At 41.9% G+C, this 144,179-nt stretch overlaps 2 protein-coding genes and 1 pseudogene across 5 annotated transcripts in view; 1 reads left to right on the top strand and 2 right to left on the bottom strand.

The window, feature by feature from the left end:
- ZC3HAV1 (zinc finger CCCH-type containing, antiviral 1) overlaps positions 1-50,082 on the bottom strand; it is a 73,673-nt gene extending 23,591 nt beyond the window's left edge. Inside the window, exons 1-7 of one of the 2 annotated variants that reach the window (XM_003896663.5) lie at positions 48,664-50,082; positions 26,167-26,302; positions 19,485-19,737; positions 13,894-15,039; positions 13,344-13,445; positions 10,367-10,490; positions 7,620-7,791 (exon numbers count right to left, since the gene is read on the bottom strand). In XM_003896663.5, coding sequence (XP_003896712.3) covers positions 7,620-7,791; positions 10,367-10,490; positions 13,344-13,445; positions 13,894-15,039; positions 19,485-19,737; positions 26,167-26,302; positions 48,664-48,971 — 2,241 coding nt within the window. In that variant the 5' untranslated portion in view covers positions 48,972-50,082. The remainder of the gene's footprint in view (positions 1-7,619; positions 7,792-10,366; positions 10,491-13,343; positions 13,446-13,893; positions 15,040-19,484; positions 19,738-26,166; positions 26,303-48,663) is intronic. The other variant, XM_021936313.2, reaches the window with a different exon arrangement.
- A 21,859-nt stretch (positions 50,083-71,941) lies between these two features.
- Positions 71,942-137,622, top strand: TTC26 (tetratricopeptide repeat domain 26). 3 transcript variants are annotated; one of them, XM_021936316.2, is made up of 18 exons: positions 71,942-72,622; positions 73,442-73,579; positions 76,951-77,043; positions 79,035-79,149; positions 81,872-81,921; positions 86,732-86,877; positions 88,931-89,102; positions 106,883-106,957; positions 111,705-111,807; positions 113,404-113,459; positions 114,902-114,955; positions 116,427-116,490; positions 125,778-125,866; positions 126,081-126,164; positions 127,471-127,540; positions 128,690-128,796; positions 134,743-134,876; positions 136,635-137,622. In XM_021936316.2, the coding sequence occupies exons 1-18, from the start codon at positions 72,620-72,622 to the stop codon at positions 136,744-136,746; spliced, it is 1,665 nt and encodes a 554-aa protein (XP_021792008.1). In that variant the 5' UTR covers positions 71,942-72,619; the 3' UTR covers positions 136,747-137,622. The 3 variants fall into 3 exon arrangements, with proteins under 3 accessions (XP_021792008.1, XP_021792010.1, XP_021792009.1); XM_021936317.2 differs by lacking the exon at positions 71,942-72,622 and having other exon boundaries at positions 73,486-73,579; positions 76,899-77,043; XM_021936318.2 differs by lacking the exons at positions 86,732-86,877; positions 88,931-89,102.
- Positions 119,827-120,722, bottom strand: LOC103883282 (annotated as a pseudogene).
- Positions 137,623-144,179: the final 6,557 nt, after the last annotated feature.

Raw genomic sequence — 144,179 nt, 5'->3', positions numbered from 1 at the left:
AGACTTTCAAACTTTGACATACATGTGAGTGCCCCAGAGATCATATTAAAGTACAGATATGATTCTGGGAAGTTGGGGACGATTTAGATTCCATACTTCAGCCAGCTCCTGGGTGACGCTGAGGCTGATGCTGCTGGTCTGTGGACCTCACTTTGACTAGCAAGACTCTAGGGTCTAGACCAGTGCTGTTCACTAGAACATTCTGTGGTGATGAAAATGTTCTCTGCGCTGTCCTAGATGATATGTAGGGGAGGCAAAATTAATTTCTTTCTTTCTTTCCTTCTTTCTTTCTTTCTTTTTCTTTCTTTTCTTTTTTTTTTTTTTTTTTTTTTTGAGACAGGGTCTCCCTCTCCCTCTGTTGCCCAGGCTGGAGTGCAGTGGCACAATCTTGGCTCACTGCGACCTCCGCCTCCTGGGTTCAAGGGATTCTCCTGCCTCAGCCTACTGAGTAGCTGGGATTACAAGCGCATGCCACCACACCCCAGCTAATTTTTGTATTTTTAGTAGAGATGGGGTTTCACTGTATTGATCAGGCTGGTTTCGAACTCCTCAGGTGATCTGCCTGCCTCGGCCTCCCAAAGTGCTGGGATTACAGGTGTGAGCTACAGCACCCGGCCAGGGAAGCAAAATTTCACCTCTACCCTTTTACAGTATTTTGGCTGGATCTGAGCGTTAAATTGACATAAGACCACGATAGGAATGACAGTGGAGACTCAGGATAGGGCAGGTTGGGAGGCGAGTAGATGATGAAAAATTACTTAATGGGTACAGTGTATATTATTCAGGTGAGGGACACCCTAAAAGCCCTGACTTTACTACTAGGTAATCTATGCATATAACAAAATTACATTTGTACTCCATAAATTTATATACAAAAAGACCAACAGGAGAAAAGCATACACGTTCATTTAATACAAGTTTTACATGGCATAGGAGACTTCACAAGAAAGCGAAGACCCAAAGCTGCAGTTAGAGATAAACACTTGTATTGAATTAGACAAAGAGTCATGGATTATGAAAATGGGATGAGACAAAGGGGCTTTGGCTAGGGAAGTTAATTTGGTGGAGAAGTGTCCAGGAGGATGAAGATTTGTCTAATAGGATTTGTTTGCACAGGTTTCCTGGCTTTGATGATAAGAATGCTACTTTCATTCTGGTATAGGGAGGATCTCTTTCTTTCTTTATTATTATTATTATTATTATTTTGAGACTCAATGAATCTCTGTCACCCAGGCTGGAGTGCAATGGCATGATCTCAGCTCACTGCAGCTTCCACCTCCTGGGTTCAAGTGATTCTCCTGCCTCAGCCTCCCAGGTAGCTGGGATTACAGGCATGCACCACCACGCCTGGCTGATTGTTGTATTTTTAGTAGAGATGGGGTTTCGCTGTGTTGGCCAGGCTGGTCTCCAAATCCTGACCTCAAGTAATCAGCCTGCCTCAGCCTCCCAAAGTGCTGGGATTACAGGTGTGAGCCACCACGCCCAGCCAGGGAAGAACATCTTTCACATGGGAATTTCATCTCCTGCTTTTAAGTAACAGAAGGTCAGAGTGATCATCTTGCACCTGCTGTTTTTCAAGTGCTTTTAACTCAAAATAGTCAATATGCCAGATTGGCTTTTTTTTTTTTTTTTTTTTTTTTTGAGACAGAGTCTTGCTCTGTCGCCCAGGCTAGAGTGCAGTGGCGCAATCTCCGCTCACTGCAAGCTCCGCCTCCTGGGTTCACGCCATTCTCCTGTCTCAGCCTCCCAAGTAGCTGGGACTACAAGCGCCCGCCACCACGCCCGGCTAATTCTTTTGTATTTTTAGTAGAGACGGGGTTTCACTGTGTTAGCCAGGATGGTCTCGATCTCCTGACCTCGTGATCCGCCTGCCTCAGCCTCCCAAAGTGCTGGAATTATAGGCATGAGCCACTGCGCCTGGCCCAGAGTGGCATATTTTTAACTCCTTCAGTAGTCAAGCTATATGTGGCTATACAACACTGAAAATGTGACTACAGTGAGCATGGAACTGATTTCTTAATTTTTTATGTGTTTAATTAAAGTTTAAAATGAAATTGCCACATATGGCAAGTGGTTGTCATACTGGACAGCACAGGGCCAGTAAGTCAGTGTCTGGGCATCTGCACAGCCTAGCATGGCTCCACTCTGACCTTCTCTAGCCTTGCCCTCACACTGCACTTGTCATGTTCATGAACCCTGATAGGTGGTAAAGTCCTCCAGGGTAACATTTCCCAGTGGTTTAGTCCACATCAGAGATGAGTGTCAGGCACTGCTTGCTGTATAGGCTGGTTCATTCAACCCTCGCTATTGTAAGACTAATAGGACAGCAGGAACATGCCCATGTCATGAGTATGTTATGGTCAAGAGGTCACACAAGTGACTGGTGGTCCAGAAGCAACTCTCAAAGTCCCTCTCTTGTTTCTGTGTGCTGTCTGGGTCAATTACCAGGTGTTTCTATTGTAAAGGTATCGTAAGGTATTCTTGTAACGATAAGTCTTTTTTGTGGTATCTGAAAATCAGTCATATCTGTGCTGAGCTGGCCCCAGTTCTTTGGCAATCCTAAGCTACAGTTGTCCCATACTCTTTTTTTTTTTTTTTTTTTTTTTTTTTGAGACGGAGTCTTGCTCTGTCACCCAGGCTGGAGTGCAGTGGCCGGATCTCAGCTCACTGCAAGCTCCGCCTCCCGGGTACACGCCATTCTCCTGCCTCAGCCTCCTGAGTAGCTGGGACTACAGGCGCCCGCCGCCTCGCCCGGCTAGTTTTTTGTATTTTTTAGTAGAGACGGGGTTTCACCGTGTTAGCCAGGATGGTCTCGATCTCCTGACCTCGTGATCCGCCCGTCTCGGCCTCCCAAAGTGCTGGGATTACAGGCTTGAGCCACCGCGCCCGGCCTGTCCCATACTCTTAAGTGACAGATAGTGACAGCCTTGCAAGATGTCTCATTAGACCTTTTAGCTACCATTAATTTAATAGCCATCATGTGTCCTAGAGTACAGTACTGTTACTCCAGGTCTGAATAAATGAATAAATCATACAGCTGCCAATTATTTATTCCCCACAAGACTTGAATCTATGTTTCAGTTGCAGTAAACGGGTCTTAGCTTATATCCTGGGTGTCAATGATTGCCTCAACCTTGGCTTTTCTAGAGCTGTGGCTTGTCCTCGCTCTGAGAGGGTCTCTCAGGCCATAGCCTCCCGCTGTTTCTCAACACCAGCTTCCACAGCTGCTAAGCTTAGCTACTTTGCTGGTAAATATCTTCGAAGACCTGAATCTGCACTCCCCACCTGGTGCACATCCAATGACTCCCAGGCTCTGCCCTCCTGTCAGCCCTGCTATCACTCTACCCTACACCATTCCTGCCCAGCTGCCCATCGATTCAATCATCACTTCTCCTAATACCACACCCTCTCCCTGCCCACCATCTATGTAGGTATGAGTCCTGGTTAAGTACATCAATTTCCATAAAAAGATATCTATTTTACCTCCCAGAGAGCTCATAATCAAAGCATATGTACCTACTTGTTGGCAAAAATTTCTACACCTCAAGGTCCCCTTAGAGAGGTTCCAACCCAGGACTCTTAGTTGCCTGACTTATTCAAAATTCAGTTACAAGAAATAAAAGCTATGGAGCACTGGCTGAAGGCTACACAGTCCACTCTTTTCTCTAAATATTTTAGCCCGTACACTGGCTCAAGGCAGGTCACCAAAGGGCTGCAAACTTGGACCATAATGTATTGACCCACGAAAGAAACCAGGTTGCTCCTGATATGTGGGGTTCAAATCTCCCAGAAACATTATTTTAATTTTACTTGGACTCCCAGCAAGGAAAACATTAAATCCAGGACCTGATTTTTCCTTTTTTTTTTTTTTTTAATAACTAGAGCCAACTCAGTTTATGTAATGATGGGTCTTATTAGTATGATAGTAAGAGTTCATTCATATCTTCAGTGAACATCCAACAGAGCCACGTCACATTTAATGAATACAACATTCACGTGTTTGCAGATTGAATGTTACATTCTAAAAACTCTACAGTTTTCATGGGAATCCAGAATATAAAAATAAATAAAATAAAAACTCTACAGCTAACACAGACTAAATGTCCCAGAAAGAACTTTGTATTAAAAAACTCAGGAAGGGCTGGGCATGGTGGCTCACGCCCGTAATCCCAGCACTTTGGGAGGCTGAGGCAGGCAGATCACCTGAGGTCAGGAGTTTGAGACCAGCCTGGCCAACATGGTGAAACCCCGTCTCAACCAAAAATACAAAAAATTAGCCAGGCTTGGTGGTGGGTGCCTGTAATACCAGCTACTTGGGAAGCTGAGGCAGGAGAATTGCTTGAACCTGGGAGGCAGAGGTTGCAGTGAGCCGAGATCACAACATTGCACTCTAGCCTGGGTAACAAGAGCAAAACTCTGTCTCAAAAAAAAAAAAAAAAAGCTCAGGAAGTTTCTTGATGTTTTATTAGGGAACATGATTGAACTTGTGTAAATTTAAATTTAAATTTAAATACTCTCTTTCCCCCGAATAGTTCTTTTTGGTTCTTGAAACTTTTTTTTTTTTTTTTTTTGAGTCTTACTCTGTCACCCAGGCTGGAGTGTAGTGGCACAATCTTGGGTCATTGCAACCCCTACCGCCTGGGTTCAAGCGATTTTCCTGTCTCAGCCTCCCAAGTAGCTGGGATTACAGGTGGGCACCACCACGCCCAGCTAATTTTCTGTGTGTATTTTTAATAGAGACATAGTTTCACCATGTTGGCCAGGCTGGTCTTGAACTCCTGACCTCAGGTGATCCACCCGCCTTGGCCTCCCAAAGTGGTGGGATTACTGACATGAGCCACCACGCCTGGCCTCCTGGAACCTTGATGTAACTAGAATGCAAATGTTTGCCAACCTTTCCCCTTTATATCTTACTGAAAATTCCAATTATTTGATATAAAAAAATCAAGACCTATAGCTTATTTTTATTTTAACCAAGGCTAATTAATTTGGGTTTATAATTTTATTTCCACAGGTGCCTGACAGAATCGCTTATTTGACATCATCCTTGGCTTGAGCATACAAAGAATCTGTGCAAAGTTTAATATCATAGGCATTTTCACACACACGGGAGTTTCAGCAGAACTCTGTTCCGCAAAGATGCTACATGGGCCACCACAGGAGAGAGGAGAGCAACAAGGAGGGGCCCAGGAGACCACTCTGAGCCCCTATCCTATTCCACCAGGGCAGCCCTGCTCTATTCTCATTGGCTCCTTTAAGGTCTTTGAAAGATGGTTTGATAAAATGTATCTGCTGCTAAGACAGTTTGGAAATCAACATGCAGAGGAATTCATGGTAGGGCTGTTTGTGGTTGAGGACCTCACCACAGCACACAGGGTTCCTGCCATGTGGCCCGCTATAGGAGGTGTTTTTCTCAGGCCTCACTAACATAACAGAGCAGTGCCTCTCCCAAGTATTTGGTTTGCTTTGGCAGTTAGGCAGCTCAGAACCAAATGTATAACCCACTGATTATAACTATTAGTTCGGTGCAAAAGTAATCACTGTTTTTGCTATTAAAAGTAATTACCACCAACCCAAAAGTAATTTTACACCAACCTAAATATGTAGAACCTTACGCTGCCATTTCTTTGTCCCTGCATTATCTTTTTTTTTTTTTTGAGATGGAGTCTCACTTTGTCACCCAGGCTGGAGTACAGCGGTGCAATCTCGGCTCACTGCAACCTCTGCCTCCAGGTTCAAGCAATTCTCCTGCCTCAGCCTCCCGAGTAGCTGGGATTACAGGTGCCCACCACCACGCCCGGCTAATTTTTTATATTTTTAGTAGAGACAGGGTTCACCATGTTGGCCGGGCTGGTCTCGAACTCCTGACTTCAGGTGATCCACACCCCTCTTGGCCTCCCAAAGTGCTGGGATTACAGGAGTGAGCCACCGCGCCCAGCCCATGCATTGTTTTTGGCTTCATTTTAATCTCTTCCTTTCATTTTCTGTTTCTTATCACCCTGATTTCTTTTTTTTTTTTTTTTACGGAGTCTCGCTGTGTCTCCCAGGCTGGAGTGCAGTGGCCGGATCTCAGCTCACTGCAAGCTCCGCCTCCCGGGTTCACGCCATTCTCCTGCCTCAGCCTCCCGAGTAGCTGGGACTACAGGCGTCCGCCACCTCGCCCGGCTAGTTTTTTGTACTTTTTAGTAGAGACGGGGTTTCACCATGTTAACCAGGATGGTCTCGATCTCCTGACCTTGTGATCCACCCGTCTCGGCCTCCCAAAGTGCTGGGATTACAGGCTTGAGCCACCGCGCCCGGCCCACCCTGATTTCATTACCTGCTTAAGGTCTGCTTTCTTTCTCTCTTTAATCTATGAGTTGAAGGGAGGAAGGGACACTGAGACAGAAGGACAGAAGCTCTGCTTATCTAAACTTCCATCCCCTATTACTATGCCCCCACTATGGGTCAGCCTAGAATCTTCTAGTTCCAGTCCTTTAAGTCCATCTAAATCCAGACTCTGACTGAAGAGTAGTGACTATCTGTACCAGATGTGGTTTCACTGCATTAGTGAATTAACACATGCCCTGGTCTAATTAACCATGCCATCATCCATATGGTCCTTTAAGTTCTCACTCTCGCCCTCTTTTCCAGCTCAAAGCAGTAGTCTCTGTACATCTATGCGTTTATACATAGAAAGCTATCTCAAGGTTCCACTCTCCCCTCTGATGGTGAGGAAAGAGGGAAGTGCAGCTGACACGTCTCAAGGGATTCCTTAAAAATAATTAATATATGGCCAGGCACAGAGGCTCACGTCTGTAATCCCAACACTTTGGGAGGCCAAGGTGGGCAGATTACCTGAGGTCAGGAGTTCAAGACTAGCCTGTCCAACATGTGAAACCCCATGTCTACTAAAAATACAAAAATTAGCTGGGTGTGGTGGTGCATGCCTGTAATCCCAGCTACTTGGGAGGCTGAGGCAGGAAGATCGCTTGAACCCAGGAAGTGGAGGTTGCAGTGAGCCAAGATTATGCCATTGCACTCCAGCATGGGTGACAAGAGTGAAACTCCATCTCAAAAAAAAATTAAAATTAAAATTAAAATTAAAATTAATATATACTTTAATGTATGACTGCAACTGGAGTGCATACTTGCTGAAAAAATATTGAATATAGCTGTGTACAAAGTAAAAAAATACCACTTCCTCTCCCACACTCCATGGGTAACCACATAGGTGTCAAACATTTTACTAATAGTGTTCTTTTTATTTTATGTATTTATTCATTTATTTTGGAGACAGAGTCTCACTCCATCCCCCAGGCTGGAATGCAGTGGCACAATCTCAGCTCACTACAACCTCCACCTCCCCGGTTCAGGAGATTCTCCTGCCTCAGCCTCTGGAGTAGCCAGGATTATAGGCACATGCCACCACGCCCGGCTAATTTTTGTATTTTTAATAGAGATGGGGTTTCACCATGTTGGCCAGGCTGGTCTCAAACTCCTGACCTCAGATGATTCGCCTGCCTTGGCCTCCCAAAGTGCTGGGATTACAGGCGTGAGCCACCGCGCCCAGCCAATAGTGTTCTTTTTAAGTTGACAAGTTTAAACAAGAGCCCTCTACAAAGAGGAACAGTGCTCACCTCTTCTCCATACTGAATCCATGTGCCAGATTCATTCTTCCAATACCAAATCCATTTGGTGGCGAAGACAGATGCTGGCTTGGTGACAGAAGAAGGAGTGGAAAGGCGTCGGATAGGAATGAAATCACAACTCATTTCCCGAAAATTGATTGTATAACTTCCTACAGAACAGCTGAGAGAGAAAAGTATTAAGTTAACATAATGTTTCATAGACCCCTGTTTTCTACAATCTCGTCTTCCCTAATGAGAGCGCAGAATTAAACTTTCAGGGCTAAAATAGATCTTCAAGTTTTCTTTCCATAGCTCCAGGTCCTATACATAAAGGAAACATGGAAACGCAGAGAGGAAAAGGAAAGTGACTTGCCTGCACCACATAATTAATGGTGTCACATGGTGCATTCTTCCTTCAGAAAAATCCCAAAATAAAACTATGCCCACAAAACTCCTGATTGGCTCAATGTTAGAAAGTAAGTTAGAAACTCACGTTTGGTCCATTTTTTAAATTATTTATTATTATTTAAATCGTTTTCAAAATGTGGAGACCGTTGTGGAAAATTGGCAAGGTTAAAGTTATTTTCATAATAACATTAAACATTATTTGCTTTTTTCACTTCCATTCTCTCATGAATACACGACAAAATTTTCCAGAGGCTATACAATATATGATTTCACAGCAGATTGAATAAAGAAGCAGATATGAGAATCTAGTTATCTTCTATCATGCCAGACATTATTTTGCAAAAATATAAAATTCCTCTCAATAAATTTTTTGTTTTGGAAAACAGTTATTTTATAATTATCCATATAAATATTATATATACATATATAAATACACACAGTTATATATCTGGGTATGTATATTAAATGGGCATACATGAGTATGTATATAGTATTAAATATAGTTACATGAAACATTTCATTATGTTAACATATAGCAAGCTTATTCTTATTAAGTGAATCAAATATGTAATTGTTCTCAGTTTTAATTTTTAACATGGTAAATATTGATAGCTATATTCCACATAAACAGAAATTCTTTGGGATCCTGAATACATTTTTTTTTTCTTTCGAGACAGAGAGAGTCTCACTCTGTTGCCTGGACTGGAGTGCAGTGGCGCAATCTCGGCTCACTGCAACCTCTGCCTCCTGGGTTCAAGCTATTCTCCTGCCACAGCCTCCCAAGTAGCTGGAATTACAGGCGCCCACCACCACGCCCAGCTAACATTTTGTATTTTTTTTTTTAGTGGAGACGGGGTTTCACTATGTTGGCCAGGCTGGTCTCAAACTCCTGACTTTGTGATCCGCCCGCCTCGGCCTCCCAAAGTGCTGGGATTATAGGCATGAGCCACCGCGCCCGGCCTTGGATCCTGAATACATTTTAAGTGTTGAGGAGTTCTCTGACCAAAAAGTTTGAGAACTGCTGCTCTAAAAAAAGACCTCTTAGATCAGTGGTTCTCAATCAGGAACGATTTTGACCTCCGTGGATATTTTACAACATCTGAAGACATTTTGGGTTATGACAACCAGCAGGGCTGGTGGGGGGTGGTGCTTCCTGTCATCTGTGGTTTGAGGCTAGGAATAGCGCTAAACAGCCCTGAGAGCAAACAACTATCTGGCCCAAAATGTCAGTAGTGCTCAGGTTGAGAAACCCTGCTCTCCACTTGCCTGGGGGCGGAAATATAGACATAGCAACAAGAAAATAGCTGATGTCGCCCTCTAGTGGTAAAAATGCAGCAACACAGAATCCCCACCCCCAAATCACTAAATTCTCATATGATGAAAAGTAATGTAACTTTTCCCCCTAAAGAATTTCCTTGTTAAACTGGGATGTTTCTGATATCCCTGCACACCATAGATAAATGTGGTCATATGGGTATCACCCATTTCAGCTCTTCCAGAAGGAGAAATGTTTTTACTTATTTTTGAGACAGGGTTCTCACTCTGTCTTCCAGGCTGGAGTGTGGTGGCACAATCATGGCTCACTGCAGCCTCTACTTCCTGGGCTCCAGTGATCCTCTCACATCAGCCTCCCGAGTAGCTAGGACCATAGGTGCGTGCCACCATGCCTGGCTAGTTTTTGTATTGTTGGTAGAGACAGGGTTTCATCATGTTGCCCAGACTAATCTCAAACTCCTGAGCTCAAGTGATCCTCCTGCCTCAGCCTCCCAAAGTGCTAGGATTATAAGCATGAACAACGATGCGCAGCCAGAAGCAGAAATGTAAGGTACCCTCTTAGACGACTCCAGGCTTGAGAAAATAGCAAACATAAGGAAGGTATTAAATGCTAAAGTACGCAACAAAATTCCACACTAAAACTATATGAAATTATTCAAATCGTTTTTAAACTATGAAGTTAAACCAAAGGCTCTTTCGTCCTAAATCATTTAGTACTTTTAATAGTTCCGTGATGAATTGATCAGGATACAAACCGGCCTCTGCATTGTGTTTTTCTGCAGGACACAGACAACTATCAACTAAACAAATAATCATGTCACCGTTTGATTCATTTGAGTTAGCAAACATTCCCAGGATCTCTAGTATTAGCCAGGCTCAGTGTGACCTCAGACCCACCCAGCAGTGTTTTCCCTTCATTAACTCGGCAGGCACTTGCCATTTTTATCTCAAGAAGTATCTGGAATGGGATTCCGATGGAAGAGTGTTTTTTTCTTTTTCCTCTAAGAATAGCACTAATGCTTCCCTTTGATAATGTTGGGCTCTTGAAAGCCAGAGTACAGTCACCAACTTACACGTGGATTCTGGGGTCAGAGTAGGCTTCCTCGATCATCTCCATGGGCTTGAAGTCCGTCCAGGTTTCACCAATAAACATCTGCCACCGGTAAGGCAGATGGAAGTGGACTTTGCTGCAGCTACCTACAAAGACAAAGAGGGGGTCTGAGGGCCTGTTGAGCGGGGATTCTAAACAATTCAGTCAAGTTCACTGCCAGCTTTCCCCATCCATTCCTGCCTGTCCCCTGCCAGACAGGTCCCATCTATACCTGCTGACATTGCCGTGTGTCCATTTTCCAGGTTCCTTCATTACCTTGGAGATGCATCAGAAAACAAAAATTCAGGCCAGGTGTGGCGGCTCACGCCTATAATCCCACCACTTTGGGAGGCCGAGACAGGCAGATCAATTGAGGCCAGGAGTTCAAGACCAGCCTAACCAACATGATGAAATCCTGTCTCTACTAAAAATACAAAAATTAGCCAAGCATGCTAGTGAGTGCCTGTAATCCCAGCTACTTGGGAGACTGAGGCAGGAGAATCACTTGAACCTGGGAGGTGGAGGTTGCAGTGAGCCGAGATCACTCCACTGCACCGCAGCCTGGGTGACAGAGTGAAATTCTGTCTCAAAAAAAAAAAAAACAAAACAAAAATTCCCCACTACCCCCAAAGTCACTCTATCCAGATAGAAATATGAGGTGGCCGGGCGCAGTGGCTCAAGCCTGTAATCCCAGCACTTTGGGAGGCCGAGACAGGCGGATCACGAGGTCAGGCGATCGAGACCATCCTGGCTAACACGGTGAAACCCCGTCTCTACTAAAAAATACAAAAAACTAGCCGGGCGTGGTGGCGGGTGCCTGTAGTCCCAGCTACTCGGGAGACTGAGGAAGAAGAATGGCATGAACCCGGGAGGCAGAGCTTGTGGTGAGCTGAAATCTGGCTACTGCACTCCAGCCTGGGTGACAGAGCAAGACTCTGTCTCAAAAAAAAAAAAAAGAAAAAGAAATATGAGGTAATCAGAAATTTAGTTACCCTTTCTGCACCCCCCCCAAGTGTATTAAGCCAAAATGCTCTCCAGCAGAGGCAACAGCCTGTATTTCCTTGAAGCCCTGGCCTACAGTTCATCTCTTCCAGAAAGATTCTCCTAACGAATCTCACTCCATCTCCATCTGACTTGTATTTTTTGCATTCCTTTAGCCAGTACCCAATACTCAGTTGGGGGTTAATTTTGTATACGTTTTTACTTACTGCACACAGTTTTCTCATTTGCGGATTTTTTGTTTGTTTGTTTTTGTTTTGAGGCAGAGTCTCACTCACTCTGTCGCCCAGGCTGGAGTGCAATGGCGCGATCTTGGCTCACTGCAACCTCTACCTCCCGGGTTCAAGAGATTCCCCTGCCTCAGCCTCCCGAGTAGCTGGGATTATAGGCCTGTGCTGCCACGCCCGGCTAATTTTATGTATGTTTTCATGCCCTACCTTAATTACAAAGTCACTAAAGAGAAGGCTGCACTATGGTTTAGCTTACATCCCCCTTGCATATTTGGCACAGGGCTAGGTTAGTAGAGATGGGTTTTCACCATGATGGCCAGACTGGTCTTGAACTCCTGGCCTCAAGTGATCTACCTGCTTCAGCCTCCCAAAGTTCTGGGATTACAGGCGTAAACCACTGTGCCTAGCATTTTATGGATGTTTTCATGCCCTACCTTAATTACAAAGTCACTAAAGAGAAGGCTGCACTATGGTTTAGCTTACATCCCCCTTGCATATTTGGCACAGGGCTAGGCATACAAAAGATAGCCATTGCAGAAATGCCGGCTAAAGAATGAATAGATGTTATAAGCTACAGTACAGGAAGATAGAAAATAGTTCTGTTTTTCAAAATTTGCATTATATTATGTTTAAATTGTTTTGAAATACTCAAAATAAAGATGTGTGACAGCTCCAAAACAAACAAACAAAAAAGACAAGTTTAGACACTGCAGGGACACCCACAGAGTGGCCCCACTTGAGACTTGGCTGATTGAAAAGTATATAACCACTCATTATAGTCCACAACTCACACTCGTTAGAATGGCTGCTATCAAAGACAAACAGTGACTGGGTGCAGTGGTTCATGCCTGTAATCTCAGCACTTTGGAAGGCCGAGGCGGGTGGATCACTTGAGGTCAGGAGTTCAGGACCAGCCTGGCCAATGTGCCAAAACCCCGACTCTACCAAAAATACAAAAGTTAGCCAGACGTGGTGGCACACGCCTGTAATCCCAGCTACTTGGGAGGCTGAGGCATGAGAATCACTTGAACCCAGGGGGCAGAGGTTGCAGTGAGCTGAGATTGCACCGCTGCACTCCATCCTGGGTGACAGAACGAGACTCTGTCTCAAAACAAACAAACAAACAAAAAAGGCAAACAAACACACACAAAAAGAACAAGTGTTGGTGAGGATGTGGAGAAATGTGAACCCTTGTGCATTGCTGGTGGGAAAGAAAAATGGTACAGCCACTATGAAAAATAGTTCCGCGGCCGGGCGCGGTGGCTCAAGCCTGTAATCCCAGCACTTTGGGAGGCCGAGACGGGCGGATCACGAGGTCAGGAGATCAAGACCATCCTGGCTAACACGGTGAAACCTCGTCTCTACCAAAAAAATACAAAAAACTAGCCGGGCGAGGTGGCGGGCGCCTGTAGTCCCAGCTACTCAGGAGGCTGAGGCAGGAGAATGGCGTGAACCCGGGAGGCGGAGCTTGCAGTGAGCTGAGATCCGGCCACTGCACTCCAGCCTGGGCGACAGAGTGAGACTCTGTCTCAAAAAAAAAAAAAAAAAGGTCCGCAAAAAAAAAAAAATTAAAAGAAGTACTGTATGATCCCCCAACTCCACTTCTGTGTATATATCTAAAAGAATTGAAAGCCAGGTTTTGAGAAGACATTTGCACACCCATGTTCATAGCAGCGTTATTTACAATGGCCAAAAGGTAGAAGCTTACAGAAAAGTCCTTAGGTTACTCACCATTAAACGGACAACCCTTATACAGATGGTCAAGACAAATTTCCTTTGAGCCATGATCATCCACCCTAGAAGATGTGGTACTTGTGACATCAGATAAAGAATCTATGAAACAAAAAAGGATGCATGTATGCTGATCGTAATGTTTAAACCAAAAATCAAGGCACTTGGTCTCACAATGGGAAAGAATATCTGAAATGCAGGCCATGTTCAAGAAAATTCCTGATTTATGTGTTTCTCATGAGTGTCTAGACAGCCCCTCCATAAAACAAAAATGTGGACCTCAGAGTCCTGTGAAAGTTGTGTTTATTTCTTAAATCATAGTTGAAATATTCCTATTGTCAATAAATGTGGCAGCTTATTCCCTGTGGTTCTACTGGTTGGTCGTTCCCTGTCTTCACTAGTCAACCTCCTCACCAGACCACCCCTTAACCAAAACCCTCTAACTCTTTACCCTTTAAGAACTGGGGAACATGCAAGGAAAACCCAGCAGCCATAGCCACTCTGCTGCAGACTCAAGACACAGGGGCCCATTTGTCCTTCAGTGACTTACACTGAGCAGAGCCTGTTGTCTTCCTTGTGAGCTCACTGGCAGGGGAAACAGGAACCTGGGTGCAGTTCTGCCCCTGGGTCCTCCATACTGCAGCTCTGTTGCTTGAGGAAAGCGCAGCAGGTGACTGAGGCAGAGTGCTGACTTGTGCAGAGGCAGTGGATTCCCCAGGTGTGGTGGGGACCAGGCTCCTCAGACTCTGACTTCCAGAACGTAACTTATCTTTCTCCACCATGACTGTCATTGTGAAGCCAAAACCAGTTTTTTCTGCGTCAGTTTTTTCTACGTCAGTAGTTTTATCTGCCACTTGACTAGAGCCATTTGGTGTATCGTGAACAAATGCACTAGCCCCAAGTTTCTTCCCTTTGTATTTACCATTAACAAGTGCCACTCTTGGGCCAGCATCATCTGTGATTCTGCTAGTGGCCTGAACATCTCGGGAAGCAGGTCCAGCATCCTGAGTCCTAGGTGTTGATATTTCTCTCTGACTGCTGCTTGTGCTTTTGTAATTTAAGGATCTGGTAGAAGTTGTATCTGTGGCCACTCCATCAGCATTATTATTAAAAAGAGGGCCAGGCTGGACGTCCTGAGTTCCACTTTTGCCATTGATGTTCCTGTAGTCTGAGGAAAGCAAGCCTGCGCCCTTTCTAGTGGTCACAGCTTCAGGTGTTTGCAGAGAGCCAAGAGAAGAGAGGGCGGCAGGTAGCGTGGGAGGAAACCCGGTCTTTCTCCTGGCGCCTTGGTCATTCGTCCAGGATGTGGGGCTCTTCCACTTGGGGGCTGGTGTTGAATTGGAAGCAAGGTAAGTGTTGCCTGGATTTCCATGCAAGAGGTCCTCTTGACTGCCGTTCTCTAAAAACCTCCGGCTTGCTCCGGCCTGACTTGTTCCTCCGAGATCGGTAGCCTTGGACGAGCCTGAGGGAGGCCGAGCGCGATCCTGACTCCCCAGATACGTGAACTTGTGGGTGAGATCATCCACAGGCGTGTCCTCCAGGGAAGCCCTGTGGCTGCTCGGATCTGGACTAGGCGTGCAGGACCTCTCAGCAGACGCTGAAGCAGACGCAAGAAATTCTTGGCTGCCCTGAAAGAACCGATCTCTGCTTTTGCTTCTAGCCCTATACGCCATGTTTCTACGATGTGAAGAAGGAGCTAGGGGAGAAAAAGCCAAAATGAAACAAAGTAATGAACACTGGAGTTAATGTAACTGAGTTCCTACCACCCTTCCTCCTCTTTGCTTTTCCAGCCTTGCTATCCAAGTGCTATCAAATTACTTGGCCTAATCTGATGTGTAAAAATCTTGAAAATGAGTGGTTTGATGTAAAAATCTTGAAGGTGGGTGGTTTGACAATGACGGGAATTTTTTTTTTTTTTTTTAAGAGATGGAGTGTTGCTCTGTTGCCCAGGCTGGAATGCAGTGGCCCGACCACAGCTCACTGCAACCTCGAACACCTGGGCTCCAGTGATCCTCCCGCCTCAGCCTCCTTAGTAGCTGGGACTACAGGTGCTCACTGACTGTGTCAGTTGATGAAAGAATTCTGACATTCTGCCTGCACGGCAGAGCACGTCATTCCATGGCCTAGGATGATAGTGAGACCCTGGCTCTCTTCTGGGACTCAAAGTAGCCTCCAAACCCCAAAACTTTTAGGTGGGGCTGTCCACTATCTCCTGGTCCTGAGTCAACATTCGCCACTGTGGTCAATGGAGAGAGACAGATTAGGGCAAATCAGAGAAGATTTTCCAGAAAGCATTCGATTTTGCCCGTATTGTGATATGGGTGTACCTGGCTATTGACAGATTCACAATGCTTCAAACAAACCAACAGAAAATGAAACCACAGTCTAAAGACCTGACTTTGTTTAAGCCGGAAATTTTCCTAGTTTTCTTCATCCCACTCCATAAGGCCAAAGTGTATCAGAAGTCAACATCGACAAAGCAGTGTGGCCTGGAGGGAACTGGCCTCCCTCTAGAAACTTGACAGGTCACACCCTCCTGGAAGCAGGGAGGAAGGAAGGAGTAGGGTGTGTTTGTGAGCACGCGTGGAGTGTGTGTGTGGCGTGCGTGCATGTGATGTTTATGTGGGGGGTGTGTGTGTGTGCTGGGGGTACATGTGGTAGACGCGCATGTCTGTGTTTGAGGCACATGTGCACGTGTGGTGTGTGAATGTGAGGTGTGCACGTGTGCTCGTGTGTGTGTGAGTTGTGTTTTTTGTGTGGAGAAGGGGTAGAAGAGACGTTTTTTCTCTTCCAAACCCCAGGGGGCAGCAGTCATGTAGTAAAAGCAAACACCCTCCTCCTGTCAAGAAAAGGCTTCACTCGGGAGATTAACTAGAAGTGAAAACATATACAGATCTTTCTCATTCACAGTAAGTTTACATTGAGAAGCTACCACCAAAACCCATCCCTCCAGTCGTTCCCCTGTTCAGAGGCCACCATAGTGTGGGAGAAAAAACATTAGATACGGGATCAGAACATGCACTCTGCTACTTTCTAGTGGTGTGAGGTCTTGAAAATGTTACCTTTTATTTCTTCATTATATTATCCTTCATTCTTCTAAAAATGAGCTGAGACTGCTTGCAATAGAAGTTTCTTACTATTTCTGAGTCTCAGTTTCTTTTCCCCCTTAAGTAAGGCTAATAAATGACATATCTGCCTTTCTTTGTGGTTTCACTGTGAGGAACAATGATGAAATATTTATTTGGGGTGAAAGTCCCTTGTAAATGATAAACCATTTCCCAAATATAAGGAAATTTAATTGTTCATTACTTTGCACAGAATCTTAGAATCATGTATTCTATCTGCTTTATAAAATTCACCTTTTCTACATCCACTTCATAAAGACATTAAAAATGAATGTCATTATATAATATGAAAATGCTTCAGAAATAGGAGCACTTGGCTGGGCACAGTGGCTCATGCCTGGAATCCCAGCACTTTGGGAGGCTAAGGTGGGTGGATCACTTGAGATCAGGAGTTCAAGACCAGCTTGGCCAACATGTTGAAACCCTATCTCTACTAAAAATACAAATATTAGCTGGGCATGGTGGCAGGCACTTCTAATCCCAGCTACCTGGGAGACTGAGGCAGAAGAATCACTTGAACCCAGGAGGCGGCCATTGCAGTGAGCTGAGGTCACACCACTGAACTCCAGCCTGGGTGACAGAGTGAGACACTGTCTCAAAAAAAGAAAAAAAAAAAGTAATAATAGCACTTCATACTCCTTAGGATGGCTATTATTTTAAAAAAAAAAAAAATCAGAAAACACGAAATGATAGAGGATGTGAGAAATGTGAACCCGTGTGCATTGCTGGCAGAAATGAAAATGACACAGCTGCTACAAAAAAAGGTATGATCATTCCTCAAAAACTTAAACATAGAATTACCATGTGATTCAGCAATTCTACTTCAGATTATATACCCCCAAAGAACTGAAAACGGGGTCTTAAAGTGGCATCTGTACACCATATTTACAGCAGCATTATTCACAATAGTCAAACTGGAAATGACCCAAATGTCCATCGACAGATGAATGAATAAAAAATATATAATTATATACATACAATGAAATATTATTCATTCTGACATATGCTATAACATGGATGAACCCTGAGGTCATCCTGCTAAGTGAAATAAGCCAGTCAGAAAAGGATAAATATTGTACGACTCCACTTATATGAGGTACCTAGGGTTGTCAAATTCATACAAACAGAAAGCAGAATGTTAGTTGCCAGGGGATGGGGAAAAGAGGGAATGGGAGTCATTGTGATTTTTTTAGAAATTTTAAAATATTGGGTTTTTTTTTTTTTTAAAGAAATGGCACTGAGGACCATAAATTAAATTGTACATAGTTTTGCATCAATAATAAATTTTCTGTATTAATTGTCTTGTGAATATGTAAGAGAATGGTCTTGTTCTGAGGAGATACATGCTGATATATTCAGGTGTGAAATGTCATGATATTTGCATATATCAAATGCTTTAACCACCAAAATGTTCTACGTGTGTGTGAGTAGCTGTATGTATATATAGATAGAAAGTGCTAAAGCAATTGGGACAAAATGCTAACAGCTGGTAAATCTAAACAATTTTATGTTTGCTTCTTTTCCTTAAAAAAAAACCTTTAGGCCGGGCGCGGTGGCTCACGCCTGTAATCCTAGCACTTTGGGAGGCTGAGGGTGGTGGATCATGAGGTCAGGAGATGGAGATTATCCTGGCTAACACAGTGAAACCTCGTTTCTACTAAAAATACAAAAAAAAAAATTAACCGGGTGTGGTGGCAGGTGCCTGTAGTCCCAGCTACTTAGGAGGCTGAGGCAGGAGAATGGTGTGAACCCGGAAGATGGAGGTTGCAGTGAGCCAAGATCGTATCATTGCACTCCAGCCTGGGCGACAGAGCGAGACTGTATTTCAAAAAAAAAAAATGCTGGGCGCCGTGGCTCATGCCTGTAATCCCAGCACTTTGGGAGGCCTAGGTGGATCACAAGGTCAGGAGATCGAGACCATCCTGGCTAACATGGTGAAACCCTGTCTTTACCAAAAATACAAAAAAATTAGCTGGGCATTGTGGCGGGCGCCTGTAGTCCCAGCTACTCGGGAGGCTGAGGCAGGAGAATGGCATGAACCCGGGGGGTGGAGCTTTCAGTGAGCTGAGATCCTGCCACTCCAGCCTGGGCAACAGAGAGAGACTCCGTCTCAAAAAAAAAAAAGCTTTATTAATTTGTTTTTAGGAAAATGATACACACTTTTTAAACCTGGGGGGCTGGCCGGGCGCGGTGGCTCATGCCTGTAATCCCAGCACTTTGGGAGGCCGAGGCAAGTGGATCACAAGGTCAGGAGTTCAAGACCAGCCTGGCCAATATGGTGAAACCCCATCTCTACTAAAAATACAAAAATTAGCCGGGCGTGGTGGCAGGCACCTGTAGTCCCAGCTACTTGGGAGGCTGAGGCAGGAGAATTGCCTGAACCCGGGAGGCAGAGGTTGCAGTGAGCCAAGATCGTGCCACTACACTCCAGTCTAGGTGACAGAGCAAGACTGTGTCTCAAAAAAAAAAAAAAATTAAACCTGGGGGGCAGCAATAGTGCTAAGCATAAAAATTGAATGGCAAACATTGCATGTATACTACCATTATAATTATGTAAAAATGGTGTATGCATATGCATGAAGTTTGGAAGGGAAAATGAAGAGTTTTACGTGGCAAGGTAGAGTTTTTATGGCAAAGTTTTTCTTTGTTGCGATTTCTGCTGATTTGAAAGTTCACACAACTGGCCGGGTGCAGTGGCTGATGCCTGTAATCCCAGCACTTTGAAAGGCTGAGGCAGGGAGATCATCTGAGGTCAGGAGTTCAAGGCCAGCCTGGCCAACATGGCGAAACCTTGCCTCTAATTTATACAAAAATTAGCTGGGTGTGGTGGTGGGCACCCATAATCCTAGCAACTCCGGAGGCAGAGGCAGGAGAATCACTTGAACCTGGGAGGCAGAGGTTGCAGTGAGCTGAGATCATGCCACTGCACTCCAGTGTGAGTGACAGAGAGAGACTCTGTCTCAAAAAAAAAAAAAAAAAAAAGAGTTCACACAATTGGAAAAGAAAAGGCCTTTACCTCTGGGTCCCGGAGGATTCTTCTGCATATGCTTGCTGTTGCAGATGTCCTGGATATTCTGCACCACGTCGGGGTTCAGCCCGTGCTCCCTCATGATGGCCAGCACCTTTCTGTCCATCAGGTTATGGGACCGGAGGCAGTTGGGAAAACGACAGTTGCCTCGGGTGAAGTGTTCACAGATGTGGAGTCTTGAACACGGTGGCTGCTGGTTACAAATCTGCTGCCGACCCTCTCCCTTATAAATTTTGCATATCTACAGAAGGGAGAAACAATAGCCAGAGTCAAAACACCTTGTATCTGCCAAACATTAATTAAGGCAAGCTCACGTGTGCAAAAATCTCTGAAGCAAACAGAGATATACCAAAGGAGGAAAAATACACGCATATTCTACAATCTTTGATGAGTCACATTCAATTGGTGATTTACTTGGGGCAGACGAGGCCCACAGACTAACTAAAAGATACTGATGAATTTGAAAACCCTCGGAAGAATCAATGTAAACTGGTTAGCTACAAACAGGACCCAAAGTCAGCCCTATATCATGAAGGAACCCAGCATAGGAAAGCTCATCTTTGGTTATCAACTCGCTTTGCAATGAAAAGGACACATGGAGCCGGGCGCGGTGGCTCACGCCTGTAATCCCAGCACTTTGGGAGGCCGAGACGGGCGGATCACGAGGTCGGGAGATCGAGACCATCCTGGCTAACCCGGTAAAACCCCATCTCTACTAAAAAATACAAAAAACTAGCCGGGCGAGGTGGCAGGCGCCTGTAGTTCCAGCTGCTCGGGAGGCTGAGGCAGGAGAATGGCGTGAACCCGGGAGGCGGAGTTTGCAGTGAGCTGAGATCCGGCCACTGCACTCCAGCCTGGGCGACAGAGCGAGACTCCGTCTCAAAAAAAAAAAAAAAGAAAAGAAAAGGACACGTGGGTCTTACCTGCAACTGTTTGGAAATCTAAAATTTAGTCTCTGCTAGGCAGAATGACATTTCTCAAAAGATTGCCTAAAGAAGATAAGTTTTATATTTCCATCTAAATACATACATGTATGTGACCAGTTCTGAAGGGATGTAGTTCCTACTGGAAAGAGGGCAGAGAAAATACTGCAGCTGAGGCCAGGCCATATGATACAGAACTGGAGGATCCTGGTTTTAAAATCTGAGGCCCTGGAAGCAGTTGTGTGACCTCAAGAGACTCCTTACCTACTCTTAGCCTCTGTTTCCTTTGCTGTAACAGGAGGAAAAGATTTGTTCTGTCTACAAAAACCAAGTTGTTAAGCAGACTAAATAACACAATTTGTAAATGTGTTATGCAAAATATAAAGTGTGATGCAAGTGTTTGAACCATGAAATGAGGAAACCAATATAATTAGTAAGAAACCTGAATTTCAGAGATTTTAATGAGTCATTTCTATAGACTCTGAGCAAACCAGATCAGTATCGTTCACTGTGATCTGTCTAGATGGCAAAGCCATGATTCAACCCCCACTAGCAATGATTTAGCCACATGGACAATCGCTAAAACAGGATTCAAATAGATATAGGCAACTGCTATCAAGTCTATTATCCAGATTCTAGACTCTAGACCAGCAATTCTCAAAGTATGGTCCCTGGACCAGCACCATCAGTACTACCTGTAAACTTGTTAGAAATGTAAATCTTCAGGCACTTGCCTATATCCATAGAGTCAGAACCATCAGAGGTGGGGCCCAACAGTCTGTGTTTTAACAAACCTTCCAGGTGACTCTGATGTACGCTAAAGTTTGAACTGTAGCAAAAAAGCACCATTAGCAACTTCACAGATAATGTTTTGGTAACATTCCTATTCCCACGCTGATATTAAACAAGAATGCTCCTGCCTTCATTAGGCCAAATGAAATCATTTCTTCCTTTAATAAGCAAATTTCAATTGTACAAGTTTATATACCAGGCAGTCAGGTTTGCCCGATCTTTTTATGTTCTCACAAGTCGAAGCAAAATGAAAAAGTGTGAATATGTAGTTGTTTTTTTTTTTTTTTTGAGACAGAGTCTCGCTCTGTCGCCCAGGCTGGAGTGCAGTGGCCGGATCTCAGCCTCCGGGTTTACGCCATTCTCCGGCCTCAGCCTTCCAAGTAGCTGGGACTACAGGCGCCCGCCACCTCGCCTGGCTAGTTTTTTTTTTTTTTTTTTTTTTTTTTTTTTTTGAGATGGAGTCGCCGCTCTGTCGCCCAGGCTGGAGTGCAGTGGCGGGATCTCAGCTCTGCAAGCTCCGCTACTCCGGGTTCATGTTCTCCTGCCTCAGCCTCCCGAGAATAGCTGGGACTACAGGCATGCGCCACCTAAGCCCGGCTAGTTTTTGTATTTTTTAGTAGAGAGCTGAGGGGTTTCACCGGGTTAGCCAGGATGGTCTCGATGTCTGACCTCGTGATCCGCCCGTCTCGGCCTCCCAAAGTGCTGGGATTACAGGCTAGAGCCACCGCGCCCGGCCTTTTTTTTGTACTTTTTAGTAGAGATGGGGTTTCACAGTATTAGCCAGGATGGTCTCGATCTCCTGACCTCGTGATCCACCCGTCTCGGCCTCCCAAAGTGCTGGGATTACAGGCTTGAGCTACCGCGCCCGGCCTGAATATGTACTTTTTTAGGGATGAGTGTGTGGCTTCCCACTGGTTACCTCCAGTATTTTAACACTGTGACTAACACTTGCACGTGCTCTTAAATATTAGTTGAACAAATGCAAAACAACCAATGAAGTGACTGGAAACATTCCACTGTGGTCCCCATCTCACACCCCCTAAACCACAAAGCTGTTTCTCTGCACTGCCTCTTGCACTTAGCCCCTCTCTTCCTCCTCATCCCTTCTGATAAAATCCAAATCAGTCAGGTTTGGTGGTTCAGGCTGGGCATGGTGGCTCACACCTGTAATCCCAGCATTTTGGGAGGCTGAGGTGGGAGGATCACCTGAGGTCAGGAGTTTGAGACCAGGCTGGCCAACATGGTAAAACCCTGTCTATACCAAAAATACAAAAAATTATCCGGGTGTGGTGGTGCACGTCTGTAATCCCAGCTACTTAGGAAGCTGAGGCAGGAGAATCGCTTGAACCCAAGAGACGGAGTGAACTGAGATTGCACCACTGCACTCCAGCCTGGGAGGCAAAGTGAGACTCCATCTCAAAAAAAAAAAAAAAAAAAAAAAAAATCCAAATTGCCCAAAGCAACAGCTGCAAATCTGCAGGGATAATTCCTCCATTTTTAGAGAGCCATCCTGGACCAACTCTTCTTGAAATTAGCTGAACTCTGGCTGACTCCTCCTGCTAAAGCCCTATGAAAAAATTCCATGCTACTCCCCCAAGTTAAAACACTCCTTTAGAGCCTTCTCTTGCCCAGCATTCTTGAGCAAAACTTATGCCAACAATACTAATTCATGCTAACTCCAGAAACCAGCTCCTCAGACCTCTAGTTCAGGAAATAATGCAGTCCCCCAGTCCAGAATCTTAACTCTCACAAGTGGAAAATGGCAATTAAATTATTAGCTAAAAATAAGCTTCAGGTAAGAACCTCCCCACCCCACCCTCTAATTGTGGGTACTGAATTCTAACAATGGAAAGGGAGCCTTGGGTGACGCTGACCTCTTCTTTGCACCATTTGATGAAAGCATGATGAGAGCATTTTCTTAGAGGGACCCTCACAGCACTGTGGTCAGTGGGCTCTTCTGGGATCCCTTAACACAACAGCGCCTTCTCTTAGGTTCATGTCTGCCGACCTCCTCCCTAGAGAAGGGAACTGATATGGTTTGGCTCTGTCCCCACCCAAATCTCATCTTGAATTGTAGTTCCCATAATCCCCACATCTCATGGGAGGGACCTGGTGGGAGGCAATTGAATCATGGGGGCAATTACCCCCATGCTACTGTTCTCATGATAGTGAGTTCTCACAAGATGTGATGGTTTTATGAAGGGCTTCCCCCTTTGCTTAGCACTCACTTCTCTTGCTTGCCGCCATGTAAGATATTCCTGTTTTGCCATCCACCACGATTGTAAGTTTCCTCAGGCCTCCCCAGCCATGCAGAACTGTGAGCAATTAAACCTTTTCTCTTTATAAATTACCCAGTCTCAGGTATGTCTTCATACCAGCATGAAAATGGACTAATACAGGAAGAGTGTCCTTATTCTCCAGGGACTCAACATAGATGTGTGGCCCAATGTTAAAAATACCTGATGCTTTTGAAGAACTGAAGCAGGGATCAGACATGATGAATGGCCTTTCCAAGCCTCCAGGTTAACACTAGACTAAGGATAGACCACAAAATACCTTCTCTCAAGTGTCATGGCAAGACTCCATCTTGTCATTCCCTCAATGAAAGGAAAAGGATGGGATGTCTCTGATCGTCAGTAGGAGCTTTAACAGTGCTGATGTATAAGGCATTTTTCCCATGCTGGTAGTGATGGGGAACTGGGCTAGTATCTAGGCCAAGGCCCATAGATATCCCAAGACAAGACCTTTAAACCTTGGACTCCTGGAAATGAGACAGAGAGAGACAGAGAAAGAGGGAGAGAGAGAGAGAGACAGAGAGACAGAGAGAGAGAAGGACAGAGAAAGAGGGAGAGAGAGACAGAGAGAGAGAGAAACAGAGAAACAAATCCAAGTATCTAGATAGAAGAATGCATGGGGCTGGAGAGAAAATGGGGTATATTTTCCTCCCCCCCAACCCCCAACAAGTCTTTATAATGTGTCTTGCACTCATATCTCTCCTGAGCTCAGTGGCCAACTCAAAATCACTTCTCATGTTATAAGTTTTTTAAGTTCTTAGGGAAACACACTGAGCTCAGAGTCAAAAAGTGTTTAAGCCTCCAGAAGTCCCCAACAGCTATCTCACTGTATATAAAAGTGCATCTGAGCTTGGTGCAGTGGCTCACGCCTGTAATCTTAGTACTTTGAGAGGCTGAGGCAGGAGGATCACTTGAGCTCAGGAGTTCAAGACCAGCCTGGGCAACATAGTGAGACCCTGTCCCTACTAAAATTAAAAAAAAAAAAATTAGCCAGTTATGGTGGTGCATGCCTGTAGTCCCAGATACTTGGGGGACTGAGGCAGGAGAATAACTTGAGCTCAGGAGGTCAAGGCTGCAGTGAGCCCTGATCATGCTACTGCACTCCAGCCCAGGTGACAGAACAAGATCCTGTCTCAAAAAAAAAAAAAAAAGTGCAAATGAATTTCAATTTTACATTTTCTCCATCCCTTCCACTCACCCATTATGTTTCTGTGCCTCTCTTTAACTGTGAGGCTAACTTCTCTATTCATGGATTTTATTGGACCAGAAACCAGTCTTTAAACAGTATTCTCTGATCCTTAAGTCTATATTCCTGAGTGGAAGAAACTGTTAATAGTAAAAGAAACTCCCAAGTTTTAGGTAGACACATGGTTACCCAGACAGAAACTACATTTCCCAGACTCCCTTTCAGCTAAGTGTGACATGTAATAATCTCTGGCCAATATGATTGAGCAGATGTGCCATAAACAATGTCCATGTCACATCTTTTAAAAAAGGAAACTGCTTGCCTTCCATTTACTTCCTCTCTACATTTCCACTGGCTAGAAAATGGTGACAGTGAGTACAGACTCACTGTACACAGAGATGGAAGCCACATTTTTGAAGATAACAGAGCTGACCTACTGACCTGAGTCCCTTGATAACATCATTAAGTCTAGCTGCCTGACAACTCAGGCTACCCCCATCCACATCCAGGAAAAACCAAGAGTTGGCAAACCTTTTCCATACAGGATCGGATAGTAAATATTTTAGGCTTTGTAGGCCATTCTGTTTCTGCTGCAACTACTCAACTCACCCTTGCAGGGTGAAAGCAGTCTTAAACGAATAGGTACGGTTGTGTTCCAATAAAACTTTGTTTATAAAAACAGGCTGGGTGCAGTGGCTCACACCTGTAATCCCAGAACTTTGGGAGGCTAAGGTGTGTAGATCACTTGAGGGCAGGAGTTCGAGGTCAGCCTGGCCAACGTGGTGAAACCCCATCTCTATTAAAATATAAAAATTAGCTGGGCATGGTGGTGGGCACCTGTAATCCCTGCTACTTGGGAGGCTGAGGCAGGAGAATTGCTTAAACCTGGGAGGCAGAGGTTGCAGTGAGCTGAGATCACGCCACTGCAGTCCAGCCTGGGTGACAGAGCAAGACTCTGTCTCAAAAAAAAAAAAAAAAAAAAAAGGTGGCAGGCCAGCTTTGGCCTCTGAGTTATAGATTGCTGACTCCTGACATAGATTATCAAGTGATAGAGAAACTAAATTACATTTTATTTGAATCACTGCGTTTTGAGGGGATATCTGTTACAACAGCTTAGCCTACCCTCATCTTCCCTGCCATCTTCCCAACCTCACTCCAAAGTCCATCTCCTCCAAGAAGCCACCTTGATTTAAAGCATCAAGTAGTCTGACTACTATCAGATCTTCAGCTCATACTTACTCACACAGGGTTCCCTTGCAGCCCAGTGGAAGAGGTATTCCAGACTCACATTCTTTTAAAACCTCAAATAGGAGAGAAATTTCTGGGATCTCTTAGGTCACTCAGCAACAGCCTCGACTGCCACCTGCAGAACCCTGGCGTTAATTTTGAATTTTCTCTGCTCCTGCTCCAAAATATCTGTGACACAATACTGCCAGCAATATTCTCCCTCCTTAAACTGAGGAATCACAACTTACCTCAGGCATAAAAAAAGGATCACTTTGGAGGAGGAGCACTGCTAATTCCTCTTTGTTAAGTCCAGAGAGTTCGTGTTTTTTCAGGACTCTGAAGTTCTCTTCCGAGAGAACCTCATGAGAATATTTGCATAAGTTCCTGGAAGAAAACACGACAATGGTCAGTATTTCTACTCCACAGATGCAAAGAAACAGAAATCAGCCATAAAACTTTCAGTCAGCAAAGACCCATGCCCATATCCTTTGATAACAGAAACTGGTTGGTTCTGCTTAAAGAATACACTTCATTATTTTTTTTTTACTGTTTTGTTGTTGTTGTTGTTGTTGTTTGAGACAAAGTTTCGCACTTCTCGCCCAGGCTGGAGTGCAGTGGTGCAATCTCGGCTCACTAGAATCTCCACCTCCTGGGTTCAAGCGACTCTCCTGACTCAGCCTCCCGAGTAGCTAGAACCACAGCCATGCACCACCACACCCGGCTAATTTTTTGTATTTTTAGTAGAGATGGGGTTTCACCATGTTGGCCAGGCTGGTCTCGAACCCCTGACCTCAGGTGATCTGCCCACCTCAGCCTCCCCAAGTGCTGGGATTACAGGTATGAGCCACTGCACTCGACCAAAAATACACTTTTAGTAAAATAAATTCATGAAACAGGTAGATGGGAGTATGGTGTATCTTCTTCAAATACATACATATATCTGAGTTTAAATTATTGCAATACTTCTTTAAACAGCATTTCCTCTAGTATACATTAAGTCATTAAGTTATAATTTGTGTATAGCTCAGAAAGGTCAGAAGAGGAAAAGATTGGCAAAGAAACTAAAACAGATCTATTAAAAATGATTGCCTATCAAGAAAGAGAGAACAAATTATGAAAACACATCCAGGACTGCAGTAAAAATCAATGGGACAAAAGAATTCCATTTATCTAATCTTTTCATTATATAACATTGCTCATTGCTGTATCTCTTGTATGTCTTATATACCAATGTACATACTTATTTGTGACTACAAAGGAATGGAACAAGCTCTTAATTGCATGTTTCAAAAAACTCTACAGAAAAAGATGTAACATCCCTTCACCTTGAGACTTTAATGATTTAGTTCAACAATGTCAGTAGAACTTTCCATGATCATGGAATTGTTGTATAATATAAACTTTCCTATATGGAAGCTATAGATGGACGCATGATGGAGCACTTGGTTTAATCACATTAGAGTCTGAGAAGCACTGATTGAGATCACTGAGAAACATTAGTAGCACTTTTGCTCTTATTAGGCAAACATAATTTGACAGTTATCAATGTCCATACAACAAACTCATTCCACATGTTTTTCTTTTTGAGGAGACAAGGTCTCACTCTCTCCCCCCAGGTTGGGGAGCAGTGGTGTGATCAGGCTCACTGCAGCCTTAACCTCCCCAAGCTCAGGTGATCCTCCCACCTCAGCCTCCCAAGTAGCTAGGACTATGGCATGAGCCACCACACCCAGCTAATTTTTAAATTTTTTGTGGAGACAGGGTTTTGCTATGTTGCCCAGTCTGGTCTCAAACTCCTGGGTTCAAGTGATCCAACCACATCAGCCTCCCAATGTGCTGGGACTACAGGCATGCCAAGCCTCATTCCACCTTTTTTTTTTTTTTTTTTTTGAGACAGAGTCTCACTCTTGTCACCCAGGCTGGAGTGCAATGGCACGATCTCAGCTCACTGCAACCTCCGCCTCCCGGGTTCAAGCGATTCTCCTGCTCCAGCCTCCCAAGTAGCTGGATTACAGGTGCCCGCCACCTTACCTGGCTATCATTCCACCTTTTAACTTAAATATTCTATGGATGATAGCGTCAAAATCCTTAGGTTTATGGCCTTAGTAGTTATTAATATGATCACATATTAATATTTTCTAGTTTTCACCACAATTACCAAGTTGTCAGGTAGTTGGGTAATGCCCAGATTTTCGCTAGTAAAATGTGGCTAGCATTATTTTTATACAAATAACTTTTCTTCTTATACATTATTTTCCTGAGAGGTATTCCTTTGGGCATATGGCCTTAAAGAAAACAGTAATTTTCTTGGCAGCTTGTGTTTCATTTTGATCTACTGTTGTCCAGAAAACACAACAGCAATCTAGGAGTGTGCCTATTTCCCATACAAGCACATTCGCATTGGATTTTGTCATTATGCTACTTCAATAGATAGGAAACACAAGTAATTCATATCAAAGACTTTTTTTTTTTTTTTTTTTTTTTTTGAGACAGAGTTTTGCTTTTGTTGACCAGGCTGGAGTGCAGCGGCACAATCTCAGCTCATTGTCACCTCCATCTCCCAGGTTCAAGCGATTCTCCTGCCTTAGCCTCCCAAGCAGCTGGGATTACAGGCATGCATGCGTCACCATGCCCAGCTAATGTTGTATTTTTAGTAGAGATGTGAGTTCACCATGTTGGTCAGGCTGGTCTTGAACTCCTGACCTCAAGTGATCCGCTCGCCTCAGCCCCCCAAAATGTTAGGATTGCAGGCATGAGCCACTGCACCCAGCCCTAGCCTACTGCTTTAATACTAGCAAAATTAATTCACCCACCACAGCTGGATAACTATTACATATATACTAATTAGTTTAACTTTTAAAAGAGATACTTTCAATGTTAATTCTTTAAAACATCTGGAGATTATTAGGCTGGGCGCGACGGCTCACGCCTGTAATCCCAGCGCTTTGGGAGGCCGAGGTGGGCGGATCATGAGGTCAGGAGATCCAGACCATCCTGGCTAACACAGTGAAGCCCCATCTCTACTAAAAATACAAAAAATTAGATGGGCATGGTAGCGGGGGCCTGTAATCCCAGCTACTCGGGAGGCTGAGGCAGGAGAATGGCGTGAACCCGGAAGGCGGAGCTTGCAGTGAGCCGAGATTGTGCCACTGCACGCAGCCTGGGTGACAGAGCGAGGCTCCGTCTCAGAAAAAATAAAATACAATAAAAAATAAAATGAAATAAAAATAAAACATCTGGAGACTGTTATAATAAATGACATCAGAGGACATAAGTGTTTTATATCAACTTTTCTCAATTACGTCTATTAAATATGATTCCTTTCTTATTTTGTTATCCTAGACTTTTTTTTAATTAACCTTTTATCAAGTTTAGAACCACTGGGGCTGTGCATGGTGGCTCATGTGTGTAATCCCATCACTTTGGGAGGCCAAGGCAGGAAGACCACTTAAGGTCAGGAGTTTGAGACCAGTCAGAGCAAAAAAAGTAAGACCCATGCCTCTACAAAAAATTTTAAAAGTTAGCATAGCATGATGGTGCATACCTGTAGTTCTAGCTACATGGGAGGCTGAGGCGGGAGGGTCACCGAGACTGGGAGTTTGAGGCTGCAGTGAGCTATGACTGTGCCACTGCACCCCAGCCTGGGTGACAGAACAAGGCTCAGTCTCTAAAAAATAAATAAATAATTAAAAGAAATAAAAAATTTACAAAGAACAATTGTAATCCCTATTGTGTTTTTAATCAATCTACTGTTCTGCTTTGAATCCTGTATCATACAATTTATCATATCATATTAATTTTTTTTTTTTTTTGACACAGGGTCTCGCTCTGTGCCCAGGCTGAGAGGCAGTGACGTTCTCTTGGCTCACTGCAACCTCCGCTTCCTGGGTTCAGGCAATGCTCATGTCTTGGCCTCCTGAGTAGCTGGGATTATAGGCACGTGCCACCACCCCTGGTTAATTTTTGTATTTTTAGTAGAGAGGGGGTTTCACCATGTTGGCCAGTCTGGAACTCCCAACCTGAAGTGATCCACTTGCCTAGGCCTCCCAAAGTGCCGGGATTACAGGCGTGAGCTACCATACCCGGCCCATAGCATATCAATATCATAAAATGTAAATGTCCTTTGTTAACTTTTTTTTTTTTTTGATGTAGTTTTGCTCTCACTGCCAGGGCTGGAGTGTAATGGCAAGATGTCAGCATGTCAGCTCACTGCAACCTCCACCTCCCGGGTTCAAGCAATTCTCCTGCCTCAGTCTCCCGAGTAGCTGGGATTACAGGCCCCACCACCACGCCCGGCTAACTTTTGTATTTTTAGTAGAGACGGGGTTTCACCATGTTGGCCAGGCTGGTCTCGAACTCCTGACCTCAGGTGATCCATCTGCTTCAGCCTCCTAAAGTGCTGGGATTACAGGTATGAGCCACCACGCCTGGCCCTTTGTTAACATTTTAAATATACTTTAAATATTAACAGTAATTTTTCATATCATTGGCTTACACCTTTTCAAAAAACTCTTTAGTGTGCTTAACTATTCTTTTCTTTTCTTTGATCCTCCATCCTTGGCCTCCCAAAGCACTGGGATTACACATGTGAGCCATCACACCCAGCTTATTATTTTCATTATAAAAATTTTATTAGGGAATAAATTATCTCAATTTCCATAAAACAGTACATTGGGAATGTAATTTCTATTAACTCCATAAATTAGATTGGATATTAAGTATAGCATGTTAACTTCATTAAATCTTCTGATTCTGGAACAGAAAATATCTCTCCATTTATTCTGTTTTTTCCTATTGTGAATTTAAGTTTTTCTTTTAATAGTTCTCCTTCATTTCCAAAATATTGAATATCATCTGTTGCACTATTATTTTTTAATTGTCACTGGTAAATAGAAATGCAAAATGATCTTATTGAAATTGATGATTTTTTGAAAATGTAAACATCTAGGTAAAAGTTATTCTCTAAGAATTAATCTTTAAAAGTCACTTATTCAATGCTATTGTTTGTGTGTAAATCGTTCTGCAACTCTCCAGGTTGCCTTCAGATCTCACAGTGTAACCTCATATGAAAAAAATAGAGAACCAAGGACTCTGTCAACCAGGAGCGGAGCCCTTGAAACCCGGCCAGCCCTCCACGTACCTTGCCTCCTGGAGAAGTCAAGGCCAGTCACTCAGGCTCTAGTGACAGCCTCTATCCTTGCCATTCTCCCAGGCAGGCCCTCTCCTTGCTTTCTCCACCCGGTGACCCTGGCTTCCTGGCACTCCTTGATAAGGTCGACCTCTGCTTTTTGGTCCCGCACTGTGGTTTCAGATAACCAGTCCCCGCCAGCCCCTACCCAGAACCCTCAGCAGCTGGGCTAAGACTCCACTTTATCAATCCCGGAGGAAGGACTCCCACAGCAAGAAGGGCCTTTGAAAGATAATCCCCTCCAGCCAGCCAGGCGCGGTGGCTTACGCCTGTAATCCACTTTGGGAGGTCGAGGTGAGCGGACCACGAGGTCAGGAGATCGAGACCGTCCTGGCTAACAAGGTGAAACCCCATCTCTACTAAAAATAGCTGTAGTCCCAGCTACTCAGGAGGCTGAGGCAGGAGAATGGCGTGAACCCGGAAGGCAGAGCTTGCAGTGAGCCCAGATCGCACCACTGCACTCCAGCCTGGGCGAGAGAGGGAGACTGTGTCTCAAAAAAATAAAAAAAGAAAGGTAATCCCCTCCAGCCTCCACCTCAAAGCAGAAATCCTTTCTATGGTGGATTGACCAGATGAGCGTGAGCCTCTTTATCTCACAAGGATCTTACCTCATTGTGCTGATGTCCATTAGCCATTACCATTAACGTTTTCTTTTTCTTTTCTTTTTTTTTGAGACAGGGTCTTACTCTGTTGTCCAGGCTGGAGTGCAGTGGCACAATCATGGCTCACTGCAGCCTTGAACTCCTGGGCTCAAGCGATCCTCTCACCTAGGCCTAGGTGCTGGGATATAGACGTGAGCCACCATGCCACCCTAATATTCTTCTTGATATTGAGCTGAAAATGACCTCACTGAAACTTCCCACCACTAGACAGGTTCTGCCCTCTGGCTCTGATGTATTTAGCAACTTGTTAGTCAGAAGGAATTAAGAATCTTTGCTTCCCCTTTAGCTCCAGCCCAGATGTCCTAAACTTAGAGCCAAGCCTACGGCACCTGTGCAGATCACGGCGAGATGCAGAATTTTTCCTGTCCTGTGCTAGATGAGGAGTGTGGCACTTCCAAGGTCCCTGAAGTCAGCACTTCCTCTAAATAACTAAAGGAAGCCAGGCAGCCTAATAGGGAGCCCTCTGCCTGGAACCCCAAGTGTCCAGGCTTTTCCAAAGCTACCCAAGGTGCTCCTGTCTGAAAGAAAAGTCAAAGCTAGCCCATGCTGCACTGGCTGGGGTCCCTGGCGCTGCCCACCTGGGGGCCTGGTTTTCTTTTTCTTTTTTTTTTTGAGACGGAGTCTGGCTCTGTCGCCCGGGCTGGAGTGCAGTGGCCGGATCTCAGCTCACTGCAAGCTCCGCCTCCCGGGTCTACGCCATTCTCCTGCCTCAGCCTCCCGAGTAGCTGGGACTACAGGCGCCCGCCACCTTGCCCGGCTAGTTTTTTGTATTTTTTAGTAGAGACGGGGTTTCACCGTGTTAGCCAGGATGGTCTCGATCTTCTGACCTCGTGATCCGCCCGTCTCGGCCTCCCAAAGTGCTAGGATTACAGGCTTGAGCCACCGCGCCCGGCCATTCTTTTTCATTTTTCATCTCCATCCTCAGGCAAGCTTCTTATTCCTCTAGATTCTGTGATTCTCACCCTGAACCCAGTCTCGACCTGCAACATCTCTGTCTCGACTGGGTCTGACCTGCAGCCCCTTCCCTGGCAAACTCTGCTTCGTTTTCCCACATTCCCTAGACTTCTCCCCAGCGGCTTCTTAGGGGCTTTTTCTTTGCCCTAATTTCAGGATATTGATCATGTAATACCTAACCTTGTTTTTAGACTCTCCCTTAATCACCTAGCCTTGTTTCCACATGAATAGGCTCTCCCTTAGCTGACAAAACCGGACAAACTCCATTTGGCTCCTTCATTTACAAGACATCAAGGACTCCTTACCCACCCCCTTCCTCAAGGAGTTAACTTGTGTAAGCTGACTCTCAACATATCAAAGAGTCCAATTCACTAATAAGGTACTGAAGCAAGCAATGTCCCAAGTTTCCAGGATTTTGCTCATGAGGTAAGACCGTAAAGCCCTGAGTTTGTGTGTGGCAGAGCCCCCACATCTATCGCCTTATGATAGATGTACAGCCCCTGCACTTGGAACTGTTTGTTTCCCTGTAACTATTTGTCTTTTTAATTTTTTTGCATGTTTTTACTTCTGTAGAATTGCTGCAATTAAGCTCCCCCTCCCCTCTCTAAACTAAGGCATAAAGGAAAATCAAGCCCTTCTCGGGGCCGAGAGAGTTTCGAGCGTTAGCCGTCTCTCGGTTGCCGGCTAATAAAGGACTCTTAAATTCATCTCAAAGTGTGGCGTTTCTCTCTGACTCACTCAGGTACAACACTCGCTCAGCCACGAAGGTGGGGCAGTTTACACTTCCCTTCTATCTGGGTTAAGCACAGAAATTAACATTTATTACGCATTTACTAAGTGGCAGGAACTTCACCTCTGTTATTTAATTTAGTAGTCACGATAATCCTACTTTGGGAATATGCCTGATAAAATGAGAAATCAAAGGTGACTGAGATAAGAGGAAGATCCAGTAATGAACAGGTATCCCAAAACACAAGCAAAAACCTAAGCTGGGAAAATGAACAAAAACAGATCTGAAACCTTTTCAAACCAAAAAAAATTTAAATCGGCATCCAGAATGATTTAAGCCACTGTTCCCACACTATTATTTAAGCAGGGTGCAAGCAGAGATCGTGGACATAAATCACATAAAGGGTGTGGTAGGAACACAGTATGTGATAGGCACTATTTGTTGTGATTAGTGTCAGGCCTCTGAGCCCAAGCTAAGCCATCATATCCCCTGTGACCTGCACGTACACATCCAGATGGCCTGAAGTAACTGAAGAATCACAAAAGAAGTGAAAACGGCCTGTTTCTGCCTTAACTGATGATATTACCTTGTGAAATTCCTTCTCCTGGTTCATCCTAGCTCAAAAGCTCCCCCACTGAGCACCTTGTGTCCCCCGCCCCTGCCCGCCTTTGTAATTTTCCACTACCTACCCAAATCCTACAAAACAGCCCCACCCCTATCTCCCTTCGCTGACTCTCTTTTCAGACTCAGCGCGTCTGCACCCAGGTGAAATAAAAAGCCTTGTTGCTCACACAAAGCCTGTTTGGTGGTCTCTTTACACAGACGCGAGTGAAAATTAATGTTGTACAGACAAGCTCAGCGGCGTGGGCCACGATCAGAGCGTGAAGGGGGTCATGTGTAGGTTTCAGGTGGCAGAACCTTCCTTCCGACTTTCTTCTGATCACTCTGTCCGAGCTCCAGGTGCCTAATATTGGCTAGTGGGCTTCGGCCAGGAAATAGTGTGAAAGTGTCCCGTGGCCCTTTGGGGTTTGCTAAGCTAGCGATGCTGAAAGTTTGGTCCCTAGGCCAGCATCATCAGCATCACTTGGGAGGTTGTCAGAAATGCAGATTCTCAGGCCCCATCCCAGACATCCCAGGGTGATTCTCAATCTTTTAGCATGCATCAGCATCACCTAGACAAGTGGTCCGTTAGATTCCTGGGCCCCCGCCCTGGAGTCTGTGAATCAGTAAATCTAAGGGTGGAGGTCAAGAATTTGCATGTCTAACAATCTGGTTTTATGAACATACTTGGAGTATAGGCAGCTCAGGGTCACCTCCCCAAAAAAGACAACAGGTCCTACAGAAGGTTGGTTAGAAGCTGTGGGAACTCCCCTCTCGCCAGGACAAAAAGAGCTCTCCTACAAATTATTATGAATTTCCCAGGACAAAACAAGCGTTTGCAGAATGCTACCCACATTTGGAGCAGATAACCCTCAAACAAACGGGACAAGTTGCGGTAGGAGGTGATAACTTAAAAAAAAAAAAAAAAAAAAAAAAAGAGCAAAGACATCCTTGAAAGACGCAGAATTGTCTCTCTTTAAGGAACTCAAGCCAAAAGCCTAAAAACAAATGACCTTTTCACTTTTCTCTTCCAGCCACAGAACAAAATGTTATTTTAGCCCAGGCAATAAGTGCTCTCTCTCACCACGGGTGCAGCCTAAACAACTAGCCTGCACAGTGATTCTCATTCCTGGCTACACATAATAATCAACTGAGCAGTGTTGAAAATACCCAAACCTAGGCCCCGCCCTGGAGACTGGCTTCATTTGACTGGGGTGGGAGCCCAGGTGACTCTAGTGTGCAGTCAGAGCTGAGTATCACTGGATATGCTTGTCACATTCAATTCTGGGTTAGATTCCTGAACCGGACGTTCACCTCTGAGTTCTTGCACTTCACACATCGGTAAACACAGGGCTAGCTCTGACTCAACAGACCAAAAAGAGACAGTAACCCGAGTCTTTTTTTTTTTTTGACAGTAATTTATGTCGAAGTACTCCTTCCCTTTCCCTTCTCTCCTTCATCCCCTCTGCTCCCCAACACCCAATAGGGTTGACAAAAACAAAAAGACCGCTGATTTGTATAGAAAACAGGAAATCACTCACCATGATATAAGCCAGGTGAAAAAGGAACCAGGACGTGTGAAAGATAAAATCTAGAGAACATTGAGCTAAAGAATAAAATGTCATCAGTCAAAACCAACCCTAACGAAATACTATTTTAAAGCCACGAGATTCCTATTCCCCATGTTTGTACTTCTGATATTCAAGATTAAATAGCCATGTTATTAGAGGGTAGGGATGGTTCACTGCCTCTAAACCCCCTAGTAAGATGGAGGAGAAACAGAATAGACCGTACGAGATCACATGAGCAGGGTAAGAAAGGATGTGGGGAGAGACAGAGGGTGGAGCCGAAAAAAAATGAGCTTGCTTTAACCACAACTGTATTACCCAGAACACACCAGGCACAAAGAGAGCCCTAGCTCACTGCAGAAAATGGTGATCCTAAGGCTGAAGCCACGGCAAGCTCCAGCCTGCACCGAGGGGGAGGAAAGCACCGAGGGCCTTGCAAGACTGGGCAGCAGAGGAGGCCGGGCCTGCTGAGGATGGGGGAGGCAGGAGGCCAAGAATCTGCACATATCCGACGATTGTACCAAGAGTGAGACAAACAGCGCGGGTGCCACCAAAATAATAATCTTTCTGTTATTATGGACAGTCTCTCCAGTCTTGACTTCTCTAGTCCCCTAAGTTCATGGTTCACAAGCTTTGTTGCCCATTAAAAACCATCTAGGAACTTAAAAAAAAAATCCCAAAGTTCCAATTCAAACCATAATTAAATCAGAATATAGGAGTCAGGCATCCATATTTTTTAAAGGTTCCCTAAGTGATCCTAACACGTAGCAAAGTTTGAGAAACATCGCCCTGGGTCCACATCAGGACTGAGAAAAAGGAGAGTAGATGGCCGGAGGTGGTGGCGTTACTGCCAAAATCTTTTTTTTTTTTTTTTTTTTTTTGAGACAGAGTTCCAGTCTTGTTGCTCAGGCCGGAGTGCAAAGGCACGATCTCAGCTCACAGCAACCTCCGCCTCCCGGGTTCAAGTGATTCTCCTGCCTCAGCCTCCTAAGTAGCTGGGATTATAGGCATGCACCACCATTCCTGGCTAATTTTGTATTTTTAGTAGAGACAGGGTTTCTCCATGTTGGTCGGGCTAGTCTCAAACTCCTGACCTGAGGTGATCCACCTGCCTCGGCCTCCCAAAGTGCTGGGATTACAGGCATGAGCCACCGCACCCGGCCACCAAAATCTTGATGATCAGAGAAAGTAGTTCACACAAGCCTCCTCTCCTCTCACAGGCTGGCTTCTCCCCACCACTCGCCACAATACTTCCCAGCGTAAGTCCCTCTGAAAGTTAAGGAATACTAACCAGAGAGAGATTAATTAACTGGTTGACAGTATTTCAGGATCCTGTGAGTGACAGAGGAAGGGGCAGAAGCCTCTAGAATAATCTACCGTTTGTGACACAAAGTATGTGCTCGATAAATATTTGTTGACCTGGTGCCTAGGATGCCAAAAGTTTCCTATGTCTTTTGGTCTATCACATAAAAGTAATAGAACCCCTAATCTCTGAGAAAGATCACTTAAAGAAAAATATTTCATTCATTCTGCACTAAAAAATTCATTTCTTTTACTCCCTCAAACTCGAAAGCCACATAAAACTTTGTATTTGCAGTCTTCCAGGAAGTTACCCCTAAGGAATTATATGTTTCTGAAAGTGTGGTTTGACCCCTGCAAATGGATTCTTTAGGATGGTATTTAAAATGCAGATTCTGGGGCGCAGCGGCTTACATCTGTAATCCCAGCAGTTTGGGAGGCTGAGTTGGGTGGATAGCTCGAGCTCAGGAATTCAAGACCAGCCTGGGCAACATGGCGAAACCTTGTCTCTATTAAAAATACAAAAAATTGGCCAGGCGCGGTGGCTCAAGCCTGTAATCCCAGCATTTTGGGAGGCCGAGGTGGGCGGATCACGAGGTCAGGAGATCGAGACCATTCTGGCTAACACGGTGAAACCCCGTCTCTACTAAAAAACACAAAAAATTAGCCGGGCGTGGTGGCCGACGCCTGTAGTTCCAGCTACTGGGGAGGCTGAGGCAGGAGAATGGCGTAAACCTGGGAGGTGGAGCTTGCAGTGAGCTGAGATCCGGCCACTGCACTCCAGCCTGGGCAACAGAGTGAGACTTCGTCTCAAAAAAAAATAAAAATAAAAATACAAAAATACAAAAAAGTAGCCGGCCATAGTGGCAGAGGCCTATAATCCCAGCTACTTCAGAGGCTGAGGTGGGAGGATTACTTGAACCCAGGAGGCGGAGGCAGAGGTTACAGTGAGCAGAGATCTTGCCTCTGCACTCCAGCCTGGGCGAGAGAGGGAGACTCTGTCTTGAAAAAAAAAAAAAAAAAAAAAAGGAAACAAAAATTTTAAAACTAATGAATAAAAACGCAGATTCTCAGGCTCCAACCCACCTGTTGGGAACAGAATTTCCAATACGTGACTTGGGAACCTGCATTTTAGTAGACTCTCCCATGTGATGAAAATGCATGTCAAAGTTTGAGAAGTACTGCTCCAAAGCTGGGTAACTACATCCTAGAAGCTACTCAAAACAATCCATCATGGATGGGAAAAAATACTGGAACTCCTTATATTTTTTAATGTAAAAAAATCTTTTCAGCCCAGAAAAGTATTGCCTGGACCAAAAGGGCTGGAGGAGTGGGGGGATTCCCTGGTTAACTGAGAAGGGGCACAAGAGAACCTTTAGGGCTGATGAAAATGTGCTGTATCTAGGGTGTTGTGATGGTTACATAGGTGCATCCATTTATCAAAACTCTTTAAACCATACACTTTACCTTTTTTTTTAAAGATGGAGTCTCACTCTGTCACCCAGGTTGGAGTGCAATGGTGCAATCTTGACTTCACTGCAACCTCCACATCCTGGGTTCAAGAGATTCTCCTGCCTCAGCCTCCTGAGTAGCTGGGATTACAAGTGCACACCACGATGCCCAGCTAAATTTTTTTTTGCTTTTTTTAGTAGAGATGGGGTTTCACCATGTTCGCCAGGCTAGTCTCAAACTCCTGACCTCAAGTGAGCCACCTGCCTCGGCCTCCCAAAGTGCTAGGATTACAGGCATGAGCCATCGCACCCGGCCTCCATACACTTTAAATGGGTACATTTTATTGTATGTAAATCATACCTCAATAAAATTGATTTTAAAAAATTTTAAAAAGTAAAACAGTAAATAGCATACAAATTAAGAATTTTACATCATAGAATGTTTAAATAAATGTACACACATTAGGACATTAGGATTAGGAGTACATGCTCAAAACGTTCTCTGCTGATAGGTATGCGGGATCAAAATGTTAGGAAACGATTTCCCTAGATGACGTCTTTTAGCTTGATTTTCTAAATTGGTCTAAAACATATTAAAATATCTTCTCAGTGCCAGGCATGGTGGTACACATCTGTAATCCCATCTATTCAGGAGGCCGGGGCAGGAGGGTGGCTTGAGCTCAGGAGTTTGAGATTAGCCTAGGCAAAACATTGAGACCGCTGTCTCTATTTTAATAAATAAATAAGTAAATAAATAAAAATAGTACATAAAAAAAATAAAATACAATCTCTTCCCTGTATAGGAAATAGGGAAAAGATCATGAAATAAGTCTCCCCTCTCTCCTCCCAACCTGAGACCAGCTCCCCTGCTGCAATTTGGTTAAAGTGATTACTCACTGGGCCTGAAATCCTAGGTGCTACTGAAACCTTTTATCCCTTTTTTATGCCCATGTTATTACGGCTTCTTCTATCCCAAAGTAGCCATAGGTAAAGATCACAGATGCCTGGTTTGGAAGTAAATACAGGCAGAAGCAGTAAGCAAATCAGAACCATTTAATGGATGGAAAAATATATCTACTTATTTTAAATGTTTAATTTTGCCAACTCTGCATTATGTAAAAAGTAGAAAATACTGTGTTATCACATACTTCATTTGTCACTATTTAAGATTTTTATCATGGTTCACAATATTACAATGTCATTATATTTGTTAGCTTAATTCCTTTTTTTTTTTTTTGAGACAGAGTCTCAGCTCACTGCAAGCTCCGCCTCCCGGGTTCACGCCATTCTCCTGCCTCAGCCTCCTGAGTAGCTGGGACTACAGGCGCCTGCCACCTCGCCCGGCTAGTTTTTTTGTATTTTTTAGTAGAGATGGGGTTTCACCGAGTTAGCCAGGATGGTCTTGATCTCCTGACCTCGTGATCCGCCCATCTCAGCCTCCCAAACTGCTGGGATTACAGGCTTGAGCCACCGCGCCCCGCTGTTAGCTTAATTTCTAAAGAAAACTGCAGACACTGAGAGTCAAATTTGATCAAATTAAAAATTTGAGATGTAGTGATTGTGAAAAGAGAACAAAAATTCCCAAATGATTCTTACAGGGTGCACCCTGTTGTGTCACGATGTTGCAGAAAACAGCATGTCTCTAAGGCCACCAGTCCGACAACAACATGACTCCATGGACAGTGCAGAATTAGTAACAGAAGGAACTTCAGAAAGACTTCTCCTAGATGAATACGCCAGCACAAACAACACAGAACATGCAACAGTAAAATGCAAATCATGTTTCCTTAGTGAAAGGAGCAGACACAAAAGGTCACATATTATTAGGTTCCATTTATAGGAAATGTCCAGAATTGGAAAACAAACAAAAAGTAGGTTAGAGATTGCCCGGGGCTGAGGAAAGGGAAGAATGAGGACTGGTTCCTGATGGGTGTGGGGTTTCTCTTTGGGGTGATGAAAATGTTCTGGAATTCCAATAGTGGTAACAGTTGCACAACATCATGAATGTACTTACTACCCCTGAACTGTACACTTCAAAATAGTTTTACTTTGGGAGGCCCAGGTAGGTAGGCAGATCACCTGAGGTCAGGAGTTCGAGACCAGCCTGGCCAACATGGCGAAACCCTGTTTTTACTAAAAATACAAAAATTAGCCGGGCGTGGTGGCACACGCCTGTAATCCCAGCTGCTCGGGAGGCTGAGGCAAGAGAATCACTTGAACCCAGGAGAAGAGGTTGCAGTGAACCGAGATCGCACCACTGCACTCCAGCCTGGGTGACAGAGTGAGGCTCTGTCTCAAAATAAAAAAAATAAATAAATAGTTTTAGCCATTTTTAAAATGGTAAAAAAAAAAAAAAAAAAAAACTGTTACAAACAAAAATAGAGTGCCAAGATGACCAAAAAAGTAAAATGCAAATAAGAAGCAACTACTAAGATGCCAAGTAAGACAAACTTAAAAAACGAGTAATGAGACTTAAAAGGGCTAGAGACCCAGAATATATAAAGAATTAAAACCACAATGAGGGCTGGGCGCAATGGCTAACGCCTGTAATCCCAGCACTTTGGGACACCAAGACGGGCTGATCACAAGGTCAGGAGATTGAGACCATCCTGGCAAACATGGTGAAACCCTGTCTCTACTAAAAAACACACACACAAAAAAAATTAACCGGGTTTGGTGGTGGGCGCCTGCAGTCCCAGCTACTTGGGAGGCTGAGGAAGGAGAATGGCATGAACCCAGGAGGCGGAGACTGCATTGAGCCGAGATTGTGCCACTGCACTCCAGCCTGGGTGACAGAGCGAGACTCCATCTCAAAGAAGAAAAAAAAAAAAAACAGTGAGATACAATTTGCATTCTTTGTATTGGCACAAATTTTAAAAAGCTGATGATACCACTTGGCTACGATGTGAGGCAAGGGAAGGCTCTTATTCTTCTGGTGGGAGTGTAACTTGGCAAACACACTTCAGAAAACAATTTGGTATTATCACATAAAACTTAAGAATCAAAATTCCACTACTAGATCCCTAGGGAAACTCACGTAACATGTACACAAAGAAGCATATACCAAAATGTTCACAGCATAATGGTTTAATAGCAAAAACTTAAATCAATTTCACTTTGTTTTTTCAGAGGCAGGGTCTCATTCTGTTGCCCAGGCTGGAGTGCAGGTGGCACACTTGCACCTGACCGCAGCCTCATCCTCCCAGGCTCAAGTGATCCTCCCACTTCAGCCTCCTGAGTAGTTGGGACTACAGGTGTGTGCCACTGTGTCCAGCTAATTTTATTTTTTAATGTTTTTGTAGGCGCTATGTTGCCCAGGCTGGTCTCGAACCCCTGACTTCAAGAGATCTTCCCGCCTTGGCTTCTCAAAGTACTGGGATTACAGATGTTAGCTATTGAGCCCAGTCTCAATTTTAATAATAAGAAAATCAATGTATAAATTGTGTACATTCATGCAAAAGAAAGTAATGAAAACATTTCAGTGAATCAGAGTAGTCTTGGATACAAATGTCTAAATATTTAATAGTAATAAATCATGCTGAGCTGGGCTCAGTGGCTCATGCCTGTAATCCCAGCAGTTTGGGAGGCTGAGGCAAGAGGACTGCTTGAGCCCAGGCACTTGAGACCAGCCTGGGCAACATAGTGAGACCCTGTCTCTAAACACACACACACACAAATTAGCCAGGTATGGTGGCACTAGCCTGGTCCCAGCTACTGGGAGGCTGATGTGGGAGGATCATTTGAACCCAGGAGGTCAAGGCTGCAGTGAGCCATGTTTGCACCACCACACTCCAGCCTGGTGACAGAACAAGACCCTGTCTCAAAAAAAAAAAAAAAAAAAGTATGTATATATAATCACATAATAAAAACTTTAATACAAAAACTTTTAAAATTTGTTATAAAAAAAATTTTTTTTGAGACAGAGCCACACTCTGGTGCCCAGGCTGGTGTGCAGTGGCATGAACATAGCCCACTGTAACCTCAAAATTCCTGGGCTCAAGCAATCTTTCTGCCTCAGCCTCCAGCATTGCTAGGACTACAGGCATGCACCACCACACCCAGCTAATTTTTTTTCATTTTTTATTTAATTATTTTTTTATTTTATTTTTTATTTTACTTTTTAAATTCTTTTTTAACTTTTTTATTTTTTGATGGGGTCTCACTATGTTGTCCAGGCTGGTCTTGAACTCCTGTCCTCAATCCTCTCATCTTGGCCTCCCAAAGCACTGGCAGTACAGCCATGTAGTGCTTTGCACCCAGCTCAGGAAAAAAAAAAAAAAATTAATTCAAATAATGACTATTTCAAAGTCTTCTAATTGACATAAGTCAAAAAAGTTTGATAACACCAAGCATTAGTTGGCCAGAAAATGAAGAAACTGGGACACTCAAACGTATAAGGATAAATTGGCACAGCCACCTTTATACTAATTTGTCAGAATCTGGAAAAGTTGAAGCTATGTACTATTCAAACCAACAATGCTGCTTCCTAATGATCTACCCTGGAAAAGCTCTAACCATGAGCACCAAGAGACACTTGCATGTAAATTCTTGACAGCTTGATTTGGGATAACAAAAACCTGGAAATATACCATATATCCCTTACTGGGAGGAACAGGTAACTGAACTGTGGTATAAATCCTATGATGAAATACTTTTCAACTCTTAGAATGAATAAACTAGGTCCTTGTGTAGCAATATGAATAGATCTCCAAAACACAGCATTGAATAAAGATTTGAAAACACATAAAATAATACTACATTTTGCATATGGATACAAATATATCTGAGGAAGTTATAAAATCATGGAAGAGCAAGATACACACCAAAATCATGATTGAAGCTACTTCTTAGGAAAGAGGGAAATGAGACTGGGGGATGAGAAAAAAATAACCTTAGGTCTGTTATGATTGTTTACTATATTTTAAAAGAGGAGCAGAATTGAAAAATGTGAACACTTATTTATTCTAGGAGGGGAGTTATAACTTGTATGGGTTCAGAATAAATATTCTCTGGTGCTTGTTATATTATTCTTTGCGTTTTTCAGTATTCTATCCAATTTGCGAAATAGTCAACTAGTCCTCTTCCCATCTACCCACCCCCACCCAAAATGTGAACTAACCGAAAACGAAAGACACAAACAGGAAAGAACCCAGAGGAAACACCCACATTGGCAAAAACCACAAAGCAAGGTAAAGACGCTTAGGCAGCCTGCTTGAAACAGTTAAACAGAAATCATGCAGGCAAAAAAAAAATTTGAATTAATAACTTCATATAGTTACTGGACAATGGAAGTAGCTAGTTAAGAAGTCAAGGCTGGGTGCGGTGGCTCACGCCTGTAATCCCAGCACTTTGGGAGGCCGAGGTGGGCGGATTGCCTGAGCTCAGGATTTGGAGACCAGCCTGGGCAACACAGTGAAACCTCGTCTCTAAAATACAAAAAAAGAAAAAAAATTAGCCAGGCATAGTGGCAGGCGCCTGTAGTCCCAGCTACTCGGGAGGCTGAGGTAGGAGAATCGCTTGAACCCAGAAGGTGGAAACGGCGGTGAGCCGAGATCGCGCCACTGCACTCCAACCTGGGGACAGAGCCAGACTCTGTCACCACAAAAAAAAAAAAAAAGTCAAGCAAGGCCAGGAGCGGTGGCTCACGCGTAGTCCTAGCTACTCAGGAGGCTGAGGCAGGAGGATCATCTGAGCCAGAAATTCGAGGAATTCGAGGTGGCAGTGAGCTATGACCCTGCCACTGCACTTCAGCCTGCGTGACAAAGCAAGACCTCATTTCTAAAGAAAAAGAAAAAAAAAAAAAAAAAAAAAAGAAGTCGTGCAGATCTAGGTTCAAATACCAATCCTGCCAGCTTCTAGTTATGTTACTTTCAGTAGATTTCTGAAAAACTCTATGCCTGAGTTTCCTATAATAAGGATGGGACTTAAAATACTACCTTAGGAGCTACCCTAAAGACTAACCTGGATATCATCTCCAAAGTGCTTATCATAGTGACTGGCACATAGTTATTTGTTCGATAAATAGTGATGATTTTTGCATCAGAACTGGGATTAGAACTCCCTGTGTGGGCATATATTTCAGCAAAGCAAATAGAAATATCCAAACCGATTCACCAAAACAATTATCCAACATCGAAGCAAGCCCTGTTGTCAACTAAAATGTATAACTAAAAACATTGCAAAAGAAAAGACAGAAATTACAGGACAGGATAAATCCTATCTATAAATAATAGTACCACAGACAAAATTTTATACACCCAGCACAATGCAAATCGTCCCCCTGTAAACAGAGACCAGTTTACTGAACTGATAGTAACATCAAGATGGGTAGCAGGCCGGGCGCAGTGGCTCACGCCTGTAATCCCAGCATTTTGGGAGGCCAAGGTGGGCGGATCACGAGGTCAGGAGATCGAGACCATTCTGGCTAACAAACCCCCATCTCTACTAAAAAATACAAAAAATTAGCCGGGCGTGGTGGCGGGCACCTGTAGTCCCAGCTACTCGGGAGGCTGAGGCAGGAGAATGGCGTGAACCCGGGAGGCGGAGCTTGCAGTGAACCCAGATCTCGCCACTGCACTCCAGCCTGGGCGAAAGAGCGAGACTCTGCCTCAAAAATAAATAAATAAATAAATAAAGATGGGTAGCAATTGGTTAACAGACCCCATTAACTGGTAATCTACAAAGAAAGTCCTCAAACTCACAAGTGGCAGTTTTGGAAGACAAGGTTTTATAACTTGCTAAGAGGAGAATATTTTAAAAACATACTTAGGGAGGAAAAAAAAACATGTTTTCTAGGACCCGAGGGCAAAAAAAAAAAAAAAAAAAAAATTCTCCCGGAGGTCCTTATTAGAACATTCTATACATTAATAGATTAAAAGTTTGTAATTCCTAAATTCAAAAGTGATGTAAAACGAAATTAAAAATATGGCTCGGTCAATAAACGTTAGGAAATAAGATTTTATCACTCTACTAAAAAAAATAAACTTGGCCGGGCGCAGTGGCTCAAGCCTGTAATCCCAGCACTTTGGGAGGCCGAAACGGGTGGATCACGAGGTCAGGAGATCGAGACCATCCTGGCTAACACGGTGAAACCCCGTCTCTACTAAAAAAAATACAAAAAAATAGCTGGGCGAGGTGGTGGGCGCCTGTAGTCCCAGCTACTTGGGAGGCTGAGGCAGGAGAATGGCGTGAACCCGGGAGGCGGAGCTTGCAGTGAGCTGAGATCCAGCCACTGCACTCCAGCCTGGGCGACAGAGCAAGACTCCATCTCAAAAAAAAAATAAAATAAAATAAAATAAATAAATAAATAAATAAATAAATAAACTTTATTGAATTCTCTGGAGGGCCCATCCAAATTTAGATAGGCCAAATAATCCCTATATTATATATATTCTTATAAAAGTGGGGGTTAACAACCCAATTAACGACTTTAAAACAATTTTGCTATTTCAAACCAGGGAAAAATATACCATAATAAAATCCATAAAACTAAAATTTTGAAGCGTATTGCCTGCAACAAATTGAAACTAAGTATTTAAATGTTAGATATGTAACATATGAAAACAATTATAAGTCAGGCAAGGTAGTGGCTCAGGCCTGAAATCCCAGCACTTTGGGAGGCCTAGGCCGGCAGATGGCTTGAGCTCAGGGTTTGAGACCCGCCTGGCCAACATCGCGAAACCCCATCTCTACTAAAAATACAAAAAATTAGCCAAGCGTGGTGGCACACACTTATAATCCCAGCTACTTGGGAGTCTGAGGCAGTAGAATTGCTTGAGCCTGAGAGGCAGAGTTTGCAGTGAGCTGAGATCAGGCCACTGCACTCCAGCCTTGGGTGACCCTATCTCAAAAAGTAAAAAAATAAAAATAAAAAATAAATTTTTTAAAGGATTATGTCTACGTAGGCTTTTTCCTGAAAATACAAGTTGGATATAAGACAATCAGGGACATTTGAATACCAACTGGATATTAGATGATATTAAGATTGTAATTTTTTTTACAAAAAGGTGATTATTGTACTGTATTATGTTAATAAAACAGTTCTTATCTTTTAGAGATACTAAAGTACTTAGTAATCAAATGGTTGCTGAGGTTTGCTTTAAAATAACACATTGGAGTTGGGGACACACGGGGAATAGGGAGAACAAATGAAACAAAACTGGCCATATTTTGAAAACTGTTTAAATGAAATGATGAGTACAAAGGGCCTCATCATTTTTTTCTCTCTACTTTTGAGTATGTTGAAAATGTCCATAGTAAGAAATAAAAAAATAAAAAGCATATGTATTTCAAACTAAAAGTCAACACTAGTTGGTGAGGAATTTGTCATAATAGAAAAGATAGTAACAGAAAAATCATAACAAAGCCTTCCAACCATGTTATTTGGTGTAGTGCTAGAACATGCTAGAATGTTCCTTCCTTTTCTATCCCCGCTCTCTGCTCTCTTCTCCTTCTGATACTTCTTCAGTGACCAGCGACAACTTAGATGATTTCCTCAATACCCATAACTCCCAGCAACTCAGAAATAACCTTCAGATTATTGCCTCACAACATATTAAAGAAATTTTTAAATAAAGGAACACATTCAATAACTTTTTTAAAACGTTAGAGTGAGCTGAAAGGGTTTTTGCTGTAAAGAAATTTTTTAAAAAATATATTGTGTCCTCTACCTCATCCATCTAAAACACTTACCTTTGTGTGTTTTATTAAATGTATACTGGGGGTGAGTGACTGGAGTTTTTGTTAGTTAGGTGCGTGATCAAAAGTTTGCTGACCGGGTCGGACGAGGTGGCTCACACCCGTAATCCCAGCACTTCGGGAGGCTGAGCGAGACAAGTGGATCACCTGAGGTCAGGAGTTCGAGACCAGCCTGGCCAACATGGCGAAACCCTGTCTTTACTAAAAATACAAAAACTAGCCAGGTGCGACGGCGCGTGCCTGTAATCCCAGCTACTCGGGAGGCTGAGGCAGGAGAATCGCTTGAACCCGGGAGGTGGAGGTTGCAGTGAACCGAGGTGGAGTCACTGAACTCCAGCCTAAAAAGTTTGCTGACCACCATTTTAAACCCTGGGATACAATTCAAAGTGTTTAAGAATGGGCCAAGTGTAAAAAGTACTCTACCAAGAAAAGTAATTGAGCAGAAGCACATAGTGACAGAAAGGGTGGAAGGAAAGACTGACCAGAGAGAACCATTCATTAATTCAACAAGGCATTCATTCAGTTCATTCAGAAATGAGATGGGAAGGCAGAACCCGCCAAGACGGGAAAGAGACTTCACAAAAAGGATTTGGTGATGACAGATTGTGAGGAGGAGGATTAAAACCCCGCCTGGGGGAAAAGATGGGTTTGACTCTATGGACAGGACACATGCGGGAGAGGAAGGGCCTGGGATCAAGGGAAAGGCCTGGACAGCGAATGTGGACCTGGAAGCCATCTTTTTAGATGTGCAGCTGTCCCCGAGGGAGCAAGCTCTCTTAGTGAGAAACTGGGAAGAAAATCACTCAAGAGGCTTAACCCAAACCTTGCAGCACACCTGCATTTAGACGAAAAAAAAAAAAAAAGGCAAATGGAAAGAACATTAGCAGCGGCCCGAGAGGTAAGCCGCACTGCTTCCAACCGATTTAAGAGAGTTGTCCCAAGGCAGGTGGCCAACTGCGCGCGCCACCGTGGAGAGACCACCCGGAGGGAAGGCCCGCGGCTGCTACAGCTTCAGGAACCTGGAAAAAGACTACCCCTGTTAAGCGCCAGGCATCAGAAAAGCGGTAATGAGGGGCATGGGGGTGACCAGGAAGGGAGGGACAAGCAGAGAGACCTGCGGCTCGCTCCGGCGGAGACGGACAGGGGGCCCAGCGCGGCTGGTTGCTGGCTCCGCCACGTCTAGGGAAGAAGGTAGCAGGGAGGGAAAGACTCAAGATACCAAAGAGTAGAGGCTCTTTCCTTCCTTCCCAACCCTGCCTCCCGCTTCTCTAGGCCCTGGCTGGCTCCAGAGCACTTTATTCTTCTGATTGGTGCGGGCGGGCGGGGAAAGGGGTAGAGGTTGAGCCTGGTCTCCGCTAGGCACTAGCATTTTAGCCATTCTCGAAAAAAGGTCTGGAGGTGCCGGAAGGAAGGGAACGGTAGAAGCGCGGGTCCTGCAGGGGCTCCCAGAGGGGAGCAGAGAAGGGAGTGGCTGAAGGCAGAGGCTGTCAGGTGCGGGGTCCCGGCGAGGCCGTGCCCCTCCCAGAACAGTGCCCGCCTGGACAGTCCACCCAGACCAGGGCTGCGGACAGCGCCCCTCCCTCCGGGTGCACTTACCGCTCCGACTGAGAATAGTTGCACCGGCCCAGCAAGTTGAGCTTGCAGAGATGCAGGTTATCGCAGGGTCTCTGGCAGTACTTGCGACGGCAGACCCGGGCTCGAGTGGTGGCCACCACCGATCGGGTGATCCCGGCCTCGCCGCTGGTTTCCAACACCACAAAGCGGTCGGGCCCGGCTACCTGCAGCACCTCACAGAGCTGCGGCTCAGACAGCGCGATCTCCTCGAGCAAAGCGTCCAGGGCCATGCGGCCCCCGTGGGCGCACAGGATTTTGGTGATGAAGCAGCACACCTCCGGGTCCGCCATGGCGCGCTGGCTGTGCTGGCTCTGCCGCGGCGCGGGACTCGGTTCCGCGGAAATCGAAACTTACAAGTGTACAGGGGCGGGCGCGGGCGGTGCTCCTGCTGGGCGCGCCCGGAGTCAGCGAGGGCGCGCTCTCCGTCGCCGTTAGTCCAGCCCAGCGATCCACTCTCCGCTCTCAGGTCAACAGGCTAGCTCTCACCGACCCGGTCCTAGTGGCAGGTTTACAGCCGGCCGCAAGGGCAACTGGGTGGAAAGAAAGAGAACGCGCGGGCAAATCCGCTGGTGACCGCCTGGGGTGGCCGCTCTCGGTTCTAGGCTCGGCGAGGTTGAGGTTCCCCAGCCGGGCTCCGCGTGGCTTCTTTAGAAAGAAGAGAAACTAAAAGCGATCTTGGGGCTCTGGCCGGTGTTTTATAAGCCAGCCGACTGAGGCGTGTGACGCAAGTCTTGGGAGCCCTGTTGAGGAGTGCGCACCCCACCCATTCCCGGAAAGAGCAGACCCTAGCGAGCGCTTCCTGCGAGCCGTGCGCTCTGCCTCCGTTGGTAGTAAATCTTCCCAGCAACTCCATACTGTAGATATTATTATCCTCACCCTGAACTTGAGGAAGTAACTTGCACAAACACGCACTGGCATCAAGCGGAGCTCAGATGCCACCGAGGTTCCCCAGATCGCGTCCCCAAGCCCCAAATCGTGGTCTGCCCGGTCCAGGATCGATGTGTAACTTTCTCCTCCACCACCGTGCCCTCTTAAAGAACAACGATTGTCACTCTCCCTCGTTTCTGCCTTCTCACGAACTTCTGGACGAACCACTTCTTGACGTGGTCTTGCTTACCTAGAATCGCTAACTCGGTGCCCTGAACCACTGCTTATACCTCAATCACAATGGACATGCTAAGACGTATCCCAAGATTTCAGATCGGTTCCTCCCTGTAGAGATTGGGACAAGAACTTTTCCACCGTGGGGACACACTTTGACCCCCAGAGTTGACATATTGTTTTTAAGTGAAAACATTGATCTACAGAAGAGGTAGAAAGAAATCTTAATGAAACTTCCCTTATCTGACTAAAGCAGAAACTCCCGAAAACATGGTGCCATTAACAGCCTCTCAGAGTATTCAGCTGCCAGGAAGATAGACTGTCCCATTACCATTAGCACCAAAAAACCCAATGGGCTAGGTACAGTGGCTCAGCCTGTAATCCGAGCACTTTAGGAAGCCGAGGTGGTGGGAGGATTGCTTGAACCCAGGAGTTCAAGACTAGCCTGGGCAACATAGTGAGCTCTCTACAATAATAATAATAACAACAACAATAATAATTAGCCAGGCATGGTGGTGTGCACCTGTAGTCCCAGCTACTCACCAGCCTGAGGTGGGAGGTTTGCTTGAGCATGGGAGGAGGCTGCAATGAGCCAGGATTGTGCCACTGCACTCCAGCCTGGGCAACAGCGCTGAGACTTTGTCTCAAAAACAGAAAACAACCCAATCGAAACTTACGAACTCTCCTACTGAAACCCTGAAAACTTCCTTTCTGTTAAGTTGAGGTATATAAACCTTTACTTTTGAGTTTTCTGTTACTGGAAGCTCCTCCTTGAATGTGTAAATAAACTTTGTCTTTTCTCCTGTTTGTCTGTCTATTGCCAGTTAATTTTTAGGCCCTCGAAGACAGGACACAAGTTGAAGAGGAAAAAGTGGGGGTTTTTTTGTTTTTTCTGTTTTTTGTTTTTTCCAACATCTTCAAATAAAATAGATGGGTCATTGATCAGATAAGAAATACATCTTTTTAAAAAATAGTAGAATCCCATCCTGGCTAACACGGTGAAACCCCGTCTTTACTAAAAAATACAAAAAACTAGCCGGGCGAAGTGGCGGGTGCCTGTAGTCCCAGCTACTCGGGAGGCTGAGGCAGGAGAATGGCGTGAACCCGGGAGGAGGAACTTGCAGTGAGCCAAGATCTGGCCACTGCACTCCAGTCTGGGTGACAGAGCGAGACTCCGTCTCAAAAAAAAAAAAAAAAAAAAATAGTAGAATCTGGTTGCCATCTTAGAAATTCTTCAAAATGACTAATGAGAATTCTCCGCGCTGTCATTCATGGTAGATAAACCCTCTTTCAGGAATAGAGTACTTTGTTATGAAAACCAGCCAAACATGGCGGCCACATAGGATCATCTTAGGATGTCTAAGAGGGACATCTTGTTCCCTCTAGCTGCGGCTTCTATAGTTGTCTTTTAATCCACTTGGCCGTATTTGTGGTCTGACAGGTTCCCAGGGACCTTTTATTATCAAATCAACTAAGTTCCAGATGTTTATTGACTATCTTCTATGTGGTCCTTACATTAGTTAGTAACGTAAGAACATGCAGAGGTTTAAGAAACAGTCCCTGCGCTCAAGGAGCATGTATGGGAAGACATGAAAAAATGCTTAGAAATATAAGCAAATTCGTGGATAAACGCTGCAATGGGAATATACAAGATGAGAGACTGAAGAGTCTAGTTTGGCTACAGTGGTTGGGAGTATAGACATAGAATCTACTCCAATTTGAAGCCATGAAAAATGATTTAAGGGCCAGGTGCAGTGCCTGTAATCCCAACACTTTGGGAGGCCAAGGCGGGAGGATCATGACCCTCCTGGGCAACATAGTGTGAGACCCACCTGGGCAACATAGCAAGACCTCATCTCTACTAAAAATAAAAATTAGCCAGACATAGTGGCATGCGCCTGTAGTCCCAACTACTTGGGAGGCTGTGGCGGGAGGATTTCTTGAGCCCAGGAGTTCAAGGTTGTAGTGAGCTACAATTGTGCCACTACACTTCAGCCAAGGCAACAGAGGAAGATCCTTTTGAACAGGGAAGAGAAGGGAAATGGAAAGTGAAACAGAAAGGGAAAGGAAAGGGAGTAAAGGAAAGGAAAGAAGGGAAAGGAAAGGGGAAAAGAAGAATGGAAAGTGAACGGAAAAAAGAAAGTGAAAGGGAGAAAGAAAGGTGATTTAAGGAGTTCTGGGAAGGAAAAAGGAAACATTTTGAAAATTTTTGAAATATGTGCCATCAGAGATTGGGTTCTCCAGGAAGGAGATCCTGACATGGAGTTAAGAGTACAGAACTTTCTCTGCACTTTTTCTGGGGCATAACGCCAGTACAAGTCAAAGGAAAAAGCATGATTGATCCACGGGGCCTATCAGACTTTGGTGAGGACCTGACAAAGTCTCTGCCAGCCCAATGAGAAGCTCTGGAGTAGGGGTCCAGCTCCGGACAGAAAAGTCTAGGCGCTTGTACTGCCTTGCTCAGCCACTGGTGGGGGCCGCCAGAGAAGTGGATGACTTCAGCTCGAATGCTGGGGCAGATCTTGAAAGAGCTAAAGCTGGAGGCTATTGGCTAAACATGCTCCTCAAAGTTGGGCAGCAAGCTTGACCTGAGTGCCACACTGAGTCAGCTGTAGTCCACCCTTTGTACCACATGGCTTTCTTTATCCATTTGTATTTAGGAAACAAGCTTTTCAGGGGCACTCTTCCTACAGAGACGCTTATAAGAGGGAAATTAATGGAATGAACTATATATAGTCCTTGTCACTGTAGTTGGTCTCAAGGCCACGGCTGGTCGTCTGGTCCTCATCATATCCCTCCACCACTATCCATTCCAATCCCTCTCACCCTTGGCCACCACCTCAGCTGCTCTCAATAGCTTAATCTGGTTGGGTGCCCTATTTGTAAGTGGTCTGAGCACATCTCAGGCCCAGATGGGCAAAGGATTACCAAGAGACACCCAAATAGGTCACCAGAATTCCATGCATGTTCCACCTGCCCACATTGTGTAACAGCAGCCACACCTCCTGCTGACCATCAACAGTTACCTCGGATAAGATGGCCGTTCCCTTTCTTACTTGCTAGTCTTTGACCATTAGGAGGCCAAAGTACCTGGTGACAGCCATCACTGTAGTCCATCGGGATCTCTGCTGTATCTCCAGGCAAGAGTGTGCCCCTTTTGGGAACCAGGACCTCTAACTCTGCAGAGCCCAGTGTTTTGGGGAGAGGAAATTGTAGGGGGTCATTGGAATTTTACTAAGTAGGGCCACTCTGGAAACCATTCTTTCCAGACTCACATATGGACACAGTACCATACTAACTTGACCGATTCAAGGCATATACCACGATGTTCTGGAGGCTATGTAATCATTGTAGGATATCACCTCCGTGCTAGTGCTTTGACTCCATCTTTAACTGGCCTTTCCAATACTGCATCCTATAGCTACTGGGTGGTGAAGTGTATGATAAGACCATGGATACTATGTTCATGGGTTCATTCCCTCAACTTTCTATGCCATGAAAAAATTCACCTGGTAAGATGCTATGTTAAGTGTGATTCCATGTCTGTGGATCGGGCAACCTTTAAGGCTCCAGAAAGTGGTGCTACTGGCCAGGCGTGGTGGCTCATGCCTGTAATCCCATCACTTTGGGAGGCCGAGGCGTGGATGACTTAAGGCCAGAAGTTTGAGACCAGCCTGACCATCATGGTGGAACTCTGTCTCTACTAAAAATACAAGATTAGCCGGATGTGATAGCACATGCCTGTAATCCCAGCTATTTGGGAGGCTGAGGCAGGAGAATCGCTTGAACCCAGAAGGCAGAGGTTGCGGTGAGCTGAGATCTCACTATTGCACTCCAGCCTGGGCAACAAGAGTAAAACTCTGTCTGGAAAAAAAAAAAAGAGAGAGAGAGAGAGAGTGCTACTACTGAGGCTCTGCAGGGGGAAAGGGCAACCCCAAATTCAGAATAACTGCCTCTTCCTGTGAGAACCACTACTGGTTCTGCCAGAACAAAAGGGGCCCGATGTAGTCTACAGGTCACCAGGTAGTCTATTGTTCTCATTAAGGAATAGAGCTTAGCATTGGTCTTTATGGCTGGCAGATCAGACACTCAGAGGTGGCAGCAGCTATGTTCATTCTGGCAAATGACAATCCATGCTGTTAGGTTCCTGTATCACTTCCATCTTGGCCACCGTGGCCTCTTTGTGCAGCAGTGGAGGAGCAGCCTCTCACTAACCCTGGCCAACATTAACTGGCCAAGTTATTTTGTGTAGTTGGCAGATCTTTTGTGGGTCTTAATGTGATATGAACTGCCCACTTCCATACGTCTATTCATATGCTTCCTTTTACTCTTAGGCTCCCAAATTCCCAGCCAGGCCACCATCACTGTCCATGAGTTCATGTATGTTCTCACCCTAGGCCATACTCCTTCCATACCAAGTGATGACTGGGTGCACTCTCAAAGCTCCTCCCCCTGGGGAGATTTTCCCTTACCATTGTTTTTCAAGACCTTCCCTGAATGAGACTGTAATATAGCTGCCATGCATTTTCAGTTTGTACCCACATATTAAGCTAGCCCATCCTTAATCCAAACTTGGTCTTTTTCCCTTCTCCTTTAGCTAGTTATATGGGACCCCCCTCACATGACCACAGGTGAGGCTGGGGGAGAGGTGCTGGTGCAACTGTAGTGAGTGACATGAAAATCTGGGCTAATTGCTCATGTGGCTTGCATGTGCATGTGCCCTCTGGTCCCACTGTGTTCAGTCCCAGATGCACCAGTTTTATCCTATGACGGCTTTCATACTGACCCTGCCTGACCTTATCACTTGGTGTGTCTAACAGGATGTAGCTGATGGCAGCCAGTTTTGAATCCATGATCACTTGGTGTCTCCACCAGGGCCCAGTAGAAGCTCAGAGCTGTTTTCTGAAAGGGGTGTAATCCTTCACTGCAGTTGGCATGACCTTGTTGCACTATCCAAGGAGTCTACATTGTGATTCCTCTATTGGGGCTCACCATAAATCCCATATTACATCTTTTTCCATCACTGACATCTCCAATATGAGAAGCTGTGCCAGATTTTATGGTCCAAGCCATAGGGTTGCTTGTATCACAGCCTGGAGAGCTCTTTCTTGTTCTGAGTCCCACTCAAAGCTGGCAACCTCTGTGTAACCCAGTATATGCACAGCAGCAGTATTCTTAGGTGTGAAATGTGTTTTATCAAGAACCCAAAGATTCCTAACAAACTTTGTGCTTCCTTCTTTCCAATAAGTATAAATGATGCAACAATTTTTCTTTTGCCTTGGAAGGAATGTCCCAGCACACTGGTGACCAAGGGACCTTTCAAATCATTAGTGAAGTGGCAGGTCAACGTATTTTGTAGGATTTATTTCCCACTCTCAGGAGCACATGTGTCATACCAAGGCCTCTACCATGCTCTTCACATCTTTCTCATCCTGCTTAGCAGCATGACATCCTCGATGTGATGGATCAATGTGATGTTACATGAGATGTCCAAATGCTCCAGTTCTCTTTGGACTAGATTACGGCAGAGGACTGAAAAGGAATATAACCCTGTGGCAAAACTATACAGTCTTGTTGCTGTGCATTCTGTATGAATATGAACTCTTTCTGATTCTCTTTCTTGATTGCAATAGAAAAGAATGCATTCACCAGATCAATGGCCTCAAACCACTTCAAGCTACATAAATCTGCTCTGGCAAAGATGCTATATCCAGTACATAGCTACTACTTCCTTGCAGTAGTCTGAAGTCATTCTCTAGGAACCATCCCATTGCTGCAGAGTCCACACTGGCAAATTAAATAGAAACATCATAGGGACCATGCTTCTTCATCCTTTAGATATTTAAGAGTGGCACTAATATCTGCCATCCTCCTCAGCCTAGACTATAATGCTATTTTGTAGTTACTACACTGGCTGGGGTGTGGGACAGTTTCAGCTACTTCCACTTAGCCTTCCCTACTGTGATAGCTCCACTCTGCAAAATCAGGATGAATGTGAGAGTTAGCCCAATTCCCAAGTGTGGCAATCCCAACCACATATGTGAAGATTAGGAGGACAATTGGTGGGTTCATGAACCCAGGGAACCCACTGCAAGCTGGACCTCAGTCGGGACTCCATTTGCTCCCACCCTGACATGGAAGCCATGAGAATGTTTCAGTTCTTTGGGCATCAGTTGACCTCTGAGCTTGTACCCAACAGTCACCAAAATGTCTGCATATTCCCCTATTCCCAGTGTTCCATCATTGGAAAAAATATTGTAGATCTCTTTAGGGGAAGAATCAGAGGAACTGTGGCAATATGTTCTTGCCATTGTGTTACAGGTCCTTCATCTTGGTGACTTGGCCACCACTTCACTCAGTGGGTTCTGAGTCTGAACATTGGTTCAGGAATGGAAACCAGGCAAGGAAATGTTTTTCTCACTGTCTTGCTTATTAATTCTTTTATTTTAGATTATACTTATGAAGCAGAACAGATGCTCCTTGACTTACAATGGGGTTATGGCCCAATAAATCCATCATACATTGAATATACTGTAAGTAAGGAATGCATTTAGGCCAGACACGGTGACTCACACCCGTAATCCCAACACTTTGGGAGGCTGAGGCAGGCAGATCACTTGAGGTCAGGAATTTAAGACCAGCCTGGCCAACAGGATGAAACCCCATCTCTACCAAAAAAAAAAATACAAAAATTAGCCAGGCATGGTGGCTCACACCTGTAATCCCAGGTATTCGGGAGGCCGAGGCAGGAGAATTGCTTAAAGCTGGGAGGCGGAGGTTGCAGTGAACCTAGATCACCCACTGCCCTCCAGCCTGGGTGACAGGGCAAGACTCTGTCTCAAAAAAAAAAAAAAAAAAAAACCCAAAAATATATTTAATACACCTCATCTACCAAATATCATAGCTTAGCCTAAGCTATATTAAATGTGCTCACAACACTTACATTAGCCTACAATTGAGCAAAATCATCAAACACAAAGCCTAGTGTATAATAAAGTGCTGAATATCTCATCATGTAATTTTTGAATTCAGTACATTGTACAGTATCAGTTGTTTACTCTTGTGATCACGTGCCTGACTGGGAGCTGTGGCTTGCTGCCACTGCCCAGCATCACAAGAGGGTATCATATGGCATGTCCCTAGCCTGGGAAAAGATCAAAGTTCAAAATTCAAAGTGCAGTTTCTACTGAATGCACACCATGGTGAGGCAGAAAAATCGTATGTTGAGGACCATTTGAACTTTTTGACTACCCATGCGTCTATGTTCTTCCTAGAGAAACTGTATGCTATTTACAATCCCTACAACTCCCTAAAAGTCAGGTCCTGTTAGCTGCCACTCTGATTTTGTCGTTCTGCCCTTAAGTGCCGTCATTCTGGTGTCTAGTGCATCAGGGTTCCATCATCTTCATTGCTATCAGTGAGCCAAGTTCCAGGACAGCCCCTCCTTCCATCAACTATGTTCTACTGGGGAAAGCACCACTGAACTTATTAGCAATGTTGCTGTACCTCTCATCAATGCGTTCCCTATGGCCTTGATGAATATGGCTCCTTGAGCCATCCTATAGGACATAATCCCATGGTGGGTGTTCTGGCCTAACCTTACATCTGTTTCAGCATGTCCCCTTTTCTGAGTCCTGTAATCCTTTCCTCTACTGCCTGACATAGCAATTTAGGCACTTCAGACTCACTCTTCATGAGCCAGCACTTTTCCGGGATTCAGGGAGCCACCCTAGCAGCAATTTTGTACCTGGTTCTTGCCAGGATGCTCAACCTCGTATCCTGAGATGTGCCCTTATGTCAATAAATTCTCCTGTATACAATTTCATATTATTCCAGCTCACTTGACAGAGCAGTTCTCTCAGAATGCTGAAGTTGGAAATCAAAGTGTGCGAAGTGAAGAAATAAAACAATTGAGTATAGAACATTCATTTTAGAGGACTGACAGGGAAGGGAAAGGAAGGGGAGGGGAAGAGAAGAGAGGGAAAAGATTGTTCAGGTAATGAGAGGGAGAACTTTTTTGTTCAGTTGATGCTTGCCCTTGTTTTTTTGTTTATTATTATTATTGTTTGTTGTTATTTTACTAGAAAATCTGGGTATTTGTGAAAGTTTCAATGAAATAGATCTGAGGAGAGTGCAAAACTGAAGTTGCTAGGGCATGCTAGGGTGACATTGAGCCATATGAACCCGTTGAACCACCGATCAGAAGGGGAAGCAGAAAACATACAGGCTGCAATGAGTCAGCTATGCTAAGTCATAGAAACGTACATAAACATCAGAGAATTGAGTCCGATTTGGACATTTGGAATGTCCAAAGTCCATGCCAAACAGGTGTTCTACAGGAGATATGGGAGTCAAGAGAAGCATTAATCAAATGGTCAGACAAATAGGGGAAGGCTGCAGTGGGGGGCAGGCATCAGGGCTTTCCCTAGCTCCAACCTGCATCATTGCAAGTGCCTCCGGGAATACCGTACTGGGAAGGGAAGGAATTGCAAGTATACTTTTAGAGTTGGAGAAGGGCCATGTTCCTCTTAGAGGATATATTTACAAACTTTGTTTTGGTGGTGTTAAAATGAGGAACTTCAGGCTGCAACCCTTCTTCCAGTAACATATCTGAGAGCAGAGAAAATGGGGATGTAGAAATCCAGAGGTGGGGTTAACTTGGTGATGATGGCCTGAGATGGTACCCAGCTGGCTCCCAGTGGGTTTTACCCCCAGGTATCTGTACCTTTGTGCACCCTTCCACACTAAACAGCACAGATCTGTGTAATCAATAGGATACTGTCAAAATAACAGTGTGACTTTCAAGACTAGGTCATAAAACAACGCTGTGGGCTTTTCCTTGCTCTCTCTTGGATCCCTTGCTTTGGAGAAGCCAACTGTTACGTTGGGTGGACACACAAGCAGCCCTAGAGAGGGGTCCATGTGGCAAGTGACTAAACTCTCCCACCAATGGCCAGCACTAAGCTGCCCAGCATGTGGGTAAGCCAGTGGGAAGGGGAGCCTTCAGCCTTGCTCAAGGCATCACATGACTGCAGCCCCAATTAACTGTGACCTCACCGAGACTCTGAGCCGGAACCACCCAGCGAAGCCACTAAGCAGAAACTGAAAGCGATAAGAATGTTGATTGCTTATATCATACTGCTTCGTGCTTATGTATCTGCTGAGTCTTAAGCAAATCAGTGAGGTGAGTTTTATTACCCTGACTTACAGAGGAGAACACTGAAACACAGGTTAGCACACATTGGAAGCAGCAGAGGCAGGATTCAAATCTGGGTCTTGCTGACTCCAAGGCATACAACCCTATGTCACCTTCAGTTCTTGCTAGCAGCTGCCTTCAGCACTACAGGAGGAAGTGAACCATGCAACACAACAAGGCCTGGCACCTCAGCAGCTAGCTGACATACAGAGGCCCTCCTTACAGGGCTCCCTGAATTGGAACACCTGATATTTTCCCATTAGCTTCCTTTTATGTTTATATTGCTTTCTGATTTCTCAATTATCTTTCTGCCAAATAAACGGTTATGCTAGCAATCACAAGTTGAAAATTATTTTTTATAGTATCCTCACACAAAGTCACTTAATTTTTTTGTTTTTGTTTGTTTGTTTTTGATATGGGGTCTCTGTTACCCAGAGTGGAGCGCAGTGGTGCAATCTCAGCTCACTGCAACCTCTGCCTCCTGGGCTCAAGCGATTCTCCTGTCTCAGCCTCCTGAGTAACTGGGATTACAGGTGTACACCATCACGCCTGGCTAATTTTTGTATTTTCAGTAGAGACAGGGTTTCACCATGTTGGTCAGGCTGGTCTCGAACTCCTGGCCTCAAGTGATCTGCCCACCTCAGCATCCCAAGTGCTGGGATTACAGGCATGATCCACCATGCCCAGCCCAACAAAGCTACTTCGTTTTAACTGCTATGAAGATAAGTTACCAGGCAGGACATAGTGGCTCAGGCCTGTAATCCCAGCACTCTGGGAGGCTGAGGCAGGAGGACTGCCTAGGCCAGGAGATTGAGACCAGTCTGGGCAACATAGGGGACCTCATCTCTACAGAAAAATTAAAAAATTACCAGGCATGTACCAGCATCCTGGCACATGCCTGTAGTTCTACCTACTAGGGAGGCTGAGGTGGGAGGATCGATTGAGCCTAGGAGGTTGAGGCTACAGTGAGCCATGGTTGCACTACTGCACTCTAGCCTGGGTGACAGAGCAAGACCCTGTCTAGAAAAAAAAGAAAAAGAAAAGGAAAAAAAGGTAAGTTACCTTTTATATTGTAATAATATTGAAATAAATATTGTCTCCCATGTCTTTTTTTTTTTTTTTTTTTTTTTTTTTGAGATGGAGTCTGGCTCTGTTGCCCAGGCTGGAGTGCAGTGGCCGGATCTCAGCTCACTGCAAGCCCCGCCTCCTGGGTTCATGCCATTCTCCTGCCTCAGCCTCCCGAGTAGCTGGGAGTACAGGCGCCCGCCACCTCGCCCGGCTAATTTTTTTTGTATTTTAGTAGAGACAGGGTTTCACCGTGTTAGCCAGGATGGTCTCGATCTCCTGAACTCGTGATCCGCCCGTCTCGGCCTCCCAAAGTGCTGGGATTACAGGCTTGAGCCACCGCGCCCGGCCTGTCTCCCATGTCTTTAACTCATTTCAGTTAAACTTCAGCCATAAAGAAGAATTTGGGAGTTTTCAAATAAATTTTCTTTTTAATTTTAGATTATAGAAAATTTCTACACAAAAATAGAATAGTACAATAAATGCCCAATGGCCGGGCAAGGTGGCTCAAGCCTGTAACCCCAGCACTTTGGGAGGCCGAGGCGGGCAGATCATGAGGTCAGGAGATGGAGACCATCCTGGCTAACATGGTGAAACCCTGTCTCTACTAAAAATACAAAAAATTAGCCGGGTGTGGTGGCGGGCACCTGTAGTCCCAGCTACTTGGGAGCTGAGGCAGGAGAATGGCGTGAACCCGGGAGGTGGAGTTTGCAGTGAGCTGAGATCGCGCCACTGCACTCCAGCCTGGGCAACAGAGCAAGACTCTGTCTCAAAAAATATAATAAATAAATAAATCTTTTTAAAAAATGCCCATGTACTCATCATATAGCTTCAACAATTATCACCTGTAGCTGTCTCAGTCTGCCAACATATTCATAGTTGAGCCACAACATGGTTATCCCTTAGCACTTATTAAATCGTTTTTTAAAAAGCGCCAAAATGATAATAGGTGTTGTTTCTTGGTTATACATTTTATAGATAATTTACATTTTCTTGATTTTACTTCTCAGTATCTTCCCAAATTTCTGCAGTCAATATGAAGTACTTTTGTAATAAGAGAAAATGCTATTTTAAAATGATTGAAAAATGTCTTTTTTTCTTTCTTTTTTCTTTTTTCTTAGAGAGGGCATCTCACTATGTCGCCCAGACTGGAGCGCAGTCATTGCTCACAGGCATGAATATAGTGTACCATAGCCTCGAATTCTGGGGCTCAAGGGATGCTCCTGCCTCAGCTTCCTGTGTAGCTGGTGTTACACGTGCATGCCACTTCACCTGGCTTGAAAAAAATGTATTTCTTTAAGGAGTATATTTTCAAATGCTTGGTCCAAGAGTCACTCTTGTTCTTGCTTGGAACAAGCCATCAGTAATCCTCTCCCCTACGATTTCATATAGTTCACTAAGAGGGAGCAGAAAAAAATTGGACTTTATTTTTGAGACAGGGGCTTGCTCTATCATCCAGGCTGGAGTGTAGTGGTGAGATCACAGTTCTCTGCTGCCTCAGACTGGGCTCAGGGATCCTCCCAACTCAGCCTCCAGAGTAGCTAGGACTATAGGTGCACACCACTGCACCCAGCTAATTTTTTTTTTTTTTTTTTGGTAGAGCTGGGGACTCACTATGTTGCCCAGGCTGGTTCTTGAACTCCTGAACTCAAGCAATCTTCCTACCTCTAGCCTCTTGAAATGCTGGGATTATAGGTGTAAGCCACTGCAACCAGCCAGAATATGGTTTTTAAAGCCTTCTTTTTTTTCAGAAGGAACAATCTCTATTCAGAAAAAAACAAAACATTCTTTTGTTTTTTTGGTAAGGCAGAATATTTGTAAACCTAGTAAAAAAAGAAAAAAACTAACAGCCCTCAAACAGAGCCAATGAATAGATTTACTGTGGCTCTGTAGCAGAGAGTGGAGGATTCTCCTTTTCATGAGATTTTCTTTCCTTAAGGAAAATCAACCCTAGTAGGAAATGCCAAAACTTAGTGCCTTGGCATTCCTTCAGCAACTCATGGCCCTGGTCGATGACAGAGACATGATTTCTACAGTGGTTTCTAAGAACCTAGGGTCAATATCACTGTGTATCAGGGCTGAATTGGAGAAACAGAGACTGCAGAGCAGCACTCTAAGCTCTGGGCTGGATTATCTTTAAAATAAACAAACAAACAAAACCAGATTTAGCAAGATACAATTTACTTACTGCTGATAGGAGTCAAACTCTGTAAAATAGTTGAAGAGATTTATTCTGAGCCAAATATGAGTGACCAATGGCCTAGAACACAGCCCTTGGGAGATCCTGAGAACATGTATCCAAGGTGGTCAGGCCACAGCTTGGTTTTATATATTCTAGGGAGACATAAGGTATCAATCAATACAGGTAAGCTATACATTGGTTGGGTCTGGAAAGGTGGGACATTTATAAGTAGGGGCTTCCAAGTCATAGGCAAATTCAAAGATTTTCTGATTGGCAATTGGTTGAAAAAGTTATTATCAACAGAAAGGAATATCTGGTTTACAATAATGGATTGTGGAGACCGAGGTTTTATTATGCACATGAAACCTCCAGTTAGCAGGCTTACAAGAGAATAAATGTTTCTTATCAGATTTAAAGAGTCTATTCTGTCTATAATTCCAAAAGCGAGGAGGGTATAATGAGGTATGTCCAGCTCCCACTTCCCATCATGGCCTGAACTAGTTTTTCAGATTAACCTTGGAACGCCCTTGGTAAAGAGGAGGGGTCCATTCAGATGTTTGTGGGGGTGGGTGGGGGCTTAGAATTTTATTTTATTTTATTTTTTTTTTTTTGAGACGGAGTCTGGCTGTGTCGCCCAGGCTGGAGCGCGGTGGCGCAATTCGGCTCACTGCAAGCTCCGCCTCCCGGGTTCACGCCATTCTCCCGCCTCAGCCTCCGAGTAGCTGGGACTACAGGCGCCCGCCACCTCGCCCGGCTAGTTTTTTGTATTTTTTTAGTAGAGACGGGGTTTCACCATGTTAGCCAGGATGGTCTCGATCTCCTGACCTCGTGATCCACCCGCCTCGGCCTCCCAAAGTGCTGGGATTACAGGCTTGAGCCACCGCGCCCGGCCTAGAATTTTATTTTTTATTTACGGTACTATATAATTCACCTATTCAAAGTGTACAATTCAATGCTTTCTTTTTTTTTTTTTTTTTGAGATGGAGTCTCACTCTGCTGCCCAGGCTGGAGTGCAGTGGCCGGATCTCAGCTCACTGCAAGCTCAGCCTCCCGGGTTTACGCCATTCTCCTGCCTCAGCCTCCCGAGTAGCTGGGACTACAGGCGCCTGCCACCTCGCCCGGCTAGTTTTTTGTAATTTTTTAGTAGAGACAGGGTTTCACCGTGTTAGCCAGGATGGTCTCAATCTCCTGACCTCGTGATCCGCCTGTCTCAGCCTTCCAAAGTGCTGGGATTACAGGCTTGAGCCACCGCGCCCGGCCAATTTTTGTATTTTTAGTAGAGACGGGGTTTCACCATGTTGGTCAGGCTGGTCTCAGACTCCTGACCTTGTGATCCACCCACCTCAGCCTCCAAAAGTGCTAGGATTACAGGCATGAGCCACCGCGCCCAGCCAATTCAATGCTTTTTAATAAATTTTTATAGTCATACAATCATCAAAACCTGGATTATGTTTTCCAGTCCCTCAGAATCCACTGATCCGTTGCAGCTGCAATGAAACTGCAAGTTCCAACTTTGCCTGTTACCTATGCAACCAGGTTTTGTGTACCTATGTTATGATGTGTTTCATAATACCATTAGAGCTGTAGTTAGGAATAATAACTTCTTCTCAAGTACACTCAATGTCATATTCTGCCCTTCATAACTATAGCTGCAGTTCAAACAGCCTCTACCAGAATTTAGAGATTTAAAGCTATACCCAACTGTTGGAAGTCAGTGGTCATTTCAATTGACTTAGGAAATTCAGTAGGGTTGTTTATAGTATCATCAGCCCTTTTGACCCTGGCAAGAGGAGCCCTTGCTCTGGGCTCTGTACTGTGGCCACACCCTAAGCCACGAATGAAAAGTCCATGGAGCTAAGGGGTCCTTGCACCTCACCTGACGATGCTGTGTGCCCAGGACTCTGAAATCCCTGCTGATGCAACCCCAAGCCTGTTTCCACACCTGAGCAGGTATCTTCCTGGGGTCTGTCCTCCCTATGGGTCTATTAGAAAATGACAAATCACAGTTGAGTTGGGTGACTATAGCTTGAGTTTGTGGGCTGGGTGTCCACATACATGCACAAAGCCCTACATGGTGTGGGAGAGAACCTGGAGTGAGAAGACATGGGTTTGCGCTGAGGGTTGGGGTTGGATCTCTGTACTGCCACATCCACAACAGAATTTTGAGAAATCTGAGAATTCTAAATTGGAGCCTGACCTTCTTCATAATAGTATATTTGTCAAGGTAGGAGGATAAAACATTTTATTGAACAGTTTGCTAAGCTGATTTAAAATTTTCCAACACTGAGCTGTATGGTATATGGACCTCCATATGTATGATTTCATTTATATTAAATGTCCAGAATAGACAAATATATAATGACAATAAAGAGATTAGTAGTTGCCAGAGGCTGGGAGGAGGGGAGAAATAATGAGTGATTGCTGACGGGTGTGGGGTTTCTTTCTGGGGTGATAACAGTGTACTGGAATTCAATAGTGATAATGGATGCACACTGTGAATATACTAAAAGCCACTCACGCTTTAAAAGTGTAGGTTTTATGGTAATTTAAATGATATATCAAGCTATCACCAAAAATATACAATGGGAGTTCAGAAATGCCACCCCAAAGTATGATGCTATGACATGCTGATTACTTGAACTGATGTCACTTGGGGAACAGCAGATGCAGGCAGAGGCTTTCTCTGAGCTCTGATTATCTGCCTAAGACAGACCAAGGGATCCTCCAAAAGGAACTCAGTTGTCATGAATCTCCTCCTCTGGAATCTTATCAACCAGGGACAACGAACTTGGATCACAGGAGGGGAGACCGGAGGTTGACATCATGCCTAGACAGCCACCTCTTCTTCTGAGGACTGCTCCAAGAGAACCTTTATTACTTGAGAGGCTTTTCATTTGCATAAGAAGAAACCTTTGTTCACCATACACTTCCACCCCTCATAGTCTCATAACAGGTGTCACCACCCCCCACCCAGAAGTCCAAAGTCTCTATTCCCCTCTGTACCTCAGGGTGCTATATAAGTTTCAATCATCTGACCCTTCTTTGAATCTCACATTTGTGGGGCTTTCATGGGTATGTACATAATTTAAAATGGATTTCCTCTTGTTAATCTGTCTTATGTCAATTTAATTCATAGCCCAGCCAAGGAACTTAGAAGAGTAGAGGGAAGTCATTTTTCACTCCCCTACAAGAATATTCTTCTGTAAAGAGGAGCTAGAAATAATTTTTGTTTTAAATTCAACCAAACATAGGGATAATTCTGAAATTTGGAACCAAAAGAATTATAAATACATTACTGGTGAATTTGTGCTTATCTGAAATCTGTACATGTAGCTGTCTTTATGTATCTCTGTATATTGAAGTTTTTCTATATATATAATCAGTGAAGTAAGATATCTAGTCATTCATTTACTCACCAAGTAATTGCAGCGGAGTGACAGGGACAGCGGGGGGTGTGGTGGTGGGTCGTCAGAGCATGAGAAATATGCAATAGAATCTAAGAAATCATACCTACCTGGCCTGGCACAGTGGCTCATGACTGTAATCCCAGCAGTTTGGGAGGCAGAAGCAGGCGGATCACTTGAGGTCAGGAGTTCCAGACCAGCCTGGCCAACATGGTGAAATTCCATCTCTACTAAAAATACAAAAAATTAGCTGGGCGTGATGGTGCGTGCCTATAATCCCAGCTACTTGGGAGGCTGAGGCAGGAGAATGTCTTGAACCTGGGAGGCAGAGGCTGCAGTGAGCTGAGATTGTACCACTGCACGCCAGCATGGGCGACAGAGCGAGACTCCGTCTCAAAAAAAAAAAAAAAAAAAAAAAATCAGACCTGCCTTCCATGAGCTCATGGTTACTTGAATCTCCATAGGCTATTCAGGAGGGTATGTAATGTAACTCAACAATGCCACAATTACTTAAATTCACTTGGGAGAATTACCTCATTTTGCCCAACTTGTCACTGTGAAAAAAAAGAAAATTTCAGGACCTTCCAAATTTATTATGCCAAAGGGAAAAGTCAAGCCTTGGAAACTGAGTCACGTAACATGGCTGTTTTTCTTCTCTGGTGCATGACTGTTGCTTCCTGATCTTTTTGTTGATGTTGTACATTAACCAGGCTCTCTATTCTTTATTCAAACCTAGACTAAATGACGTTGGAGATGGAGACTCTTGTGATTGTTACCTCTTTACAACAAAATGTTAAACAACCCCCTTAGAGTGTAATCAGTAGTAGTGAATTAAATCTTCTTTGTATATTAGCCTTATATAGAAAATGCTGGCTGGGAGCTGTGGCTCACACCTGTAATCCCAGCACTTTAGGAGGCCGAGGCAGGCGAATCACGAGGTCAGGAGATCGAGACCATCCTAGGTCTAACATAGTGAAACCCCATCTCTACTAAAAATAAAAAAAAAAAAAAAAAATTAGCCAGGCATGGTGGCCGGCACCTGTAGTCCTAGCTATTCGGGGAGGCTGAGGCAGGAGAATGGCATGAACCCGGGAGGCAGAGCTTGCAGTGAGCCGAGATCGTGCCACAGAACTCCAGCCTGGGTGACAGAGGGAGACTCCATCTCAAAAAAAAAAAAAAAAGAAAGAAAGAAAGAAAGGAAAGAAAATGCCGTAATATGCTGTAATTCTGTGCAGCACACCTGTGGTTGCCTGCATACACCATCCTCACCTTTCCCTACATCGGGGAGCACTGATCACCATTTTTTCTTTGGTGTCTGTGTTTACCTGATGGCTGCTCTCACACTTTGCACTTGAATAAACTTTTAACTGGATCCTGAGCTGTTTGATTATATTAAATTGACATTTTGATGATCCAGAGACTCTAAGCAGGCCTCCTGAGATCTATGCCTCTTTGCTGACATTCGGAGCTTTGGTGTCTACAGGAGTGGCTTTTGCTCTTTCCCACCTCATTGGAACTGGCACGGGGCTCTGCCAAGGCTCCTCTCAGGTTTTGAATCTCTCTGGCTTTGACTGAGATTCAGACTTTACGCAAGCAATCCAGTTCTATGCTCCACAGAGCTGGAACTGAAGCTCTACTTTAAGATAGAAGTTTTGTTTGCTTGTTTTGCCTTTCACAGATTTATGACGTTCAATTTTCTTTGAAGTTAAGGTTTGTTGAACTACTTGCTAGACTTTGTATGGCCCTTTCTGTCATTCGAATTTGGTCAGAGAACAAAATAGGTTCTCTCTCTCTGAAAACAGAAACTGAATGTTTGTGGCTTTAGGTACATTTGTGGTTTTAGGCCAGGCCCAGTGGCTCACACCTGTAATCACAGCACTTGAGAGGCTGAGGCAGGTGGATCACTTGAAGCCAGGAGTTTGAAACCAGCCTGGCCAACAGCAAAACCCCATCTCTACTAAAAACACAAAAATTAGCCAGGTATGGTGGCATGTGCCTGTAATCCTAGCTACCTGGGAGGCTGAGGCCAGAGAATTGCTTAAACCCGGGATATGGAGGTTGCAGTGAGCCCAAATCATTCCACTGCACTCCAGCCTGGGTAACCAAGTGAGACTATGACTCAAAAAAAAAATTTTTTTTGATTGTGGTCTGAAACTGGACCCAGGTTGGTGACCCAGATTTTGGAGCTCAGTTAAAATTGACATTTAAGTTTTCTTCTTGAGCGACCAAAAATTCACAAAAGGGTTCATATGAGGACGTAAGTCCCAAATGCAAAAGACCTCGTTCCTCTCAGAAGAAAAGCACCTTAGGTGATTGAGGTCATGTAAGGATGTCAGAGTTCATAGCTTGGGATGTGTAACTATGCTCTAGGGAAATCTCAAAGAAGAATATGCAAGGAAATCTGCCCGGTGGGCACACATAAGGAATTGGGCTACCGGTGCCTTAAACCCCCAGAAATTTCTGGGTTTCGTTGGGACACATAAGAGGGGAGAGGTGACTCATGGGTGAAACCTTGAGGTGTAATCACTATTAAGCAGCACACTAGACCCAAAACATCTTTCCCTTTCAATCTTTGGTCAGTTTAAAAGAGGATACAAATTATGGTCAACTGTTCATTTAAAACAAAGTCCTCTTTAAGGGAGGACCCACTTTTAGAAACTCCAGCTAAATTTATGTACAAGACTTATGGTGCCACCTCCTGTCTATATATATACACATATATATATATGTATATACACACACACACACACACACACACACACCCTACATACATAAATATGGGTGTATGTGTGTCTGTTTTATGAGGCAGGGTCTTGCTCTATCACCCAGGATGGAGTGCAATAGTACGATCTTGGCTTACTGCAACCACCACCTCTGGGGCTCAAGCAATCCTCCCACCTCAGCCTTCCAAGTAGCTGGCACCACACGCACACCCCCATGCTGGGCTAATTTTTTGAGTTTTTGTAGAGACACTCTCACTACGTACTCCTGAGCTCAAGTGATCCTCCTGCCTCAGCCTCCCAAAGTGCTGAGATTGCAGGTGTGAGTCATCGCACCTGCTACCTCCTGTCAGTATTGGGAAAAATGGTCTTATTTGACACAGGAAGATGCTGAATTACAATGGCCAAAGTCGGGTACTTGTGAAATGCCTAAGTTAGTTTGCTCACATGCACAATTAGAAAAAGCCAGCTCTAGAATTAAATAATATAATTTGGAGAGTTATTTCCAATGCTACCCAGAAGCATGCAAAAGCTGCTGTGACAGAGTTCTTTTCCTATAGAAAGCAAATGAAAAGCGCTCTAAAACTTTAATTCAGAAAAGCTGCTGAAACTGCTGCTTCTCCTCCTCCTGCTCCCCCTTCTCTCTATCCCTCCTGATCAGAACTACCTTGCCCAGACTGACCTTCTCTTCCTTCTCCTCCCCTTCCACCTGCTCCCACTTTTTTGGCTTCATTTCATGAACATCCAGTATCTGGTAGAGGGAAACCTGCTTTAGTTTATCAACCATGGTCTAAGGTAGAACTTAAAGGCATAGTAAATTATTCCCCGACCCTCACCAGGATCCTATTGGTTTTGCTAGAGAATTTGAATTAAATATCTGAGCTTATGGCCCTGGTTATTCTGATTTATATCAACTAACTCACATGTGACTATCAGAAAGTAAAGCTAAAGATTAGACAGACAAGGCCCATTATAGAACTCTCTTAGAAGGCCAGGTGCGGTGGTTCACGCCTGTAATCCCAGCACTTTGGGAGGCTGAGGTGGGCGTATCATGAGATCAGGAGATCAAGACAATCCTGGCTAACACGGTGAAACCCTGTCTCTACTACAAATACAAAAAAAATTAGCCGGGTGTGGTGGCGGGCGCCTGTAGTCCCAGGTACTCGGGAGGCTGAGGTAGGAGAATGGCATGAACCCGGGAGGCAGAGGTTGCAGTGAGCCGAGATTGTGCCACTGCACTCCAGTCTGGGCGACAGAGCGAGACTCTGTCTCAAAAAAAAAAAAAAAGAAAAAAGAAATCTCTTAGAAGACTTTCATAAATGCTCAGGACTGTAGGCAGACACACAAAACTGCAAAGGCTTTGCTTCAAGCCACTCCTCACTGTTTCAAAGAGTAGTAGACTGTAGTAAAATACAACAAGGTCAACAAAATCCAGATGAGTCAGTAATATCATATTTTGAGGGTCTGAGTAAACTTAAACAATATTTGGGTTTATCTGAAGAAAGCTACGCTAATAATCAAAATGATACCCTTCTCAACTCCAGTTTTATAAATGGGTTAGATGAAGAATTAGCACTAATAGTGAAAAGACAAAACCCTCGCTGGGCCACTTCTCAAACTCATAATTTGGTCAGTCTTGCTGACCAGTTGTCTCATAACTGAAGATGAAACTGAGAAGGAGGCCAAACAAAAGAGCAAGGCTAATAAAATTATGAATTTACAGTGGAAACAAATGTCCACACAATTTGGACCTTCAAAATATCCTTATAAACCCCCAAGTAGACCTAACCATACGCTTTCAATTAATTCAAAAAGCCTGATCACATTAAAAAGAACTGCCAAAAACTAAAAAGGAAAGAACAACAGGTGGAGGCAGAAAATAAAAAATGGGGGTGCTCCATCGAACTTAAAGGGCCTTTCCTTTTCTCCTTAATAACACTCTGGGAGAAAAGAAACTCCCCTTACTGATTTCATCCCTCATTCTGTGGAAGCATTGCTAAACTCACAACACACTTAACATTATTCAATGAGTAGACTAGCTTCATAGGAAGTTTCACTTCTTTTAGCTTATCATGTGACCATCTCTAGATGTAATAAGCTAAATATTGCAACTCTTTTTCCTTCACTTTCAGATGAAACACCACATAATTGCATAACTCTAACTGATAAACTTTTTTTCTCCTAGGACTGATCTGCAAGAGACTTTTCTTACTTAGGCTGATGTTGTTTGGTTTACAGATGGATGTCATTTAAAGGATGAATCTGGAACTTACTGTAAAGGTTTACACAATAGTGTCTTTAACAGAAGAAATAGAAAGTGCTTACCTTCCAGAAGCCACTTAGATTCACTTCTGTCTTTGTACCACAACTGGGTATTGAAGATGTCATTCACCATATAGAGGTCCTAACCAATTACACACAAAAGGCCCTAAATGACAGCCACATGAATGTCTCATTGTTAAATAATGAAGTTACTCTCTTGAGAAGACTGTATTACAAAATTGTATGGTCTTAGACATACTGCAGCCCAAGGAGGAACCTGTGCTATGACAGAAACTGAATGCTGTGTTTATATCCCAGATGAATCAAATAATGTTACCAAAGTAATGACTGATTTGAAAAACTCTAATAATTAACCTTTCGGATCCAAAACCCTCTCTAAGCTACCGGTTAAGTAGTTGCTTTGGATCTTGGGGACCTTGGTGGCAAAAGCTGTTATGTATTTTAGGAATTATCATAGTTTGTGTTTTGTCTTGCCTTTGTCTACAGAGCTGTTATGGTATTTAACTGCAATTGGGTCAACACACAGCTGAGAAAATTAGAACAAAGACTACTCAGATAATTGTTTGTTTGAAGAGGCAGCCATGTAGCCTGAATCAGGTTCCAGAACTACTTTCTCTTGTTGCTTTATAATTCGGACTTGGTCCTTTCCAATTTCCCCTCCTCCTTGGGATGTGACTGCCAGGAAGGAGCCTTCCTAGTGACATGAGGTTTGATCAAATACACGGCCTGAGAATATAATTCTTCTATAATGCTTTCTCCGAAAGCTTTTGAAGAAAAGGGAAAATGTGAAAAGAAAATTTCAGCACCTTCCAAACATATTATGCCAAGGGGAAAAATTAAGCCCTGTAAACTAAATCACAGAACATGGCTGTTTTTCTTCTCTGGTGCATGACTGTTGCTTCCTGATCTTTGTGTTGATGTTATATATTAACCAGATTTTTTATTCTTTATTCAGACTAAATGACGTTGGAGATAGAGACCCTTGTGATTGTTACCTCTTTACAATAGAATATTAAACATCCCCCTTAGAGTATAATCAATAGTAGTGAATTGAATCTTCTGTGTACGTTAGCCTCATCTAGAAAATGCTGTAATTATGTACAGCACCCCTGTTTTTGGCGATATAAACGACCCTCACCGTTCCCTACATCAGGGAGCACTGATCACCATTCTTTGCTGTCTGTGGTTCCCGGGATAGCCGCCCTCACACTTTGCACTTGAATAAACTCTTTCAATTGGATCCCTGAGCTTTTTAGGCTGACATTAGTTAACTAACAAGATGTTAGTTCTTCAGTCTGTTAATTCTGAGGGGTTGACCAGAGGTCCTGTAAGGTCTCTTCCAACTCTAACATTTCACGATTTCGTGAATTTAAAGACTATGGTTGCCCCTGCATTAACTGGGTTCCGGAGTAAGATAGATAAATTAAGTCATCCAATCGACAAATATTTATTACAGTTCTCTATTGTGTGTAGATGTATCTGTGGAAATAGGAAACTGTATTTTGATGCACTCCTGCCTCCAAATCACAGAACTACAACTCCTTCAGCAGAAATTTTCTAAGCTTCCCGCACCAGCCAGAGACCAAGAATCTGCGGTGCACGCAGCCAAGGGTTGCTATGGAGTCCAACGCGGCCCAAAACGGAAGTGGTCCCTGAAAATTTCCTTCCCAGAAAACTTGCATTTGAAAAACAATGCCATTCCAATTCGCCTTTTCCTAAAGTAAACTCATAAATAGAGACACAACCAAACTTTCGCTCTCAGCACAGAGAACGACGCTCTCCTCCCAAGAGGAACCGCTGCTCTTCCGCGGCAGAAGCTGCACGGAACCAAGAAGCCGCGGGCGCTGGTTCTCCAACGAGCTTTTCTCCCTGACGTACCAGCCTCCCGGCGGGGTTGCCGTGGAGACAGAGCGTCCTGTGTGGATGCGGCGAAACGCTGAGGCCCGGCCTTTGCTGTCTGGAGGGGACTCACAAGACCGACGTCAAGATGGTTAGTGGCTCTGAATAGTGAGGGATTACTTTGAGTAGGTCCTGAGGCTGGCGATTCGAGGTTCCCAGCACACTTCTGTGTAAAGTCTAGGTGTGTCCGCAGGGGGTAATCCCCAGCTCTCCCTGTGTTCCCACGGGGACAGGGATGCAACTGTAAATACCTCGATGCTTTCTTCCCTCCTGCTTCTCCATTTACCCACATCTAAACCACTCGTGGGATGGGAAGCAGAGGAAGGGAAAGCTGAGATGACAGAAGCTGTGCGAAAGCATCTCTAGCCAGTGAAGATAAAGTTGGGAGTAGCTGTTTGGTCCTTCCTAAGTATTGGGTGATGGCTCTTCTACTAGAATACCTGTTACAAAGCAAGTTTGAATAGGCTTCCCTATTCAAACAAAGAAAAACCTAATGGGGTTCGTTGTTAAGGATTTGACTTATAACTTTTTTTTTTTTTTTTTTTGAGACGGAGTCTCGCTCTGTCGCCCAGGCTGGAGTGCAGTGGCGTGATCTCAGCTCACAGCAAACTCCGCCTTCAGGTTCAAGCGTTCTTCTGCCTCAGCCTCCCGAGCAGCTGGGACTACAGGCACCTGTCACCATGCCCGGCTAATTTTTGTATTTTTAGTAGAGACGCGGTGTCACCATGTTGACCAGGCTGGTCTCGAACTCCTGACCTCATGATCCGCCCGCTTTGGCCTCCCAAAGTACTGGGATTACAGGCGTGAGCCACTGTGCCCGGCCTTGACTTTTAAACTACAGAGCTGCCACTCTCAGTTTAAATCTGATAATCAGAATTGGACCATACAGCTGTCTTTGTTTCTTTTACAGATGCTTTCAAGGGCCAAACCTGCTGTAGGCAGAGGCGTACAGCCCACTGACAAAAAAAAGAAGAAAGGTAGGAAGATTCCAAAACTAGAGGAGCTACTTTCAAAAAGAGATTTCACTGGAGCTATTACCCTATTGGAGGTAATGCCCAAAGAACGTTGCTTCTTAGCATGTGAATACCAGACTGTAGATGAATGATTAGGTGAGAATGCTGGTTGCTCTGCTGTTGTAATAGGTGCGTGCATTCTGGGGCTTCCTGTACAAATCCCCTGTAAATCTAGTCAGGCACAGATTCCGGATTCTAAGTTAACTATAAACCTGATAAAAAATGAACTAAAAAACTAAATTTGGCTGGGCGCAATGGCTCACACCTGTAATCCCAGCACTTCGGGAGGCCAGCGGGCGGATCATGAGGTCAAGAGATCAAGACCATCGTGGCCAACATGATGAAACCCCGTCTCTTAAAAATACAAAAATTGGGGCCGGGCGCGGTGGCTCAAGCCTGTAATCCCAGCACTTTGGGAGGCCGAGACAGGTGGATCACGAGGTCAGGAGATCGAGACCATCCTGGCTAACACGGTGAAACCCCGTCTCTACTAAAAAATACAAAAAACTAGCCGGGCGCGGTGGTGGGCGCCTGTAGTCCCAACTACTCGGGAGGCTGAGGCAGGAGAATGGCGTGAACCCGGGAGGCGGAGCTTGCAGTGAGCTGAGATCCGGCCACTGCACTCCAGCCTGGGTGGCAGAGCGAGACTCCGTCTCAAAAAAAACAAAACAAAAAACAAAAATTAACTGGGCATGGTGGCACACACCTGTCGTCCCAGCTTCTCGGGAGGCTGAGGCTGGAGAATTGCTTGAACCTGGAAGGTGGAGGTTGCAGTGAGCCAAGATCATTGCACTGCACTCCAGCCTGAGTACAAGGCAAGACTCTATCTCAACAAACAAACAAACAAACAAAGAAAAACCTAATTTCTTGAGGGCCACTTTTGAGTATGTCTAGTTCACTAATGGTGATTACAATCTAAAAATGTGAAGGGACATTTAATACAATGTCATTTCACACATTGCTTATCCCAACCCTTGACCAATGTATGATTTTTTTCCTATTATGTGTTCTGAAATTTTGATCAAATTTAAATAATTCTAACATGCTTATGGTTGAAAATATTATAGCCCCAGAAAATATTTCAAATCTCCATGGCAGTAGTTCTCACCTTTTAATATACATTGGAATTACCTAGGGTACTTAATAAGATATTGATTCCTGGGCTCCTGCTGTAGGTCTGCAGTGGTGCTCAGGAATCTGCATTTTCAGGTGAGTAGTTTAAGTGCCTGATGGAGATGGTCCCAGGAGACTGCGCTTTGAAAAACTGCTTTGTGGGAAGCACATGTTACAGGAGAGTGAAGCGTTGCACCAAAGAATGAAGAGTTCTGACAGCATGGTCTGGTTGTGTTGTGCCACAGTCATTTCTCTTAAAATGCTACTCCATCCATATTACTCTGAATCTACTGTTAATAATTGTTATAATTAGGTTTACATGTATTTCTCCATCTTCCATGTATAGTTCACTTTCTTGTTTTTTCTCTTTTTTCTTTTTTTGAGATGGACTTTCACTCTTGTCACCCAGACTAGAGTGCAATGGCACAATCTCAGCTCACTGCACCCTGCACCTCCCTGGTTCAAGCAATTCTCCTGCCTCAGCCTCCTGAGTAGCTGGGATTACAGACGCCCGCCACCACACCCAGCTAATCTTTTGTATTTTTAGTAGAGATAGTGTTTCACCATGTTGGCCAGGCTTGTCTCAAACTCCTGGGCTCAGGTGATCCACCTGCCTCAGCCTCCCAAAGTGCTGGGATTACAGGCATGAGCCACTGCGCCTGGCCTAGTTCACCTTCTTACTAAGTGCTCTGGTATTGAACATATTGTTTAGCTTTTTAGGCATCAGCCTTCTCATCTTTGCATTGGGGGAGTTGGCATGGAGGAACCTTCTAGTTCTGTGAATCAGTGGACTGAGTGCTATATATCTATTTCCGTCAGTCTGTTTCCCTCTTTTTTCTCTAAGACAGTGACCATATTTTCCTTATTGTATAACACCAGGTTACCTTTATTTTATTTTATTTTTGAGACAGGGTCTCATTCTGTCGCCCAGGCTGGAATGCAGTGGCGTGATGGTGGCTCACTGGAGCCTCAACCTCCCAGGGCTCACACGAGTCTTCCACCTCAGCCTCCCAAGTAGCTGAGACTACAGGCATGTGCCACGATGCCTGGCTAATTTTCATTTGATTGGCTATTTGTGTGTGTGTGTAGAGATGGGGGTCTCACCATGTTGCCTAGGCTGGTCTTGAACTCCTGGGCTCAAGGGATGCTCCTGCTTCTGGCCTCCCAAAATGCTGGGACTACAGGGCCAGACTGCCTTTAAGTTGGCAGGGAGGCTCTGCTCTTTGCTTACATTCTTAGGTAGTTAGTTGGAGTAACATGCTGCATGGGAATGGAAACTGCTATGGTTTAGGGTGAGGAAGTCTCATGCGCTTTCCTGTAGCTCCAGGGAATTCAGGGAGACCTCACATGAGAATATCTCCAGAATTAAGGCACTATACTCAAATTCATAGCATTTGGTATGAGGAGGATTTCTAATATTGTAGAGTTAGCTACAGGAGTAAATTCTTAGTCCAGACAAGAAAGTATCAAAGGGATGTCTTCATCTTGTAATGACTGAGGCTCCTTAAGTTCTATAGTGATGCTCTGTAAATATGTGTTGGCTCACTATTTATCACCCTGTAGAGTGAAAAAAAAATCTTATCTTACTGTGGAAATTCAGAATTCTCTGTCAAGATCTCAGTCCTTTCCTCCAAAATAAGGCTTTTCTTTTGTTGGCTGAGGAATTCATAAATATTTGTTCACAATGGACATAAGTGAGGCCATGTCTTCTGAACATCCTTAACTCTTGTAGACCTGGTAAGCTAGCCTGCTCAAGGGTAATAGAAAGATTTAATGGCTAGTCCTCAGTGAAAGGTTACAACCTATTAGTAAATATATGTGTGTGCTAATGCAATAGGACTGAAGCGGGAGGTTAAATGCAGTAGAGCACAGAGGGTGACAACATGAGCTTTGGAGTCAGGCATTTCTTTAAGTCCCTGACAGCACACATACTGGCCATGTGGCCTTGAGTTCATGGTTCAGCCTCTCTAACCTTCAGTTATTTGGCTCTAAATATTTTACATAATTCTCTTCCTTATATATCGCCCAGAATTGTTAGGCAACTCAAATGCTTTCTGGAGTATAATATCAGTTAATACAGAAAGCCAAATGTGAAATATTTGAAAATATAAATTTCTGTGACAATTAGAAGATACTTGTCCTGTAGGCATAGGTTTAATTAAACCTCATATTGTCATGCTTCTAATACTTAGATTGCCTGTTGTTCGTTAGTAACCCAACATAGCATTTTTTTTTAAACAGAGAGTTTACTATTCAAATTTTCATGCTTTTTAAATACATTTTTAACCTGAAGTTCAAACGTCATGTTGGAGAAGAAGAAGAGGATACTAATTTGTGGATTGGATATTGTGCCTTTCACCTGGGTGACTACAAGAGAGCTCTGGAGGTTAGTGTAAAAAAATTTTTTTCCAAACAGAACTGTGTTTAAAATGTTATTAAACTTTATATTATAATAATACATGTTCATGGTAAAATTCAAACAATGCAGAAGGAAACAAAAAGAAGTTACCTATTTGCATTCCTCAATTATACTTGTTAATGAAGGCAACCACTGACTGTTTAAAAATTTATGGCTTCAGTAATCATCTATATGTTAATATGTTCTATTACAGTAGTTTCCCCTTGTCTATGGTTTTGCTTCCCGAGGTCAATCTGAGTTACCCGAGGTCAATCTCAGTCTAAAAATAGATGAGAACAGTATAATAAGATATTTTCAGAGAGAGAGAGAGAGAGCAAAAGAGACCACATCCTCATAACTTTTATTACCATATATTGTTATAGTTCTATTATCCATTATTGGTGTTAATCTCTTATTGTGCCTAACTTATAAATTAAACTTTATCATAGGTGTGTATGTATAGGAAAAAAACATAGTATATATAGGATTCAGTACTATCCAAGATTTCAGGCATCTACTAGGGATCTTTAAACATATCCCCTGTGGGTAAAGGAGGGCTACTGTATATGTACATGTATCTTGTGTACTTTGTACTTTTACATGCATACTAATGAGATTGTACAACATATTGGTATTAGCATTTATTAAGTAAATCTTCAGAACAGGAAAATTAAGCCATTATGATAAAAACTTTCATGAGTCTTCTCTCAAGAGAATTTCGCTTTTCCTTTGCTTGGTTATTTTTAGACATAGGAATGATTATATTTATATTTTTACAAGTAGAATTGTTTTGGGGAAATTGTTTTTCTTGGTCATTGTAAATCCTACCCATCTACCTACCCATCTATAATAGTTATTCAGTGGGATTATGGATTTACTTACTTTTTTTTTTTTTTTTTGAGACGGAGTCTTGCTCTGTCGCCCAGGCTGGAGTGCAGTGGCACGATCTCGGCTCACTGCAAGCTCTGCCTCCTGGGTTCAAGCGATTCCCCTGCTTCATACTACCACCGCCACCCCCCTCCCGGGGAAGCTGGGACTACAGGTGTGCGCCACCACGCCCGGCTAATTTTTTTGTGAGTTTTAGTAGAGATGGGGTTTCACCATGTTGGCCAGGATGGTCTCGATCTCCTAACCTCGTGATCTGCCTGCCTCGGTCTCCCAAAGTGCTGGGATTACAGGCGTGAGCCACCACTCCCAGCCACATTTCCTGCATATTCTCATTCTCAAGATGTAATCTAAGCAAATTTGAAGAACCCCCGTAACTAAAATGAAAATATTCGAGGACAGGTAATGAGGAGGCGAAATGAAGAACAAAGGAACAAAGTTGGTGAAGGGAAAGGGAAGATGTGAAAAGGACAGAATAGAGGCTGGCAGTATTTGTAAAAGGCATAGGAGGATAGAAAGAACAACCCACATGTAGTAAGAAAATGAAATAAAGGCACCTGGGAAAGACTGATAAAAAGTAAGAGTATATGGAAAATGTCGTTGACAAAGTGAGTCTCAGAAAGTATTCTTAGAAGGAAAAACAAAACATTTAAAAAATATGAAGCCTCCCTCGATGCCAAAAAAGCCAGAAAGCAATTAGAATGAAATGAAACGTGTCGTGTATTAAAGCCATCAGATTTTAAGTTAACTGAACGTGTGAATTTCTTAAAGGGTATCTTGTATGTCTTTTTTAGTTGGCAGAAATAAAATGTTTCAATTGCTTTTTGTTTCTATTGTTTGTTAGTCCCTATCAGTATTAATTGGGGGACAAAACCCACAAGTATAAGATTATATGGACAACAGCCCTGCAGATGTAGGATTGAGCTTTAGCTTCAGCATTTAACCTTTTCAGGTATAGAATAATTGCAGAGCATGTAGGATTCCCCAAATGTGAAGTTACTTAATCTCAGTATGAAATCCTATTCCATTATGGAAGAATGGCCCATCAATTGCTTTGCTGCCAAAACGAGATCACTGCTTACTATGTATTTCAGGAATATGAAAATGCTACAAAAGAGGAAAATTGTAATTCTGAAGTCTGGGTGAACCTAGCTTGCACCTACTTCTTTCTTGGGATGTATAAACAAGCTGAAGCAGCTGGATTTAAAGGTAAAGGGGCTCTTATATCTGATATTCTTCATTCATAGTGAAGAGTCGTTTTGAAGATTTTAAAACTTAATGTATTCCTTTTTCTCTTGAGAAAAAAAATTGATATTAGAAAGCTAAAAAATAGCTTCTTTAGTCCCCAAAAAGAATATTAATTTGAGTAAATGTATGTTTAGTGAGATAGTGCCATACCCCACCAGGCTACAGCCAAAAAGCAGAAGGACAAAAGAAGAAAAAGGGCCAGGTGTCTTTCTTAGGCCCTATCACGGGAGGATGGGCATGCTGTTAGTGGTAGTTAGGTATAGTTTTGTTCTAGGCTCTGCAAGTGGCTGTGAACTATGGCTGCTTTCCTGTTTCTTTTTTTTTTTGAGATGGAGTTCCGCCTGTCAGCCCCAGGCTGGAATGTGAGTGGCCGGGATCCTTCAGCCTCACTGGCTCTGCCCCCGGTTTATTTCTCCATTTCTGCTCAGCCTCGAAAGGCTGAACTATACAGGCTCACCACCTCAGCTCGTTAAGTTTTAGATTTTTAGTAGAGATGGGTTTCTACCATGTTATTAGGGATGGTCTCACCCCTGACCTTTGATCCACTCAGTCTGGCCTCCCAAAGTGCTGGACAGCTTGAGCCACCGCTACCGCCCTAAGGCTTTTCCTGTCTCTAAGTGAGAAACCCAGAAATTTCAGTTTGAAGAATCCAGAAATCATCCCTTCTGCTTTCTTACATACGATATTCATCTCAGGACAATTGTACTCAAATTTGAAAATAAGAATAAAAGGGAAACATGGTAGAAAAAGTTAAAGATGGCTGGGCGCAGTGGCTTACGCCGGTAATCCCAGCACTTTGGGAGGCCAAGGTGGGCAGATCACCTGAGGTCGGGAGTTCGAGACCAGCCTGACCAACGTGGAGAAACCCTATCTCTACTAAAAATACAAAATTAACCAGGTGTGGTGACGCATGCCTGTAATCCCAGCTACTCGAGAGGCTGAGGCAGGAGAATCGCTTGAACCCAGGAGGCGGAGGTTGCAGTGAGCCAAGATCGAGCCATTGTACTTCAGCCTGGGCAACAAGAGTGAAACTCCATCTCAAAAAAAAAAAAAAAGTTAATTAAAGGATGAACCAAATTAAGTTCAAGGAAATGCAGAGAAAGTGGGCACTGTAATGTTTGATAGGGAAGAATGTATTCGAGGTAGAATTAATTTATACATACAAAGAATTTTAGCCCAAATTCATGGCAGACATGGAACTTGAAGACTTTTTTTTTTTTAAATACTTTAAGTTCTAGGGTACATGTGCAGAACGTGCAGGTTTGTTACATATGTATACATGTGCCATGTTGGTTTGCTACACCCATTAACTCGTCATTTACATTAGGTATATCTCCTAATGCTATCCTTCGCCCTCCCTTTTTTTTTTTTTAAAGACATGGTCTCACTATGTTGCCCAAGCTGGAGTACAGTGGCTATTCATAGGTGTGCACATAGCATGCTATAGCTTCAAACTCCTGGGTTCAAGCCATCCTCCAGCCCCAGCCTCCTGAGTAGCTGAGACTGCAGACAATGCCCGCCACCACGCCCAGCAAAGCCTTTCTTGATTTGTACCCAAATTATTTCATATGTACCAATGTAGTTTTTCCTAATTTAGTTATTAGGTCCTTTATGTTACTTACTTAATCTCATATTTCTAGGCTTTATCTGTGCTAAGAACAGTGTTAGACACATATAAGGTGATCATGGTAGCTATCTCTATTTCCATATAATTTTTTCTTTTTTTCTTTCTTATACATTGAAGTATGACTTTTTCTGTAAAAGAGATAGAATCGGGTATCCAGAATCAGAAAGTTTTCCAAGAGTGCAAAGGAGATTTGGAACTTAAAAGCCGTTAACATTTTTGCTTGACTGCCTGTTTCAGTATGGCACATAATTATGCTAGAAAATCTGTGGAATAGAGACTGGGCTAGTATTTAGGAAAATATGGCAGTATAATTGTGGAAAAGGAGATATCAGAAGGAAATAACAAAGAATACTGGGACTACGAGGTGAATGAGAGTGGATTCATGCACACATTGAGATGACCATGGGGGTCTATTACCACTGTTTGGTTTGGTATATGAACACAGAGGTGGGCTGTTACTATAACCATGCATGTGGAGTGTTGTGTTGTGGATCACTGTAATAGGATCAGGTAGAACAACCAGTGGAGAAGAGCAGAATCTTAGCACATTTCTCTTCTAGTTCTTGATGCTGTTTCTGCTACTGTAGGTGGAGACCAGACTCAAACAATATGTATTCTTTTTTTTTTTTTTTTTTGAGATGGAGTCTCACTCTGTTGCCCAGGCTGGAGTGCAGTGGCGTGATCTCGGCTCACTGCAAGCTCCGCCTCCTGGGTTCACGCCATTCTTCTGCCTCAGCCTCCGGAGCAGCTGGGACTACAGGCGCCTGCCACCTCGCCCGGCTAGTTTTTTGTATTTTTTAGTAGAGATGGGGTTTCACCGTGTTAGCCAGGATGGTCTTGATTTCCTGGCCTCATGATCCGCCCGCCTCGGCCTCCCACAGTTCTGGGATTACAGGCGTGAGCCACCGCGCCGGCCAACAGTATGTATTCTAGCAGAGAGAAGTTAGGATCAGATAAATAAGGATTTGGGAAGATTCATCCGAGTCTCATTTCATTCCTACAAGGGACTGCTAGACTATTGAATTCTTTAATAAGCAGCTTGGATTTTTTTTTCAGCTTCAAAAAGCCGACTCCAAAACCGCCTCCTCTTCCACTTGGCTCACAAGGTATTTATGTTCTCATTTCACATTTTTTTTGTTTTAAAAATATTTTTATTTTTCTTCCTTCTTGTTACTAACACTAGTGAGAGATAATTAATTAGAAATTCTTGTTAATAGTTTTCTAGAACAAGTGGAATATAACTGTTAATTGTATAGGATATTCTCCTCTATCAATGTTCTTTACCCTCTGAATTTATTCAGAGATGTTAGGTTTTATTTCTCCTTAAGCAACAGTCATATAAGAAGTTTAGACTGGGCATGGTCGCTCACGCCTGTAATCCCAGCACTTTGGGAGGCTGAAGTGGGTGGATCACCTGAAGTCAGGAGTTTGAGACCAGCTTGGCCAACATGGTGAAACCGTGAGTCTACTAAAAATACAAAAAAAATTAGTCGGGCTTGGTGGTGCACTCCTTTAATACCAGCTACTGAGGAGTCTGAGGCAGGAGAATCAGCTGAACCCAGGAGGCAGGGGTTGCAGTGAGCCTAGATCGTGTCACTGCACTCCAGCCTGGGCAACAGAGCGAGACTCTGTCTCAGAAAAAAAAAGAAGTTTAATTTGTGTCAACTATCCTATTATCTCTTAGGAAACAGACTCAGAGTCACCTTGTCCTGATTCCTAGAAATAAATATACACTTTTCAGAATTGCTGTATGGTAATGATTTTGATAATGATAAAATAATTTTTTAAATAATATTTTTTCAAATTTTTAATTTTAAATAATTGTTTAATTTATTTAAAAAATTGTTTTATAGCATTCCACCAAATGCTTCATATGTGCCTTTATTTATTCACCATTTCCTAGTTATTTGACTTTTAGATTATTTATAATTTTAAAAATTTATAAAAATGTCATTCTGAACATCCCAGAAATGGACATACCTATTGGGTATGAGCAACTTTAAAAGTTTTAATTGATATTGCTAAGTTGTTTTACAGAAAGTTTAATCATCCACAGGCATTATATGAAAATAATTATTTTTGGTACATTTAGAAATTCCACATCACAATTGTCACTTTGTCTCTTTCTCTTTTTAGTTTTGCTTTACATGTTTTTCAGACTGTCATTAAGTGCACACAAACTTAGAATTGCTAGAGACTGTCTAGCAATAGTGTCTTACTAGTAGACTGAAACATATATTATCATGAAATAGCTCTCATCTCTAAAAGATTTCTCTTTGTCATATTTGTAAGCTATACTAGCTCTTTTGGTAGCATTTGCCTATTATATCTCTCATCTATTCTTTTACTTTCTACCTTTCCGTGTCCTTAAATTTAAGGTGACTCTTATAAACAGCATATAAATGAGTTTTGTGGGTTTTAAAATCCAGTTAAAATCTTTATTTAAAAAAACCTCAGTATATAATCCATTTACTTAATGTATTTACAAATACGGTTAGCTTCGTAACTACCATTCTGTTATTAGTTCTCTGTTTGCCCAGCTGGTCCACGTGGTCTGTGTTCCTTTTTCTCTCCTTTCTTGTCTTTTTTTGGATTGGTTTTTAAAACTATATATTTCTCCTCAATTGGCTTGCTAGTTATATACATTCTTAACATTATTTTAGCAGTTACCATGTGTCTTTTGCATACTAAAAAGTTTGATATTAATTAGTACTTTTACCAATTTCTAGAAAATTAAAGGACCTTAGATCATTTAAACTCATTTACTCTCCATCTTATGTACAAATTTGAAATATATTTTAAGTGTCTATATGTTTCTAATCCCATAAGACTGTTTTATTACTGTTTTATGCAGTGAGTATTCATTTATACTTAGCCATATTTATCCTTTCCATCGCTCTTCATTTCTTCTTGCATGTTTGTGCTCCTATCTAAAATCATTTTCCATTTGAGGAATTTCCTTTAATATTTCCTTTAGTGGTGATGAATTCTCTCAGTTTTTGTCTAAACACATTTTTATTTGACTGTCTTTTTTAAAGCATTTTTTTCTCAGTGTAGAGTTCTAGGTAGGTAATTATTTTTGCTTAGCATTTTGAAGATGTTGCTTTATTGCTTCCTAGGACCTTGTCTCTACTGAGACGTTAGCCATCAGTCTTACTGCTGCTCCTGTGAAGATGTTTTTTTCTGATCATGTTTAAGATTTATACGTTGGTTTTTGTTACTGGCACTTTTCCTATAATATTCCCAGATATGGTTTTCTTTGTATTACACTACATCAGGTTCATAGCGCTTGCTCGAGGTTTTTTCTTTTTTTAATTAAAAAAAATCCTTGGTCATTATTACTTCAAATTTTGCTTCTACTCTATACTCTTCTTTCCTTTTAGGCTCCCAGTAACATGTAGGTATGTAGACCTTTAATTTGTATCACATGTAAACACTTTGTCACATTTTCTATGTATTTCCTGCAGAAATTTATTTTACTAATCATCATTCTTCAGCTGTCTAATCAGCTATTCTATTTATCTATTTCATTCTTAATTTCAGTTATTGTCTTATTTTTAGAAATCACATTTTATTACTTTTTAAATTTCTAATTTCCAGTTAAAATTTCCTAATTTTTAATTTAATTTCTTAAACATATTAATAACAGTTATTTTTAAAATCCATGTCTAGTAATTCCTATAGTGTATCTCTGGACAGCTGTTTCTTGGTTTTCAGTCAAATGTTCTTATCTCCTGGTTTGCTTGGCAATATTGTGTTTAATGCTGGCTCTTGTATATTAAAATATATAGAGATAATTTGAGTATCTGGATGATTTTGTCTTCTTCCAGAGAGGATTTAGAATTTACTTTTACTTCTGGCAAGCACATAGAAAAGGGGCAAATCAACTGATACCTGTCAGAGATTACAACGATTTAAAGCTGGTCTATTTCTATTTTACCTCTGTTTCTAGGGTAGCTTTCCAGGGGTCCCAACTGATAACCTGGTGGGCCCCAATCTCTATTTTTTTTTTGTCCATTAAGCCTATAAGACTTCTTGAAGCTCTGCTTAGTTTTCAGCAACTCAGCCACCAATTGAGAATTGGTAGGTACCATTAGAGAAAAATGGTACTAAATATCAGAATCACTCTTTGCACTTTTGTTCTGCTTGGGATCTTGGTATCTGAAGTCTTCACTCACTTGGTAGCTCTATGAACCCTTCACACAGATTTTTTTGTTGTTGTTTTTTTGAGACAGGATTTCACTCCCAGTCACCCAGGCTGGAGTGCAATGGCGCCATCTCAGGTTGCTATAACCTCTGCCTCCCAGGCTCGAGCAATCCTTGTGCCTCAGCCTCCCAAGTAATTGAGATTACAAGTGTGCACCACCATGCCCAGCGAATTTTTGTAGAGACAGGGTTTCACCATGTTGCCCAGGCTGGTCTCACATACCTGAGCTCAAGTGATCTGCTCGCCTCAGCCTCTCAGAGTGCTGGGATTACAGGCGTGAGCCACTGCCCTGGCCCCTCTTACACAGATTTTTCAGTAGTTTTTAAGATTTTCTAGATGTTCTTGGTGGGAGCACTGCATACTACAAGCTTCTCTAATATTATTTAGTAGTGAAAGTCTTTGATTGAATTTAAAGAAATATATTTTACTGTGTTTTTCTTCTGATTACAAAAATAATACATGTTTATCATAGTACTTTTAGGAAATAACAAAATACACACAAAAATCAAGATTTCCTGTAAGACTGCCACTTAAAGCTAACACTGTAATATTTTACTCTCTTTTCTTCCAGTCTATAAAAAATTTGTATTTTTATGTGTGTGTGTATATATATGTATATTTATATTGCCAAATTTGGATCATAGTATATATTGTTTTATAACCAGGCTTTTCACTTAAAAGTGTATCATAAACATTTTTCCATGTAACTAGATAGTCTACAGAAGACAATTCTTTACAAAATTTTTAAGCTAATAAGTCATTCTCTGTATCAGGCAGTAGTGAGCAATCTACATATTAAGGGTCACTGTCAAAAATATATCTGTTCTGCCCCATATATAAGCAAAAGGCAACTAATATTTGCAGCAGCCTTCTAACAAAATAAGCATTACAAGGTTGAAATAGAATTCTGACAATCTCAAACAACAACAATGTATGGTAACTGAAGAAAGGATGAAAAAATGTTGAGCAGGAAATTAAAAATTGAATTCACTAAGTTACATGATGAGAAGTACATTTTGATTCCCTATTGTCTACCAAGTAGAATGAGATATGAAAGAACAGATTGGCTGGGCACAGTGGCTCATGCCTGTAATCCCAGCACTTTGGGAGGCCAAGGCGGGTCGATCACAAGGTCAGGAGTTCAAGACTAGCCTGGCCAACATGGTGAAACCCCATCTGTATTAAAGATACAAAAACTTAGCCAGGCGTGGTGGCATGCACCTGTAATCCCAGGGACTTGGGAGGCTGAGGCTGGAGAATTGCTTGAACCCAGGAGGCAGAGGTTTCAGTGAGCCGAGATTGTGCCATTGTACTCCAGCCTGGGGGACAGGGCAAGACTCCATCTCAAAAAAAAAAAAAGAAAGAAAGAAAGAACAGATTAAAAATGTTACCAGGTATTAGTAAAGAGACTAGACAGAAAATAAAAGGAAAGGAAGAAAATATAAAGAAAAGATAAGGGGAGGGGTCAAATAATATTAACTGTAACCTAAGGGCTTTCCACTGTGGTTGTCAAGCTATGCTTCCCAAGGCTATTTGCATTCTTTCTTTGCAGAGGAAATGAAATAGAAGACAAGGAACCTAAGGGAAATAGGAAGAAGAGAGAGACACAATGGCTAAAGAAGAGTTAAAATCTCTATCACTTAGATATTGATTTCTCTAGCAACACTAATGTGAATCTTTACATGTCTTTTCCACTCTCACAATTTTAGTTTAATGATGAGAAAAAATTGATGAGCTTTCATCAAAATCTTCAGGATGTCACAGAAGATCAACTCAGTTTGGCCTCAATCCACTATATGCGATCTCACTACCAAGAAGCTATTGATATATATAAGCGAATACTGCTAGATAACAGGTCTGTGTCCTTTTATGCCTACTCTACATTTTTTTCATTTTTTTAGTTTCTTCTGTTACTAGTTTGAGAATCTAGTGTCCTCTGTATCTAGTACCACCATGCGTTCAAATCTGTTTAGTTGATAATTTGGTGAGATTAAGAATTAGATATTGTCTAAATCAGGCTTTCTCTACCTTTTTTTGCGTTGTCACCCTTCTAAAAGACTCTTCCCCCAATTGCCCTCCCATGAAATTTTACTATACTGATATATGTATATTAATATATATCAGCGATGTGCTCGTTCATCTCAGTATTTCGGGGAGGTCGCAGACGGTGGATCACGAGGGCCGTGAGACCGCACCATCCTGGAAGTTAACATAGAAAACCCTCGCCTCACTAAAAATAACAAAATCAGCCGGCGATGTATGACGCCAGTAGTCCCAGTTACTGGAGCGAGGGCAGGAGAACATGCGGAATCAGAGCGAGCGCTGCAGCGAGCTGAGATCACACACTGCATCTCCAGCCCGGGCCACAGAGCAAGATCGTTCAAACATATATATATCCATGCATGTACTATATGTATAACCGTGCTTTACATATTAAAACGAATATGATTTTTTCATCCTCCGATAAGAACCAATTTTTCCCCTTTGGGGGTGATATTGATATTACCCCTGTTGAAATGTATGGTCTAGATGTATCAGACTTAGTGTTATAGTTACATTGTAGGTAACTTGTGGTTGACAAAATTAGATACAAACCATCTTTGAGACGGAGTCTCTGTCAGCTTCAGGCTGGAGTGCAGGGCGCCGATCTCGCTCACTGCAAGCTCCACCTCCCGGTTCACGCTTTATTCTCCTGCCTCAGCCTCCTGAGTAGTTGGGACTACATGGCGCCACCGCGGTCTGCTAATTTTTGTATTTTTAGTAGAGACGGGTTTCACCGCGGGTCTCATCTCCTGACTCCAGGATCCCGCCTCGGCCTCCCCAGTGCTGGATTACAGGCGCGGAGCCACCGCTACCGCTTTTTGAGACGGAGTCTCGGCTTGTCGCCTCCAGGCTGGGAGGCAGTGGCCGGATCTCAGCTTCACTGCAAGCCCTCCCCGGTTTACGACCTCCTGCCTTAGCCTCCCGGCAGCTGGGACTACAGGCGCCCCACCTCACCTGGCTGTTTTTTGTATTTTTTAGTGGGAGACGGAGTTTCACCATGTTAGCCAGGATGGCCTCTCATCTCTCCTGACCTGATCCGCCCCATCTCGGGCCTCCCAAAGTGCTGGGATTACAGGCTTGAGCCACCGCTACTCGCCCTAAACCATTTTAAGAATTCTACATTCCAACTTTATCACTAAACACTTGCCTCTCTCCCTTCCAAAAATATCTCCCATCCCCTCTTCCTTCCATCCTTCTTTGCATTACCTCCTACCTGTTTTCCATTTCCAGCCATCAAGCCTACGTGCTGTCTTGTCTGTTGGTCTTCTGTGTGGGAGTGTAATTTGTGTTTATGTTCAATTATCACATATATTAGTTTTTCAATATGAACAGCACGAACTTTCCCTTTCTTTTTTTTTTTTGAGATCTGAGTCTCGCCTCTGTCACCCAGGCTGGAGGCAGTGGGCGCTAATCTCGCTCACTGCAAGCTCTGCTTCTCGGCTTCACGCCCATTCTCCTGCCTCTAGCCTTCCTGAGTAGCCGGGACTACAGGCACCGCCACCATGCCCGGGTTAATTTTTTGTATATTTTAGTAGAGACGGGTTTCTACTGTGGTCTCATCTCCTGACTCAGGATCCGGGCCTGCCTTGGCCTCCTCCCAAAGTGCTGGGATTACAGGTGTGAGCCACCGCGCCCGGCCGAACTTTCCCTTTCTTCTCTAGTTGTCATCCTTCACTCTACTTATATCGAAACACCCAAATATTGCAATGCAAAAAGAAAATAATTATACTGATTATATCTTACCCTCTTTCTTCCTAAGGCAGGATTCATGAACTGTCCTCTTTGCCTTGTCTATTTGAGCTTTGTAATTTGACATTTCTGTGAAGTAGACTTAAATGGTTAACCCTAATTATTTCATCTAATAGGGAATACCTTGCCCTCAATGTTTACGTGGCCCTCTGCTACTATAAGTTGGATTACTATGATGTGTCTCAAGAAGTTTTGGCTGTTTACCTTCAGCAAATTCCTGATAGTACCATCGCACTCAATCTTAAAGCCTGTAATCATTTTCGCCTTTACAACGGCAGAGCAGCTGAGGTATTGATGAAAGTGTGTTTTTAATGTACTTCATTCCAATTTGAATTACTTTATACTTTCCAAGTTATTCATGAAACTCTGCTATCTTTAAGTCTTGATTAATATCCCTTTGTCATTGCCAGTGTGATTCTATAAGAACATAATTATATGTTTATCAGGTACTCTAAAAAGAATGTTGACTTCTGAATTCTCTGTGTTATGTCCATTAAATTGTAGATGATTTTATCGAGATACCTTACATTTAAAACCAAATGTTTATGTTTAAAACCAATGCTTCTGGCCGGGCACTGTGCCTCATGCCTGTAATCTCAGCACTTTGGGAGGCTGAGGCAGGCAGATCACTTGAGGCCAGGAGTTTGAGACCAGCCTAGCCAACATGGCCCCATCTCTACTAAAAATACAAAAAATTAGCCGGGTGTGGTGGCGCATGCCTGTAATCCCAGCTACTCGGGGGGTGGGAGGTGGGCAGAAGTTGCAGCAAGCCGAGATTGAGCCACTGCACTCCAGCCTAGGTGACAGAGTGAGACTCTGTCTCAAAAAAAACCCAAAAAACAAAAAACAAATGCTTCAGCTTCTTCCTCTAAAATATGTGTGTGGCTCTGCGATTGAATGTCACCAACATACATCCAGTAAACGACATTAGAAATCTGGCATATCTGTTGCTCTCTTCTTCATCTCCATGTAATCATCCCTTAGTTCCTATCAGCTATACATCCTAGATAGCTCTTTTATCTATCCCTTCTTCTCCTTGGCTACTATTCTAATCCAGGAGTTTCTCACCTCTTATTTTGGCCCTTTAAATAGTGTTCCTGCTTTTAGTCAGTCTTATTATCTTCAGTTCAACCACTGAATTTGTTCCACAGGCCATATTCTCTTACCACCATAGCTTCATGTGCAGCATTCTCCCTCCTGGAATGACTTCCTTCTTTCTCTGCTTGGTACACGTCAACTTCTTTTTTAAGGTTAGCCCAAGAGGCAAAAATGGTGGACATTTTATAAATACTTAGAAATTAGCTAACTTGTAGGCACCATGCGGAACACTTTAAATCTATTATTTAATTTCCCTGACGAGAGGCTATTGTAGTTCTCATTTTATAGGAAACCGAGAAAACGCAGGAGGCCATAGGTTGTTACCTCCTCTTATTTCATTTAACATGTTTTAAATAACATGTAACTTTACTAACATTTTAATAACATAATTTTATTTAACATATACACATATATACACATACAATATATCGATATAGGTAGATACATACATAGATATAGAATAGATAATATGTTCTACACTATATCTATATATAAATATATGAATATAAATAGATAATTTAACATGGTTATTACTTTAGTTGATGTCAGAAGACACCAAAATTTAAATGTAAAATTTCTGCATGTGTCAAACTTTAAAAATCCTACCCTTGCCCTCCAAATTGAATTGCTTATTATACACTTGAGCACATAGTATATACATATATATTAAATAAAATACATTTTTGGGATAATGGTCATTTCAACTAAAGAGTCCCCCAAGTCTGCCTAATTGGCTTGTTTCCAGCATCAGCAGTTTAGTAATAGACTGGATTTGCAATCTGGTATCTTTAGAGTTTTCACCCATTAGTAAGAACAAATAAATGAAATACATTCTTGCTTTTCTAGAGGATCGCTTGAACCTGGGAGGAGGAGGTTGCAATGAGCCGAGATTGCACCACTGCACTCCAGCCTGGGCAACAGAGCAAGAGTCAGTCTTGGGGAAATTTGCCAATTTTGGTGTATGGTCCAATTTATTAAATGTTTACAGTTTGTCTGTGTATCTCTTTTCCATAGTCTAGTATGGTTACTCAATATCCTATCTATAGGATACACCTAGAATTATCCAAGTTAGGACATCAGAGTGTACTTCTAACCTCAAAAGGCAAGCTTTTTCCTTTGACATTGTGTCAATGTAATTTATATATTGATTTTATAATGTAGTCCAGCAGTAGAAGGCTATGTTAAATGTACCTGAAGAACTTTTTTTGGTAGCAATAAAATAGAGTTTGCGTTTAATTATTATAATTTTAATAAACTATTTAAATTCAGGCATTCTTCTAACTTGTATAACGGGGTCTATATTACATTGTTTAGTCTCTCACAAACACCAATAGCATCCTGCTTTTCTAAAGTAAACAGGAAATAATTTATAATGATTGACTTAATTCTTAAAGTACTTTGAGTAACTTGTTCATGCTTACGCGACTAACATAACAAGTGGCAAATTCAGATCTCAAACTTTTGTCTATCTGACTCCAACATAGACTTAACCACTAAAATATACTGCAATACACACACACAAAATGTCTCCATTCTGCTTATTATTTGTCAGTTGCCTAATTATCTTCAATCTAAACAAGCTCATTGATGGTTGAGACTGTGTTTTTTGACATTTGTTTCCCAGGACTGGGCACAATGCTTGCACAAAGTTGATGCCAACTACTTATTTGTTGAATGAGAAATTAAAAGTATGACTGACAAATTAAGGAGAATCACATTTAAAGAAGGAGGAGGTACAGAAGGTCAGTAGAAATGAAGACTGAGAAAAGGCCATTTTAATTAGAGTTTCCTACATTTCCTTATCTGATTAGGATATCATTATTACTGGAGCTTGAAGCTAGGTTGCAAGGAGATCAGGAGTGAGTGAGTAACAACCCAGATTGGGAATTCTCATAAAGGGTATGGCAGAAGGGATGGCAAGTAGATGATGAAAAAATGGAAACATTGAATGTAAGATACTGGTTTAAAAAAATAAAATAAAAGAGGAGAAAGCTGCTGGTTTTAGAGACTGAAGAGTTGAAGAACTTTTCCCCCAAAACTGGCATGGCCTCTAGGGTAGTGATTATGAGTTTGGACTTGGAATCAGATAGACCCAAATTTCAACCCTGGCATAGTTGCTATGTGACTTCAGGTGAAATACTTAACCTCCTTAAGCATCATCTGTGAAACAGGGAAAATAATAGTATTGACTCATCGTAGGTTCTTGTGAAGATTAAATGGTATGAGGTATGTAAAGTCCTTAACTTGATACACATAGTAAACTCTCAGTAAATGTTTGTAATTATTAAAGATTTTATAGACTGAAACATAGTCACATTGATCTTTTTCTTTATGTTTAGTGCTTTCTGTATCTTGTTTAAGAAACCATTTCCGGTCAGGCACAGTGGCTCACACCAGTAATCCCAGCACCTTGGGAGGCCAAGGTGGGTGGATCACCTGAGGTCAGGAATTCGAGACCAGCCTGACCAACATGATGCAACCCCATCTCTACTAAAAATACAAAATTAGCTGGGCATAGTGACACATGCCTGTAATCCCAGCTACTTGGGAGGCTGAGGCAGGAGAATTGCTTGAACCCAGGAGGCAGAGGTTGCAGTAAGCCAAGATTGTGCCACTGCACTCCAGCCTGGGCAACAAGAGCAAGAAAAGAAAAGAAAAAAGAAAAGAAAAAAGAAAGCATTTCCTAGCTCAAGATTATATTTTCTGATACCATCTTTTTAAAAAATGTATCTATTTATTTATTTAGAGACAGTGTCTCACTGTGTCACCAAGGCTGTGCAGTAGCACAATCATAGCTCATTGCAGCCTCAAACTCTTGGGCTCAAGTGATCCTTTTGCCTCAGCCTCCCAAGTAGCTGGGACTACAGACATGCACCACCATGCCTGGCCAATTTTAAAATTTTCTGTAGAGATGGGGTCTTGTTATGTTGCCCAGGCTGGTCTCAAACTTCTGGCCTCAACTAATCCTTCCACCTTGAGCACCCAAAGCTCTGGAATTATAGGCATGAGCAACTGTGCCCAATCAATTCTGATATTATCTTCTAATAGCCTATTTTACTTTGTAAGCACAAATTTTCTGTAATTACAATATATTTTAAAGGATTAAGTTCTCCAATTAAAAGACAAAGATTAGTAAATTAGAAAAGACAAAACCCTAATATGTATGTTAAATAGAACAGAACATAAAGGATATGTTTCACGTGAAATATTTCTTACATGGTTTCTAACATTGGTGTCGTGTTTTTGGAAAGGTCACTTTCATTCTAACGTAGATATGATGACCTACATCTTCAATTTATAGTTTTATTTTTATATGGCTTTATTGGGATATAATTAACATATCATACAATTCACCCTTTTAAAGTGTACAATTGGTTTTTTAGTATAGTCACAGCTTAAGTGCAACCATCACCACAGTCGATTTTAGGACATTTCATTATCTCGAAAAGAAATGTTGGCCAGGCACGATGGCTCATGCCTGTAATCCTAGCACTTTGGGAGGCCAAGGCGGGCAGATTGCCCGAGCTCAGGAGTTCAAGACCAGCCTGGGCAACACAACGAAACCCCGACTCTACTAAAATATAAAAAATTAGCTGGGCGTGGCCACGTGTGCCTGTAGTCCCAGCTACTTGGGAGGCTGAGGTAGGAGAATTGCTTAAACCCGGGAGGCGGAGGTTGCAATGAGCTGAGATTGCACCACTGCACTCCAGCCTGGGCAACAGAGCAAGACTCCATCTCCAAAAAAATAAAAGAAATGGCTGAGCGCAGTGGCTCACACCTGTAATCCTGGCATTTCGGGAGTCCGAGGCGGGTGGATCACAAGGTCAGGAGTTCGAGACCAACCTAGCCAACATGGTGAAACCCTATCTCTACTAAAAATTACAAAAGTTATCTGGGCGTGGTGGCGCACACCTGTAATCCCAGCTACTCAGGAAATTGAGACACGAGAATCACTTGAATCTGGGAGGCAGAGGTTGCGGTAAGCTGAGATTGTGCCACTGTACTCCAACCTGGGTGACCGATACTCCGTCTCAAAAAAAAAAAAGTCATACCCTTCAACTATCAACCCCTGTTGCCCCATTCCCCCAGCCCTAAGCAACCACTAATGTACTTTGTCTTTATGTATTTGCCTGCTGTGGATGTTTCATATATATATGGAATCATATAATATTTGGTCTTTATGATCGGCACCTTTTACTTAGCATAATGTTTACAAGGTTCATCATGTTGTAGCATGTATTAGTATTTTATTCATTTTTATGACCAAATAATATTTTGTTTTATGAATATACCTTTTTTAGTTTTTTCCATTCATCAGTTGATAGACACTTGTATTATTTCCAACTTTTGCCTATTATAAATGCTGCTTCTATAAACATTATACTTTTTGTGTAAGTTTTTGTTTGTATGTATGTTTTCAGTCCTCTCGGGTTTATACCTAGGAGTGGAATCGCTGGGTCATATGGTAACTCTATATTTAATTGTCTGGGGAACTGCCAGAGTGTTCTAAAGTAACCGCACCGTTTTACATTCCCACCAGCAGTTTATAAACATTTTGATTTCTTTGCGTTCTTGCCAACAGTTGTTATCATCTGACTTTTTGACTCTAGCCATCCATTCTAGTGGTGTGAAGTGGAATCTTGTGGTTTCTATTTGCATTTCCCTGATGACTAATGATGTTGAGCATTGTTTCATGTGCCTGTCGGCCATTTGCTTATCTTTTTTGTAGAAATGTTTATTCTTTGCCCATTTTTGAAATAAGTTGTCTTTTTGTTATTGAGTTTCACGTGTTCTTTATATATTCTAGGTACAGTCCCTTATCAGATACATGAATTGCAAATATTTTCTCCTATCCTGTAGAAGATTGTCTCTTCATTTTCTTTTCTTTTCTTTCTTTTTTTTTTTGAGATGGAGTCTCGCACTGTTGCCCAGGCTGGAGTGCAGTGGCGCCATCTCGGCTCACTGCAAGCTCTGCCTCCTAGGTTCATGCCATTCTCCTGCCTCAGCCTCCCGAGTACCTGGGACTACAGGCGCCCGCCACCTCGCCCGGCTAATTTTTTTTTTGTATTTTTAGTAGAGACGGGGTTTCACCGTGTTAGCCAGTATGATCTCAATCTCCTGACCTGGTGATCTACCTGACTCGGCCTCCCAAAGTGCTGGGATTACAGGCGTGAGCCACCACGCCCGGCTCATTTTCTTAATAGTGTTTTTTTTTGAAGTACAAAAGTTTTTAATTTTGATGAAGTCAAAGTTATCTCTTTTTTTTTTTGTCTTTTGTTTCTTATGCTTTTGGTGTTATATCTAAGATTCCATTGCCAAGTCCCGGGCCATGAAGATTTCCCCCTGGTTTTTCCACTAAGAGTTTTATAATCTTAGCTTTTAGGTCTCTGATCCATTTTGAATTAACATTTGTAAATGTCATGAGGCAAATGTCCAACTTGATTCTTTTGCATGTGAATATCCAATTATTTCAGCACCATTTGTTGAAGAGACTGTTCTTTCATCCTTTGAATGGTCTTGGCACCCTTGTTGAAAATCAGTTTACCATAGACAAATGGATTCATTTCTTCTGGACTCAGTTCTCTTCCGTTGGTCTATATGTCTATCCTTACATTAATACTACACTAACTTCCTTACTTGTAACAAGTTTTGAAATCAGGAAGTATGAGGCCTCCTAATTTGTTGCTTGTTTTCCAAGCTTGTTTTGGTTACTCTGATCTCTTACAATTCAATATGAATTTTAGAATCAGCTTATCAATTCCAACAGAGAACCTAGATTGGATTCTGATAGGGATTGCATTAAAGATCAGTTTGGGGATTAATGCTTTCTTAATAACGTTAAGTCTTTAAATCCATTCACATGGAATATTTTTCCGTTTATTTAGGTGTTTTTAAATTTCTTTCAACAATATTTGGTGGTTTTTATGGGGCAAGTTTTCCATTTCTTTTGTTAAATTTATTACTATTTTATTATTTTTGATGCTATTGTAAATTAACTTGTTGCCTTAATTTCATTTTTGAATTGTTCATTGCAAGAGAATAGAAGTACTACTGATTTTTGTATTGAGTGTATCCTGAAACCTTGCTGAACTCATTTATTAGCTTTCTTGAAGATTTTCAGGAGGATTTTCCATATATAAGATTAATTTGTGAATCAGGATAGTTTTACTACTACCTTTCCAGTCTGGATGCCTCTTCTTTCTTTTTCTTGTCTAATTGCCCTGGCTAGAACTGTCATGCGCGTCCGTGTGAGGAGACCACCAAACAGGCTTTGTGTGAGCAATAAAGCTTTTTAATCACCTGGGTGCAGGCGGGCTGAGTCCGAAAAGAGTCAGCGAAGGGAGATAAGGGTGGGACCGTTTTATAGGATTTGGGTAAGTAAAGGAAAATTACAGTCAAAGGGGGGGTTGTTCTCTGGCGGGCAGGAGTGGGAGTCACAAGGTGCTCAGTGGGGGAGGTTTTTGAGCCAGGATGAGCCCAGAAAAGGACTTTCACTAGGTAATGTCATCACTTAAGGCAAGGACCGGCCATTTTCACTTCTTTTGTGGTGGAATGTCATCGGTTAAGATTTTGTGATTCTTCACTTCTTTTGTGATTCTTCAGTTACTTCAGGCCATCTGGGCGGATGTGCAAGTCACAGGGGGTGCGATGGCTTGGCTTGGGCTCAAAGGCCTGACAAGAACCTTCAGTACAATGTTGAATAGAAGTGCTGAGAGCAGATATCTTTGTCTTGTTCCTGATCATAGGTGGAAATCATCCAGTATTTCACTGTTAAGTATGATGTTAGTTGTGGGTTTTTTGTAAATGTTCTTTCTCAAGTGGGGGAACTTCCAAATGTTTTTATCATGAAAGGATGTTAAATGGAACTGCTTTTTCTGTAGCTATTGAGATGATCATTTAGTTTTTGGTTTTTATTCTATTGATATGGTATATTATATTAATTGATTTTTGAATGTTAAACCGCCCTTGTATTCCTGGAATAAATCTCACTTGGTCATCGTGAATAATCTTTTTAATGTATTACAGGATTCCATTTGCTAAGAACTTTTTGGAGGATTTTGTGTCCATATTCAAAAAAGATATTGATCATTTTCTTCTCTTGTAATTTTTTTTTTTTTTTTTTGGTTATGGTATTGGGGTAATACTAGCCACATAGTATAAGGGGAAAAGTTCCGTCTTCTGTGTTTTGGAAGAGTTTGTGAAGAATTGGTATTAACTCTTCTTTAAGTGGTATAATTAAGCAGTGAAGCCATCTGGGCCTGGGCTTTTTATTTCAGTGCAGTTTTAAAATTATTAATCTAATTTCTTTCTTTAGGGATTGCATTGACTCTAAAGATCAGTTTGGGGCTTAATACTATCTTAATGACATTAAGTCAGTCTGTGCACATCGATCCATGTTGTAGGTCTATTAATAGTATTTCTTCTTGAGTCAGTTCTGATAGTTTATGTCCTTCTAGGAATTTATCCCTTTCACTTCAATTATCCAATATATTGGCCTATACTTGTTCATAGTATTGTTCTGTAATCCTTTTTATTTCTCTAAGGTCAGTAGTATTGTTCCTTCTGTTATGCCCAGACCGTTTATTCCCCGAAGAAGACCACCAGAGTCCAGAGTCAAAGCTAAGCAGCAAGGATCTTTATTACAGGTTCGAACCTGGAACTCTCACTCGCTCGCGAAACGAGACGGGCAGGAGAGCTCCCCCACTGAGCTCCGAACAATGTTATATAGTCTAAGAAAAGTGGGCATAGAGTTATTATACAAATCAGATATATGATTGGCTAGTGTTTGAACAAGGCGATTTGGCTAACTATGATTGGTTTCCGCCATTTCTGATATTTCGGTTCAACCTTTGAGGCGGGAGAGCAGGTTTATGGCAGCAAGAGTTTATCTTACTTAAACACGTCTTGTGACCTTGCGTCAGAACTTACAAAATCTCTGGTATGTGCAAAACAAAATCTCTGGTACGTGCAGAAAACCAGGTACTCACAGAACTTACGAAATCTCTGGTATGTGCAAAGATTAGAGAGCAGAACAAAAGGGTGGGGGGGGGGGGGCGGGTACACATCTATGTTTGTGTCCTTTCACTTCTTTCATTTCTGATTCTAGTAAATTGAGTTTATTGTTTTTTTCTTGGTCAATCTAGCTAAAAGTTTTCTTAATCTTTTCAAGGAACCAGGTTTTGGTTTCATTGATTTTCTCCATTCTCTTGTCTGTTTAATTGATTTCTGCTCTAATCTTTATTTTTTCCCTTCCTCTGTATGCTTTATGTTTAGTTTTCTCTTTTTTTTACAATTAGGTTATTAATTTGTGGTCTTTCTTATTTTCTTTTTTAAATATAGGCATTTACAACTATAAAATTTCCTCTAAGCACTGCTTTAACTGCATCCCATAAGTTTTGTTATATTGTATCTTTCATTTATCTCAAAGTATTTTCTAATTTTATTTTTGGTTTGTTTGGCCCATTTGTTATTTAGAGTATGTTGTTTATTTCCTAATTTTCTTTTACACGTAAGTCCATATTCTACATGGAATTGATTTTTGTGTAGACTGTGAGGCAGAGGTCAAATTTTATTTTTTTTCATAAGAATAACTCATTGTTTCAGACCATTTATTGAAAAGATCAGTCTTTTCCTACTATTCTGCCACCTTTGGAAAATAATTCCAGTGTTTAGATATGTCTGCTTCTGAACTCTGTATTATGTTGATCCATTTGTGTATCCTTGCTCTCATTACCATACGGCCTTAATCACTACAGATTTGTAATCAAGTTTCACATGTAGGCCAGGCACGGTGGCTCATACCTGTAATCCCAGCACTTTGGGAGGCTGAGGCGGGCGGATCACGAGGTCAGGAGTTTGAGAACAGCATGGCCAACAAGATGAAACCGCTTCTCTACTAAAACTGCAAAAAAATTTAGCTGGGCGTGGTGGCAGGTGCCTGTAATCCCAGCTGCTCGGGAGGCTGAGGCAGGAGAATCACTTGAACCCGGGCGGGCGGCAGAAGTTGCAGTAAGCCGAGATCGAGCCACTGCACTACAGCCGGGCGACAGAGTGAGACTCTGTCTCAAAAAAAAAAAGTATCACATGTAGTGGGTCTAGCAAGTTTTGCCATGGTGTTAGTCTTCAAGGGGGTCTTGGTTATTCTTGGCTCTTTATCTTTCAGTATGAATTCTAAAACAAGCCTGCCAAATCCAAACACAGAAACAAACCTGTAGGGATTTTAATTGTGTTGCTTTGAATCCATGGATGAGTTGGGAGATAATTAATAGTTTTATATTAAGTCTTTAAATTCATGAATATGGTATCTTTCTCCATTTATTTAGATCTTTAATTTCTTTTTTTTTTTTTTGAGACGAAGTTTTGCTTTTATTGCCTAGGCTGGAGTGCTATGGCATGATCTTGGCTGACTATAACCTCCACCTCCTGGGTTCAGGCGATTCTCCTGCCTCAGCCTCCCAAGTAGCTGGGATTACAGGCGTCCACCACCACACCCGGCTAATCTTTTGTATTTTTAGTAGAGACGGGGCTTTACCATGTTGGCCAGGCTGGTCTTGAATTCCTGACCGCTGGTGATCCACCCGCCTGGGCCTCCAAAAGTGCTGGGATTACAGGCGTGAGCCATTGCGCCCGGCCAGATCTTTAATTTCTTTCAGTCAGGTTTTGTGCTTTTTTTTTTATTTGTATTGGTCTTTTTTTTTTTGAGACAAGCTCTGGCTGTGTCACCCAGGCTAGATGGAGTGCAGTGGCTGGATCATGGCTTACAATAACCTCTGCCTTCCAGGTTTGAGTGATCTTTTTTTTTTTTTTTTTTTTTTTGAGGCGGAGTCTCGCTCTGTCGCCCCCAGGCTGGAGTGCAGTGGCGCGATCTCGGCTCACTGCAAGCTCCGCCTCCCGGGTTTACGCCATTCTCCTGCCTCAGCCTCCCGAGTAGCTGGGACTACAGGCGCCGCCACTACGCCCGGCTAATTTTTTGTATTTTTAGTAGAGACGTGGTTTCACTGTGTTAGCCAGGATGGTCTCGATCTCCTGACCTCGTGATCCGCCCGTCTCGGCCTCCCAAAGTGCTGGGATTACAGGCTTGAGCCACCGCGCCCGGCCAGGTTTGAGTGATCTTTGTGCCTCAGCCTCCCAAGTAGCTGGGGCTACAGGTGTGTGCAACTGTGCCCAACTAATTTTTAAAAATTTTTACATAGAGACAGGTCTCACTACATTGCTAAGGTTGGTCTTGAACTCCTGGGCTCAAGTGATCCGCCTGCCTTGGCTTCCCAAAGCACTGAGATTATAGGCGTAAGCCACCGTGCTTGGCCTTTGTATTGGTCTTTTTACATGTTTTGTTAGATTTGCTTCTAGGAACTTGGTATTTTGTATGTTATTGTAAGTGGTATCTTATTTTAAAATTTCATTTTTTTACTTTTTGTAGTGATGTATAGAACTACAATAGATTTTTTTCAGTTTGAAACCAGTCACTGTTTATTAACTGACCAATTACAAAAATAATCACAGTGGTTACCTTAGTTCATCCTTCTGATATGCCTGTTTATCTGGTCTTCCCTGTTGCCAGGATCTCCACCTTCTACCAAGTGGGTGGTATTTCTCATCATTTCACCTCATGGAGATCATTTGAAGGGCCACAGGAAGTTGTTTGTTTCTTTGAAGTGTTTTCCAATAGTATAGATCTCATGAATCTGATCTTGCATGCAGATGATGACATATTTACTGAGAGATCAAGCAATCAAAGTGTTGTTTGTGAAGGCAATTTGCTTCTTACTGATTTTACCATAACCATGCTTGTAGATCAGTTCATTTACTGACCTCAGGTTTGGATACTCCCATGTAATATATGCTTTTACGGTCCTTATCATGTTAACTAGCCTTCTTGAGTTTAACAAAGTTGCCACTGAAGATTTGGCAAAGGGAAGGCTTCAGACCGTTGGGCCCACACCATTGATACCTCTGATTCTGATGAGAAATGCCAATTTAGGTTCTACAGGTACGTAGAAGTTACCAGCTTTTCTTGCCATCCTAGCCACTGGAGTCTCAGGTCTGTACATCTGCCTGTATTTCTTGTGGTAGTGCTTAACTGTTTCATATAAAAGCCTCCTTCTTGCCTTTTTTTTTTTTTTTTTTTGAGAAAGAGTCTAGCTCTGTCATCCAGGCTGGAGTGCAGTGGTGTGATCTTGGCTCACTACAATCTCTGTCTCCTGGGTTAAAGCTATTCTCCTGCCTCAGCCTCCCGAGTAACTGGGATTACAGACATCCGCCACCATGCCTGACTAATTTTTGATTTTTAGTAGAGATGGGTTTCACCACTTTGGCCAGGCTGGTCTTGAACTCCTGACCTCAAGTGATCCACCCACCTTGGCTTCCCAAAGTGCTAGGATTACAGGCGTGAGCCACTGCACCTGGCCACCTTCTTTCCTTTTGAAGCCTCTTTTGGAAAAACGTCTTTGTCAGGTTCTTAATCTTCAACTCTATGAAATTCCTTTGCCATGCTTTTCCTTAAGGAGTTCTGGCACAGCTGGAACCCTTTTTTTTTTTTCTTTGACACTTTTCATGGTTCCAGCTGGGAAAGAGTAAGTTCTACAGTAGATTTTTTTAACTGACCTAAGATCAGCTGGGTGTGGTAGCTTATGCCTGTAATCCCAGCACTTTGGGAGGCTGAGGCTGGTGGATCATTTGAGGTCAGGAATTTGAGACCAACCTGGCCGACATGGTCAAACCCTGTCTCTACTAAAAATACAAAAATTAGCTGAGCATGATGGTGCACGCCTGTAATCCCAGCTACTTGGGAGGCTGAGGCAGGAGAATTGCTTGAACCCAGGAGATGGAGGTTGCACTGGAGTGCACTGCAGCCTGGGTGACAGAGTGAGACTCTGTTCACATAAAATAAAATAAAACTTTTTTTAAAAATTGACTTTGGATCAATTTAAGAGGTCAATTTAAGAGATCTTGCTAGATTATCTTGTTTTAAGTTACATTAAACAATTTTTTAAAGCAACAAAAATTGTATATATGTATGGTGTACAGCATGTTGTTTTGAAATATGTATACATTGTAGAATGGTCACATCAAGCTAATTAACATATGTATTACCCACATTTTTTTTTGTGGTGAGAACACTTCAAGTCTACTCTCTTAGCAGTTTTTAAATATATAATACATTGTCATTAACTAGAAGTCATTGTTGTACAATAGTGTTGTACATTATGTTGTATATAATGTATACTATGTTGTACAATAGATTCATTGAACTTATTCCTCCCCTCCATCTGAAATAATGTATCCTTTGACCAACATCTTCCCAATCTTCACCCTCCTGGCTCCAGGCCCTGGTTACTACTCTTCTACGCTCTGCTTCTGTGAGTTCAACTTTTTTAGATTCCACATACAAGTGACATCATGTGGTGGTTGTCTTTCTGTGTCTGGCTTATTTCACTTAACTAATGTCCTTCAGGTTCATTCATGTTGTTGCAAATGATGGAATTGCCTTCTTTTTAAAGGCTGAATAGTGTTAGTTTCATTGTTTATTTACCACATTTTCTTTATTCATTTGTCTGTTGATAGCACTTAGATTACTTCCATATCTTGACTACTGTGAATAACGCTGCAATGAACGTGGGAGTGCAGATACCTCTTTGACATACTGATTTCATTTCCTTTGAATAGATATCCAGTAGTAGGATTGCTGGATCGTATGGTAATTCTATTTTTAATTTTTTGAGGAATCTACATGCTGTTTGTCATAATGGCTACACTACTAATTCACATTCCCACCAACAGTGCACAAGGGTTCCCTTTTCTCGACATCCTTGCCAACTCTTGTAATCTTTTGTGTTTTTGATAATAGCCATTCTAACTGGAATGAGATGATATCACATTGTGGTTTTTATTTGCATTTCCTTGATGATTAGTAGTGCTGAACATTTTTTCATATACCTGTTGGTCATTAGCATGTCATCTTTTGAGAAATCTCTTATTAATCCTAATAATTTACCTGTAAATCCATTTGTATTTTATATATATGTATATATATAATCATATCATTATTTTGTTTCTTCCTTTCTAATTCTTTTTTTTTTTTTTTTTTGAGACGGAGTCTTGCGCTGTGTCACCCAGGCTGGAGTGCAGTGGCGCGAGCTCGGCTCACTGCAAGCTCCGCCTCCCAGGTTCACGCCATTCTCCTGCCTCAGCCTCCGAGTAGCTGGGACTACAGGCGCCCGCCACCACGCCCGGCTAGTTTTTTGTATTTTTAGTAGAGACGGGGTTTCACCATGTTAGCCAGGATGGTCTCGATCTCCTGACCTCGTGATCCACCCGCCTCGGCCTCCCAAAGTGCTGGGATTACAGGCTTGAGCCACCGCGCCCGGCCTTCCTTTCTAATTCTTATAATTTTATTTCTCTCTTATTGCACGACTAGGGCCTCTGGAACATTGTTGAATATTTGAAATATTGTTGTGGCTGGGTGCAGTGGCTCACACTTATAATCCCAGCACTTTGGGAGGCCAAGGCAGGCAGATCATGCAGTCAGGAGTTCAAGACCAGCCTGGTCAACACAGTGAAACCCCGTCTCTACTAAAAATACAAAAATTAGCCGAGCGTGGTGGCATGCACCTGTAATCCCAGCTACTTGGGAGGCTGAAGCAGGAGAATCGCTTGAATCCGGGACGCGGAGGTTGCAGTGAGCCAAGATTGCACCACTGCACTCCAGCCTGGGCAACACAGCTAAATACCATCTAAAAAAAAAAATACATATACATATATATATATATACACACACACACACTTGTAAGGTTTTTTGTCTCAAAACGAAAGTTTTTGATGATATTTCATCATTAAGAAATGATATTTCATCATTAAACATGATGTTTAATGTAGATTTAAAAAGATATCCTTTATCAGATTAAGGAAATTCCCTTCCAGTGTTAGTTTGCTAAGAGGTTTCATAAGGATCAGATGTTGAAGTATAACGTCGTGTATTCTTTGTCTATTGAAACGATCATATTTTCCTTTATTCTTGTGGCAAATTATTTGAAGTATTTTCTATTGTTAAATCAACTTTAGGCTGAACGTGGTGGCTCACATCTGTAATCCCAGCACTTTGGGAGGCTGAGGTGGGGGGATCATTTGAGGTCAGGAGTTTGAGACCAGCCTAGACAACACGGTGAAATCCCACCTCTACTAAAAATAGAAAAATTACCCTGGTGTGGTGGTGTGTAGCTGTGGTCCCAGACACTTGGGAGGCTGAGGTGGTAGGATCACTTGAGCCTGGGGGACAGGGGTTGCAGTGAGTCAAGATGGCACCACTGAACTCCAGCCTGGGCAGCAGAGTGAGACCCTGTCTCAAAAAAATAAAAAATTTTAAAAATCAACTTTATACCAGAATAAACCCAGCTTCATCATGGTTCATTCTTCTCTTTACATATCACATATTAGATAGCTATTATTTAATTTGTTGCATCAATACATATTGGTTTGATTGGTTTATAATTTGCTTTTTTGGTATAGTTCTTGTCAGGATTTGGTGCAAAGGTTATCTCAAAGGAAAATGAATTAATTGAAGCAGGTACCATATGTTTCTACTTTCTGGAAGAGTTTGAATAACATTGGCTTTTTCTTAAATGTTTGGTAGAACTTATTGATAAAACTGTCAGGTTTGGAAGATTTTAAATTACCTAATTCGGTTCCTTTAGTCATTATAAGACTATGCATGTTTTCTATTTCTTCTTCTGTTATTTTTGGTAAGTTGTATTTTTCTAAAAATTTGATAATTTCGTTTACATTTTCACATTTTTTTAGTCTTTTCAAAAACCAACTTTTGTTTTTAATCCTATTATACAACTGTTTTTTTATTTTATTAATTTATGTTCAAGGGGTCCCCAAAAAGTTCATAGAAAATTCCATTTTATCCTTCCTTTGCCATGTAGCTCTTTAGTAGTTCCTGCTGATTGTGGGAAGGGTCTTTCACTAGACTTCCCACCTTGTACTGGTATTGGGCTTTCTTTTTTGTTCTTGTCACCTGGCACAATATGGACACAAAATAGATCGAATGCAGATACAGATATTACAATCCATCTATCCTCTGTTAAGCCAGACATTAAAGAGATTTGCAAAAAATGTAAAACAATAACACTGTTCTCACTAAATTTTTGATTTGATAAATACAGTTTTTTAAAGTAAAAAAAATATGTAAGAGTGAATTTGTAGTAGGGTTTATTATTGTTACAGAATTTTTTTTTTGTTTTTTTTGTTTTTTTTTTTTTTTTTTTTTTTTTTGGGAACCAGAGTCTGGCTCTGCAGCCAGCCAGGCTGGAGTGCAGTGGCGATCTCGGCTCACTGCAAGCTCAGCACCTCCGGAGTTCCGCAGCCATTCTCCTGCCTCAGCCTCCCGAGTAGCTGGGACCACGAAGCCCACAGCCCAGCCGGCTAATTTTTGTATTTTTAGTAGAGGCGGGGTTCACCGTGGTCTCGATCTCCTGACCTTGTGATCCGCCTGCCTCGGCCTCAAGTGCTGGGATTACAGGCGTGACCCACCAGCGCCCGGCTTTTTGTTTTTGAGACGTAGTCTGCGTCTATCACCAGGCTGGAGTGCGGTGGCGCGATCTCGGCTCACTGCAGCTCCCGCCTCGGGTTCCGCGCCATTCTCTGCCTCAGCCTCCCGGTAGCTGGGACTCACGAGATTGCCCACCACCCGTAGCTAATTTTTTGTATTTTTTAGTAGAAGGGGTTTCACCGTGTTAGCCAGGATGGTCTCGATCTCCTGACCTTGTGATCCGCCCGTCTTGGCCTCCCAAAGTGCTGGGATTACAGGCCTGAGCCACCGCGGCTGGCCTATTTTTAAACTTTTAAAAAAATTTGATTGTTTTTATTTTCAGAAATGACAAGTTGCTCTGAAATTGAGACCAAATGTTAATTCCGACATATTTTAAGGCATATTATTACTACCATTTTCGATGAATTGAATACTTAAATTTTTCTGTTTTAATTTCTAATATGATAAGTATTGAGGGCTATTTGCCACATAAACAAAAATTCTTTGAGATCATTTATAGAGTATAAAAGGGATCTTGAGACCAAAAAGCTTGAAAACTGCTGATGTAACCTAATATTACCCAAAACTTTGGAACTGTACTGTGGACGAGAGAAGAGTGATAGAAAAATTGCTGAGCAGACATGCATTCCCAATTATGAGATCAGGCAGAACGAGTTTGTGATAATTAGTGAAGAACAATCAAGAATTTAATTATTTTTATCCAGAAAACCTTAACAACCCACTAATAGAAATAGAAAAGGGATGAAAGGAGGATTTCTTAAAATCTCCTTTCAGATTAAAGAATCAGCCTTAGTTGTTTAAGGCTTAGCTCCTTCATCACCTTTGACACTGAAAGAAAAAACTAACTCTACGAGTCTTCAGACGTGAGTATCCCAGTTTTCAAACTTGCTGCTTAGTATAAGTTTCAAGTCACTTAACTTTTTTTTTTTTGAGACAGTCTCGCTCTGTCACCAGGCTAGAGTGCAGTGGCACAGTCTTGGCTCACTGCAACCTCCGCCTCCCAGGTTCAAGTGATTTTCCTGCCTCAGCCTCCTTAGTAGCTGGGACTACAGGCGTGTGCCACCACACCCAGCTAATTTTTTTGTATTTTTAGTAGAGACGGGGTTTTACCATGTTGACCAGGATGGTCTCGATCTCTTGACCTTGTGATCCGCCCCCTTGGCCTCCCAAAGTGCTGGGATTACAGGCATGAGTCACTGTGCCCAGCCCAAATCACTTAACTTTTATAAGCCTCATTGTTTTCATTTATTATTGCCCTCATTTGAAAATGTGGGTAATAATAATTACATTGACCTAGAGTCATGAGGATCAAATGAAATAGCTTGTTAAATTCTTTGTAAATTATAAACCATTGTGTCAATATGTGGTATAAGAACTATACACTTGTCATTTTCATAAGCCTTTCTTTTTTAAATTTCAGGCAGAACTCAAAAGCTTGATGGACAACGCTTCTTCATCCTTTGAATTTGCTAAAGAACTCATCAGGCACAATCTGGTGAATAACGATTTGCCATCTTGACTGACTTCAGTCCTACTCTGCTTTGGTATATCACAGCGATTAGAAAGATGAATAAAAGGAGAAGCCCCAGCAAATAATGCTTTACTCCAAGGGAACACCTCCTCACTGTGGAGGAGATAAGTTTTAAAGTACTAGTCTGTTTCCTTAAGGAAGTCCTTGTTGGGAGAACAGGAATATATTTAATATTTGGAAAGAAGCACAAGGCAGTGTAGATCCAGGTGTCTGTTTTTTGGGGAAAGACAAAGGAACATATCCCCCTGTGGTTTAAAATAAATGGCAAATATTTTTGCATCTTTGAAGGATGGCTGAGATTTAGAGAGTTCATTCTAGTCAAGGACATGGAGCTAGAATGAGGGTGACATATGTAAACGATTGTGAGCAGATTTATCTTACTAGAACAGTAAATTTGTACTGGGGAATAGCAGACACTCAAATTGGATGGGTGGTTGGGTTTAGGGCTAGATTATGATTCTATCAACCATGTAATATAGTGAGATGCAGAACAGCTGCTCTCAATTCAGATACCGGGGAACACTGGGCAAATCAACTAATACTACTGAGATTCTTCATCCAAAAGTGGCAATAATAATAACTATGCTTTTTCCTTCTGATTTCTCTATTCCTTTTTGTAGTACCAATTCTTCCAGTAAACCACAGCTGTTTTAGATTCTCCCCTTCTCTTTATCTCCAGTACCTATTCAGTTACTAAATCCTATTCTCTTCTTGCTGGCAATGTCTTATATTTACTCCATTTCGTCTCTAATTCAGGCCTCCATCACAGATACAGTTTTATTTGGATAGTTTCTACTATGAGTTTCTGCATCTAACTTTTAACTTTAAATTTAGTTTCTAAATAGAAGCCAGATTAATTTTTCTGGAGCATTATGGGTTATATGGTAGTCTGGAATTTAAGCTTGGAGAAAGATAAAGACTTGAGAATAAATTTAGGAGTTATTGTAAGAGTATTGACAGATTAATATGGAAGGTTTTCAATTGCTGAAGTTAAATAAATATTGTAGAAAGGATTAAAAACAGAAAAATATGGTTCCAAAATAGCATCTGTATTTATGAGACTGGAGGAAGGAGTATCAACAAATGAGACAAGAAAGGGCAAACAAGAAGAAGCATCTAGATAATGTAATGTCATTTACAACTGCACATTTTAATCACCTGGGAGGCTTTTGAAATTAATGATGCATGGCCGAGCGCGGTGGCTCAAGCCTGTAATCCCAGCTGGGGAGGCAGGCGGAGGCGGATCCGAGATCAGGAGGTCCCGAGACCATCCTGGCTAACAGAGTGAAACCCAAGTCTCTACTGAAAATAAAACGCGAGGCCCGAGGTGGGGCCTGTAGTCCCAGCTACTTTCGGGAGGCTGAGGCAGGAGAATGGTAAACCCAGGGAGGCCCGGGCTTACAGCGAGGAAACTGAGATCCGGCCACTGCACTCCAGCTTGGGTGACAGAGCGAGACTCTGTCTCAAAAAAAAAAAAAAAAAAAAATGAAATTAATGATGCATGGGCCCCACCCCCAGGGAATCTTATTTAATAGTTGGTCTGGAGCCCAGCTATCAGTTTTTTTTTTTTTTTAAAGCATCCCAGGTGGATATAATATACAGCTATGGTAAAGAAACACTATATGAATATATGACTGAAAGGAACATGAAATAGGGATAATTCTTAGAGAGTGGGATTAGAAAGAGAAGTAAGAATATGGAAATTTTTCTTTCTTAATACTTTAAGTTTTTGGTTTTTTTTTTTGGAGATAGAGTCTCACTCTGTCACCCAGGCTAGAGTGCAGTGGCTGGATCTCAGCTCACTGCAAGCTCCACCTCTTGGGTTTACGTCATTCTCCTGCCTCAGCCTCCCGAGTAGCTGGGACTACAGGCGCCTGCCACCTTGCCCGGCTAATGTTTTGTATTTTTTAGTAGAGACAGGGTTTTACCATGTTAGCCAGGATGGTCTCTATCTCCTGACCTCGTGATCCGCCCGCCTCGGCCTCCCAAAGTGCTGGGATTACAGGCTTGAGCCACCGCGCCCGGCCAATACTTTAAGTTTTTTCCAGTGAACACATATTACTTTTATATATTTTTTAAACCTGAAAAATATCAGGGCAATATAAGTGGTTGTTAAAAAACATCAACTTTTGAAGTTAGATTTGAAGTCAAAATCAAGTTCTACCATGTACTTGCTTTGTGACTTTGGGTACATCACTTAACATTGCTGAATCTGTGTTCTCATGTGTAGAATAGGGAAAATGAAAGTACTTATTTTGACCGGGTGCAGTGGCTCATGCCTGTAATCCTAGCATTTTTGGAGGCCAAGGCGGGCGGATCACAAGGTCAGGAGTTCAAGACCAGCCTGACCGACATGGTGAAACCCCCACCTCTACTAAAAATACAAAAATTAGCAGGTCATGCTGGTGCACACGCCTGTAATCCCAGCTACTCAGGAGGCCAAGGCAGGAGAATCACTTGAACCCGGGAGGCAGAGGTTGCAGTGAGCCGAGATAGCACCACTGCACTCCAGCCTGGGCGACAAAGCAAGACTCCATCTCAAAAAAAAAAAAAAAAAAAAAAGTACTTATCTTGCTTTTTTTGTGAAGATTAAATGAGGTAATATGTAAGGTGCTTCACACAGTATGCATTTAGAAAATGGCATTGATAGGCAGGGCGCGGTGGCTCATGCCTGTAATCCCAGCACTTTGGGAGGCCGAGGCAGGCGGATCACAGGGTCAGGAGATCGAGACCATCCTGGCTAACGCGGTGAAACCCTGTCTCTACTAAAAATACAAAAATTAGCCAGGCGTTATGGCAGACGCCTGTAGACCCAGCTACTCGGGAGGCTGAGGCAGGAGACTGGCTTGAACCTGGGAGGCAGAGCTTGCAGTGAGCCAAGATCGCGCCACTGCACTCCAGCCTGGGTGACAGAGAGAGACTTCGTCTAAAAAAAAAAAGAAAAAATGGCGTTGTTGTTGTTATTGTTATCTTGTAGGCATCCGTGTCAAAACTGCAGACACATCATGGAGCAAGAGGACAGAAAAGTCCATTGAATTTGGCTAAAGAGATGAATTTGTGACTCCTGAGAGTGAGTTTATTCGTATGCTGAGAGCAGAAGCCAATGTTTTGAGAGGTTAAGGAGTGAAAAGATGAGAAGAAAGTAGAAGCAGTAAGCCACATACTTTTGAAGTGTGGCATTGAAAGAAAAGAGAAAAATAGGGCACTATCTAGAGGAAACAGTGGGACCAAGTGGAAGATTTTTCAAGAGAACAAAAACCCCTTGTGTGTGTTTAAAGTTGAGAAGTAGGACCAGGACTTTGGGAAGACTGAGGGTACAATAATTAAAGGGGAAAAGAGGTCCAGATGGAGTTAGAAGTCCATGGGATCAAGAAGACAGGTGAATGAATTAATCTTGGCAAAAGAAGGGAATATCTCAAAGAGGAAACAAAAAAGATCACTAGATAGATATTTTGGGGTTGAGAGAAGAGATTATGTAGTTCATGCTGGATGACCTTGCTTTCTGTGCATTTATTTGTGAAACAGTTTGCTACATTCCATACACTATGCCAGGCTCTAGAAATACAACAGTACGCAAAATAACTTGTCCTTTCATGGATTTTTTTTGTTTGTTTTGATTTCTTAGCTTATCTCTGTAATACTTATTAGCACCTGATAACATATTTATTTGTTTGCTTTATGGAGGTCTGTCCCCACTTGAATAGTCTGTGGTGACAGGGTAGTGGCCTGTTCCTGCTATAACTCCCGTGCTTGTTACAGTAGTGGGCATATAGTACATGCTAATGAATGTTTACTAAATTAATTCAATGAAACACGGAAGTACGTGCCACACATTTAGCCCACTTTAGCTCATTTAATCCTCATAAGAACCTGAAAGGTAGCCATTACTAATGCCATTTAGAGATGAGGAAACAGGCTCAGAAAGGATATATAAGTCCCTTCATGGAGTTTTTGATGTAGAATGTCTGTCTAGAAGTTTTGTTAATTATTGGGTACTTTAGGAGTTTTCTGCAGTTCTTATGGAGAGGAAAAGAGATGTACACAATAAGGGTTATGCTTTTATTCTATTTCTCATAGTTATTATAATTTTATTTTTTCAAATTTTTAATTTAAATTTTTGTGGGTATACAATATGTGTATATTGTTATAATTTAGATCATGGCTTTCTTCCAACGAAGTCAAGGTCATATATATAAATAGAGCTTCAAAAATATATTCATCCTTTCAAAAAATAACTGAGTGCTGACTATACTAGTCACAGTTCTAGAGGCTAGGAGTACACAGTAAATGCAAAGTTCCTTGCCATATGGAGCTTATATTCTGGTGGATGTAATAGATAAACAGATAAAGAAATATACAATAAAATAAAGATGTAAGTGCTATGAATAAAAAAGGGCAAGGGTTTAGAGAGAGTGATAATGGAGGTAGGTTTTATATAGGGTTAAAAATAAAATGTTTAGTTATGACAAGGCTGTTAAGAAGGATCAAAAGCAGAGAGGAAGGAAAAGAAGAGAGAAGGTAAGAAGCATGCGGATTAGGTAGGCAATAATAAATTCCGCCAATAGTAAAAGTTCTCAATATATCAACTGATTCCCAGTACTATTTTAGTTGAATATCATGAACCCAGTTATATGTGCCAGCTCCTTAAACATTGTCACTAAGAAATATATACATAATTATTGCCATAAGAGCATGATTTCTATATCTCTAGGTTGTTTTCCGAGGAGGTGAAGGGGCTTTGCAGGTTTTACCTCCCCTAGTTGATGTCATTCCTGAAGCTAGGCTAAACTTGGTGATTTACTACCTTCGTCAAGGTAAGAAAAATGTGTCCTAGTCTTACTTACAATGAGGTATTTTAGAGTAGTTAAATATGTCTGATGGAACTATTTACTTCACTTTTTAAATCCATACTTCCAAAAATATATTTGCAACAAGTTCATAGAACAAGTTTATTGGTGGTTATTTGTTGTGCCTTTTTTTATCCCCTTTCCTCTTCTGTCACTTCCTACCTTCTTCTCCCTCATTCTGTTTTTTCTTTTTTCCTTTCATTTTTCTGTACTTTATTCTCTATCCATTCTTTCTTTTTCATTGTTTTTCCTCCCCTTCCCTTATAGTTCTTTTTTCTTTTTCTAGTTTCGCCTGTTGCATAATGTACATTCACATTTTCTTGTGTCTTTTGAAAAAAGTATTAACTGTTTCTTATTTGCTTTGATTGTCTGCCTTTGTTTCTTTGTATCCCAGGCTGCTTATAAGAAATACTATTATTCAAAGAGGATATGATATTTATTGCCCCTAAGTAAGATTACAATTGTTAGACAAACGCCTGAAGCAGCCTTTTCTAACAGCTGTGAGTACAGGGTAGCAGCCACCATGCATTTGTGGTGGCATTTGGTCATGGGCCCTGCAGTTACAATGTGGGCCTTTTTAGGTGCATGGTAGAAACCAACCAGGACAACATATTCCTCATGGAGGAAAATTTATTTATTAAAATAAGAATATGAACTTACAAACCGTCCTATTTTATTTTATTTATTTATTATTATTCTTATTATTTTGAGACAGAGTCTTACTATGTCGCCCAGGCTGGAGTGCAGTGGCATGATCTCCGTTCACTGCAACTTCTCCCTCCCCGGTTCAAGCGATTCTCCTGCCTCAGCCTCCCGAGTAGCTGGGACTACAGGCGCCCACCACCTCGCCCGGCTAGTTTTTTGTATTTTTTTAGTAGAGACGGGGTTTCTCCGGGTTAGCCAGGATAGTCTCGATCTCCTGACCTCGTGATTCGCCCGTCTCGGCCTCCCAAAGTGCTGGGATTACAGGCTTGAGCCACCGCACCCGGCCCGCCTCTATTTTATATAAAAGCAAAAAGAAATATGTTTTGGACAAGAATGAAATAAACAGCATATATATTTTATAAATTATTTTTATTATGGAAAATTTCAAACATAGACAAAAATAAATAGTACAGTAAACACCCAAATACTCACCTTGGATTCAGATATTTCCAGTCTTCTTTTTTCATTCAGCACCTCTTTTTTGTTCCTGAAATATTTTAAAGCAAATCTCAGACTTCATGTCATTTAATTCCTATATACTTAATATATATATCTCTCTTTTTTAAAAAAATTGTTGCTTTTCTTATCAATGCCATTGGCATAGAATGCCTCATCCATGTTCTTAGCTTCAACAATTTTTAAGGTACTTCATGGCTTAATATGAGTTTTCTAAGGATATTTGATTTGGTTATTTTTAGCATAACTACTCAACACCGAATATGGAGAGTTAGAAGACGGATAAAACAGATCATGTTTCCTTGAATATTTAAGTACTGAAGGATCTTATCTTTTGGGAGGGACTGCTTCAGAAGGGTTTTCTGGAATACAGACTAGTATAATTACTTTGTTGTATTTCAGATGATGTACAAGAAGCTTATAACTTAATTAAGGATCTGGAACCTACTACTCCTCAGGTAACTGAGAATGTTTTACATTTTTACTAACCAAGTTCTGCTAAAAGTGGAACTTCAGAAATCTAGTTGGAAGTCATATTAGAGAAGATTAGGCAGACTCCTGCCTGTAGAATACCAGGAAAAGACCATATGTATTCATTTAGGAATGTTATATGCGACTTGCGATATGAGAATGAATGTTCTGGGCTTTTTCATGTTTTTAAACTCCCTTGTGTATAGTCATTTTGTCAAAAAGGGTAAAGAAATTTGGAAAATTCCTTTAGTGTTTGGAAATATGAAAATTTAGAATTCTGATGAAACTAACAACTAGATACATGCAATTATTTCATAAATTGTCTATAACTTGTCTTTCTTCCCCATTGGATTGTTAACTCCTTATAGTCAGGGACTGTGTCTATATTGTATCTCTAACACTGTGTACATGAAGTACATAGTAAACATTCCATTTATTGAATGAAGGACTGACGAAAATATTTCCAGACCCCATGAAGTTTAAACAGGTATATTTCTCAAGTATATTAAAAGATTCAGCTTCTTTCATGCTGTTCTGTGTGTGAGCTCTCTTAAATGAAAGATTGATAACGCTGCTCGCTAGGGAGGGTATCTATTAAAGAATTGAACCAAGTCTGAAAAAAGGGATACAAGTGAGGCCTCAAGACTCCAAAAGAGAGAATACCTTATAAATGGACATCAGAGGACACTTTTATTTTTTTTTTAGGAAAAGGATTACTAGCAAAGAAAAGTAACTATAACATTGGAAAGGGGCCAGGAGTGGTGGCTTACGCCTGTAATCCCAGCACTTTGGAAGGCTGAGGCAGGTGGATCACCTGAGGCCCAGATTTCGAGACCAGCCTAGCCAACATGGCAAAACCCCGTCTCTACTACAAATACAAAAAAATTAGCCAGGCGTGGTGGCTAAGGCCTGTAATCCCAGCTACTAGGGAGGCTGAGGTAGGAGAATTGCTAGAACCCTGGGGGTGGAGGTTGCAGTGAGCTGAGATCGCACTACTGTACTCCAGCCTGGGCGACACAGCGAGACTCGGTCTCAAAAAAATTGGAAAGGGAAAATAATGTATATGATATGGTCACAGACAGTGGCAGTGGTTGAGAAGGTACTAAAAATTATTATATCAACATTTTACTTCTTCTTCCATAGAATTTAAATGAAATGAAACTTATCTCCTAGAGCTTCCCTTGAATTATTTTTGCTTAAGGTTGAGAATTTACAAATATGGTAAATTTTGTTATATAGATTCTTGGCCGCTGGAAACTAAATGAGTGACTCCTAATTCTTTCATTCAAGCCAGGGATAGAACAGAGAAAAGTAACTATAGGTAATCTTTGATAATTTATATAAAATATTGAGTTAATGCAAGGAGTTAATTTGAAAATAATCTCATAGCTCCACATTCATCTTAATCAGTGTTATTCCATATTTCTAGGAGTATATTCTCAAAGGAGTGGTCAATGCAGCCCTTGGCCAGGAAATGGGTTCAGTGAGTATGAAATCACTGATAGGTGGGAACTGAACAATGAGATCACTTGGACTCGGGAAGGGGAACATCACACACCGGGGCCTATCATGGGGAGGGGGGAAGGGGGAGGGATTGCATTGGGAGTTATACCTGATGTAAATGATGAGTTGATGGGTGCTGACGAGTTGATGGGTGCAGCACACCAACATGGCACAAGTATACATATGTAACAGACCTGCACGTTATGCACATGTACCCTAGAACTTAAAGTATAATAATAATAATAAGAGGAAGAAATCACTGATAATCTGTAGGTTGCAAAGTTATAGGTGTGTGGAAGAGAACAAAATGACTATCAAAGTACAAGCAGCAATAGGCTCTCCTGTAGCTCCTTTTATTTCTCCATATCCCCCAATCCAGACTCCATTGTGAAAAGAATGTTGTGTTATTTAGAGACAAAAAAAAAAAAAAACTTATAACCCTAAAGACTCCTGCTTTCTTAAAAGGGTCCAATTTTTAAATAGCAAGTTATTTAATAAACTTAAAAATCATTGTGCAACTTCATTCTTATTTGCAGGGACTTTTTTTTTTTTTTTTTTTTTTTTTTTTTTTTTTTTTTTTGAGACGGAGTCTCGCTCTGTGGCCCAGGCTGGAGTGCAGTGGCCGGATCTCAGCTCACTGCAAGCTCCGCCTCCTGGGTTTACGCCATTCTCCTGCCTCAGCCTCCCGAGTAGCTGGGACTACAGGTGCCCGCCACCTCGCCCGGCTAGTTTTTTTGTATTTTTTTTAGTAGAGACGGGGTTTCACCGTGTTAGCCAGGATGGTCTCGATCTCCTGACCGTGTGATCCGCCCGTCTCGGCCTCCCAAAGTGCTGGGATTACAGGCTTGAGCCACCGCGCCCGGCCTTTGCAGGGACTTTTTTTTAACTTCCGTATATCTGTAATTTTGACATCTGTAAAGTGAGGAAAATTATTTCTCTGGAGAAGTTAGTTTTATAAACACCAAAACACTGTCTAAAATTGCTCTTATCCATCTTAATGTAGCATTCTTTGTTCTTTTTGGAACAAACTGGGATATGAATAAATCTTTTTATCTCAAGTGCATTCTGCAGTGCCTTGTATAATAGATATGCAGCAAATATTTATTAAATAAATGAGTTTAATAAATACTGCTTGTTATATCTATAGCTCCTGTTCCAAGGTCTGATATATGGTAAAAGAGCAATAGATATTTGTAGAATGATTGAGTTCATTTAATGAAGTTTTAGGATAGAATTTAAGGATTTGATTATTTTTCTTCTTTTCTTCCCGTCCCTGCACAGGTTTTAATTCAGTTTCGGGTCTAGTTGTTATGTTAATGAGAATTAGCATTGTTTGGGGCAATATTTAAAACAAGAGTATATGTTAAATCCTGACAAATGTGTTAGAACCATAAAGTATGATAAAAATATTTTTACCTTATTCCTCTATATCAGCTCAGTTTGTTTTTCAGAGGGATCATATGAAAATTGCCCAGCAGTTCTTCCAGTTGGTGGGAGGATCAGCTAGTGAATGTGGTATGTCTGAAATCTGGACTTACAATCCGCTTTATAATTGGAATGGGGCATATATTGACTGTGAAGTTTGATTCTCTCTCTAGGGATGTATCTATTAGGCTTCACATTATAAAGTGGGAGGTCAGAAATAAGAGAGAATATTGGAATTGGTTCTTCTCAACGTCTCAGCGAAAGTGGGATCAGAGAATAAATAAAGGAGAGTAAATGTGCTGTTTTGTTCCTGAGAGTTTTAAAACTTTGAATCAGTTTTAGATATAAAATGTTATTTTTTACTGAGTTTTCAAGAGCTCTTTTGAGCATTAACTTTTGTCACATTCTGGTAGGTCATTTGCCTTTAAACTTTGCCTATGATTTTTTTTCCATATAAAAATATTAAAACCAGCCAGTCATGCTGGCTCAGGCTTGTAATCCCAGCACTTTGGGAGGCTGAGGCTGGCAGATGGCTTGAGCCCAGGAGTTCAAGACCAGCCTGGGCAACATAGGAAGACCTCATCTCTACAAATCACAATAAAAAAATTAGCCAGGTGTGGTGGCACACACCTACGGCCCCAGCTACTTGAGAGGCTGAGGTGTCAGGATTGCCTGAGCCCAGGAAGTTGAGGCTGCAGTGAGCCATGATTACACCACTGCATTCCAGCCCGGGCAACAGAGTGAGACCCCCATCTCAAATATGTATGCACCATACAACCAATACTACAGAAATTCAAAGAATCACCAGAGGCTCCTATGAGCAATGATATGCCAATAAATTGGAAAACCTGGAAGAAATGGATAAATTCCTAGACACATACAACCAACCAAGATTGAACCATAAAGAAATCCAAAACCTGAGCAAACCAGTAACAAGTAATGAGATCGAAGCCATAATAACAACATTCCCAGTAAAGAAAAGCCCATGACCCATTGGCTTCACTGTAGAATTCTACCAAACATTTAAAGAAAAATTAATACCAATCCTACTCAAACTATTCCAAAAAAGAAAGGAGGAGGGAATATTTCCAAACACATTAAGACCAGTATTTCCCTGATAACAAAACCAAAGACACATCAAAAAAAGAAAACTAAAGCCCAATATCTCAAATGAAGAGGGATGAAAAAATTGTCAACAAAATATTAGCAAACAGAATTCAACAACATATCATTCGTGACCAACTGAGATTTATTCCAGGAATGCAAGAATGGTTCAACATATGCAAATCAAGGGGTACATCATAGCAGCAGAATGAAGGGCAAAAACCATATGATCATTTCAATTGATGCTGAAAAAGCATTTGATTAAATTCAACATCCCTTTATGATAAACCCCCCCCAAAAACAACTGAGTATAGATGGAACATACCTCAAAGCAATAAAATCCACATATGACAGACCCACTGCTAGTATCATATTGAATGGGGAAAGTGGAAAGCCTTTCCTCTAAGATCTGGAACAAGACAAGGATGCCCACTTTCACCACTGTTATTCAACATAGTACTGGAAGTCCTAGCTAGTAATCAGACAAGATAAAGAAATAAAGGACATCTGAATTGAAAAGGAAGAAGTTAAATTATCCTTGTTTGCAGATGATATGATCTTATATTTGGAAAAACCTAAAGACTCCACCAAAAAACTATTAGAACTCATAAGCAAATGCAGTAAAATTGCAGGATACAAAACCAACAAACAAAAATCAGTGACATTTCTACATGCCAACAGCAAACACTGTGAAAATCAAAAAAGTAATCCCATTTATAATAGCTACCAATAAAATTAAATACTTAGGAATTAACCAAAGTAGTGAAATATCTCTACAATAAAAACTATAAAACATTGATGCAAGAAGTTGAAGAGGCTGGGCGTGGTGGCTCACGCCTGTAATCCCAGCACTTTGGGAGGCCGAGGTGGGCTGATCACGAGGTCAGGAGATCGAGACCATCCTGGCTAACACAGTGAAACCCCCGTCGCTACTAAAAATACAAAAAATTAGCCAGGCATGGTGGTGCGCGCCTGTAGTCTCAGCTACTCGGAGGCTGAGGCAGGAGAATGGCGTGAACCCAGGAGGCGGAGCTTGCAGTGAGCCGAGATCACGCCACTGCACTCCAGCCTGGGCAACAAAGCGAGACTCCATCTCAAAAAAAAAAAAAAAAAGAAGTTGAAGAGGACACACAAAAAAGGAAAGATATTCCATGTTCATAGATTAGAAGAATCAATATTGTTAAAATGTTCATACTACCCAAAGCAATCTATACATTCGATGCAATCCCTATGAAAATACCAATGATATTCTTCATAAAAATAGAAAAAACAATCCTAAAATTTATACAGAACCACAAAAGAACAGAATAGCCAAAGCTGTCCTGAGCAGAAAGAACAAAACTGGAGGAATCACTGTACCTGACTTCTAATTATACCTCAGAGCTATAGTAACCAAAACAGCATGATACTAGCATAAACACAGACACATAGACCAATGGAGCACATTAAGAGAACCCAGAAATAATCCATACATTTACAGTGAACTCATTTTTGACAAAGGTGCCAAGAACCTCTGGGGAAAGGACAGTCTTCAATAAATTTTGCTGGGAAAACTGGAGTTCTATATGCAGAAGAATGAAACTAGACTCCCATCTCTCCCCTATATAAAAATCAAATCAAAATGGATTAAAGACTGAAATCTAAGACCTCAAATAAGGAAAATTCTACAAGAAAACATTGGGGAAACTCTCCAGGACATTGGTGTGGGCGAAGACTTCTTTTTGTGTTGTTTTTGTTTTTGTTTTCTTTCAAACAAGATAGGCTTTATTTAGATCACTAAAACTAACATTTTACAGACAGGTAACCATAACATTACACAGCAAAGTATAGCTGTAAAATCTCAAACAAGAAAGGCAATGCTTTCTTTAGATCACCAAAAATAATGTTTCACAGAGAGGGAACTTTTAGAAGCAAATGTATAGCTGCAAATTTTCTTTTGCCATCAATATCGAGTTCCTCTAACATACTTTGAGACTACTTTGTGGTTTCCAAGTACAAACTAAACCTTGTTGGACAGAGTTGCTCAGCTTCATCAAAAGAATGAAACCAATTTGCAAAAAAAAATTTATTTAATGCTAGCAAATAACAAAATAATGTGGTTCTCGCTAATGAACTGCAATGTCTATTGAAATAGCCTAACCTATGTATGCTTCCACAAACATTTCACTGTGAACCCAGTTGCTTTTTTCCTGCTATCACAGATGGCCTACACAGTAGCAAGTGTTGTGTCAGAGCACTATAGGCACCCAGGAAACAATTCCTAACAGAATAACTACAGTATGTGGGCATCTCAAACAACAGGGCCCACCTCTGTCAGAGCCCTCACGTGGGCATTGTGTTTGTGCTCTGGGTAAAGACCCACCACCTTGATAGTTGTTCATCTGGAACCCAGAGCACCAAGCTAGACAGAGGAGTTGTTCTTACAGAACCATCAACATTGTAATAAATAGCCCGGAGATTCTTGCTGTGTAATGCACCTCACAGGAAGTGACATAAGCTGACTCTAGGAAAAAGTAATCACAGTATTCTGCTAAAAAACCTCAAATAGAGATCAAAGTGCTTCAATAAAGCCTTCAGATTTTTCTCAGAAAAGGACATCTTTCCAAGAATTTCTGGAAGTTTTACAAACAATTGCAGCAAATGTTATGCCCCGTAAATGTAACAGGTGGAAGCGACTGGTCACCTGGTGGGTAATTATCAGGCATAAGCTTCTAGGATAGGACCTCGTTCATTTCATTAGTTTTTCTCCTTTCAAAGCCAGCGAACACTGCACTTCCTTCCTTGCTAGGAGTCAGAGGAATAGGTGAAGACGATCTGCTGTGCACAGGTGTCTTCTTTTCCAGGTGCAAAAACAGCTTGGTATGCTGGCGGATGTGTGCTGCTGCTGGCCCTTGGGCTGAGGTGAGGTGCTGCTGTCAGAAAGTCTGTCACAGTTGGTGGTGTGGCTCATGGACCGCCTCAGAGACTGCAATGCTTCCAACTCGGCTTTGTGCCTTTTGGGGGTGTCTGGTTCACTAATGGTTGGCTGACTCTCTGTGGACTGTGGCATGGATGAATTCAACAAAGACAGGCTGGGAGAGAGTTCCTCCTGGGTCGTATTAGGGTTTGTGGCAATTTCCTTAATTAGAAAAAAAAACATGGATGAAGTCACCTTTTTTTGTTTTTGTTTTTGTTTTTTTGTGTTTTTTGAGATGGAGTCTCGCTCTTGTCACCCAGGCTAGAGTGTGGTGGTGTCATCTTGGCTCACTGCAACCTCTGCCTCCTGGGTTCAAGCGATTCTCATGCCTCAGCTTCCTGAGTAGCTGGGGATTTCAGGCTCCTGCCACCATCCCCGGCTAATTTTTGTATTTTTGGTAGAGGCGGGGTTTCGCCATGTTGGCCAGGCTGGTCTCCAACTCTTGGCCTCAGGTGATCCATTCACCTCGGCCTCCCAAAGTGTTGAGATTACAGGCGTAAGCCACCGCACCTGGCAAAGTCACCTTTTTATACTGAGCTTGTTCATAAGGATAGAGTAAAACCAACAGTAGAGTGTAATCAAAGGTTATTCTTAATCCATCCACCATGTCCTTACAAAGGTCAACATTCTTTTCTTCTGGGATATAATGCACGTTCCTACTGGCATGTGGCATAGCATGATGGTGACGAGGCCTCTCATTGGCTGAAAAGGCTGCATTGAGAGCAAAATGCTTCCAAGATCATTATGATCTTGGTCTGGCATGAAAGTTTCACTAGGCCGGGCGCAGTGGCTCAAGCCTGTAATCCCAGCACTTTGGGAGGCCGAGACGGGCGGATCACGAGGTCAGGAGATCGAGACCATCCTGGCTAACACGGTGAAACCCCGTCTCTACTAAAAAAAATACAAAAAACTAGCCGGGCGAGGTGACGGGCGCCTGTAGTCCCAGCTACTCGGGAGGCTGAGGCAGGAGAATGGCGGGAACCCGGGAGGTGGAGCTTGCAGTGAGCTGAGATCCGACCACAGCACTCCAGCCTGGGCGACAGAGCGAGACTCCGTCTCAAAAAAAAAAAAGAAAGTTTCACTAACCATTTCCTTCCGTTAATGTAATAATAATCATCCTCCTGCTACTTCAGAACTTCAGGAATTTCTGTAGTTACTGTTGTTTCTTCCATTTCTCTTTTTGTTTGAAGCTCTGGTTCTTCTTTCACTTCAGTCTTTTCTTCAGTATCACTTTCTTCACTTATTTCTTCATACTTTGCTGCTGTCAGAGGAACTGCTTAATGAGTTTTCATCATTTTCATCTTTTTTGTCAATGAGGAGGCTTTTAAGCAGAATCAGCACCAGGCAACCTGCAGCACTTCTTTCTTCCTGTGCTCCTCAGGCGAGCTACAGCTTTTCTTGCCAATGTATGCTGTATTCTACGATTTTCATCGGTATCATGAAGCACATGATCTTCGGCCGCCCATTGATCCCAGCTTCTGTTCCAGCCATTAAAATAGATCAGATATTCTGGGATCTTTCTGCCTTTTTTGTCTTTCCCAACAATAACAATCTGGTTCTGACGGCAGGCTTCCCACGGGAGCCCACCTGGCACTGGGCCACACTGGAGGAGAGATTTAACACAAAGACAGAAACCCTAGTCCAGAGGCCTCCTCCACTGGAAGCCCCTTCAGGGGGTGCAAACAGTAACAACAGAGCACACATGAGGTTCCCAACCATTTGTGAGTGACCTGGCCCAAAGATTTCTTGAGTAATACCACACAAACACAGGCAACCAAAGCAAAAATGGACAAATGGGGTCACATCAAGTCAAAAAAGCTTCTTCACAGCAAAGGAAACAATCAACAAAGTGAAGTGACAATCCACAGAATGGAGAAAATATTTGCCATCTGACAAGGGATTAATAATCAGAATATAGAAGGAGCCCAGACAACTCAATAGGAAAAAAATCTAACAATCCAATTTGAAAATGGGCAAAAAGTCTGAACAGACATTTCTTAAAAGGAGACATACAAGGCTGGGTCCCGTGGCTCACGCCTGTAATCCCAGCACTTTGGGAGGCTGAGGCCGGTGGATCACCTGTCAGGAATTTAAGACTAGCCTGGCCAACATGGTGAAACCCCGTCTCTACTAAAAATACAAAAAATTAGCTGGACATGGTGGTGGCGCCCATAATCCCAGCTACTCAGGAGACTGAGGCAGAGGAATCACTGGAACCCAGGAGGCAGAGGTTGCAGTAAGCCGAGGTCACGCCATTGCACTCCAGTCTGGGCAACAAGAGTGGAACCCCGTCTCAAAAGAAAAAAAAGAAAAGAAAAAAAAGACATACAAATGACAAATGGATGTATGAAAAGGTGTTCGACATCACTGATCATCAGAGAAATGCATCACTGTTGGTGGGAATGTAAATTAGCACACACACTGTGGAGAACAGTTTGGAAGTTCCTCAAAACACCAAAAATAGGATGACCATATGATACAGAAATCTCACTGCTAGATAAATACCCAAAAGAAAGGAAATCAGCATATCAAAGAGATATTTGCACAACAATGTTTATTGCTGCACAATTCAAAATAGCGGAAATTTGGAAGCACCCTAAGCATCCATCAACAGATGAAGGAATAAAGAAAATGTGGTACATATACACAGTGGAATACTTACTATTCAGCCATAAAAAGGATGAGATGAGATGAATGAGTTGAGATCCTGTCATTTGCAACAGCATGGATGGAATTGGAGGACATCATGTTGAGTGAAATAAGCCAGGCACAGAAAGACACACTTTTCACTTATTTGTGGGAGCTAAAAAATATTAAAACACTTGAACTCTTGGAGATAGAGAGTAGAGTGATGGTTAGCAGAGCCTGGGAAGGGTAGTGGAGTGGGAGGACAGTGAGGATGGCTACAAAAAAAAAAAAATAGAATTAATAAGATCTGGTATTTGATAGCACAACAGAGTGACTACAGTTAACAATATAATTTATTATACATTTCAAAATAACTAGAAAAGTATAATTGGATTGTTTGTAACACAAAGAAGGAATAAATGCTTGATGTGATGGATACCCCGTTTGCCCTGATGTGATTATTATGCATTGTATGCCTGTATCAAAATATACTGGATGTCCATATGCAGTATGGATATATGGACTACATACCCACAAAAATTTAAAACAAATAAAGTAGATTAATAAAAAATATTAAAACATTTTAAATTAAGTTTTTCTTTTCTATAGTGATTACTTGCATGGGTATTAAGCTTAGAAAATGCTTTCTTTCTGCCACAGTTATATAATAGTCACCTATATTGCCCACTAGTAGTCTTGAAACTTCATTTTTGTGATTAAAGTATTTCATCAGCCAAGATTCAGTGAAAGATTTGAGAAAGGGGTATAAAAAGAGATGCTAGCTAGCCAGCATGAACCAATATGGTGCTGCCTGTACTGGTTGTCTATGTCTGGCATCTATTCTGAGTAACAGTGTTCATGCTGAACTGAAAATTATATTAAATATTTTTATCACTCCTGGACATTCACAAATGTTTCACCAATACCAGTTATTGCGTACTATTTTCCCCATTTCATTCATTCATACATACAATAAAAATTTATTGAGCTGTTGAGGATACAGCAGTAAACAAACAAAACTCCCAACCATTGTGGAACTTAAGTCTAGTAGGGCAGATGGACTAGAAACAATATATAGTGGCCGGGCGCTGTGGTTCATGCCTGTAATCCCAGCACTCTGGGAGGCCGAGACAGGCGGATCACGAGGTCAGGAGATCGAGACCAGTCTGGCCAACATGGTGGAACCCCATCTCTACTAAAAATACAAAAATTAGCCAAGTGTGGTGCGTGCCTGTAATCCCAACTACTCGGGAGGCTGAGGCAGGAGAATCGCTTTAACCCAGGGCACAGGTTGCAGTGAGCCAAGATCACACCACTGTACTTCACCCTGGGCAACACAGCAACACTCTGTCTCAAAAAAAAAAGAAAAGAAATAATATATAGTGTATATATAGTGTGTGTGTGTACATATATATTTATACTACGTATGTATATCTGATACGTATATTCTGATCCTGATCCAACTTTTTGCCTGATATCAGATTACTATTTGAGTGGTGGAGGATTATTATAACTCCCACTCTTGCCACAGGCATTCCTAAGGCTCCTTATTCTGTTTAATTTTTTTCCTTTATCACTTATCACAGTCTGATATACTATGTATATCAGATATATATATATATACACACACTATATGTATGTACATCTCAGATACACCACAAAATGCCACCATTTTCTGTGGTGGCATTAGTGGCATCAACTAATCCTTAAGATTAGTTTTGTGTTTATCTGGTATAACTGATGGTTTTAAATTTTATATGTACATCTGATTAGATATAGAGTGTGTGTGTATATATATATATCAGATGTACATAGTATATCAAACTGTGATAAATGTTAAAGGAAAAAAACGAAACAGGATAAGGAGCTTTAGGAATGCCTGTGGCAAGCGTGGGAGTTACACTAATCCTCCACTACTCAAATAGGAATCTGATATCAGGCAAAAAGTTGGATCAGGATCAGAATCAGATGGTTCCATGGCAAATTATTTTTCCATTTGAGATTGGAAGTGCTAGGTTGATTTAGAAAAGTGATGATGGAAACCAGGCCACAACTAATTGAATATGCACATGTTGGATGAGAGAATCAAAGCCTTGGAAAATGACCTGGTTAATGTAGTTAGTGAACCTGCAGGGCGTGTGTTCATTTTGGACTCTGGGAGTTAATCCCCAGAGAGATTATTGGTCACTCTCAAGGACTGTGACCTCCATTATATTGGGGTTTTGTCCACTGAACAAAATGTATAATTTCAGAATCTAGAAAGATATTTTGGAATATTTTCCTGTCTCTAAATTTTTTTTTTTTTTTTTTTTTGAGACAGAGTCTGGCTCTGTCGCCCAGGCTGGAGTGCAGTGGCCGGATCTCAGCTCACTGCAAGCTCTGCCTCCTGGGTTCACGCCATTCTCCTGCCTCAGCCTCCCGAGTAGCTGGGACTACAGGCGCCCGCCATCTCGCCCGGCTAGTTTTTTGTATTTTTTTAGTAGAGACGGGGTTTCACCGGGTTAGCCAGGATGGTCTCGATCTCCTGACCTCGTGATCCGCCCGTCTCGGCCTCCCAAAGTGCTGGGATTACAGGCTTGAGCCACCGCGCCCGGCCTCCTGTCTCTAAATTATTAAATAACTCAAACTTCAGCTAAAGAGGATTTTAGTTTCATGAATATATGTGGGTTTTTTTCCCCCTCTGTTTCAGATACAATACCAGGGAGGCAGTGCATGGCTTCCTGTTTCTTCCTGCTTAAGCAATTTGATGATGTCTTGATTTACCTCAACTCATTTAAGGTCAGTATAGAATTATCTACAAGATTTTATATACAAAATACTGTAGAATGTATCAGAGAAGATAAGATATCCTTAGAGATGGCCCATTTTCTATGGTGGCATTAGTGGCATCAACTAATCCTTAAGGTTAGTTTTGTGTTTATCTGGTATAACTGATGGTTTTATATTTTGTATGTTCATTCTCAATGTGACCTGTTCTTGCGATGTTTTTCAGAGTTACTTCTATAATGATGACATCTTTAACTTTAATTATGCCCAAGCCAAAGCTGCAACAGGCAATACCAGTGAGGGTGAAGAGGTGGGTACCTGCTTTTGAAAGCATTTGAATGATTCTGTCTAAAGACATCCTTATCTTTTTCTCACTGGAATAAAATGGTCAAGGGTTAAGGATTATTAAAGATTCCTCTGTTCTTAGGATGCATTAAAAAGTACACTGTGGAGAAGGTGCAGAGACACACACCTGTATTCCCAGCTGCTTGGGAGGCTGAGGCAGGACAGTGGCTTGAGCCTGGAAGTTTTAAGCTGCAGTGCACTATGATCATGCCTGTGAATAGCCACTGCATTCCAGCCTGGGCAACATAGTGAGACCCTGTCTCTTAAAAAAAAAAAAAAAAAAAGGTACAATGTGAATAGACATAGATTTTATAACCATATTAAAATTTTCCCTTTTTAGCAAATTTTATAGAAATATAACATATGTACAGAAAAGTATACAAATCATAAGTATACAGCTTGATGACTATCAATATGTTTCTTTACTTATTTGATTTCTAACTTAATTGTATTTTTGTGGTCATAGAATGTGGTCTGGGCTGGGCGAGCTGGTTCACAACTATAATCCCAACATTTCAGAAGGCTGAAAAGTGGGAAGATCACTTGAGCCCAGGAGTTCGAGACCAGCCTAGGCAATATAGTGAGACACCATCTCTACAAAAAATTTTTTTAAATAGCTGAGTATGGTGGCATGTGCCATTTGTTGAGGTTTGCCTTACTGACCTGTGTGTAGCATGGTCATATATGCTTAAAAAGAATATGTATCATACAGTTGTTAATTATTCTGTTTGAAACCTCTATATCTTTACCAACTTTTGTCAGCTTGTAGTATAAATTTCTGGTGTAATATTTTTATTTTTATTTATTTTTATTTTTTTTTTTGAGATAGAATCTTGCTCTGTCGCCCAGGATGGAATGCAGTGGCGTGATCTTGGCTCACTCCAAGCTCCACCTCCCGGGTTCATGCCATTCTCCTGCCTCAGCCTCCCAAGTAGCTGGGACTACAGGCGCCCACCACCACACCCGGCTAATTTTTTGTGTTTTTAGTAGAGACGGGGTTTCACTATGTTAGCCAGGATGGTCTTGATCTCCTGACCTCGTGATCTGCCCACCTTGGCCTCCCAAAGTGCTGGGATTACAGGCGTGAGCCACCGCACCCGGCCAATATTTTAAAATCACCACAATTTTGTCCCTTACTTTTCTTAGCAGCCTGCCTAGAATTTGGTCATCTATAATGCTACAGTGATTATCAATCTAAGGCAAGCCAATAATGGGTATTTTTGTTGCAAAACCATCCTCATCTGTATTCCCTTTCTTTCCTCTTCTTGCAGGCGTTCCTCTTGATCCAAAGTGAGAAGATGAAAAATGATTACATTTACCTCAGCTGGTTAGCTCGGTGCTGTGAGTCTTCTTTTAAATGTTACAAGAAGAATCCTCTTTTTCGTTTTGGTTACATAATCTGTTCGGAAATGGCATGGAATGTTTTCTAATTTGATTTTGCATTTTGTTCTGAGAATGAGTAAACACTGAAATTAAGGGTTGTTAATGCAACTCAGTAAGTGTTGCCATGTAAATGTGTCATGCAAGTTTACCCTGTGATTAGTTCTACCATATAGCATTGACCTAGTACTTATAGCCTGAAAAATGTCAAGTTCTTTCTAAAGTCTCATTACAGTTTCCAGAGTCTCAGCTTATTGTGTTGTTTGTGAAATGATGTTGTTACACTAATTTTAACTTTTCACTATGGGTCAAGTCTGAAAAGTGGCAAAATGTCAAAAACGTAATTTTTTGATATAGAACTTTACTTTCTGTCTCTTTCTCTCTCTCACTCACTATCTTTTCTTGCTCCTTTTTAAAACTCAAGATTTAAAATGTTTGCCAGGCACAGTTGCTCACACCTGTAATCCCAGCACTTTGGGAGCGTGAGGCAGGCGAAATCACTTGAGGTCAGGAGTTCAAGACCAGCCTGGCCAACATGGCAAAACCTCAGCTCTACTAAAAGTACTGAAATTAACTGGGTATGGTGGCACACACCTGTAATCCCAGCTACTGGGGAGGCTGAGGCACGAGAATCACTTAACCTGGGAGGCAGAGGTTGCAGTGAGCCAAGATCACACCACTGCACTCCAGCCTGGGTGACAGAGCAAGACTCTGTCTCAATAAAAAAACAAAATTAAGTAAAATGTTCACTGAGTTTTTGTAGTCAGAGGAAAATTTAGCAATCATATCTTCTAAGTAAGATTGAAACTATGAGTAGGATTGAATGAATGATAGTTATCCTCTTTTAAGCATATGAGCAAAGTAGGAACTACCAGAAGTCAATCCGATCTGAAAGACATAATTATGTGACTCCTAACTTAAATATTTTAAGTATGGTAGAATTCTGGCAGGGAGCCAGCTGAATACCAACATTGCAAGCTTTCCATGAAAGTTTTCCACTACTTTATTTGGAATATGGAACCAAATCCATAGAATAATAAGGTGCAGAAATTATTTTTTGTACATGTAAAAATGACTCATTTGTTTACAAATCTTTGATTCCTTTTGCAGATATTATGAATAAGAAACCAAGACTAGCCTGGGAACTTTATCTTAAGATGGAAACCTCTGGCGAGTCCTTCAGTCTCTTACAGCTCATTGCTAATGACTGCTACAAGGTGAGTCTGACTGAGACTAAAGGGGACATTGAAGATTAGTATCACATTGCTGCATTGGCTAAATATTAGGGGAAAATGTCCTACAGACTAAATGGCTAGTAGCGAGAGGATTCACATAGTGTTATAAGAGAAGCCATTCTTTTTATGAATGAACTGAACTCAGAGATAGGCAGTATTTCAGAGATTTACGTGTATATGAAATGATTAGAGAGGAAGTTTTAGATTTCTAAAGGGTATGAATCTTTAGGTAGTGTTGATGTACAGATAATCATCTGGTAGTTGGAAATTTGCTACTGAAGCTCAAGAAAGATGTCTTCTGACATTTAGAGATATAGATTGGGAGTCATCAACATTTAAGTACAGTCCTGTATTGCTTAATGATGGGGATAAGTTCTGAGAAATGTGTCATTGGGTGATTTTATCATTGTACAAACATCAGAGTGTACTTACACAAACCTAGATGGTATAGCCCACTATACACTTAGGCCATATGATATAGCCTATTGCTCCCTAGGCTACAAACGTGTACAGCATGTTCGTGTACTGAATACCATAGGTAATTATAACACAATGGCTAATATTTGTGTATTGAAACATATCTAAACATAGAAAAGGCACAGTAAAAATATAATATGGAACCACAGTCATATATGCTGCCCATCATTGATCAAAATACTGTTGTGAAGTGCATGACTGGATTAACTGAAGCCCTGAAAAACAGTGAGATTACCCAAGTAAAATGTAAAGTGAGAAGAGATGCAAACCAAACTTTGAGGTACAAATGGCAGACAGGAAAGACAAAGGAACCAGAAAAAGAGAACAAAAAATTAGTCAGATTTAGTAAAGGAATGGCTGTTTTGTGTATATGTTGGTGTGTGGGGGGGGGTGTGGGGGGGAGTTGGAAAGGATAGGAGGAGGTAGTGGTTTTGGGACCTAGCCTATAGATTAATATTTTTTAAAAATCAGCCTCAAATTCTAGAAGTTCCTATTTTTGGAATACCTGTTCCAAAAATGTCAAAAATACAGGTAAGTGTCAGGTAAAGAGAATCTTGTATTAAATTAATCAACAAAAGCTCATTTCAAAGTGAATCATTACCAAAAAAAGAAGTGAATCACTATCAGTGGAAAAGATTTTAAGACATAGGAAACTTAAACAATAGTTTAACATGACTTGGTGGGTGGCAATGCCCTTAAATAAATTAGGGGAGGCAGAGGGAAGGAAAACATTAGAAGACAGGAAATTATTTCAGTTTTAGATATATTAAATCCGAAGTGTCTTTGAGGCTCCCAGCAGAGATAATAGAAGTAGGAAATTAACAGGCTGTCCTTGGAGCTTTGGTATTCGTCTGGATTAGCAATGTAGATTTAGTAGTTAACAATGTAGATTTAGAAGTTAACAGTAGTTAGTGGTGGTAATCACAATGGTTGCAGCAGTGGTAGTAGTAGTAGCAGCAGCAGCAGCAGCAATAGCAGAGTATGAGAGAGAATAAGATTAACCAGTAAATGGGGTGAGGAACCTTGCGGAACACCAGTGTTTAAGGTCTAGAAAGGGAAACAAGAGTAAATGAAAGAGAGGATGAACCACAAGAGAAGGAAAACAATGAGGATAGGCAAAAAAAAAAAAAAAAAAATGCTTTTCATTACTTTTCCTTGCTCCTATTTAATCAAAAGCCAAGGCAGGAGACTGTCAAATCTGCAACTGGATAGAAATGCATGAGGACTGAGAAGACAGTAACAGGTAGAGAATAGAGTCAGATTACAAAGCAGATGCAGCGAGTGTCATGTAGACCAGAGTCTTAAAAAATCTGATATTGATGATGAGGAAAAATGTAGTGCTAACTTAAATGGAAAATCAGAGTTTGGGATTGGGGGGGATGGGGTGGAGAGTTCTTTTAGAGTGGGGATAGGGGAGTATATCTGTAGGCAGAAGAAAATGAGCCATTGAACAGGCAGATTAAAAATTCAGGAGGATGGGGCATTTTTGATGGAGTTAGGCCCTAGAGGAGATGAGAGGGGAATAGGGTTAACATCAAAGGAAGATAACTGCTTGAAAAACAAGTTGGCATTACCTAGTGTCTCAGTGGTCGCATGACCACCCACTAGTTTGGTGATTTACTAGAAGGACTCATATGACTCAATATAAAGCTATACTCATGGCTAAAATTTATTACACTACAGGAACAGCAGGAAAAAGATAGGTGTAGGTGAAGGCTAGAGAAGTCAAATACAGGTTTTTCTTATCTTCCTTCTGTGGGGATCACACAGTCATGTCTTTATCCAGCATATGTGTGATGTCCTTGCCAAAGAAAGACAAAGAGAATAAGGGGGGAAATGGCAGAATTAAGCCCTAACATGTTAATAATTAAATGTAGATGGTCTAAGGATACCAATTAAAAGACATCTATTGAGAGAGTGGATTAAAAAACATAACCCAATTATGTGTTCTCAACAAGAAATTCACTTTAAATATATTGATATAGATAGGTCAAAATTAAAAGGATCAAAAAAAAAAACCCACTGTGAAGTAGTTTGGCAGTTTCCTTAATAAACATACTTACCATATGACCTAGCAATTGCATTCCTGTGTATTTATCCCAGGTAAATGAAAACCTATATCCACAGAAATATATAAATGTTAGTAACACAAATTTTAATATTTAAATGTTAATAGCAGCTTTATTTGTAATAGCCTAAAACTGGAGCCAGTCAAAGTCTTTCAGTAGGTGAATAGTTAAACAGACTGGTTTGGCCTGGAATACTACTCAGTAATAAAAAGGAACTATAATGAGAAGTCTGACTCCATTTCTGGATGTTTGACTGCCGACAGCTTTTAAGCCTCACCCCTAACTCTTCCCCTTGTGCCCCACATCTGGGCAAAATGATAAGAAAACCTACGTGCTCCCTCCTTTGGCACCATAGGGTGATTTAAACCACACAAGTCCTTGCCCATGCACAGGAACCTTCACCACGGCCCCACCTCCTAACCACAGTAAACACAAAGGCCAGTCTTCTTTCTGTGCTCTCTCAGGCCTTTTCAGATCTGCTTAATAGGGCCGTTCTACTCTCCCTAGACTTCAACTGTGTAAGAAAATGTTTCATATCCTCTTGCTGTGTGTGTGTGGTGTCCTCAGTTTCACCATCCAAACCAAACTTTGGTTGGGAGTCCCTCTTGAATTTGCAGAGTGACCATAACAGGAGCAAGCTATTGGAACACACAGTAACTTGAATTAACAGGGAATAACAAGGACATTATACTGAAGGAAAAAAGCCAGTTTCAAAGGTTCCCATACTGTTAGCTTTCATATATGTAACATTCTTGAAATGACAAAATTGGCCGGGCGCAGTGGCTCAGCCTGTAATCCCAGCACTTTGGGAGGCCGAAGTGGGTGGATCACCTGAGGTTGGGAGTTTGAGACCAGCCTGACCAACATGGAGAAACCCCGTCTCTATTAAAAATACAAAATTAGCCAGGCATGGTGGCATATGCCTGTAATCCTAGCTACTCGGGAGGCTGAGGCAGGAGAATTGCTTGAACCCGGGAGGCAGAGGTTGCGGTGAGCCGAGATTGTGCCATTGCACTCCAGCCTGGGCAACAAGAGCGCAACTCCATCTTAAAAAAAAAAAAAAGAAAAAGAAAAGAAATGACAAAATTATTGAGATAGAGAACAAATTAGTGGTTGTTCAATGTTAGGGATGGTGAGCAGGGAGGGCTGTGCATATGACTGTAGAAGAGTAACAAGGGAAATCTTTGTGGTGATATAATAGTTCTGCATCTTGGCCAGGTATGGTGGCTTATGCCTGTAATCCCAGCACTTTGGGAGGCCAAGGCAGGAGGATTGCTTGAGGCCAGGAGTTCAAGGCCAGCATGGGCAACATAGTGAGACATTGTCCTATAAAACATTTTTTTTAAATAGCTGGTCATGGTGGCTACCTCAAGAGGCTGAGGCAGGAGAATCACTTGAGCCCAGAAGTTCAAGGTTGCAGTGAGCTGTGATTGCTTTACTGCACTCCATCCTGGATGATAAAGCAAGACCTTGTGTCCAAAAACAAAACAGTAATTCGATATCTTGATAGTTGCATGGTTGTGGTTACATGAATCTACACACAGGATGAAATAACAGGACCATCATCAACATACACGGTACCAGTGTCAATTTCCTGATTTTTATATTGTGATATTTTACGATCCTTATGTAAGCTGTAACATTTGGAGGAAACTAGGTGAAAGGTACACGTGACCTCTGTCTTATCTTTGTCCATGGATCTATAATTATTAATATTTCCAAATAAAAAATTTTTTTAAATGAATCAACTACAGCTATATACAGCAATATAGATGAGTCTTATAATGTTGAATCATAGGTACAAGACAGAATATTTACAGTATTCGTTCATATAAAGTTCTGAGAAGCAGAACTCAATTATATTGTTTAAAGATGTGTGTACATAAGAGAGAACATAAAGTCAAAGAACTGATAACCATAAAAGTCAGAAGAGTAGTTATCTCTGGGTATGGAATGAGGGAGTTATGGTCTGGAAGTGACACACAGAGAGCTTTTGTGTTGCTCTCAGTGTCTTGACCTGGGTAGTGTTTACAGTATTTTCACATTATGATTAGTAAGCTGTACATGAATGTTTCATATACCATCCTATATGTGTGTTATTTCACAATAAAGACTTTTTTTTAAAAAAGTACATAAATAGAAGGACAAACCTTGAACATAATAAAAAAAAGCTTCACGTGAGATTAGGCAGAAAGGAGGAAAGGATGAATGAAGGTGTAAATATAATTTGAATTGAAGAGAGGAAAGTTGTGTTTTCCCTATGAAGTACAGAATAAGACTAAGCTAAGAAGGCTGTCTTAAGGAAACTGTCAAAGATTTAGAAACACATCTGTCAGAAATAAAGAAGTTATAAACCATAAAGAGAGTTGCCCAGCAATTTGAAGCCTTAGGTGAAATTGGTAACAGTATGCATTTATGATTGCCAAGTAAGAAAACTCATCTGGCCAGGCGCGGTGGCTCAAGCCTGTAATCTCTGCACTTTGGGAAACCAAACTGGGAGGATCACTTGAGGCCAGGAGTTTGAGACCCACCTGGGCAACATAGTGAGAGCCTGTCTTGAAAAAAATTAAAAATTAACTGGGCATGGTGATGTGCACCTGTAGTCTCAGCTACTTGGAACGCTAATGCAGGAGGATCTCTTGAGCCCAGGAATTTGAGGTCGCAGTGAGCCATGATGGTACCACTGCACTCCAGCCTGGGCAATAGAGCCAGATCCTATCTCTAAAAAAATAATGAATTAAAATTTTTTTTTTAAATAAAAGAAAACTAATCTAAGCAAAATTTAATGGCATTCAACATGTTCTATGAGGCCAAGGATATGTGTAGTACATTTGGGAAAAATGTCTGTCAAAATGCATTAAACATTTGAAAGATTTAGTGTTTAGAATAGTAGTCAGTATACATCTAAGCATTCTGAGAATTTAGGAACAAGACTAGGGAAAGACTGTTCTCGAGTTGAACATAATCAAATTAGCATAAAATGAATGATAGTAGTCATCTGAAAAGAATGTATTAAAGAGGCTTGAAAAATACTCAGTTCAAATCACAATCATCAGAGCTTATCCTCAAGATTAGAATACAATTAGAGGAAATGGCAAAAGTGCTGATTGTAGCATAACTTGACTCTATGTAGAAAAAATGTTATACTGTTGAAAACTGAGTGAACATAAGGTGGTTTAAACTGAACCTATGTACCCAAATTGTATTTTTCCTTCTTATTGTTTTAATTAGGAATTGAAGTTTTTATAACTTGCTAACTGAAAATGTTGTCAGTACCCATGCACTTACTTCATACAGTTCCGTTTCATGTTATCTTTATGTTCAGGTTCTTTCTGTGCAATCTTTTTACTGCAAGTATTACCACATACTTTCTCTTACTCAGATGGGCCAGTTTTACTATTCTGCCAAAGCTTTTGATGTCCTTGAGAGGCTGGATCCCAACCCTGAATATTGGGAAGGCAAAAGGGGTGCCTGTGTGGGCATTTTCCAGATGATCGTAGCTGGGAGAGAACCCAAGTAAGTAAACAGGCAAGAAATACTACCTCTAATCATTTGCTTGTTTGTGCAGGAAAATAATTGTTCTCTTGGATGATATCTTCTGAAAACACACAATTTTAATGATGTTTTAGAATGATGAAAAAAAGGTTGATGTTAAATATTTCTGTCTGACCATTTTCCTCCAGAAATCTTTCATTTTGTAGAATCAGATAATTCTAAATCATATATAATAGGATCAGATCATTCTAAGTCATATATACATTGAGTACACTAACAGTCTCCAAATATAAGAGCAGGATGTATATTTGGTTCCAAATGAATAGCCATTTTTATAAACAAAGTGTTTTTATTTAACTCTTCTACTCTTTTGGGTTTTTTGTTTGTTTTTTGTTTTTTTGCCTATTGGGTTTTTCTTGTGTCCTTTAGGTCTCAAAGAATTAGGAATGGAGTAGATGTGGTTGATAACTCTTTTGTTTTCTTTCACCTTCTCATATTCTAGGAAATACTGAGACATTAGTTTACATAAAATAAGTGGTTTATACTTTCTTCTTCTTCTTTTTTTTTTTTTTTTGAGATAGAGTCTTGCTCTGTTGCCCAGGCTGGAGTGCAATGGCGTGATCTCAGCTCACTGCAACCACCGCCTCCTGGGTTCAAGTGATTCTCCTGCCTCAGTCTCCCGAGTAGCTGGGATTACAGGCATGTGCCACCACACCTGGCTAATTTTTGTATTTTTAGTAGGGACAGGGTTTCACCATGTTGGCCAGGCTGGTCTGAAACTCCTGACCTCAGGTGATCCTTCCACCTCAGCCTCCCAAAGTTCTGGGCTTACAGGCATGAGCCACCATGCCCAGCATATAGTTTCATTTGAAACAAACATTAAAACCAACTTGAATCCATTTTCTAAAAATAACTTCATGGAATGTATTTGTTACTGATACATATATGAATAGGAAATATGATAATTTTGTAAGAAAATAATCTATCGAACATTACTTCCTACCTTATAGTACTTCTAGTTCTAAGTAAAAGTTTAAAAGCATTTGGTTAGGTGAAAGAGGTTGTTTGTGGGGAAAAAGAAATAGAAAATATGAGAAGACTCTTAAGCAAATAGGATCATAGGCAGTCGCCTATAGATTTGCTAGGGCAATAGGGAAGTTTTAGCATGCATTACTTAAAATGTTTTAATTTTAATTAAATTTAAATTACTTCAGACATAAATGCTAGGCTTAGTCCTTAATGTTCCTCTCTTCCATATTTATTCATGTATTATTTTTCTTGAAAAAAATCCCTTATTCCTTTGGCTTTGTAAAATTTTATAAATTTGACAGTGATGCCTAGTTGATGGTGGTTACCACCTTAAACAAGGGAGAAATCCACAAGTTAGACAAACTAAGTGACTTGCTGCTGTTAGAGCTAGAACTTGAACCCCAACTTCTGGATATACCCTTTCTAGTCATGCAGAATAAGAATAGAAATTGGAATATTTAGATCATCTCAGAAAGGACAAAAAGATTATCAGTATGTATATAGGTAGTATGGATAAACAAAGAATACTTGGATTGGTAAGAAAGATTTCACATAATTTCCATTTTACTATGCCACCGTGAAAACATAAGGCTAGTAAGTTTGTAATTGCTTTATAAATACACAGTGGAAGAGTCTATTACCAAAAATGCCCCACAAGACATACAGTATGAAGGACAGTTCAGAGTTTATTTTGTTTTTTAATTTTCATTCTTCATTGAAACATTTTGTCTTTTCAAATCTTCTCCTCAGAGAGACCCTTCGAGAAGTGCTCCATTTACTGAGAAGCACAGGTAACACCCAAGTAGAATACATGATCCGGATCATGAAGAAATGGGCCAAAGAAAACAGAGTGCCCATCTAAAATAGCTCCAACATCCTAGGAACCAGCTTCTACTTTGGCATAAAACTGGAAATCATTTTCACTCCAGTTTAATCTGTGATACAGGGCTCTGTTTTATTGACATTTTCCATCCTTGCTCTTTAAGCCTCAAGGTCAGAGACTGACTTGCTGAGACCTAGTTTCCTGGCTGAACAGAGTGCCATAGTCTGTGACCCTGTATGATCCTACTAGCAATAAGACTTTGGACTTATCTGGTGCCTTTCTTCCAAAAATGCTCAGAGTACTTTTATATAATTTACTGACTTTAAGGAAAACAGTATAACTTTTTTTTGTTAGTGTTTTATGGCATTGTCCCCTGGCTGCAATAACAAACATCTTTGATGTTCAAGAATCAGCATCATTCTATCATTTAACTTTAAGGGATCTCTGTACATTATCCCATTTTATTGGGGAATTCCATAAGGGGTTTTATAACTGCACCTCTGAATCTTGGGAGAATAACTAGCTATGTGATTCTAAGAATAGCAGTAAGTTCCTTTATCAAACTGTCCAGTCATTAATAGGATAGATTTGTGGGATTACTCTTTCAGTAATTAAATTGTTGATAATAATGACATGTTACAGTGCAGTAAGATGAGTACTGCAGTGTTTTAAAAGGTGAGTACTATGAAAAAAATTGCAGTACTTCTAAAGGTATTCAAGAAACAATGTTTATGAATCTCACTAGTCCATTATATTTTGGTACCATAATATTTTAGGTAACAAAGCAGGTTAGGTTTTTGTTAATGTATCTTTCTGAACAAACATCAGTTTTGAAAGTAGGGCTACAGTGATTATTTATATGCATTATGGGCACTTATTAATGTAACAATAATAAAACATGAATTGTGTAAAGTCCTCTGAGGGAACCTCCTAATGGCTAGGCTCTCTGTCGTAAGTTGTATTCCAGCCCATGTTTCTGAGCTCTTATAACATAAACCTACTATATAACTGAGCATTCTTTTTTTTTTTTTTTTTTTTTTGAGACAGAGTCTCGCTCTGTCGCCCAGGCTGGAGTGCAGTGGCCAGATCTCAGCTCACTGCAAGCCCCGCCTCCCGGGTTCACGCCATTCTCCTGCCTCAGCCTCCCGAGTAGCTGGGACTACAGGCGCCCGCCACCTCGTCCGGCTAGTTTTTTGTAGTTTTTAGTAGAGACGGGGTTTCACCGTGTTAGCCAGGATGGTCTCGATCTCCTGACCTCGTGATCCGCCCGTCTCGGCCTCCCAAAGTGCTGGGATTACAGGCTTGAGCCACCGCGCCCGGCCAAACTGAGCATTCTTAAGCTCACAACCTATTTCCAGAAAACAGACCCACATCTTTCTACGTTTTATACTATCTTTGTTTTTACACCATATAGTTTTTTCCTATTAGTTTAAGGTACCTAGTGTTACAGGTCTAGAAAATGCAGAGCCGTCCCTACTTAGAAGAGAATAGATGGGAAGAGAACAGAAAGAAAGAATTCCTCAAGCACTGAAGTCAGGAAAATCCCCATAGGTACTGTATTAGCTGTTCCACTTATCCCAGCACTCCACTTGTGGATGAAGGAGTTGTATAGAAAGGAGGTGAGAAAATGGCAGGAGTGAAAGCAGCCAAGAAGAGATCAATGACTGAAGATCGCCTTCACCTTCAGGACTGTCACAAGGGGTTATTTCACCTCTACTCGGGAAGATGGCCAGTTTTTCTGTCTTTTATCTTAGACTCATATATAATCAGCTCAGAGCACAAATCAAAATAAACTGGCCTAAATAACTGAATTCTAGGAAGCAAAGCTACATCTTTTTTCATATGCCAAAGCTTCTGTTTCCTCATGTTGTTCTTACTTTTTAAATAATAAATGGCTCTCGGCATCTTAGGAACTAGATGCGGTCCCATCTAGGTAGAACCTGCTATAATTTTTAGAATCATTCTTATAATTCTTACCTCACTTAAAATATTAGGAAACACAGTAATAGAAAAAGACAGGCAGAACTCGTCAGCAGGTTTTCACAGTGAAATTTGTCTTCCAGTGAATTGCTATTATTTTCAAATTGCCTGTAGTCAAAAAGCTTTTCCACTGATGGAGGTTTACTTTCAAATGAGCTTTTGTTGAATTCAACACTCTAGATTCTCTCTGACATTTTCCTGTTTTTTGGGGGGGAAAAAAAGCAGATATTCCAAAAATGGCAGAAATCTGAGTTTTGTAAACTTTTTCATCTATGTTTTTCATCTTCAAAAAACATACATAAAGAAAGGTACCATCTCATTCTGTTATTAAAGATAGCTACTTCTGAAATGTCTTAACAGAGTTTCAAGATTGCAAAGTAGTATTGCACAGCTGGTTTTCTTACATGTGATGATAGAGGAGAGAGGAAGACCCAGACTTAGGCATGTAGTGAAATATGTACAGTTTCTAGCATCAGTGTACTATTTATAGTCTATAGCCTACATTACTTGCAAATGGGAAAAATATTTTATAATTATTTTTGTACCTCAAAATAATTATTATATTCTACTGTATTATTCAAATTAAAGTTTATTATTTGGTTCTTAGTATGATATTCTGTTGAGTGTGATGAGGGTGGGACCTAAGTACGTCATGTGCCTTCTATCCTTTTTTTCCTAGCCCTAGAATGAAAGGAGAGAAATAAAGTTTTGGACCCCGTAAGTTACTCTTTAAAAGAGAGGAAAGTACATATTCCCCAAGAAACCCTTTCCACTAAGAGGCTGGTGGTTCTTGCTGAATCATACTAGGCTTGGCTTTTTGCTGAATTACAGCCCATTCATGCTGAATTATAACCCATTCAGAAGTTATATCACCAGTGCATAGTGTAGGACATCACATATAGAAAGCGCTCAAATACTTGTTGACTGAATAATTAAACATACAGTAACTGGTAGAGCAAGTGACTTCTGAGGTCTAACCTCATATATTCAGTTCCCGTCTAATTATTATGTTATTGTGTGCTAAGCATATGCCAGGTACTTAGGATGCAAAGATACATAATGCACAGGCCTGGCTCTTAAGGAACTCTAACAGAAGTATACATAACTAAACACAATAATGTGATTGATGTCATCAGTGGAAATAAAGTACTAAGCAATAAAAGAAGGCAATGGAATGTTTGTATCCATGTGAATGAGATGTTTCCTGCCTCATTTGGGAGAAGCAATCAGAATGGATCCCAAAGCTCAACAGCTAGCAAGATGCCCACGGCTCTGCCACGTGTGCCACACACATCACATGCATCCAAGTAGATGGAAGCCACAGGACTGCTTTCCTCCTCTATGGCTTAGTGCACTTTCAGAAAGGTGCTAGCAAACAGGCATGATATCACAATAGTTATATCTTCTTTCTAATGGCAAAAATGAAATAGTGATTAGTTCCTGTATTAAGAACATCTCTCTCTTAGATGAATAGTCATCTTGTCTCTCTTTTCTTCATCCTATAAAATTCTAGGCTGGCACGGTGGCTTATGCTTATAATCCCAACACTTTGGGAGGCTGAGGTGGGAGGATCACTTGATGCCAGGAGTTTGAGACCAGCCTGAGCAACATACCAAAACCCTGTCTCTACAAAAAAAAAAAAATTTTTTTTTAATTAGCCAGCTGTAGTGGCACATTCCTGTCATCCAGCTACTTGGGAGGCTGAGAAGGGAGGATCACTTGAGACCAAGGGTTCAAGGTTACAGTATGTACTTTATGATAATGTTCAAACAGTACTCCTGGCTATTAAGATGGTCTCAGAGCAGCAGAGCGAGGGACTTAGTGACGTGCCTGTAAACTACCTTAACATGGAGCTTAAGGAGTATGAGAAGAATATAAGACAGCACACAACAAAATGAATGTCATCAGTTGAGTGTGGAGTGTGTAGAGAAGTTTGCACATTTGTTGCCATCAAAACTTTTTCTTTAAATGAAATCTGAATACCAAATACACCTAGGGGCTGATTTGGTGGTTGTGGTGAAGGAGGAAGGAGATGGCCGGTCATGGTGGCTCACGCCTATAATCCCAGCACTTTGGGAGGTGGAGGCAGGCGGATCATGAGGTCAGTAGTTCGAGACCAGCCTGCCCAACATGGTGAAACTCTGTCTCTACTAAAAAATACAGAAATTAGCCAGGCGTGATGGCAGGCACCTATAATCTCAGCTACTCGGGAGGCTGAGGCACAAGAATCACTTGAACCCAGGAGGTAGAGGTTGCAGTGAGCCGAGATCGCACCATTGCACTGTAGCCTGGGCAAAAGAGCAAATCTCCATCTCAAAAAAAAAAAAAAAAGGAAAACCCTAGGCTAAGGACATAAATAGACAATTCTCAAAATAAGATATACAAACCGCCAACAAACATGAAAAAATGCTCAATATCACTAATGATCAAGGAAATGCAAACCAAAACCACAATGTGATGCCACCTCACTCCTGCAAGAATGGCCATAATTTAAAAATCAAAAAATAATAGATGTTAGTGTGGATGCAGTAAAAAGGGAACACTTCTACACTGCTAGTGAGAATGTAAACTAGTCCAACCACTATGGAAAACCGTGGAGATCCCTTAAAGAACTAAAAGTACAACTACCATTTGATCCAGCAATCCCACTACTGGGTATCTACCCAGAGGAAAAGAAGTCATTGTATGAAAAAGATACTTGCACACGCATGTTTATAGCAGCACAAATCATAATTGCAAAAATGTGGAACCAACCCAAATGCCCATCAATCAACAGGCGGATAAAGAAACTGTGGTATCATAGAATACTACTTTGCCATGAAAAGGAATTAATTAATGGCATTTGGAGCAACCTGGATGGGATTGGAGATGATTATTCTAAGTGAAGTAATTCAGGAATGGAAAACCAAATATCATATGTTCTCACTCATAAGTGGGGGCTAAGCTATGAGGATGCAAAAGGCATAAGAATGACACAATAGACCTTGGGGACTCAGGGGGAAAGGGTGGGAAGGGGGTGAGGGATAAAAGACCACAAATTGAGTATATACTGTTCAGGAGATGGGTGCACCAAAATCTCACAAATCACAACTAAAGAACTTACTCATGTAACTAAACACCACCTGTTCCTCAAAAACCTATGGAAATAAAAAGAAAAGGTGGCATGTGGCATGGAAGTAGTGTATCTTAAGATGAAATTTGAAGTATGAAATTTAACTACCTGTCAGAACTGTTCCCAGGAAAACCTAGAAACAACCCAAATATCCGTTCACAGGAGAATGGATAAATAAATTGTAGTAAAGCCACAAAGGAATATTATATAGAATAAATGAACTACAGTTTCTTGCAACAATATATTTCTTAGAGCAGTAACCTTTTATAAGTTAAAGACAGCTAACATATACACTCAGAAGGAAAGCAGGGGAATGATGAACTCTAGTCAGCATGGTGGTTACCAAGTTGGGGAGGAGCGGCTGAGATGGAGAGGAGGCCACATAGATAATCATCAGGATTCATCATACCATATTAGATTATTATCAGATTCTAGTTTTCATGTAGATGATGAGCCACAGGGGTTTATTCCTTAATAAACTATAAATAAACATACAATAAAAAAAAAAACTATAAATAGTTAAATAAAAGAGGGCCACTGGTGAGAGAGTGTCATCTTGAGCCAGAGAGTATGACCAACCCAATCCTGTGCAACTGAGGTAAAACAAAACTAAGTTTATAAATATATAACTAGAAGGAAACACTCCTAAATATAAGAACAATGATTATCTTCAAATGATGGAACTGGGTATTGTATATTCTTCTTTCTGTATTCTGTATTTTCTGATTTTTCTAGAATCAACACGTTATTTGTATCATCAAAAAAATTTGTTTTGTTTTGTTTTGTTTTGTTTTTGAGACAGGGTCTCGTTCTGTTGCCCAGGCTGGAGTGCAGTTACATAATCTTGGGTCACTGAAACTTCCGCCTCCCAGGCCCAAACGATCCTGCCACCTCTACCTCCGGAGTAGCTGGGACTATGGACATGTGCCACCACACCTGGCTAATTTTTGTTACTTTTTTTGGTAGAGCCATGTTGCCCAGGCTGCAAAAAAAAAAAGAAATCTTTGTATCTAGCAAAATAATTTCTTCATATCGGCCGGGCGCGGTGGCTCAAGCCTGTAATCCCAGCACTTTGGGAGGCCGAGACGGGCGGATCACAAGGTCAGGAGATCGAGACCATCCTGGCTAACACGGTGAAACCCCGTCTCTACTAAAAAATACAAAAAACTAGCCGGGCGCAGTGGCGGGCGCCTGTAGTCCCAGCTACTCGGGAGGCTGAGGCAGGAGAATGGCGTGAACCCGGGAGGCGGAGCTTGCAGTGAGCTGAGATCCGGCCACTGCACTCCAGCCTGGGCGGCAGAGCGAGACTCCGTCTAAAAAAAAAAAAAAAAAATTTCTTCATATCATCTAATACCTAGTCTTTATTCACATTTTTCCAATTGTCTCCAAAATGGTTTACTAGAATTAGGATTCAAACTAAGTACAACACTACATTTAGCTATTGTATCCCTTACACTTTTTTTTTTTAAGTTGGAGATGAGGTCTCGCTATGTTGGCCAGGGTGGTCTTAAACTCCTGGCCGCAAGTGATCCTCCCCGCCTCAGCCTCCCCATGTGCTGGCGTTATAGGTGTGAGCCACTGTACCTGGCCTTCACTTTTTTTTTTTCCGAAACAGAGTCTCGCACTGTTGCCCAGGCCAGAGGTGCAATGGTGTGATCTTGGCTCACTGCAACCTCCACCTCCCAGGTTCAAGCAAGTCTCCTGCCTCAGCCTCCCGAGTAGCTGGGATTACAGGCGCCCACCACCACGCCCAGCTAATTTTTTGTATTTTTAGTGGGGACGAGGTTTCACCATGTTGGCCAGGCTGGTCACGAACTCCTAACCTCGTGATTTGCCTGCTTCAGCCTCCTAAAGTGCTGGGATTACAGGCATGAGGCACCACACCCGGCCCACTTATTTTTTTAATGGCTATACTTTCCCCACTGTTCTCCCAAGCCATTGATTTGTTGGAGAAACTGAGTCATTTGTGTTGTAGAATGCTCCATGTTACAAATTTGGTTGGCTGATACCATGTAGGATTGTTGAACATGTTCCTATGTAACTCAGATTGCCTTTACACTGGTAATTAGATGTAAAGGCTGAGTAGACTCAAGTTCAGTTACTTTATGCTTCTTAGGTGGTGCTAAGAATCAGTCGGCTCCCTCTGATCCCTCCATTGCAAAGCTTGCCTTCAACCTTTCATTTAACTGTTGGAGCACGGTTTCATTTAACCGTGATCATCATGCTGAGAGGCCTTCTTTTATTTAGGGTTGCAAAATAGTGAGTTCCTAATTCTGTCATTCGTTATCTGTTTTTTGACTGAAATTCTGTAAAGAAGAACTTTCTCATTGAACTATTTGATTACTCTCAAAATCAGTTTATACAGGGAAGGTGAGAGGAA

This window comes from Papio anubis, chromosome 4 (genome assembly GCF_008728515.1).
Source record: "Papio anubis isolate 15944 chromosome 4, Panubis1.0, whole genome shotgun sequence".
Lineage (NCBI taxonomy): Eukaryota > Metazoa > Chordata > Mammalia > Primates > Cercopithecidae > Papio > Papio anubis.
This window is presented reverse-complemented; position numbering and strand designations above follow the sequence as displayed.

Coding starts and splice junctions, on each gene's coding strand:
- TTC26 (XM_021936316.2), top strand. Junction 116,491..125,777: donor AGGATCAGCTAGTGAATGTG/GTATGTCTGAAA, acceptor CCTCTGTTTCAG/ATACAATACCAGGGAGGCAG. Junction 125,867..126,080: donor TTTACCTCAACTCATTTAAG/GTCAGTATAGAA, acceptor GATGTTTTTCAG/AGTTACTTCTATAATGATGA.